Source organism: Aulonocara sp. 'chitande type north' Nkhata Bay, linkage group LG5 (genome assembly GCF_057382095.1).
Source record: "Aulonocara sp. 'chitande type north' Nkhata Bay isolate Kocher_YH1m ecotype deep benthic linkage group LG5, A_spYH_male_GT1.1, whole genome shotgun sequence".
NCBI lineage: Eukaryota > Metazoa > Chordata > Actinopteri > Cichliformes > Cichlidae > Aulonocara > Aulonocara sp. 'chitande type north' Nkhata Bay.
The window spans coordinates 37,280,708-37,419,669 of NC_141348.1; the positions used below are offsets into that span (position 1 = coordinate 37,280,708).

General features: G+C 38.9%; 9 protein-coding genes across 20 annotated transcripts; 2 read left to right on the plus strand and 7 right to left on the minus strand.

The window, feature by feature from the left end:
- Positions 1 to 608: 608 nt before the first annotated feature.
- LOC147331203 (plakophilin-1-like) lies at positions 609 to 13,854 on the minus strand. The gene is made up of 13 exons (XM_086293355.1): positions 13,444 to 13,854; positions 11,473 to 11,564; positions 10,190 to 10,605; positions 9,931 to 10,078; positions 8,870 to 9,077; positions 7,257 to 7,425; positions 5,480 to 5,597; positions 4,897 to 5,073; positions 3,490 to 3,660; positions 3,197 to 3,350; positions 2,794 to 2,980; positions 2,537 to 2,621; positions 609 to 2,185 (listed from the first exon to the last, which is right to left on the minus strand). Exons 1-13 carry the CDS (start codon positions 13,814 to 13,816, stop codon positions 2,111 to 2,113), a joined length of 2,373 nt encoding a protein of 790 aa, XP_086149481.1. The 5' UTR covers positions 13,817 to 13,854; the 3' UTR covers positions 609 to 2,110.
- Positions 13,855 to 15,705: 1,851 nt separating this feature from the next.
- smpd2b (sphingomyelin phosphodiesterase 2b) lies at positions 15,706 to 25,804 on the minus strand. 2 transcript variants are annotated; one of them, XM_086293357.1, is made up of 11 exons: positions 25,723 to 25,804; positions 22,913 to 23,026; positions 22,724 to 22,820; positions 21,509 to 21,585; positions 20,947 to 21,040; positions 20,253 to 20,342; positions 20,079 to 20,161; positions 19,794 to 19,926; positions 19,249 to 19,353; positions 18,988 to 19,165; positions 15,706 to 18,513 (listed from the first exon to the last, which is right to left on the minus strand). In XM_086293357.1, exons 2-11 carry the CDS (start codon positions 22,960 to 22,962, stop codon positions 18,089 to 18,091), a joined length of 1,332 nt encoding a protein of 443 aa, XP_086149483.1. In that variant the 5' UTR covers positions 22,963 to 23,026; positions 25,723 to 25,804; the 3' UTR covers positions 15,706 to 18,088. The 2 variants fall into 2 exon arrangements, with proteins under 2 accessions (XP_086149483.1, XP_086149482.1); XM_086293356.1 differs by lacking the exon at positions 25,723 to 25,804 and adding an exon at positions 25,300 to 25,521 and having other exon boundaries at positions 15,707 to 18,513.
- Positions 25,805 to 31,510: 5,706 nt separating this feature from the next.
- Positions 31,511 to 68,015, minus strand: tead3b (TEA domain family member 3 b). 10 transcript variants are annotated; one of them, XM_086293358.1, is made up of 16 exons: positions 67,844 to 68,015; positions 67,349 to 67,494; positions 55,317 to 55,571; positions 45,237 to 45,301; positions 44,633 to 44,695; positions 44,436 to 44,498; positions 42,408 to 42,419; positions 41,407 to 41,532; positions 35,883 to 35,926; positions 35,641 to 35,697; positions 35,162 to 35,226; positions 34,929 to 35,065; positions 34,514 to 34,687; positions 34,072 to 34,215; positions 33,822 to 33,974; positions 31,511 to 33,654 (listed from the first exon to the last, which is right to left on the minus strand). In XM_086293358.1, exons 3-16 carry the CDS (start codon positions 55,438 to 55,440, stop codon positions 33,541 to 33,543), a joined length of 1,341 nt encoding a protein of 446 aa, XP_086149484.1. In that variant the 5' UTR covers positions 55,441 to 55,571; positions 67,349 to 67,494; positions 67,844 to 68,015; the 3' UTR covers positions 31,511 to 33,540. The 10 variants fall into 10 exon arrangements, with proteins under 10 accessions (XP_086149484.1, XP_086149488.1, XP_086149487.1 ...); XM_086293362.1 differs by lacking the exon at positions 44,633 to 44,695; XM_086293361.1 differs by lacking the exon at positions 44,436 to 44,498.
- A 2,598-nt stretch (positions 68,016 to 70,613) lies between these two features.
- On the minus strand, positions 70,614 to 81,743 carry LOC147331206 (tubby-related protein 3-like). The gene is made up of 13 exons (XM_086293369.1): positions 81,586 to 81,743; positions 78,925 to 79,057; positions 78,717 to 78,821; positions 78,455 to 78,583; positions 75,900 to 76,019; positions 75,624 to 75,758; positions 75,468 to 75,550; positions 75,184 to 75,348; positions 74,891 to 75,003; positions 74,679 to 74,787; positions 74,487 to 74,585; positions 72,662 to 72,833; positions 70,614 to 71,619 (listed from the first exon to the last, which is right to left on the minus strand). The coding sequence occupies exons 1-13, from the start codon at positions 81,598 to 81,600 to the stop codon at positions 71,486 to 71,488; spliced, it is 1,512 nt and encodes a 503-aa protein (XP_086149495.1). The 5' UTR covers positions 81,601 to 81,743; the 3' UTR covers positions 70,614 to 71,485.
- A 13,379-nt stretch (positions 81,744 to 95,122) lies between these two features.
- LOC147331207 (adenosine receptor A1-like) lies at positions 95,123 to 97,094 on the minus strand. Its single transcript, XM_086293371.1, has 2 exons — positions 96,742 to 97,094; positions 95,123 to 96,611 (listed from the first exon to the last, which is right to left on the minus strand). Exons 1-2 carry the CDS (start codon positions 97,068 to 97,070, stop codon positions 95,981 to 95,983), a joined length of 960 nt encoding a protein of 319 aa, XP_086149497.1. The 5' UTR covers positions 97,071 to 97,094; the 3' UTR covers positions 95,123 to 95,980.
- Positions 97,095 to 101,431: 4,337 nt separating this feature from the next.
- On the plus strand, positions 101,432 to 109,265 carry LOC147331208 (adenosine receptor A1-like). Its single transcript, XM_086293372.1, has 4 exons — positions 101,432 to 105,210; positions 105,323 to 105,645; positions 106,433 to 108,496; positions 108,612 to 109,265. The coding sequence occupies exons 1-3, from the start codon at positions 105,181 to 105,183 to the stop codon at positions 107,040 to 107,042; spliced, it is 963 nt and encodes a 320-aa protein (XP_086149498.1). The 5' UTR covers positions 101,432 to 105,180; the 3' UTR covers positions 107,043 to 108,496; positions 108,612 to 109,265.
- Positions 109,266 to 110,220: 955 nt separating this feature from the next.
- On the plus strand, positions 110,221 to 112,202 carry rplp2a (ribosomal protein, large P2a). Its single transcript, XM_086293376.1, has 5 exons — positions 110,221 to 110,358; positions 111,476 to 111,599; positions 111,669 to 111,717; positions 111,809 to 111,904; positions 112,073 to 112,202. Exons 2-5 carry the CDS (start codon positions 111,477 to 111,479, stop codon positions 112,147 to 112,149), a joined length of 345 nt encoding a protein of 114 aa, XP_086149502.1. The 5' UTR covers positions 110,221 to 110,358; position 111,476; the 3' UTR covers positions 112,150 to 112,202.
- Positions 112,203 to 114,147: 1,945 nt separating this feature from the next.
- On the minus strand, positions 114,148 to 118,605 carry LOC147331210 (uncharacterized). Of its 2 annotated transcripts, XM_086293374.1 has the most exons (6): positions 118,000 to 118,604; positions 116,852 to 117,448; positions 116,616 to 116,726; positions 116,307 to 116,368; positions 115,076 to 115,336; positions 114,149 to 114,814 (listed from the first exon to the last, which is right to left on the minus strand). In XM_086293374.1, the coding sequence occupies exons 2-6, from the start codon at positions 117,438 to 117,440 to the stop codon at positions 114,776 to 114,778; spliced, it is 1,062 nt and encodes a 353-aa protein (XP_086149500.1). In that variant the 5' UTR covers positions 117,441 to 117,448; positions 118,000 to 118,604; the 3' UTR covers positions 114,149 to 114,775. The 2 variants fall into 2 exon arrangements, with proteins under 2 accessions (XP_086149499.1, XP_086149500.1); XM_086293373.1 differs by having other exon boundaries at positions 114,148 to 114,814; positions 116,852 to 118,605.
- A 6,104-nt stretch (positions 118,606 to 124,709) lies between these two features.
- On the minus strand, positions 124,710 to 129,836 carry LOC147331211 (potassium voltage-gated channel subfamily A member 10). The gene is made up of 2 exons (XM_086293377.1): positions 129,354 to 129,836; positions 124,710 to 128,398 (listed from the first exon to the last, which is right to left on the minus strand). Exon 2 carries the CDS (start codon positions 128,232 to 128,234, stop codon positions 126,543 to 126,545), a length of 1,692 nt encoding a protein of 563 aa, XP_086149503.1. The 5' UTR covers positions 128,235 to 128,398; positions 129,354 to 129,836; the 3' UTR covers positions 124,710 to 126,542.
- Positions 129,837 to 138,962: the final 9,126 nt, after the last annotated feature.

Sequence of the window (138,962 nt, forward strand, 5' to 3'; positions counted from 1 at the left end):
AGGTTGATGCATTCTCACAGTAATACAAGCTTTTTATTAATGAACACATTCAGACACAAATCTCCAGTGTACAATGAAGTGATTATTTAAAAAAAGGTCAGCTGTGCCAGAAGTCTAAATCTAAATAACACCCACGGACCCAAAATCCCCTCATGGCTGTTCAGTGGATTATGTGGTTTGAAATGTGGACGACCAAAGTTCAAATCTGGTCAACAGTTATATAATAGAGTGAGCGCAACAACAGCTGCAGTGCCTGGATTAATAAAATAAATCATAGGGGTGGAGTAAACAGAATGCGAGAGATGAGTTGCTAATCTGTCCTGAAGCATTTCAAACTGCAGTCAAGGGGTGTGACAAGACATGAATGAGATTGGAAACTTCTTCATGCTGAACCAGTGACCGTGAAAAAGGACTCAGAATTACTCAAAATTCTTGGATTACCTTTGCAGCCAAAAGAATATATTTATTTCAGCTTTATTACCAGTACTGTGTTCAATACAGCTAGCTAATTTCAAAATGGCAATCATACATATGAAATAGATGGACATCCCAACAGCAAAAGTTGTATTTACAAATAGAGATACACATCAAATGTCCTACAGCAGCAATGCTAACAGAATATCATTTATTTTTATTTGGTTATGTTATGCATTGTCAAAATTTTTTACATGTGCATTACATGCTATGACACACATTTTAGTGCAAGATGAAAGCCGAGGCATTGTGTCACTATATATTTATGCAAGCTCACGGTTCCAAAGTGAAGGCTTGGACACAAACTGTATATAAAAACATGACATGACAGCATTAAAAATGAGAAAAGCAAATAAAAGGCAAGGCAAGTTTATTTGTATAGCACAATTCAACAACAAGGTGATTCAAAGTGCTTTACAGAGACATTAGAAACAAGAACAAATAAAAAGCATGATTTAAAATTGATTAAAACAAGCAAATAAACTAACTAACTAATTAACAAACAAACAAACAAACAACCAACAGTATATAAAATCAAAACAGATAAAATCAGAACAGTAGATAAAATCAGTAGTTAAATGTAAGTTTTGAAATTTAAGCTTAAAGTGTGGATTTGGTGCTTTATTCAAATGCAGCTGAGAACAGGTGAGACTTCAACCTGGATTTAAATAAACTGAGTGTTTCAGCTGATCTGAGGCTTTCTGGGAGTTTGTTCCAGATATAAGGAGCATAAAAGCTGAATGCAGCTTCTCCGTGTCTGGTTCTGACTCTGGGAACTGATAAAAGACCGGATCCAGATGACCTGAGGGATCTGGATGGTTCATACTGGGTCAGGAGGTCATTGATGTATTTTGGTCCTAAACCATTCAGAGCTTTATAGGCCAGCATCAGAACTTTAAAGTCTATCCTCTGACGGACAGGCAGCCAGTGTAAAGACCTCAGAGCTGGACTGATGTGGTCCACTTTTTTGGTCTTAGTGAGGACTCGAGCAGCAGAGTTCTGAATGAGCTGTAGTTGTCTGACTGATTTTTTAGGTAGACCTGTAAAGATGCTGTTACAGTAATCAAGCCTACTAAAGATGAATGCATGGACTAGTTTTTCCAGGTCCTGTTGAGACATCAGATCTTTTATCCTTGATATATTCTTGAGGTGATAGTAAGCTGACTTTGTTATTGTCTTAATGTGTTTTTCTAAGTTTAGGTCTGCATCCATCACTACACCCAAATTTCTCGCCTGGTTTGTGGTTTTTAGATGTATAGATTGAAGTTCTCTGGTGACCTGTAATCGTTTTTCTTTGGCGCCAAAGACTATTACCTCAGTTTTGTTTTTGTTTAGCTGGAGAAAATTGTGGCACAACCAGTCATTGATTTCCTCAATGCATTTACCAAGAGCCTGTGCACTTTCTGCATTTTCGCTCTTATTGTACTAGACTTTCACCCATATTCCAACAAGGAAACAGAAATTTACATCATATAAAAGATCATGTAGTGATTTGTTCATGGATGCACTATGTGGAGTTTATGGATGAAATGGGAAATGTTGCAACTCTGCTTCTGTGATTTTATGTCCTGTGGGTGTGTAGACACATTGCAGGTGAGTTACTTCACTGAACAACTTTCAGAGGTCTGATAAGCTGTTAATCAACAACCTGAAGTGACCGCTGTACCGCCATGGTGATGTCATTCACAAATAAGGACTTGCTCATCCCTTGCTGCAGGATAAATAGTTAAATATAAATGAGTGTTCTGCATCGGTCAATACACTCGTCTAACAGTAAGTGGTGCATTCAACTCAAACATTTACCTCATTTGCTTTAATGGCAAAGGTAAAAAATGGTTTATCTTGATAACAAAGATGTGCAAACAAAGTCCCCCAAGTGATTTATAAAACCTGAGCTGCGGGATTCCTCAGCTACATCACTCATGTCTCAGTCGTTTTTAAGCTGGCATTTTAATCCTTCAATCTTTCTACATGTGATTCTCACAAATACCTGAGGGAGGTGTGGAGTCTAAGGTAAGATAATCGGAGGACACACCCAAACATGACAGATCTTAGCACTCACCCGTTTCAGGAAGCTTTGTAAATCTTTGTCTGACCAAAGTTTGCAGAGAAACAGGGCTGACGCTTTGCTGGATTTAGGGAAGTATCTATGAGAGAGGGGAAGGAGTGTTTAAACTGGATTGAAAGCATGTACATTTTACAAAAACAAATTCCAAACAAATCATAGATATTCCTCACAGCTTAAATAAACCTGTTTGTTTATTTATTTAAGTCATATACAAACCACCAACTTCTCTGCAGTTAAACAAAGAATCTTACATGTTTTTGCTGAGATCGTTCAGGGAGCTTATCAGCTTGTTGTTTAATAAGTTCTTGTTCATCTCGGGATTCCTCATAAACAGGCAGCTGGCAGCCTGGCAGGCCATGGCAAGAGTATCATCAGATTCATTCCCTCCCGTGGTGCCATTGCTGAGGATCACCAGCAGCTCTGGAAGCCCTTTACGACCTTTAATGATAAGATAAACAAAATCCCCTCACTGTTTAACACAAACTAACTTTTGTAAAGCTGCAAAGAATTTTTCAGGATGATAAATTTCACAGTAAAGACTATTCTATTGTTTTAGGATGATAAAATTAAGAGTAAAATGCCTTTTGTTTAGATTTAAAATAAAGTACACAATAAAGGCAAATACAAAGATTTTGAATTAAAACCAATTCTTACTGATGGCACTGTGCAGGACAGGGTTCTTTGTCAAGTTGGCTATTAAATCCACTGTGCTCCTCTGCAGGTTGACTTTTTTTGAATTCAAGAGGGGACTGATAACCTGAAGCCCATTCAGTTTCTGTACAATGGTTTGACCAATTGCCCTGGAAACCTGTGAATACAAGAGCCCATATCAGCCTCTGAACTCAGCAAATGACATGACAGTTGTAGATGCAACCAAAATTAAGTTTAAAAGACAAGTGAAATTTTTATCAGTGTTAGACAGCTATTTGTAACATATTTCTCCTTACGAGGCCTTCCTGTGCAGTGAGACTCTGCAATATTCCACAACAGGCTTCCCGTGTTTCTTCTCGCTGGCTAGAGCCAAGCAAAAACAGGTAACTCTCCAGGGTTTTGGAATGAAACAGCCAGCTTGCCCCAGCAGGTTGTGACTCTTCAATAACTGGGAAGTCAAAATGATACTGGACAAGAAAGAGAGCAAGATCTTTATCTATCTCTGGCCTACTAAATTGTCCTCCATAAATGAGTTGAAAAAGCATTTTTTAATCTCTAAATGCAGGTGATTCTTTTTAAGTAGTGGAGACTCACAGTGTGCATAACAATTTTTGCAGGAACATGAAGTAAATCTGGGCAATTCAGAAAAAAGTGATGGTATTGAATGCAATACGGCAGCGGTCCCCAACCCCCGGGCCTCGGACCGGTACCGGTCCGTGAGTCGTTTGGTACCGGGCTGCAAGAGTTGAGGCTCAGGTGTGAAATGTATGGTTTTCAGGGTTTTTATCGGTTTTCAGCGTTATTTTGTTATCGTTTTTATCGTTAACTCGGTTTTCCTGGGTCTTTTCAAGTGTGTTATGAATAAATCGTCTTTTTTTCGGTACCGGTACTAGTTTTATTTTGTTGTATTTATCTGCGACACCTTAAAGGCCGGTCCGTGAAAATATTGACGGGCATAAACCGGTCCGTGGCGCAAAAAAGGTTGGAGACCGCTGCAATACGGTACTACATGTTGAAACCCATCCTGCGTGCTCTCCTTATTAATGTGCCTATTTGGATTTTTTTTTATACAGCACATTTTATCACAGATGATGTCAATGTACTTTAAGTTAAAGGAAAAATCATGAGTAAAAATGCAGAAAAAAAGCCATTTCATCACAGGGTCAAGTACACCACACAACAATTCATCCCTCCACCCCCAAAAATCATGTAGCAACTCTACAAAACGTTTAATACAATTTTGTTTATTGGTAAAAGATTTACTTTAGAGGTCTGTTTGGGTTATAAGCCAACCGTGAAAGAGAAAGTTAGAGATGTACCAAGGGGACACGCCTTTACGAGATTTGAAGACTATTAAAAGATTTCTCAGTTTCTGTTGTGACTATTGGATTAGTCATTTCCGTGCATGTCTAAGAACTGTGGTTTTTTTGCTTTTTGAGTAAACATTTTTTTAATAACTCCTAAAAGGAGCCAGATCGGAAAGTTTCCCACTGTCACTGTCAATTTCAAACACTGGAATTATTAATGACTTCTATAATGTTGGCGCAAGTGATAAATCATTTGTCACCCTTCCAGCAGAGGGGAAAGGTAGGAACAACAGGTTCTGTCTAGACTGACAGGTACTTGTAGGCACTTTTTAAACTACTTCTGATAGTTCAAAAGTACTACTTAGGACTTTATTCATTCTAATATGTCTTTCTCACCTCACGTTCTAGTGATTTGCTCCGAGTGCTGAAACAACCGATGGGACTGATATTGTCCTGGCTGTTGCTCCTGTATATGTTTTTACCCAAAGCATTGATCCTGATGAACAGCTCAGGAGCCTCGGCCTCCAGCTGGAATGTCAGATTGTGCAGGATGCACACACAGTTTTCGGCTGACTGATTTCAACAGGGGAAAACATAGAGACGATAACAGTCATACACATGTGCAATGTAAACTAATAAAAAAGATGAATTCAAATGAATTTTTATTGACATAGCACCTAATCAAAACATTTGCGTCAAGGCGCTTTATACTGTAACCCTACAATAATAAACATAGAATAATGGAGACAGATTTTCAATAATTATAATAATTACATCATGAGTTATTATGGAAAATTACTGTAAAATGACAGATGGTTCTTTAAGATCATTTGATTACATAACAAAACAAAAAATAGCACTTTTTGAGAACTTTCTAGGTTCTAAAAACATATGTACAAGCTGAACACAGCAGTTACCCTGCTTTCTCTATAGTATGTTATGCAAAACTTACATATACAATGCTTTTCACACAGTTTACCTCATCATCTTCTTTTCCTGTTTGCACACACTCTTTGATATAAGCGACCAAACAGTCGATCAGACTCCGACATTTTCTCATTGTCTGTCTGTAGCTTTGCTTAGAACTGCTGAGGTTTCTGTTGAAATTAAAACACAAGATACATGCTAATTAGACACCCCAGAGTAAGAAATACTGTTGGCAAACCCATCTACTTTTTAATATTGGTAAAAATGTGAAAGTACAAGCAAAGTATATAAATACTTTACTCAGTCATTGTATGTACTCCACTGTGTTTATCTGTCAGACTAAAGCAGTTACACAAGGCCTCAGAAAAGGTATCAAGAATTCCCTTGAAAGAAATCACATCTAAGAACAATCGAACCTTACCTTAAAAGTAAACAATGTTAATCCTGTACAGTCATTATTAAAACAGAAAATAAACAGCTGCAATGTAGAATAATACAGGAAGTCAGGCAGGTGCTTTAGATTGGAGTCATGTTTTTAGCTGATACCCTATCATACTCTACGTTATTAGATTACAATGTATTACCAACAATTACAACAGACCTCTGAAGACAATCCTTCAAAAGCAGCAACCCCAATGAGTCATTGAGCAACCCTGATAAAGAAGCTAGCTTACCTTAAAAAAACCTCATACATATTTTTTAAACACATGTTCAAATTGACTCAAACAGATTTTTGAGTTAATAAACTACCTTGTGTGCATCCATTATAACAATGGAACAACAATACTCAAGAAGGCTGTAGTGTTTAAATAATGTTCAGTTGTTACTAAGGGGCCAAAGGCGTGCAAAGATGATATCCCAGAAACCCTCAGCAGCCAGAACTGTTCATGCAAGGCAGGCTGGATCTACGTTTTTATGCTGTTTACAGCAAATTCTGACACTACCATTTAAGTGTTGCAGTAGGGATCAAGACAGACCAGAAAACATTTTTTCCAATGTTCTTTTATCCAATTTCAGTGAGTTTGTCTACACAGTAGCCTCAGTTTCTTATCCAACAGGAGTGGAACCTGGTGTGGACTTCTGCTGTTATAGCCCATGTGCTTTAACATTTGATGTACTACGGTTTCAGAGGTGATGTTCTTCAGGCCATGGTTGTATCAAGTGGTTATTTGAGTTTCTGTTGCTTCATTAGCTGAAAGAAGCCAGGGCATTCAACTCTGTTCTGAGCCATCAAGAAGGCTCACTGGATATTTACCCTTTCTTGGACCATTCTCTGTAAATCCTAGAGATGGTTGTGTGAGAAAATTCCAGTAGATCAACAGTTTATGAAATACTCAGACCGGCCCATCTGCCCACAACCATGCCACACTTGAAGTCATTTTTCCTCTCCATTCTGATGCTCAGTTTGAGCTTCAGCAGATCCTGTTAATTGTGTCTACAAACCTGAATGCACTTAGTCGCTGCATGTAACTGGCTGATAGGATATTTATGTTAAGTAGTGGAATAGGTGTACTTAAAAAGGTGCCTGGTCAGTGTATAATCTGTAAATCTCACCTCCATAATGATTATTTAAGACCTCTCACATGTGAAGGAAGCCAACTCTTACACAGTTTTATGCTGCCTTTGGTTTATCACCAACCTTCTCTATCTCATATCATTATAACCCAGTAAAATAAATCAGTAATTAAGGAAAACAATTATAAAAGATTGTTACATAATGCAAACTTTACTGGTTGTTTGATATGTATTCACTGCTCAGAAACACCAAACAGTAAAGGAAAAGCAATGAATTCATTGGTGATGCTCCGCTAGAACACGCTTCTTCTTACCTAAGACATCCTGTGGTGTGAAAAAAGATGTCAGCATCTTTACTGTTCCCATTGAGCTGGTTGGGACCTGTTGTGTAAGGAAGAATTACACGCTCCATTAAAACGGGCAGTGCACTCTTCAACAGCTCTGGCTTCAGATGGTCTACAGAAGACAGATTCCACAGAAGACCTGGAAAGATAAGGAAACATGACCGTTTAGATCAAAATGTCAATCAACACTCAAAAAAATGAAATTGGGTGGTTGTTACATTTACAAAATTCAAACTTGTAATGTGAACAAAATAATTTCGTGTTTCTGTGGTGAATGTAATTAAATCATGTAGGATCTGCATGAAATCCAGCAACTTAATTTATTCTTGTTGAGATGACATGATACAATCTAGTAAGAGTGGTTAGTTGCCTGTATTCACAAAATTCACAAGCTCACACAAGAGTTCAAACCACAGGAAAATCACTAGGGTTAGAAGAGACAGACAACAATACACACACTACGTATATGCCTTAGCTATTTATTGCGGTTTAACCTGGACAAGGACAAAAACGTAAAGAAAATTCTATATAAAGCCTCGTAATCATAGTTTCCCTATTTTTTTAAGTCTAGATTGACAGCTCGGTGGCACAGTGGTTAGCACTGTTGCCTCGCAGCAAGAAGGTCTTGCAGTGGGTTCTCTCTGGGTACTCTGGTTTCCTGCCACAGTTAAAGTCATGCATAAGTTAGGTTAATTGAAGTTTCTAAAATATCTGTGAACATGAGTGCAAATGGCTGTCTGTATCTCTGTGATAGACTGGCGACCTGTCCAGTACTCTGACTGCCACCCTATCACATCTGGGATAGGCCCCAGCATCACTGTAACCCTGGTAAAGATAAGAGGAGTGCAAGTTATTATAAATCCATTTTATGTTAACCAGACTCTAGACTTTGTTACACTTTGTTGAACACTCCAAAAAAACAACTCTTTAAATGAACGTAAAATGATTTCCACATTAATAAATGGCTTTCTATCACGATTAAGCATTTTTGTTGCACTAACGTAATTTGCATGGGTTGGATCAACTCAATTAAATTAAGTTGGACTCAACTGTAGTAAAACAGTTGAATCATCATTAATTAATCAAGTTAGTCCAACTCAAGTACATCAAGTTGCAATAACAGAATTGCATAATGCTAAAATAAAGCAATTTAAATACGTGGAAATTCTTTCCATGATTTTTTTATGTTCATTCAAAGAGTTATTTTTTTGAGTGAAATAGTCAATCACTGCCTGTCGCAAAAATATAAAAGAATTCATGCTGATTTTATAGGTTTAGGTTTATATATGTATTTGGCTGTTTTCTCAACTGTTTTACTATTTTACGTGTTATTCAGATGCAATCATAGAGTTAACTGTTCCTTCTTCAACACATTTACAGAATCCTTGTTTAACTGCACCTAAATGAAAGCCGTTTGGGTAGTTTCCTCTGAAAAACAGTAAACATATATAATGTGCCAGAACTTGATGAGTATGTAAACACTGTTATGTAATACTACACACCAGTGGCTCCCTGTCAGACTTGTTTGGTTAGGTGTGTGTCCGTTTGTATAGAGGTGCATATTTCAGTGTGATAATATTTACCTGTCAGTTGTTTCTGTAGCTCTAAAGAGTTTGCATCTTTGAGCAGAGCAGCAGCCTGCGTGATGCCACCGCAGCGCTGTATCTCCTCTTTGTTTTTCTCGTTTTTGAAGGACAAGTTACGAAGAGCAGCTGAGACTGTAGAGGTGACTTGCAAACTGGGACTGTGCAGCAGATTCACCAACGGAGGAATGCCATTAAGCTTTAAGACCTGTGGGAACACATGACTTCAGGTTAAGTGCAGCTTGGAATCATTTTTTTGTTAGAAAGAAAATGATTTTTGTTCAAGGTTCAAGGTTCTTTATTTGTCACATGCATAGTTATACAAGTATAACACACAGTGAAATGTAGCCTGACACGCTCCTCGACATGTGCAAAAATGGGGGGGGGGGGGTGTAGAGGAAGAACATTATATATATATATATACATACATACAGTATATACACTGGGTGAATGTGCAGTAGTAGCAGCAAGCAGGTGAATTCTGTACATTAATATGAATAGACATCTGACTATTTTACAGGATAGACAATATAAACATATTTAAAATTAAAGGAATTGAAATGTACATTGTGCCTTGGTGATCATTTAGTATTGAATCCATGTGAAGCTTAATATAAAATGATTGCATTATTAAAGACCATAAAGTACATTTTAACAATGGTATAATTTAACAGCTACTCAGCATTTGCTGTAATTGGAAATTGCATTCACTGCTACTACAAATCCAATAAAGCGTCACTGAATAAATTATGACTGAAATCTGAAGGATTTTAAGTTTAACTGGTTTTGGTAATATGCCAGTTGCAATTTTTTAGAGTATCAAATAAAAGATTATTTATATAGCACCACATCACAAAAGTCAGCTGAAGGTGCTTTTTACTGTAACACAAGTGATTCATATTCCATGTATTTCCTTCACCTTTGTCATTTGCCATGTCTCATAAAAGCAATACTGATCCAGGTTACACTTAGGAGGAAATGATAAGCATTCCAACACCACAGCAAGATAAGATAAAAACATATGAACATATTAAGAACATATTAAGAATGAGGTAAGCTACCTCCTCTTTAGCTTTGTCGTCAATGAAAGTGTTGTGCTGGATGTAGGAAGCTCCACAGTGCTGATACGTCTCCTCATCACTGGCTAGATAGTCCACAGCCTCCTTCATAGTAATATCAACTTTATCAATTTTGGCATTTCCATCGGAGCTGTGAAAAAAATATTTAGATATTTGTTTTTTTATTAGCAATTTTGTTTAATCATAACATAAAATTTAAATGTGAAATTCAGGAAATGATAAACTGTATTTTCCGACTCACCCAGAATCCATTTTGCTTTTGAATGAAGGCTCGGTAACGTTCAGCTTTGGGGCTTTAACTGTGTCTATTCGGCTGTATATGAACTGATTGTTTGCTTTAGTCTGACCATTTGCAGCATACTGTGGTGGGGGTACCGTGGTCCTCGTTATAAACTGGCTGGTGGCTCTTTGTGACCTGCTGGCACCAGTCTTCATGGTTTGGATTCTCTTTGATGGGCCCGAACGCGATGGTACAGTGCGCTGATGTAATACCAGATTGGGCTCGCTGCGGCTGCTGTTGCTCTGACCGGCTCCCATAGGCCCAACAGGGGCATAGTGACTCTTATATTGATAGGCAGAAGATACTGGGTATCTGTTCGCACTGGATCCCTGGGAGATGTTGGCTTTTTGCTGGGTACTGTTTTTCTCATAGCTGAGCTGCAGAGCCACAAAAAAGATACATGTGTTTGCAATCAAATATATCACTGTGTCATGAAGACTTATTTTACCAGCACTGAGACTCGCATGGAGCAAATCAAACTGTGAAAGAACATTTTGGTTTGCAACCCTGTGGTGTAATGCCTGGCAAGCTGTTAAATAGATTTTTGTGGGAAGAGCCTCTGGAAGGATCTGAAAACAATTTTTGTGTCTTCACATTTTCTATTCAAACCTTATATTTACAAAGATAGATAGCTACATCTATACATATACATAAAAGAAATAAAATAATAAAATAATGATAAATCAGTACTTCCCAAAGATAGCAATGCAGGTAAGATTTTAGAAGGTTTGGGTGTTGAGCAAAAATTACCCCACAAGACTTGTCTCTAAAAATATTCTGACTCTGGAATGATTCCAAAAATACACGTAAACAAAAATAAGGAAACAAGATTAAACTTGATGTGCGATTTTGAATCCAACCCTCAAAGGGTTAATGATTGACCATTGTTACACAATTTCGTTCTCAGCAAGTCCCACAATGTGTCTCAGTGGAATATTTCATTCACCCACTATCTGATGGTTGATTTAAGAATTCCTTTATTTTTTTAAAATATAAATAAATTTTTGATAATAGTGCCACTAATTAAACAACGAAAACAATAATAATAATACTAATAAAAGAAGATGATATAATGTATGTGGTATTTTTTTTTAATTTAATACAGTCTAAAATAAGGCTCTAATATAAATAATGTCTTTTGGTAGTTTTTTGCCACAATTCCGAAAATGTCAGGAAGCATTCCTAAATGTCACAAAATATTTGTGTTTACAAATAGTGAAAAAAAAAGATATTCATAATCTTACACTTCTAGAGTAGCCATTCTTGAGAAGCATAATTCCATTTGTGCTCTGCGGTGATTTCGGAATTTCTTCAAACACAGAGTCATACGAAGGGCCTGAGGAGAAATGTAGACATTCTTAAGCTGTAAAACAGTACAATAATCACCTGATTTATGATCACTAATTTACAGCATTTGCCTTTAGCAAAATAAGTTAAGCTTCTTGTTTCCTGTCAGCATATCCGATGTAGTGTTTATGCATAAATTTACCGTGCTGATAGAAAAAAGAAGGAAATGAAATAAAAGTTAGACAACACTTCAGCCTAGTAGAAAGCAGTGGCCTTAAGTGGGAGCATAAATATATCAGCGTCTATAAGGGTTCTTGTCTTTAAACATGTAACGGTCACACTGGAACTCTCATTTTATGAATCCATTAAATTCTGTGAGAAAGTAACACTACACATGTGACATCCACTAACTTTTGGTTTCTTCCTGAAAGAAAGCTTCACCGCGCGCTCTCTTTTAACTCTATTACGCCTTTCCTCATAACACCCACATAACTGATTGCACTCTGTTAGTTAGTTAGGCTGCTGAACAAGTGTCCATTTGTTTACTGACCTTTATGTGCACACTCTGCAGACTGTGTTGTGCTGGACTTGCTTGCTGACATTACTCAAATTATTTCTGAAGTGCATCCTATTGTAGCTCTGTAAGGTCAGTTTTGCAGTATTTGCGGTTCATAACAATCTTACGTTTGTCTTTAAAGCTATACAGGCTTCTATTGTCATTTCTATTGCACCGATACTCTGAATCCCCAGTTTGTGAATTGTATTTAGGTTATGTAGCGTCTCTTATAAAAATCCAATCTTTGTTAAATGTTATATTGTGAATAAATATTATTTCCTCCCCACACTTTTTATAGTAAATGAACATTTGTCATACTTCCTGTGGTATAGTAAAGCTGAGCTATGTCAAAAACAACATCTATAATAACTTAAATAATTTGCACCTATCTTTCTTATTTCAAAATATTTCTTATATTTCAAACACGGGTATGTGATTTGCTTGTGTTGTTTCTTTTTTTGTAGTAGCAGTAGATATGATTTAAAAGTACACAGATCAGAGGTGACATTAATATTTCTTTGCAGTTTATGCTGTACATTCAGTTGCACAACCAGTACATTTTGTTAACAAAAAAGCCTAAATTATGTTTAAATGCCTTCTCAGTACTACTGGGGGGAAAACAGGATGAAAACAAGAATACTGAAGCCTTTAAGCAATTTATCAGTTATTTAAAAAAAAATTATATCCTGATGCAAGGGGTCTCCTCTCCTGACCTGACGATGCACCCATGGAACACAAGGGCTCAATGATCAGATGAATAAGCATGAATATGCAACAAATCAAATGCTATCTTAATTCAAAGCTGACGTTGAGCTGATGTCGAGTACTCTCCAGCACAATCAAACACTATGCATCAGGTAATCTTTCAGAAAAATATTAGAATCCAGAGACTTGGAGAACCAATAGCAAGGCATTCTAAGACTGATTCTCTTGTTATAACCATAACAAAAAGTCCTTTTTTTCATTTTGCTTTGATGCATTGTATTATTCAGCTTGAGCTACAGTTTCTCTGTAATTAAAAACAGAATATTATCAACAAAAACATCTACAAATGATTATCATATTAATATGAAGTTTTGGTTTATGTTGGCTTCATATTCGAACATAAAAAGTTATGAATTTCGTCTTGAGGGACTAAGGAGAGATGGTTTTGTGTTCTGTATAGACCTTAAACGGCGAAACCCAAACGAGGGAAACACGTTTCTTGAATGGCTTTCTATACGCTAGCCTTTGAGTCCTGAAGAAGACGACAGGGTCAACGTTTTTAACTGCTTTCTTTCACTTTCAGGCTCACAATCTCCAAGATCTCCTCCTTGATACTCCTAAGCGTCCAAAGCTGTATCTGTGCTCTGGGTGTCGTGGCTGATCTTACTTGTTGGAGACAAAGAAGTAGATCCACTCCTGCTGCTGGTGCTGGACTTCGACTTTGTCCGCTTCATACTTTGAACTTGCTCCAGGACACGTTGCTGTGCGCTTCGGTTCTGGTTAACCGACGGCATCGCAAGTGACGTGTCGTCCACATTCCCGATGGAAATGACAGATTTTAACGGGTTTCCTTTCGACATTTTTCTAAATGTCCCGACGGCTCCGCGGGAGATAAGTGAAATTCGACAGCCGCCGAACGTGCAGTCTGAAGAAAGCGCACCTTGCCCTGCCCTGCGCAATAAACCGCGCCCATACGGACACAATAGGACAACAGGACCGCCGTAGCGTGACACTTTTACTTTTTTCTGTTGTTTTAACATATACGTATAAGAAACAGTCTGGCAAAGAACATAACATAGGCGCGTTTAAAGTACTGGAAAATAATAACAGTGAAGCAGTCTATTTGTCATCAAATATTTCTACTTTATGTAACTTCGTTGTAGTTGCAGTTATGCTGCAAGTAATTATTCACCTAGAAATGAATGCCAGGTTTAGTTTTTGTTTAACCAAAGCCTATGACAACGAGAGAAAATACTAGATTTAAAGAACACATTTCAGCAAAGTGAACTTGTATACACACACACACACACACTGTTTGAACTGAAAAGGTCAATAGACACTCACTCAAAAGATATCTGCTTAAAAACAATCACAGGAGTAACAACTGATTGAATAACTGAGTGATTAAATGTTGTGTTGTTTGTGTCATGGAAACAAGACTTTTGTTGCCAACTAAAGTCAAGCAAATAAGGAGAAGGAAAAAGAAAGTGTTGAGTGAGGTTAACCCATGTTTAGACCTGTTCACACGCTCTTTTTCCTCCTCCTTGAGCACAGAGAAAGCCGGAAAAGGCTGCAATTTCTACAGCATGCTGCAAAAGAAATAAAAGTATTAAACAAAACAGTTGACTTTGTTGACTTATATTGTGTGCAATATGTCCCATAACAGGATAATATAACTTGACTAATAATAACTCACAAGAAAAAAGCACAACTGGTAAGGTGCTACTTACTTGTTTGCTAAAATTTACAATACAAGTTCCTTTTGCACAACAAAAGTCTGTAAATAGCCTTTTCAGACTATCATTTACATTACCAGTATCCTTTTTCCATTTTACAAACGCCAGGCTATCACTTTGTTGGAGCGAAAATTTCAAACCAGTTCTGATGAGTTGTATACCTATATCATTTATGGAAGGTTATTAATTAGATTTTGGAAAGTGCAACAGAATAACTTCCAAACATACAGTTTTAATCAAAGTTGCACAGGTGTACAACACCTTACATGTCAGCGCGTATTAAACATTTGCCATATTTGTGTTTCGAGTTTGAAACTTCTACCTTGTGTGCAGTTAATGTATTATTCATATTTGCAGGGGGGGGGGGGGGGGGGGGGGAGAGCATTTGAATGCACCACACTAGGGTTGCCAACCGTCCCTTAAAATACGGAATCGTCCCGTATTTCGAAACAAAAGTACACGTCCCGTATTGAGCTAATAAGGGACGCACTTTGTCCCGTAATACAGTGAGAATCAAAAGTAGTCTATAAATGTTTATGGAATTAACACTTTGTTTGAAAACATAATTCCCAGCCCCTCTCCTGCTTTGTGACCAATGAGCTGACAGCACACTTATGACAATTCGAGTATGACAATTCAGATTACCGCTCATCTCATTGGTCGAGGAAAGGTCGCTTGCGGAGAAAATACCGGAAGACAACAGATGACCACAACAAGAAGCATGGCCAACAGGGGAACAAACGCCGACTCTGCGGTGCAAGTCTCGGATGACAGTACACCTAAAGCTGGGCAGACACTGTGCGATTTTTTTCAGTCACGTTATTCAGCTCCTGCTCAAACTGCACGATTGACTCGCAGGGGTTAGAAGTTCGTATGCCACGATGTACTCTCACACTATACCGCCCGATGCTCTGATGCGACCTGAGTGCTCACACTGTGCCTCCATAACATGAAGGTTATAACAGAAAATCTGTCGCGCTCTCTCTCTCTCCGTCTTACACTCACACAGACACACCACCACCATCAACTTTGCTAAATTGCTAATGAAAAACATGATCAGGCAGCTGTGATTGAGCAGCAGTGTAAATCCAACTGTTTTCACGGTTGTTGTGGTCGTGATAATTTTGTGAGGCCACATCGAAAAGGCTCGGATGAGCTTTCCAAAGTTGTGCCTCCATCGCTTGTGTCCAGATCACACGCTGCACAGCCGTGCTGCAACGTCTTTTTCACCAACGTTTACGTTTGCGCGTGAGCAGTGTGAGCGCCTGTGGTGACACCCTCACGAGCGATTGATGATCGGGAGCTGGTCGTGAGGTGTTAATCACTTCTCGTTACCCCACGTATACTACACGACGCACGATGAAGGCCAAAATCGGTCCGATCACTCAAAAATCGGCTCAAAATGGGCCTAAAACCGCACAGTGTGAGCCCAGCACTAGAGCAGCAATGTTTGTTCCCCTCAGAGAAAGGGAAGAATGGGAAAAGGAAAACACCTGGCTGGAAAAAGTTAATATGGGCATGTGCAATGAATATCAGCGCTATGTGGCCAGAAGTGTGATAATATAATTTATTTTGTGTAATAAACAACTGCAAGGATAGATGATTACAACAAATTGATGACTAATACATAAAAGTAATACATAGATGAATAATGATGATGAGTTATGATGCGTAATCATGGGAACAAGCGGGTTTACAAACAGGAGCAGCTGATTAGCATTAGAAAAGCTGAAATAATACCTCAACTGAAGCCAATTGTACTAAATGCACTAAATGTGCACTGTTACAAGAATATTTTTCTTTCTATTGTTTTCTATTATTTTAAGTTAAGCAGGACAGAGTGCTTTTAAAGAAAGATTTACTTATATTCTCAAAAGTTAAGCATGACAGGCTTCTGTTTAAGAAAGAGACCTGTTTTACTGTGTTAATGTTGTCATTTTGAGCTAAAAATAAATGGCTAAATGATCATTTGTTTCCCATGTGTTCATATCACAAAGAATAGAATATGCATCTACTTAAATCAACTTCAAGTCAAATGGTTAAAAAAATAATTTCACACACAAAAAAAAGAGCTAGAAAATTCACCACACTGGGAAGGGTGAAGACAACTGGGTCGCCCGGCCCTGGCCACGAGGTGTCCCTTATTTATTTTTCAGGGAGTTGGCAACCCTACACCACACCCATGTCTGAGCTTGTCTTCTGTGCATGCTAAAGGTGTGAGCTGGCATCTAATCTATCATGTTAGGTTGTCGGCTTCTTATGTTCTCACTGGCTTTGTTGTTTTCACAGCCGTTGTCTGATATATTTATTATTGTGAAGGCTGTTTTTTTTTTTTAAATCAATGACATACTTAGAGAAAGACCTGTTCTGATACTGTACTGTACTTTGACTGCTCTCTAGTGGTGAATATGTGAATCTCAGGGAATACAAACTACAGTTTGAAATGTCAGACGCCATCTCCTGACGACTTGACAGGTCTACATAGAGCCACAGCAGTTCATAAGCATGTGCATAAAGTCTTTATTATTGCTTTCATGATCATGCCCATCACAGTTTCCAGTTGGAATGAACATCAAGTATCTGAAATTCTATAAATCATAATGAACTTAAGAACTGCGAAGTGCTTCTTCTTCACTGAGGTGAAAGTAAACGTTCAAACTCTTGAGTTACAACATGGTATTTTAGCAATGTAACATATTAAGCAATCTCCTAGCAAAACTATAGGGAAGTGGTTCACCAGGTTAATCAACAAAGTGCACTGCACACTAACTGATGTATTCTGTTTTTATTTTCTACGGTATATTGTGCTTTGTAAAAATGTGACCAAAAGAGGTCAAGGTCAAGAGCAGAACATTTTCAGTATTTTCAATCTATACTTGAACATATGAGAGGAGTGTAGATTGTCTTTAAGATTAAGACACTATAAACAGAGAGCATGACAAATGATACATGCATACAGACTTGGTTCCTTTATCTACAGTACAAAGGATCCTGACGAGTGCTGTTGTAGAGGAAAAATATTACTGACTGAAACGTAAACCTCCTACATGTGGAGTGTCTGTGTCTTCTATTGCAATGGAAACCACAGAGCTACTTTCTTCATGTATTTAACACATTAAAGACCCGGTCAAACTCAACCTGGAACCATAATCTCTGTGCAGTTGATTATTAAACTCAAAAAAGGGAAGCATTAAATTAAAAACAGAAAAAAATGGTCCCGGTGAATCTACTGGTGGGTGGAATGCAAATCGGACCTGAGGCTAAAAAACACAAATGGTCAGACTTAATGACCTTCAGCATAACAGCACAGAAGCATTACAGTACATTTGTATATTCTAGGTACATCAAGTGAAATCTAGGTGTAATAAAAGCCTACAGATCTCTATATAAAAGTATATAATGTCAATGCATGTGCCCTGCACTACTTTCAGAGAAGCATTTCAATTATGATTGATTCTGCAATATGAATATAAATCTCCAAAACTAAAATATTCAGGGGAGCAAAGCTCCTCACATGTTCACTATAAAAGTGACTTCAAAGTCGCCTTTACCACTTTGACATTCTTGGCCTCTGCATTACTCCTCTGGCTCAAAGGCACTGGGCTCCTGAACCTCTGGGGGCCTTCCTGAGGGATTATGAAGTTGAGCTAGACAAAAGCCCTTAAGCTTCTCTTGCAGACTACCTATACCCAGCCTCATCTGGTCTTCAGCCCCCTGAAGTGATTTCAGCTCCATTGTGTAAAAGATGTACAACATGGAGGTGGTCAGCAGAATGGCAAAGCACAGCACAGCCAGCAGGTAGAAGGAGGTACGAGGGAAAGGCTGTTCTGCTCCCAGAGCTAAGTAGGGCACCGCGGCGATGACCAGCTCCAGGAACAGCAGAGCCAGCCCCATCACTCCAGTGCGTGCTGCTGTGTAGCGCATCCTCTCAGCACAGTGCAAGCCCACTTTGACTTCAGTGCGGGCCTCAGTCACAATGTCAACCAGTTCAGCCAGTTTCCCTAAGTCCATGAAAGAGAGACAAGAGAAAGAGTGGAGCCTTTATACCAGTACAAAGCTGGAGAGCAAAGCACTGCAGAAAGTGTTGAAGAGTCAAGCTCTATACTGGACAGGATTATTGTTACAACAGAACATTAAATATTCACTGTGCTCCATGTTATTTAACCCACTGTTCCTGGCACAATTTAACCATGGATGAAATTACAACATGTGGCCTGGAATAGTCCTTTTGGAAGAGCAGCCAGAAAACAAAACAAAACACCAGCATATACTTAAAGCTGGCAATACAGCCTGGCTACAGAGCTTCACTAGGGCTGTTATTTCTTTTTCTTTCTTGTCTGACAGATTAAAATTGCTCTGATAGGTAAAAGTGGAGGAATCAAAATGGATTTTCCATTGAATAATTTATACCAAAGTAATTGGACAATCAATCACCTTTACACGAAACAACCTGCTGGCATGGAGTGTGCAGATACCTGTAGTAGAGTCCTTATTCTTCAATTTTCTGTCACTTCCTGTTTCAGCCGGAGTGTGCGGCTCCAGCCTCAGTTCAGCAGTGAGAGCTTCATGGTCGGAGTATGGGAAAGGATGGTTGGGAACGGAGCCTTTGGTAGTGGACATGGAATCACAATGGACGTCGGCTTTTGAAGAACCCTGGGAATAACAAGAGGGCAATCATGCTTTAGCAGTTACATGGCTTTATAAAAATCATCAGATGACATGCTGCTTTCACTCACCTTAAATAGTATGTAGTCGATTCGAATCCCCTTCTCAAAAGGTACAAGCTCCTTTTTACTAATAAAAGGGTTGTCTGCTATAAGAGTCATACCATTCTCACATCCCTGCAAGAAAAAAAAAAAAAACTTGCTTAAATTCAATTTACATAAAACCAAAGTGTAACAGAAAGCTGCTTCTACTTTTACAACCCTGGCATTTCTTGAATAATACCATTTTACTTTGCAGCTCAGACCTTAAGATATGAGACCACAATGACACAGTAGCAAAGCTACTTTTGAGCCAATCTGTTGTGTGCAGCTCTAAGAACCACAATGAATAGCCAAGACTTTATGGTCCAACTTCCTATTGCATCAAAATAAATGTGTTAGAGCCTGCATAACTGCATGCATGGCAACTCTATGACTGCCACTGTGCCTCGTATTTCAACTTGAAGTGATGTAAATTTAAATGCACTAAAATCTGCAAGGATCTACATAAATAAAAACAGGTACTTGATTTCATTACTGCACTCACTGTTTGAATACAGATTAATACTTCTACATACATCAAATTTAGCTGTTTCTAAATAAGAGTCTTGCAGTCCAGTGTAAGCCCTCAGTAGTCTGTTCCCAAGGTCCTGAGGGTGCATGTTGAGGTCACCACCAACAATGACCACATCTGCACCAGCAGAGGTGTGGCTAAGAAGCACAGGAAAACAAACAAACAAACAAACAAACAAACATGTTAGTCATTGTATTCTACAAACTAGATAAATGTTACTTGTAATATTACTTCAAACATTTTAGTAAATATGTAAACAAATATAAAGAAACAAGCAAAGGCACACTACCGAATGAACTGCTGCAGCTCCCAGGCCTGAACCACTCTGTGAGGTAGATAAGAGTCCTTCTCTCGGGAGTACTCTGCATGCAGCTAAAATCAGTACACAAGGACAACAGCACATTGATCAATAATAGAAAATCATGTACAGTTAGGGATGAAAACTGCTGTTATGAAACCTTACATGAGTGACATAGACATTTGCAGTCAGGCTGCCGAGGTTTAGGATAGCCATGCCAACAGCTTTACCACCAAACCAGTCTCCATGGTGAGCCTAATTAACAAGGAAAATTACAACTGCGAATAAACAGTGAAAACGAAGGGTGATATGAGGAGTACAGATAATTTTGCATGAAGCCAATGCAGGGGAAAAAAAGTTGACACTAATACTGTCGTGCTATTAGGGTTTTGCCAAAAAATTGAATTCTTTGTTACATATACTTAACTACAATCCTAAAAAAACCCCAGCTATTTTTAGTTTGGTATTTACCTAAAATTTGTTGCTCCTGGTTCTGCCGCATGTTTTATTTATTTATTAAAGTTGTGCATTCTCACATAGAGTAATAGCAAAAGAAAAACAACTAAAATTACTGCTAAAAAAAACTATTTTCGAAGTATGTGAATACAGTAATTAAAATGAGCTACTCCCCTAATGTCTACTCAAAAAGTCTGTTCACAAATTTATACATCAATGACAATTTCACAATATATTTAATACAGTTAAAGCCTTTTAGCATAAACAAGTAATTTTACTATTGTTGACGCAGTGTTTTACTTTGGTGAATTTTAAAGGTGCAACTCTTACAGAAGATTTTTTATTTGTTGATAAACACGAGTACAAGATACTGTTTTCTCCATCTCCAGCTCTCCAGACTTACCATGTAAGGATAACCATTCAGTGAGTAGCGATAAAGAAATGTGTCGCGGATTCTGTGTTTGGAGAAAATGGCCAGTCCACTGCCTATGACGCCACTGCAAAAGAAACATGTGACAAAAAGTTATAAATAATGACTCATATACTTGGTTTCCATGTAGTTCGACAGTAGCTTAGTCTAAGTACAAATCGGTAGTATCTGCAACAGATGTGAGAACTTATCTATTAGAGTTGACATTTTTGTGAGCTACAGAGGGGATTAGAAAGGTAGAACCTTAGCTTAATCACGGTCTTGTTCTTTGGTATGGAGGTCAAGGAAGAATTAAGGAGAAAAAGTTAACCCTTGATAGTTTCAGTGAACCACACACACACACACACACACACACACACACACACACACACACACACACACACACACACACACACACTTTACAGAGATAAAGACATTATGGCCTTTTGAAGATATGACCAATCACGACCTTTAGTCTCAGACTGAGATGTTCAAGGTTAAAAATTAGGGAAACTATTTCACAGTGAGCTTTTGTGTGAGACGGCAGAAACATTACCTTCTGAAGTAATGAGAGTGAGGGTGACAAGAAGCAAGTTTCTTTTTCAAGAAGAGATAGTCTTTCTCACTCCACACCTGTAAAAACATTTGCATGTCACTCAGAAAGTTGAATACCACACATTATTACGAGTATTTACCCATGTCTAATTTTAATTTATAACTTATGGTCAAATTACTTTCATTGCACTGCAGCCTACAATTTGTTAGGGACTGTTTGTAATTTTAAATCAGTCCAGATGAGACTGAAGTGTAGACTTTAACCATGGCAAGTTGAGGCATGTTCCCTTTTTGATTCACAACAAATGAAGCAGGAATTGAGTCCAAGCATTGAAATTTAAATCTTGTATGTTTTCATTGGCCTCTTGTATGTTGTTAATGCAAGTGAAGGAGGGTGAAACCAAAACAAACCAATGGGTGGGACAGCAAAACATACAGGTGTAGCAAAATCAACAATATGATATCATTTTAAAAAGAAAGAATACACTGGCCAGCTCAGCAGTACCAAAACAAGTCTTGAGGAGGCAGAGGTATCATTATCAAGGTCATGAATAGAAACTAGCTGTACAACGAGCTATTGTTGATTACACAAGATTAGAGAAAGACCAGATTAGACTTTGTCAGAAAATGTCTACAGGAGCCGGCATAATTCTGGAAAAGATTCTTTGGACAGATGAACCCAAGAGTAACGTGTGCCATGATGACTGGAAGTCAAAAGTATGGAGAAGGAAAGGAACAGCTCATGATCCAAAACATAGAATATCTTCTGTCAAACAAGGTGGAGGCAATGCTGTGGCATTTATGGCTGCCAGTGTTTGATAACGTGACTGCTAAAAGAATTAGCACTCTGAATTCTAAGGTTTATAGGGTTGTATTCTGCTCAGATTCAGACAAAAGCTGTTAAACTGATCACAAATGATGCTGCAAAAGCAAACAAGAGTTTCTGAGGCAAAGAAATGAGATATTCTTCAACAGCCCAGTCAGTCCGAGGCGGTGCCTCTGAAAATGGGAGACTATGTATAAAAATAGGTGTAATTCCTGTACATCAATCACATATTGAATATTTTATTTAAAATCCACTGTGGCGGTGTACAGATGAGAAATTTTTTAAAAAAAAACATGTAGTTTCCCAACACATGTATGGCCTGCAGAGTCTCTGTTTTTATCAGAACAGTGAGTCTGCAATCAACCGTTTTGTAAGCTGGCTTCCACCTACCTCTTGCAGTAACACAATATCATGCTGTTCCTTATACAACATTTCACCAATCATGGCATAGCGCTGTGGACAGTATTTGCTTAGATATCGGATCCCCCTGCAAAAATAAAGCGCATGGAGCATGACTTATTTTTTAATGGGTGTATCACAGCAATGCATTAAGAATCTCCACAAACCACAGCCACTGACCAGCAGTTCAGAGAGAAGACCCGCACTCTGACAGAGTCCATGTTAGACATGTTGGCGTATCAGTGAAGCTTCAAATCAGGAATGTCGGCTCACGTGAGGTGACTAGGATGGATCCTAAAGTGTCACATAAGAACAGTTGTTAGATACTGCCTGAGCTTCACTGCCAATGTAGTTAGCTGAACATCTGGGTGTGCTAATACACCCTATAAATACACAGGCAATAAGGAAAAAAATCTGGATAAGAAGGGGATATGCACATATCCAAATAACACAGAAATAAAGGTTGAAGTGACAAAAATTAAAATTAATAAAAAAAACTGCTTGGTAAGCACAAAATGTGAAAACGCAGCACACTGCAGCCTGACTGGCAGCTGACACGTTCAGCAAAATTGTTACTGACAACAGTGTAAACAGTTTGAACAGTTCATGTGAAATGCTCAACTGGCTGTGTAATATTACATATTGATAAAATGTGCAGATGTGTTTTTGCAGCTGTGTATTATTTATTTTTTTATATTGTAGATACATATTCTTTCTTCCTGCACTATCATCCATCTGTAGGCTAAAGACAAATTTATAATATAGGGCAAAACACATGATTAAAAGCTGACCTAGGCAGAACTTACTATGTCACATGTTAGGCAAATTTTGCAGTTTATTTTCCTTTTTCTTTTTAAAGGAGACAAAGTTGGAGTACAACTTGCCTGCCGATTGCTGACATAGCTAGAGAGAAAAGGGGAAAGCAGCAACGCAGTGAAAGAATCAAAGGGTCAGAAGCATCATTGCTTTAGCCCACACAAAACATGATAGTAGAAGCTTATAAACTGCCTGGCCAAAAAAAAGTCGCCACCTGGATTTAACTAAGCAAATAGGTAAGAGCCTCCAATTGGACAATTACAGCATGGGCGATTAACTTTCAGCTGGCAACAAGTTATTTAACCCCAACTGGTGCAAGGAGTTGCTTCTTATTTCATAAACAACCATGTCGAAAGACATCTCGTGGTCGTGGAAAAGACGTTAGTGTGTTTGAGAAGGGTCAAATCATTTGCATGCATCAAGCAGAGTAAACGTCTAAGAAGATCGCAGAAACTACTAAAATTGGGTTAAGAACTGTCCAATGCATTATTAAAAAGTGGAAGGATAGTGGGAACCTATCATCTTCGAGGAAGAAATGTGGTCGGAAAAAAATCCTGAATGATCGTAATTGGTGATCACTTAAATATCTGGTGAATTCAAATGGAAGAAAAACTATAGTAGAACTCAGGGCTAGGTTTAATAGTGAAAGCAAGATCATTTTCACACGCACTTCAATTTTCTAGGAAACATAAAGATTCTGACTCTGGAGCAATGGAAGAAGGTCATGTGGTCTGATGAGTCCAGATTTACCCTGTTCCGGAGCGAGGGGCGTATCAGGGTAAGAAGAGAGGTAGATGAAGTGATGCACTTATCATGCCTAGTGCCTACTGTACAAGCGTATGGGGGCAGTGCTATGATCTGGGGTTGCTGCAGTTGGTCAGGTCTAGGTTCAGCGAAAGTATATGCTCCACGAATGAGGCCAGCTGAGTACCTTGCTATACTGAATAACCAGGTTATTCCATCAATGGGTTTTTTTCTTCCCTGATGAAGCGGGCATATTCCAGGATTCATCAGGCTCAAATTGTGAAAAAATGGTTCTGGGAGCATGAGACATCATTTTGACAAAAGGATTCGCCACCACAGAATCCTGACCTTAACCCCACTGAGAATTAATGAAAAAAAAAAATGCAACACTGGATGGAAATAAATATTTTGACATTGCAGAAGCTTATCAAAACAATGCCACAGGGTGCCTAATCAAAGCTAAAGGCGGTCCAACGAAATATTAGACTGTGACCTTTTTTTTGGTGGCCAAGCAGTGTAGCATAAATAAAATATACAATGTCCTTGATATTTAAAGACTAGCATTAGAAAAAAGGTTGAACAAGGAAGAGGGCAGGGGGTTCTACACCAACCACAACAGCTTAAGTGTTTCTATTAAAACTCAAATGTGCCCAAATCATTCAAAGTCTGTTTAATGCAGAATCAGTGAAGAAATGCAGGTTGTTCTCAGTGTTATGGCAGGAAAAGCAGATAATATTCCCGGAACACTCAAGAAGATAACATTTTAGATACCTCGGTACTTCCACTGCTACACTAGGAATGCTTCATTAGTGGAAATTTGATACTATGTAGTATAAAAGTCAAAGTGTTAATCGCTGGTAGGTAAGCGTAGTTAACTAGTGAGTGTAAATAACTGCTAGTAAGTTCCAGATATCCGTTTAGCTAGTCTGTAGAAGTGAAGCTGGGTCTAGTTTCCGTTAGCCTGTTGCCGGTTTTTATATTATGATTTATTAATTGGTTTAACTCACCTCGAGTCTGTTGACGTTAGCTGAAGTTAACTGGGCCGTTCATGCAGAGATGCGTCGTAAATTTATACAAAACACTTCCTGCTGCCGTACTAGCTCACTATCACTGTTACCCTAAGTAATAATAATGAAGACAGCACATTGTCTGTCGGTCGGCATCTCACGAAGTGAACAGACTTTAATGGCATTCAACGTTTTACATTGCTGCGTGGGTTTCCTGTCTATGTAAAGTCAGAAGGAAATAAATAATGGTTATGACCTCCGGTTTTATTTTTTACCACAAAATAAAACCAGAACATCAGTATTACTATTTTTAGCGAGAGGAAATATCTCATGTGTATTTAAAATAAAATAATTGCTGGTATAAATGCTTTGTTACACGGATTTCATTTTAAATATCCCAAAAATTACATTTTGTAAAAGTACCTTTATTTTGAAAACCTTGTTTCCGGACTTAGGCTTCCTTGGCCGCGCTCAATTGTGGGACGTGAAGTTCTTTAAGACAAAAACCATGGAATCAGTTGAAAAGGCGCTCAGACTAAATTAAACCAGTAAAATGAATATATTTCAACCATTTAAAAACTGCTACAGCAAAAATGTGTAAGTATTATGACACAAACAAAAAATCTAAGGAGTAAATGCAATGGCACAGCTAGGGGTGTGCTTGTGCAATGTGACCAAAATCTCATATCCCGATATAAGAATTCTATCGTCCCGATAACGATATATATCACAAAAATGTAGCATTTTCTCTAAATTCTGTGAATCTCGGGCAGCTTGACTTGCGTGAAGTGTTTCCAGCTGGGCGTCGTGTACCTGGAGTCCAGTGTTTTAACCGATGCATGAAACTATACATTTTTAGACATAAGTTGTAACGGCTGCCGTTTTCTTTGTGAGTAATGAGTATTTATTACACGGCGTGCTGCGGGGAAAAGCCTGTTCTGACGTTTGAGTCTAAGGTTTATTTTTTAGCACCCGGCGGCTCTTTTTTACTTCTCATCCGTAAATAATCTGCTCTTTCACGTGATTCAGTTTATTTTTGAAAAGTCTCAACAGGATCTTGAGCTTTATTGTGAAAGGTTTATGTGGAACATAAACAAGTGGACACGATGCTGTTACCGTCGTTGTTGCTAACCACAACGCATAAAAAACGCGCTTGTCCGTCCATAGTGTGGTTATATAAAATATAAAAGAATAAGAGAACTTTAAGAAATTAATATAGCCACTAGAGTGACCATCAAAACGATGAAAAAATATTGCCGTAAAGAGTTTATTTTGCGACACCACGAAACAAACGATAGCGTAAAATGAAACGATAGATGTTTTTATATTGTCATCCGATATATATCGTTATATTGAACAGCCCTAGGCACAGCAATAAGTCAGGTGGTAAATAAGTCAAGTGAAACAGAATCTGGAAAAATGGGTGCGCTAATGCTCTATAAATACTCGGGCAATAAGGACAAAATATGGAGAAAGTAAGGGAAATACACATATCCGAATATCACAGAAATAAAGGTTAAAATGACAAAAATTTAAATAAATAAAAACTGCATGGTAACACAAAATGTGAAAGCCACAGCAGGCAGCACTCTGCAGCCTGACTGGCAGCTGATAGGTGCAGCAAAATTGTTACTCACAACAATGTGAACAGTTCATGTGAAATGCTTAATTGCCTGATTAATATTAGATATCAAGTCAAGTCAAAAAGACTTTGTCTATCCCCATGGGGGGACATGCGTATGTGTGTGTGTTCCGTGTTCAGCCGAGAGAAGGTGTCCCTTCACCCAGTTAGACAAAAGTAAACAATCTTCGGTCGACGCGGGTGGCCATGAATGAGGGGGGAGAGAGTCACAACAAACAGTCTTATTATCTAAGGAGAATTTGTGATTCCCGTCAGCTTTTGCCTTGAGCATCCAGCTGGTGCCAGGGGGGCCGCATGAGATGAAGATGGTAGTTGTTTTGGTTAGTCCGAACAAACTGCTTCCAGTTTTACAGTAGGTCTAATGTCCGTCACTGGTCACCAGGTCTCTCAATTCCCGTTGTTCTTCTTCAAGATCTTATCCATATAACAGAGCCATGAGCTTCTTCAAGATCGCATCCATATTGCGTAATAAAAAACACAGTGTGAGTGCTCACAGCACTGCCCATCGTCTATCATGTCAGCCAGCTTTGTGGGATTTTGAACAGCTGTAGCTGCTCCTTGTTCTTCAATAAGCCAGGTCCGAGCCAGCTCCATTCAGCCAGAACTCTGTTATCATAGTTCCGAACTGGTAGATGTCGTTCAATGTCCTCCATCGAGAGTGTTGCCAGACACACGACGCAACCGACCATCGAGTATCTGGCAGCAAACGTCTCCGCAGGACAATTGGGCTCTCCCAAGCCCAGGAGGATGTCAATTCCGTTAAGGGACCAGTTGATCAAATCCATAATTCTTCTTTAGGTTTTTAGAGAACAAGTCTGGGAGACTCTCTTAGGATTAGAGAATAAGCGAGACTATACAAGACATGAGAAGCAGGAAAGATAAGGGAGAGGGGGAAAGTGCGACCGCCTCCTTCAAGAGCCGAGAGAATGATAAAATTTGCAAATCTTTTATTGGAGCTGTGTATTATTTTTTTTCTATGTTGTAGATACACGTTCTTTTTTTTTTCTGCATTATCATCCATCTGTAGGCAAAAGACAAATTTATATTATAGGGCAAAACACATGGTTAAAAGCTGACCATTGTAGTTAAATCTGTTAACTGTCATAGGCAGCTCCATATTCCATACTGCATTTCGTTGCCCTGTACCTGTGCATGTGCAATGAAAATAAAGTTGAATTCTATTCTATTCTATATTCAATATTCTTTGTCTATTATATTCACTATCGCTACTCTGTACATGTCCAGTCCATCTCAGCCCTTCTTCTTTAACTTCCTCTCCAAATTGTTTAACCTGAACTGTCCCTCTGATGTAATTTTTAATCCTGTCCATTGTGGTCACTTCCAATGGAAATATGAGCTACCTTTCATTCCTCTTCTCTCCAAAGCATGCCTGCATTTCTTCAGGCTCTATTCCACCTGCTCCCACTCGCACTAAAGATCGCAGTGTCATACAATGGCTTCATACTTTCTCAGTATGAAGAAAGATCCATCCATCCATCTTCATCCGCTTTATCCGGGGCCAGGTCGCGGGGGCAGCAGCCGAAGCAGAGAAGCCCAGACCTCTTTTTCCCCAGCCACCTCCTCCAGCTTATCCGGGGGAACACCAAGGCGTTCCCAGGCCAGCCGAGAGATATAATCTCTCCAACGTGTCCTGGGTCTTCCCCGGGGCCTCCTCTTGGTGGGACATGCCCGGAACACCTCACCCAGGAGGCATCCTTGTCAGATGCCCGAACCACTTCAGCTGGCTCCTTTCGATGTGGAGGAGCAGCGGCTCTACTCTGAGCCCCTCCCAGATGGCTGGACTTCTCACCCTATCTCTAAGGGAGAGGCCAGCCACCCTTCGGAGGAAGCTCATTTCCGCCGCTTGTATCTGCGATCTCGTTCTTTCGGTCACACAGCTCGTGGCCATAGGTGAGGGTAGGGACGTAGATCGACCGGTAAATTGAGAGCTTCGTTTTTACACTCAGCTCCCTCTTCACCACGACGGACCGGTGCAGCGTCCGCATCACTGCAGCCGCAGCACCAATCCATCTGTTGATCTCCGGCTCCCTTCTCCCATCACTCGCGAACAGGACCCCGAGATACTTAAACTCTTCCACTTGGGGCAGGAACTCTTCCCCGACCTGGAGTGGGCACTCCACCCTTTTCCAGCTGAGAACCATGGCCTCAGATTTCGAGGTGCTGATCCTCAGTCCCGCTACTTCACACTTGGCTGCGAACCGTTCCAGTGCGTGTGTTAAACAATCTGGTTAATAAGTCCACTGCTCTCTCTCGTAGACATCTCCTCCCCCACATAGGTCATCTGGACTAACCATCTCTTTGGCTTCAATTCTCTTCATAGCAGCCTTCACTTCCTCCTTACTTACCCTTAGCAATCCCTGATTTCGTAACTGTCCACCATCTACCATCATCTCTCATTTTCTTCATTTATCAGTTCCTTAAAGTACTCCTTCCATCTTTGCAGCAAACCCTTTTCACTCATTAGCACATTTCCATGTCTATCTTCAATCACCTTGACCTGCTGCACATCATTTTCAGCTAGATCTCTCTGTTTAACCTGTCATTAGTCCGTTTGTCCTTCCTTAGTATCCAGTCTCACATACAACACACTGTAAGCCTTTTCTTTTGTTCTCCAGCTAGCCTTCAGTACTCCTACTGTCTTCATGTCTGACTATATGGAGAGAGGAGAACCTTCCAGATAGACAACCATTTCTACAGCACTCTGCCAATCAGACCTGCATGGTAGAGTGGCCAGACAAAAGCCAAACCTCAATAAAAGGCACATAACAGCTAGTCTTTGCCAAAAGGTACCTACCCGAAGGACTCTCAGATCATGGGAAACAAATGAGACAAAAATTGAACTCTGAATAACAAGCGTCATGCCTGGAGGAAACCAGACACTACTCGTCACCTAGCCAATATCATCCCTACTAGTTATGGATCAAACAATACCGAAGCGCTGTTTTGTGTATCCAGAACAAAGACCTGAAGCCCTGTATTGGTATCGGTGCGTGTATCACGTATCACGAAAAATCACCAATACAGCTGCTGTGTCGTACAGCGATGAGGCACCAAATTATGTTTATTGGAAAGTGAAAATTATGACTCATCTGCATTCACATTGAGAAGAGAGAAGATTGTCTTTAGTGCAGTTTGTGTGTTTCTTTTTGCCACATTTATTATCCAGTGAGAAAAGGAACATTTTCTCCAGACTGAGATCATTTTGATCTCCTAGCACCAAATAAGGTAAATGTTTTTCCCTTTCCTTTTTCTACTTTTGCTCAATTGTCATCAGTTATTTGTGTTCCAGTTTTTTTTCCCCGAAGGACTCATTTAAATTTGTTATTAATTATTTTGACCAATTTAACTTTCTCATGCTTAATAGACATATGTAAACCCTGCCTTCACATACAAGTATACAAGCACTCCCACTATCACAAGCACTTAGATTTTCTAAACTTCTCTTTCTCACTTATAATTCCTTGCAAAAAAACCCCAACAACAGCATTTGATATAGTGTATTAGTCAACCAATCATTTGTTTGCTATAATAAATCAATCAATAATAATTGAAATATAAATACTTTTATCACACTTTTTGCACAGCATTTTATCATGAACTGGTTAAACAGGACCCTTCATCATTCATGTGATGTCTAGATGTCAGAATCAATTAACGTAGTTCAGTCTTTCTTTGTCCAGGTGGTCTGCAATGACTATTTAAATCCTGCAGATGTTGCTATTGAGCGAGACACCAACAGTGTCACACGTGTAGACACAATAAGGGCAATATGCAACACACCCCATGAGGTATCATCTACCCATCACTAACCACTACAGTGAAGCATGGTGGTAGCAGTACCATGCTGTGGTGATGTTTTGGGTGGGAAGAACTGGGAGTTTTGTCAGGCTTGAGGAAAAGACTAATGCAGCAATGTTCAGAAACATCTTTAATGATAACCTACTCCAGAGTGCTCTGGACCTTGGACTGGGGTGAAGGTTCATCTTCCAACAGGACAATGACCCCAAGCACACAGCCAAGATAACAAAGGAGTGGCTTCAGTACTATTCTGTGAATGTCCTTAAGTGGCCTGGCCAGAGCCCAGACTTGAACTCGATTGAGCATCTCTGGAAAGATCTGTTAGTAGCTGTACGTCCCCATACAACCTGATGGAGCTTGAGAAGTTCTGAAAATTAAAAGGGAGAAACTGCCCCAAAATAGGTGTAGCTCAAAAAGACTGAAGGCTGCAATTGTTACTTCAACAAAGTTTTGAGCAAAGGTTGTGAATACCTATGTAGATGTTACATTTTTGTATTTTATTTTTAATACATTTGCAAGAATTTCAAGCTAACTTTTGTTAAGGGTATTGTGTGTAAAAGTAAATAATGAATATAATCAATTTTGTAATAAAAATCTAACATGATAAAATGTGGAATAAGTGAAACATTGAATAGTCTATGGAAGGTTAAAAGACTGCAAAAAGCAACAAATTATAACACACATAACCTTATTGGAAGGCGACAGTGCTAACCACTGCACCCACTGTAAAATGAATCACTATAGACAAAACAAATTTACAAACAGGTTTAATGACTTTTCTGGGGGGGAGGGGGATGGCCCCAAAGGCACCATGCGTCATGTATTGTTAGATACATTTGTTGATTACATAGTCCAACTTCTACTCAAAGTATAAAATTGCAATGCACATTGGTAACAAAGACAATAGTAAACCATCTTAAACCAAAAAACAAAGAAGAAAACTGCCCACACCATTCAGAATATGATACATTAGATATCTCATTATTAATTATCAATATCAGCACAATCACACATTTTTTTTTCAGTGAAGCATATGGCAAACACTGAAAGTCAAGACAACTGAATCAAAACAAAATATTAATCTTTATAATGGCAAAAATGTCTGTATAAAAGATAGACTGAGATACCTACTAGAGGAGGAGTGTTATTGTATCTAGCTTGTGAAATATGACATTCAAAGCCAGGTGCAAGTATGCCACCATACAATATTTTAAATTTGAACTTGTCCAGTGAACCTCACAGAGTAGACACTCATCTAGCAGGACCCATGAGTTGGCAGTAAATTCTATCTCTAATATAAGTCCTACAATACTTTTAACATCTCCATCATGGTGGAAAATCATCACCAATACCCCACCCTTCCCTCCTGCTATTTCTTGTTCAGCCCTATAAATAACAATCAATGGTCATACTCCACAGCACAGAGACAATAGCTCTCTTTCAAGACAGTTATTCAGATTGATGTAACAATTATTTCATATGTAATGTCAGTAAAAAATGTCTTAAATATCAAAAAGTATTTTAATTAATGAATGCAGCTTCTCCACACATTACAGAGAGGAGTGAAGCCAATGTACCAACTTCACAGCATACAGTCTCTTTTTTAAACAAAAGAAACAGTGGTTAACTTCTCTCTGCTTTAACCATGGTCTCTGTGCTGAGTTTAGCTGATCACAAATATGAAGACCCCCCCACCCCCAAATACTCCTATGTAACACATATTCCTTTAGTATCCACTTACTCACAGTACAGAAACAATTCATTTTATTCAGTAACGCTACATACCTCAAGGCAGAAAATAAGCACTGTGTTGCTGCACTTCTTAATCTTTTAAGTGCAACTGAGCACACGTCTTCAAACAGAGAGAAATAACAGGGCATCTCATAAGTAAGGCAAAGCCCTGGGTTTATGTCAGGAAAGCAAAGGTTCAAGACATCCCTAGTGTCAAAATCAGTTATAGATAGATGCTTGTAAGACCTGATTTTTTTTTAAAAAATTGTGTAATAATATATGTATAAAAAAAAAGAACCTTAATAACATGGCGACACAATTAACCTTCTCCCTGTACACTTGGACTGTAAAACCTGGGATGTTGTTTTTGTTTTTTTGTAAAATAGACCTCATCAGAATTAGTTATCCCACTCCTCTGCGTGCCTGAATACAAGAACTGCCCCAAAAGATGTTGATCTGAGGTTTCTTTCCACATTTTTTTTCAAAATACCTGTATGAATATTTTCTTTTCATTTAAAAACAAGAGGTAGTAAAAATAAGGCAATCCGAAGTGGCAGGCAATCATAATCTTTGGAGAAAAAGGCACTTTGTTTCCTAAACACCTAAACACAACTTGACCCCACTTCCATGGTAATTTTCTCTCTAGTTTTTCAATGCTATTTACACTTCTCTTGTTGCTCAGAGTGTGTTCCCTTGGATACTTTAAGAGTCTTTTCAACCCTAAACACGTTCTCATCCCCTCGATAAAACATTTCAGGCTCCGTCGATTTTTGCAAAAGTGACCCACTTCATCTAAATCATGTTTAAACACATGGAAAATAACTTGTCTGCAATTCTTCAAAATTTCTTTGCGTGCTGGCATGTTGAGATTCGCTCTCTCTTTTTTTTTTTCCTTGGATACTTTTTTAAAGCATGTAATGTGTCCATGTTAGTTCGGTCTAGCATTGCTTTGAATGTTTTCATAATTTCTCCTGGATCGTTGAGCTGGTTAAAGAGAGACTGTGCCACACTTTATTGTGTGGCTTTTCCAAAACCTCCCTGAAGAGCTGTTAGTCTTTAACAAGTCTGTAGACGTGATACTGAGCCCCGTGTTCACTCGTGGAAACCTCAAAAACAAATGCTATACAGAGCAAGGTTTCCTGTGTGTCGCGATTCGTCACCACCTGAGGAGAAGAACAGTCCATTTAGAAATAAGCCCATAATGATCAGCTGATTTGTGAATAATTAGAAAATAGCAAATATCAACTGATAAACTGGTCTTAATGGGGACATTATGCGTAAATGTAAGGTTAAATGTTGAACTAAGCAGCCATAATTCACTGTATTTTACCTGTAGGATAGTGAAGTTTTCAAGAACACTGTTCATCATGTATTTTTCAGGTAAGTGTTTCAGTTTGTGGATAAAGTTGATCATGTACTCGCACATAGGAGAGCGGTGGATCCTGTAAACACACTTTCCTCCCTCTAGGCGGGCATACTCTGTCTGCAACACACACACAGGCGAGTCAAGAACAGACAACAATGTGCATATAATATTAAACATACTTCTCAGAAAAGACTCAGTTAAAGCACCGGCGTACCTCTACTTTTTCGACAACTTGCTTGCCAAATGAGCAGACTTTGGTTGAAACGGTGATCGTCATGTTCTCAATGCTACTGTATTGACTGCTGACACCATAGAATGAACCTGGACCGTCTGGCATACCACTGCTGTTCAGATCAGCCTGCAGAGTGCACACATGTCATCATGACAAAAGGCCCTCACATGACATCAACTTTAAATTGCATAAATAAATAAAGATGTGGATGTAAGTTATTCAAAAGAACATTTATTAACCAAAGACAAACGCAGTATAAATGAAGCAACATTCTATTAAAAGCATTGCCTCTTATCTTGAAATCATGTAATTTATCACCACATGTAGCATGGTATTGTAAGAAAAAAAAGCAGTTTGCATAATTTCCAATTGTAGAAAACAGAGGCATGATAATATTAAGTGTCAGATTATAATAACAACATACCCAGAACTTTACAAGGAAGAAAGCATTTTGGGGCCCTTTCTCATAAAGCTCTTTGAGCCCACCCTTCTTCTCAGGGAACTTGTCGTAGATCTGCCGAATGTCCACAGCCTCAAGGAGCGGATCGCTGTAGGAGGGATTGGTTTGTCCGATGTGGACAAACAAGTGTTTGCTGTACTATATTGGACAGAGACAGAGCAGATGATAAACGTTGGCTATAGGACTTGATTTAGTACAGGGAGCACGAACAAAAAAAACAACTAAAACACAGCCCTCAAACATCAGCATTAGAGAGAGAGTGAACTATCAGGACAATGTAGATGGGCTTAAATGTATTAATGCCACTACACTTTTAAACAAGTTCTTATTACTCACAAGCTGTTTGGTTGGGATATGGTGCAGACCATATTTAACTCACATTGTCTGGGTCCCTCTGGACCTCCATGAAGGCTGAGTACTCCAGCAGCCTCAGCTTAGAGGAGGCAATGGTCCGATCCTGCCAGACTGGCACTGCAGTAGCGGCTGGTGCAGGAGGTGGCGCCAAGGGCTCATAATCTTCATGTATGCAAACACATATGCATAAGCATTAATATATCACACCCATTTTCCTTTTCTGGTTTCCATTTATTGATTTATTTTGTTCAAACTTACTTGGTATGGGTTGGTTTACAGAACCTGGTAGGCTCGAGTATGGGGGCTGTGCAAATGGTTTGATACTGAAAAGTAATGAATGAAAGTGAGAAAAAGACTCCAATACCAGATTTTTGTGACACATGGGTACCTCAGTTATGCAGAATTGTTAGTGTATCAGTGTAAGCATGTGTTGCTGCACCAGCTAGGCGTAAGTCCACCTGCTTCATTGCTTAATAGTGATGCAAAACAGCATCATTTAATTGTGCTTTTGCTGACAAATTCATAAAAATACATACAATTTTTTTGTGTGAACACAAATCATCAAACACTACAAGGATTCATCTACCACATTCCTCTTTTCTTAATAAAATCTGAAGCAGTCTATTGCCTGGTGGTGGTGATGGTGGTTTACATCAGTGCAGAAAACATACAATGCAGTGTAGAAGAGTTAGTACTGCTTTGTGCTCAATGTTGAACCTTGGCTAGGGGGAACTTACGCATGGCTGGTGCGGCCAAGCCCAGGAGTCCTTCCCGGGTTGAAATCTAGAAGCAGCCTGGTGTACAAAAACGTTATTCATTAAACATTCCCTGCAATACCCACCTGATATTAAACCTAACCTCATCAGTGATTCATTTACTTATTCATGCTTTTACTTATCTCTATCACCAATGTCTTACTTCAGAAAGAATACCATGATACCACAAAGTTCCTGTGCGTTCAGTGCAGGGGTTTACTTACTCCTGAGAAGGTCCAGGCTGTCCTGGGATTTGAGCAGGCCAGAACTACAGAGTAAAGAAGAAAATAAAAGAGTCACGTGATGGAGCATTTGGGAATGGCCGCGCCATAGAGAGTCTCTGACCCCCGTCGACCCTACATTAGTTTTAAAACAAGGTAAACGCTCCCAAATAATATATTTCCTCACTGCGGTGACTTGCTAGATCAGTGTCCTCGAACTTATTGAGAGACATGGCCACAGGAACTAAGAAGAAGAGCGTGCAAACCCGAATCTCCACGGTGGCAGCGGGGGAAAGTAATGCTAGCAGTGCCAAGGTTAGCCCTGCTAGCCAAGAAGAAGGGCCAAAGATGGATATAAGCGGCCTGTTTGCCGAAATGACTAAGCTTGGAACTATCCTAACTAGTGTTGCGGCCGATGTATCTCACATTAAGTCAGATATGGTGGAACTTAAAAACGCTATAAGTGCAATCCAAATACGGATGACCGAAGCTGAGGGCCGCATTTCAGATGTGGAAGACAAAATGAGGAGCATAACAGAAGATAATGGCAAAAACGCTAAAAAGCTTGAACAACTTTGGGCCCGAGCAGACGACCAGGAAAACAGAAACCGCAGAAAGAATGTTCGGCTTATCGGTCTGGAAGAGGGTCTGGAAAGTGGTGGCAGCATAAATGATTATGTGATGAAGATACTCGCGGATGGCCTAGGTCTACGAGGGGAGGAATATGAGCTGGAAAGATGCCACAGAAGTACGAGACCACGCCTGGGACCTGGTCAGCCACCTCGAATCGTGCTGGTGAGATTTCTCCGTTACACTGCACGACAAAAAGTTATCATGACCGCTAAACAGAAGAAAGGAATACTGTGGGAGAACTGTCGTTTGTCATTTTATGAAGATATGACCGCGGAGCGAGCGGCGCAGAGGAAGCTTTTCTCCCCAGTAATGAAGAAGCTATGGCAGCATCAGATAAAGCACACTCTGGCACATCCAGCAAAACTTCGATTAACATGGAAAGGCCAGCAGAAGAGCTTTGACAGCGTTGAGGAGGCAGAGAAATTCGTGCGTGAGAACTTTCAGGAAGTGGTGGAGTAAGGGGTTAATAAGCTAAATTACGTGCATGGGAGCGCATCGTTAATAATTTCATAAGACGGGGGCGGGCTCCCTGGGGTGTCGACGGGACAGAAGGAGGACAGCAGTTCACTGTCCACGGGACCATCACGGACCAGAGACAGTTTTGCCCACGGGGCTTTTGCGCTGTCATGTTCCTTTTTTGGACGGCGCTATTTCTTTTTTTATGTTCGTTGTTTTTTGTTTTTTATTTTTTTGGTAGAGATTCTATAGGTGAGGTACTGTTCTTGTTTAAACTTATGTTCTGGTTCAAGCAGGGTTATCAGCACAGGTTAAATGGTTATGGGTTGGAAGATATAAGGCTTATAGATACCTTAACATGGCATAGTCATGGGGAATGTGGACGTTAATATTGTGTCATGGAATATAAATGGCTGTGGCACACCAGTCAAAAGAAAAAAAGTGCTTAGCTACCTCAAGTCTCATAATGCTGATATTGCATACATCCAGGAGACGCATTTTGCGAATGAAAATGAAGCATTGAAATTAAAAAGGGATTGGGTTGGGAAAGTATTTCATAACTCAAGATCAAGCAAGAGTCGTGGTGTCATGATACTCATTAATAAAAGACTAAACTTTGTGTTATTGAAGGAAAGCCGGGATGAAGACGGGCGAGTGTTGGCTCTGCAGGCTCTCATTAATGGAGTTCAGGTTGTTCTGTGCAATATTTACGCCCCAAATAGGGATGAACCTAATTTTATGGATGAGGTTAACAAGATGCTAGGGAACATGAAGGGCCAGATCTTGTTAGGTGGAGACTTTAATAATGTGATGGATGAATATATTGATAGAAGTGCCATTAATGCAACTTCAAGTACTAGAACTGGGACAGCAATAGATGCTTTAAAAGAAGATCTCAGTGTGGTAGATATTTGGAGGCTTGTTCACCCTATGGAAAGAGAATACACCTTTTACTCTTATTCGCATAAGACATATTCCCGAATAGATTATTTTTTGATTTCTAAATCATGTGTCAATTTAGTAGTAAACTGTGACATTGGTGTGATTGCTTTAACAGATCACGCACCAGTAGAATTGCACATAAATCTAAATGTCGAAAAGAACAGAACGGGTAGGTGGAGACTAAACTCAAGCATATTGCAGGACGAAAAATTTGTATCAACCCTAAAAGAGGATATAAGATATTTTTTAGAGGTGAATGTTGGATCTACGGACAGGCTGGCTATTGTATGGGATGCTTTGAAGGCATTTATTCGTGGAAAGTGCATAGGCTATAGTTCTAAGAAAAATAGAGAAGATAAGGAAAAGATAAAAACTTTGGAGGAAAATATAAGTAAATTGGAAAAACAATTAGCAGGAAAATTTGATGATAATAAATTTAAAGAGATTTGCCAGCTTAAATATGATCTTCATAAAATTTATAACAAAAAAGCAGAGTATGCCCTCTTTCGTCTTAAAACTAATTTCTATGAGAATGGTGAAAAGACAGGCAGGCTATTAGCCAGACAACTTAAGCAAATGGACAATCAGAATGTTATTACGGCAGTTAAAAAGGATGATAAATTAGTTACATCTTCTTCAGAGATTAACACAATTTTTCAAATATTTTATCAAGATTTATACACGTCCGATAACAAAGTAAGTATGGATCTGCTGAGTACATACTTTGATAAAATGAAAATACCAAAAATCTCACAAGAGGGTAGGGACAAATTGGAAACTCCACTAACTGAGGTAGAAGTAAAAGAAGCTATCTGTGCAATGAAAGCTGGGAAGTCACCAGGAATAGATGGATTCCCAGCAGAATTTTACCATAAATTTATAGATTTGCTATGTCCTTTTCTAACTGAAGTATTACATGAAGCCTTTGAATTTGGACGACTCCCTGCAAGTTTTAATCAGGCAGTAATATCACTAATTCCAAAAGGCGACAAGGATTTAACTGATCCAGGTAATTACAGACCAATAAGTTTAATCAATGTGGATTGCAAAATTCTATCCAAAGTTTTAGCAACAAGGTTGGAGGTTGTGATACCACAAATTATTCATCAAGATCAAGTAGGGTTTATCAAGAATAGATCTGCTTCTGATAATATGAGGAGATTACTACACCTGCTGTGGCTGAATAGAAATAACACAAATCCTGTATTGGCTATATCTTTAGATGCACAGAAAGCTTTTGATAGGGTGGAGTGGAACTTTCTGTTCACAGCCCTGGAAAAGTTTGGAATAGGTGACAATTTTTGCAGATGGATTAGAACCATGTATTCTGGTCCAGAAGCAGCTGTATTTACAAATGGGGTACTTTCTCCTTTTTTTAGTATTTCCAGATCAACACGTCAAGGATGCAATTTAAGCCCATTGCTATTTATAATATTTTTAGAGCCATTAGCTATTCAAATCAGAGAAAATGCAGAGATTAAAGGTGTATTTGGGGGAGGCAGAGAACACAAATTATTCCTGTATGCAGATGATGTGCTGATATTAAACCAAGACCCAACTAATTCTATCACAAAACTATTAGAGGTGATTAATACATACTCAATGTTTTCGGGGTACAAAATTAATTGGCATAAATCAGAGGCGATGCCAGTTTCCCAGGCTTGCAGTCATAACTTAATATCGGGCTTTAACTTTAAGTGGGTGGACAAGGGAATGAAATATCTTGGAATTGAATTGGACCCCAATATTGAGGATATTATGGCTAACAGTATGGGAAAATTATTAAACAAGATCAATAAAAACTTGGGTAAATGGAGTAAACTAAATTTGACATTGTGGGGAAAAGTGAACACAGTTAAAATGGTTGTGGCACCGCTCATCAACTATTATACAGGAATGCTGCCTATGTGTATCCCGCGACGGATGTTGCAAAGCTACAATAATATGATAAAAGATTTTCTTTGGAAGGGTGGTAAACCCCGTATTAACATAAATCGACTGTCCCAATCTGAGAAAGAAGGGGGACTAGCCCTGCCCAATATAGAGTATTATAGTATCTCTTTTGAAATGGCTAGATTAGGCAAACATTGGGCAGGGAAAAATAATGTAGACTGGATTTTAATAGAACAAGAGCTTGCATCTCCATTCACACCAATTGATATTTTATCACAAAAAGTGAATAATCACGGTAAGACGCAAAACCCTATTTTGAAATTTTCGAAAATGGTATGGTTGGAGGTGCATAAGAAATACAAACTTGTGCCATATGTACAGAAGTATGCCCCCTTGTGGTATAATCCTAAAATTAAAATTGGTAAGCAGACTGTTTACTGGACACAATGGCTGAGAAGAGGTATCAGAACTGTTAGTGACCTATTTGAAGGGGGTGTTTTCATGTCGTATGAGGATATTAAAAAAAAGTTTTGTTTAGAGGGTAACAGTCATTTCTGGAAGTATTTGCAAATAAGAAACTGTTTAAAAGGAGGAGTTACAATAACATGTGAAAGTAACTCGATAGAGAATTTCATGCTACTACCCCCATTTCTGTGCACAGCTGCGAAATGGTATAATATTTGCCCATGGATTAAAAACAATATAAATAAGAGCCTGAAAAAAGTATGGGAAAGGGATCTAGGGCGTACAATGGATGAAGATACATGGGATTCTATATTGTCGAACAATGGATTATACATTAGGGAAGCCAGGGGAAAATTTATTCAATACAAAATTCTTAACAGATACTATTATACTCCTTCAAGGCTGTATAGAATGGGGATTGGTAGAGATGACTTGTGTTGGAAATGCCAAAAAGCCAAAGGTACTCTGATACATGCCCTCTGGGAATGCCCGCTGGTTTTTCCAGTTTGGAACACTGTACTGAATTATTTGCAGGGGTGGACACTTTGTAACCTACCCAGATCACCTAAATTATGTTTACTAGGAGACAAAGGAGAGGTGCCGCAATTAAGTAAACACCAGTTTAGAGTGTTAAGTACTGCATTGGTAACATGTGCCCGTGTCATTTTGGAACACTGGAAGGACTCTCATATTCCAACGCTTAAAATGTGGAAAGACAGAATGATTGGGAATGTTGCATGCGAAAAGATGCTGGGAAAAATACATCATGTGACAGAAGCTGCGCTGGAACAGTGGGACAATTTTTGCACCTACATGTCTACCTGACTTGGACATTTGAGTTTAATACAACATATGTTAAAACCTCACTTGTTTTGTTTTGTTTTGTTGTGTTTTTTTTTGTTGTTGTTGTTTTTAAATTTATTTATTTTGTTTGTTTGTTTTTGTTTGTTTGCTTCTTGCTTTTGGTTGTTGCATCTCTGTATTTGCTGTTATAAAATGCAAAATCTAATAAATACTTGAATTATAAAAAAAAAAAAAAAAAAAAAAAGAAGAAAATAAAAGTCAGTGCCCATTTGAATCACTTCAAACTGCAATGAAAAACATTAATGCCTTTTAATTGCCAAAAATTGAGTCTCACTCTGGCTGGTGGATACGGGGCTGGAGGCAGTGGTGGAAGATGTTTATTTATTATACTCGGAGAGACGATCTGTGCAGATGACAGCGCTGCCATGTTCTGCAGGGCTTTGTCCTTAGATGCCTGATCCTGCAGGTTGACAGAGAGAAACAAGAGGAGTCAGCCACAAGGTGGCAGCCTAACCTCGGCATAATCCAATGCAATATGCTATCCTAATGATAATACAAAACAATGACACTGTTTGTGTATGTTTCATAAATGATTAATTAGTCTATTCTAAATAAAGTTAACATTAGCTTAGCTCAACATTCAATCTATTGTAAAGTATCAATACAACATTGTTTTGAAGATGTTTGTTTGAAAGAGCAGCTGTCAGAAGGAAGCAAAGAGAAGTACAGAAAAAAAATCAAGGTCAGTGTGTTATAAGGCTCACCACAGGAAAACAGAATGAAGAGATTCAAGTTGCAAGAGTACACATGGACAATTTAGATTAAAATTTACTATGAGAAACTTGAAACGTAGCATAAAAATGATCCAAATGCAGTCAATTGGTGTCTAAATTACCTGGAGTATTTTTTTTGTAAATTATCATTATTTTGAAAGTACACATTGTTTCTCAATTACAAACATGTCAATTCAGATTTTTGAAATGTACTATTTTCCTCGTTTTCTAATGGCAAAAAGCAATTTAGCCACCAAAATGTGACTTTGCAAGTTAAAGAAATACGCCTCAGAAGCGAGAACCCGAATCAAAGAACGACACCTTATGCCAAGCAAGCAGAACTCTGACTTTTGGCGGAGGTTGGAGAATATTAAACTATTGTAGCAGGATGTGGAGCAATACTGTGCTCAAAGCGTGGCTGTTTTCGAAGCATTGCTTCATTGCGGGATTGCAATGGGTTGGGGCGCCATGCCAGCAGAGGGCCATAGCAAAGGGACAGTGCAGTGTTGCTGCCAAACAAAGGGGAGGAGGGAAGCATATTGCACAAGTCAAATTCACTTACCAAATTCATCGCCTGAATCAAAAAAGAGAGAAACCATTAGTACTGTTCAATTCTCAAAGCTATATTGAGGTTAATCTTTTTTTTTGGTGGGCATACGTATAAATCTGAGCGTTCAAATCCAGGCCCATATTTGATTTTGTTTGTATTGTGAAAATAATGAATAACTAACAATTTCAAGTTGTTGTAAATATGTGAGGAAACACAAAGCCAATTCATTATTTCATTGAGGAAAGAATGAATTTGATTTTTTAAAGAGGATATAAAATCTGAGTGCAATTCAAAACATAGGATTATTTGTTTTATTTCGATAACTCAGCAGATATAAAATCTCAAGGAAGTTAAATCCTTATAACTTGTTACTTAATACTTATCGCTGTGCAATATATGAGATGTACAGCGGGTAGACATTTGCAACTGTTACACTTCAGATGTACACTTCACTTAAAGAGTGGCTCGGAAAACCTTTTTTTTCTTTTTTTGTTTCTAGAACTTTGAGTTGGATAAACTCAGAGTCCGCCATGGCTGCCCTCGACCTCTGGGTGTTAACGTTTCAAAACCAAGGCAAAAAGTAAAAATGACCTCATCAATCCTTGCACCGATCAAAAATGCACTCATGATGCATTATAAATCCAAACAACTGAACTAAATATATAATCAGTAGTTTATTTACAAGTTAAGTAAATGTTTAATGGGCTTGGTGTAAAGTGTATTAAATCGATTATGATTTTTTTTTCTTACATGGACACAGAAGGAAAGAGGGTATCTAATGCTTTCGTGTCAAAACAGAAGAAAATAATCTTTATTCTTATAAATTCTAATAAATTATTCCATGTTAACGTTTTCAAACAGAAAGTGGGTTCCTTGATCCTTTATGTCTTATCCAAACAAGACAGTAACTTTAAAAGTGTATTATTTTTTCATTAAAATATTCATGTGAGATAATTAGAAGGACTAATAAAGTGACCTCTGTGATACCTGTACAGTTAGTGGAGAATTTGTAGACAAACAAGGGAGGAACAGGGTGAAGATTTCACCATGAAAAGTCTATGTAATCAGAAAAACACATCTCATTTTAAATGGGGTCTTTGTATTCAACATGACCTAGGAGTTTGTAGACAGCTCAGAAATAAAGTCAAAACTTATGAAAGGTGATGCTTGATGCATCTACTTCTTTTTAATTTAGAATACTAGCCACCGTTGGGTGCACTGCACTGAATATAGGATGTCACCACTGACAAAATGAGACTACACAGTTTTTTATTATGTTTTTTAAACAAAAAAAAATCCCTGCTATGAATGCCATTTCCCCCCAGATTAGTCTGTGTTAATTCAAGTTTTGGCTTAGGTTAGGATTCAAAAGATCACAGTATCTTTAGTATTAAGTAGTGTCTGGATATAGTTTTTTACTCATATGTGAAAATGCAAAAAACAACAAAAAGCATAAAGAGTTGAAAGAGGATTTACGAAGTTTGAGAAAAGTCAAAAGGAGGCACAAGATTACAATGGAGGATTATTTTTCTATGTTGACTTTTACAAAAGGCATTACAAAGAAGCACACTCTAGGAGCTCAGGATCTCAGAGACAGTTTTAGGGAAAGAAAAGGTCTCAGAAGAGTACAGTGTGATGCAGCAGCATGACTGGCACAAAGGAAAGATACATAGCGGGAGCAACATGCAGCTAAATGATCTTTCATTCAAATTTCATCAGCTTGTGCAGCATTCATTTCAAGTAGAGGCTAGAGGATGAGATAGAATAATTCAGAGGATGAGATTGAATGCATTCCTACAGCTCAAAATCGTAGTAAAAACTCTCTCTGTCGGTGCATTGTATGCATGGCACAGATGCAATATTATGATGATTTCTAAAGCTTAACTGTTAAACAATAATGCGCATGGCAAGCTTGCATCTACTTATGCAGCCAGAATAAACCTCATCTTAAAGCAAGGACTGATAAATATATTCACAAATTAGCAGGTTAGTGCCAAGCCAAGCATTTACCAGCCCCACAGGCCGCAGTGAAGCGCATACCTTTAGCTTTGACTGGATCTCGCGAGATTTTCTCCGGGCGAGAACCTGCAAGTGGCTAGAAACCTGCACAGAAAAATAGCCAAGAGGAGGAAAGAAGAAAGGAGACAGAGAGAGAAGAGAAGAAAGAGAGAAGCCGTAACCAAAGAGGAAAGAGACGCCCAGTCAGTGTTGCCGGGAGGCAGGCTGGCAGCACCTACCTTTATACCCGCCTGGTATTCACGAACTTTCTTCCGTGCTAACACCTGTATGTGACTAGACACCTAAAGGGGTGTGAAACATCATTTGAGCATAAAAATAACATGCATGCAGATCCATGCACACAGGCCACACATCTATACAAGTGCTGATCCACACACACACACACCTACACACACACACACACACACACACACCTTTTACAGGATCATGACACACACTAAGAAATCTACACATAAAATAAGAAAGTGGATTTAAAGGACAAAGCCGTTATTTTTTCATATTAAAGTCTAGACAGTTAATTGAATGAACTAATTAATAAAAAATGATAAGTTAAAGGTTTATTTATAAAGACAAAATGTATTTGTTTAATGTTTCAGTTTGATAATTTGTGGTCTATACTATTTTTGTCCAAAATCAAATCAATTGTTAATAATAATAATAATAATACAGTAAATTTTAAAACCAGACTTGTCCTCTGAAGTACTCATAATCCACTTTTTTTAAGGAAGCCACCAGACAAAGCTGTTTTGATGATGGATTTTTTTCTACGTCACCCAGTCAGCAGCTGGACCCAAACATTAAAGTCGTAAAAAACTTGATTACCTGTTTTCTTGTCCGGGTTTTGCCTGTTCTCAGCTTGATGTACCTCGCTATTAATTCATTGCGACCTGTAAAAGAGAGACAAAAAAAGTGGGGGCTTATCTTACAGGATGGTAATTGGATTACACTAAGCACAGACAGACAAACAGCAGGTGTCTCCAGAGTCACTTTTAATACAATGACACACAAACTGGCAGACAGATTGAAAAAAAAAATATCATTCAACATTTGGAGATTACTTGCAATATCACAAACTGGACAGAAGGTGGCACTCTTCTCAAGTCTTGATCTCATGTCAAAAGAAAAGTAGTGTGGCATTTCTCAAAGCTCAGAACACTTGTCAGGAGCCACAGAAACACCTCTGTTTCCTATAGGGAGATTTTTTTTAAGCAAATTAGCAAAGAGTACATTTATTTGTTTTATCCCTGGGTTTTCACTAGATTGTTTCACACCTCCTTAAATTCAGCTCACATGGCCCTGAAGCCTAATTACAAAGAGTACTTAAAAACAGAACCGCGTTTTTTTTCCCCCCATGCCATAACATCTACACTCGACATTCTGCACAAACAGGTTGTGCAGAGAACAGGATTCTATTTCGGGCTTTCACTGTCCTCTATATCTACAGTGCAGCGCATGTGATTCATCAAGCCATACCTTTTCAACAAACTGCAGCTGTGGTCATGCAAAAATCATCTCTGGAGTATGAGAAGTGCAAAAAGTGTTATTATGTTGTCTCAGTGGAAAATCAGTCCATCAGTGCTTTCAGTTATCTTCTCTGCCAAGTCACGCTTATTAGGTTTCTGTGGCTGAAAATCGGGCCAGAGGGAGAGGCTGAACTGCCGTATTATTATGAATAATGGCCTTAACTCTGCTAAACTTGCTGACATAAATTTACACCAACAAAATTGGTCAAGATGCGCCTTCATGAACACACAAAAGACTATGTGTCTAGATGTTCAACAGCTTTCCAGACACATAATGGCAGCAGAAACAAGTCCTGTTTTTTTCACTTTAGCACTTGGCCTCCGGAAGGCCATGGTTAGTGCAATTACCATAAAAGTACTGCAGGCCATCTCCAGTAGGCTTGCAGTACTCACCGTACAAGCCAACCACTCAGTCCGGCAGTCGGCCAGCAGAGCAGAGCTGAACTGTCTGCCGATACTGAGGTAGTCCCTCCCCTTCTGCCCCGGGCCAAGGATGGACACACCCGCTTCAGCGCCTCCGCATTCCTAGCATTCCTCTAAGCCTGTCACATCTGTGCTAGCCAGTCTGATTGGCCTGGGCCCGTGAACACAGCCAGAACTCGGGTGAACACACATATGTTCATATGCACTCCCAGCCCTGGGAGAAGCAGGGGTTAGAGCTGGAGTGAAGGCCATCAGGATGGGGTAAGGGGCAAAAGGGCAGCTGAGAAGGGCAGTAACTCTTGCAGGAAACACAAAGCCATAACTGTCTCTGCCAGCAACTGCCACCTGGCAGTAAAGTAGCCCATTTCCCAAAACAACAGCACCCTGTGACCCCGCAGTCAGCAGACAGCCGCACCTGCTGCCGACCATCCCAACAGAGTGTGGCAAAGAAAGAACAATGACATCAACCCCCACCCAACTGTCACTCTCAATCGCTTCAGCTGGCGAAAAAGCAATGCAGCAACAACAACCCCACAGTTCTGATATGAATATAACCGATATCTCACTGTACATTACTGTGTACTGAAATTAACTTGGTGCTACAGGCTTGACCAAGAAAGATAAGAACTTGAAAGATGTGGATGAGGTGTAACTCGCACACTTTCCGGACTACAAAGAGGTTGAATAAAACTCAACTTTCTGTTATGGTGATGTCAAGATGTTAAGATTTTTGAAACTTCCCACAGTGATGAGCAAAGTAAAGGCTCTGAATTGTGTGGTAAATGATAACCTTTCACCTGTTGGACAGTGAAGTTCTTTAGTTGAGGTGCTGAGAACCAAGTCTTCATTTTGTGGACCTTGGAGGTGTAACTTATTTTGTAAAGAGTTTTTCCTTTTCTTTTTTTCAGATGCACAGCAGCTGAATCATACTGGTAAAGCTTGCAGGGGAAGGCCTGAACAACTAAATGTAGTACCAGGAATTATGTCAACCATCTGAAATGAAAAGCATGACATCCTTTAAAGATGTTACCTACAGCTCATAAGGAAGTGACTTGGTTTTTTTTTCTTTTTTGTTTGTTAGTTTTTTTATTTTAATTGTATATTGCCAATCTCCTTAAATGGGTACGAACTGCACAAGCCAACATTATAGCCCAGTTGTAACTAGATTACATCTAGACACAGGTAAGAAAAATTGGAATTCAAATTGTGGATAGTGATTTTAAGCAAAGGTGATCCTGCACCCTTATTTTAAGCAGGAATAAAAAGGTTCCTGACTATAAAAATGGAGGCAGTAGGTGTAATATACTCCGAAAATAAATTAACAAAATAATTCATTCATTAATTTCTTAAAAACATCAAAGCAGTAGCAACAGTGTATGCCAGTAGCTGTTTTGTGCTAATTAATACTTCAGCAAGTTCTTCTTTAGAAAGAATACCCAGAAAGACCGGTTAGATTAGTTGATACTTTTTAAGGATACTACTTCCTTAAAACTGTAAGACATTAAAAAAAAAAAAAAAAAAAAAAAGCAACAGAGAATCACTGCGTCTTCAATCCGCACCCGCAGTAGCAACATCTGCTCAGATTTGACACGGTCAGGGGGATCAGAGCGGGAGTAGCACGGACTGCAGGGGATCATGACAGGTGCTTACAAAAACACAGACACACTTGTACAGTGGTATGCAAAGTCTCATTGTCCTCTATTTTCTCTACATTTGGTCTTTCCATCTCTCTTTCCGCCTTTTGAACTGCTTATGACTTTTTTGTTGATTGCTCAACACCCCCTCAGATCGCTGCAGGCTGCCATTCTTAACCTCTTCATTGACAAGACACGCCTATCTTTTTCTTATACTACATTACTGCTGGAATTTTCCACTTACACACCAAGATAGTGAGCAAAAAGGTACTCTCTCTTCACTCACCATAACCCCCACCACCCAGAACCTTTTATACGCCCTTATTATCTTCTCTCCTCCCTTGCCATAACACTGAGGTAATCCAAAATTGCTAATATACTGCTCAGCCATGACTGAAAACATTCCTTACATCTCAGTGAGTAACTGACAGAGAAGCTACATGGCTGCTCAGTCATCATTACAAACCAAAGCTGCCCACCCCCTTTTCTTTTTCTTAAATATGTCCACATACATGCTGTGTTTTGTCAAAGTTGTGCACATGCACCGAACCTGCTGGCAATTCAACATCAGTCCACGAAGGTAGGAACAGACATAAACCCTTGTTTAGCACTCAAATCTTTCTCTACTTTTATTACCCAGAGTGCTCTTTAGTAGTGACAGCTGCAGGTCTAAAAGAGAAAAAGGTGTGTGCTTTGGGTTTGACACACCTGTTGAGGCCAGAAAACGTAGGTGAACAACATGTCAGCACAGCCCCAAGGCCAAACAAGACGGGCAACATTTTTTCCATCTTCTAACGACACTTCCTCTAAATTTACTGTGTGCCATGAGCCAACCATTTCATTTTACCAAGAATAAAGTGCCTGACTCTTGTTTAAATGTTTTATTTTTCATTAATCTGAAAAGATGCATACGATAATCTTTACCTGTAACAAATGAGTTCCTTTAATCTGAACAAATGATCTGAAAAAGCAACCAAAAGGTTTGACATTTTGGTAAATATTTACTTACGAATAAGATGAGATGACTGACTCCCCTCACCTGTCTGTTATAAGGTTATTAATATAACCTTATAAGCTTGCATTGTAGCATTATATGCATTATAGCTTGCATTGAATTTTGTAAACAGGTTGCTTGGTCCTATCCCCAAGTTTTTAAAAAAAATCCACAAACAAGCAGCTCTAAAACTTGTTAAAGACATTAAGTATATTTAAAAAGTTGGAGCATAAAAAATAAAAGTCAAGTATGGGGGTCATAAAACCATTAAAGTTTGCTTTTATAGGGGCATGAATTAGCTACTTGACTTTGAGACAGTGACCTCTGAGTCTAAAACATAACCAACCTCATTGGTGTTCAATTTTTCAATTGTAGTGTATTGCATTTTACTTCCTGCATTGAATGCAAGCAGAATCAAGCCAATTAATTAAATAATAGCAACTTAGGGTAATAAAACTTTAGTGGCAATGTGTCGTCTTTGAGCAATATTTTTTTCTCTCTTGGACACTGTACTTGGAGAATGACTTTTACGGCGCCCTACAGCTGCTAAAACACCAGTTTACACAGAAAACCTTAAATTTTAATCAGAACCATTTACCATTTACTCTTTTAATTTAAAGCTTTTAATTTCATGGTTGTGCAAGGGGCAAATTGTGTGTGCCACACCTTCTTCTAAAAATGCCTCTATACATTCTGTTATTAGCATTAATTAATTTCTTTTTACCTCTTACAAAACTGCTACAATCACTTCTGTTGCACTACGTAAGATCAAAACCAACTTAACAACAATACAATACAATATAGTAAGAAGAGGCTATTTTGAACTGGACTCATGTCGGTTGACAATTCCGGAGCTGTGACAGAATGAATATATTAGGGGTGCAACAATACACAAAATTCACGGTTCGGTTAGATACTTTGATGTCAAGGTTCGATATTTTTTCGATACAAAAGAATGTTCATGCTTTTTTAATTTGTCATTTATTAAAATTATAAATATATATTTTAACTCAAAAGTAGTTTTTAAATTTAATGTTGCTGAAACAACAAAATAAAAATAAAAAAAATCTATCTGATCGAGGAATCACTCATCTTTGGAAAAGAGAGTTTATTACAGAGAAATGGCTCTTTCCAAAATAAAAGCTATACTATGCGCTTCTTCTGGGCTATATTCTCAGCAGCATATTAAAATATCAGGTCCCCATAAGGAGAATCCTGTGCTAACGGCTGTCTAAATGGCTCAGGTAAAGTTTGTAGCATGGGTGCTTGTTGTTTTTGTCGGCTTCTACTTGTCTTTGCACTAGGATGATGTCGGCGTAAATGTGCAGTCATATTCATTGTGTTCCCACTAGTGCTGTCAGCGTTAATCTGAAATGACGTTAACGCAACAACACGGAAAATCTCCGTTAACGAGTTACCGCGGATCGCCCTGTGCAGCAAACTGGGCTAACGCAGTAGTTCCCACCCATGTAGGGTTGCCAACTCCCTGAAAAATAAATAAGGGACACCTCGTGGCCAGGGCCGGGCGACCCAGTTGTCTTCACCCTTCCCAGTGTGGTGAATTTTCTAGCTCTTTTTTTGTGTGTGAAATTATTTTTTTAACCATTTGACTTGAAGTTGATTTAAGTAGATGCATATTCTATTCTTTGTGATATGAACACATGGGAAACAAATGATCATTTAGCCATTTATTTTTAGCTCAAAATGACAACATTAACACAGTAAAACAGGTCTCTTTCTTAAACAGAAGCCTGTCATGCTTAACTTTTGAGAATATAAGTAAATCTTTCTTTAAAAGCACTCTGTCCTGCTTAACTTAAAATAATAGAAAACAATAGAAAGAAAAATATTCTTGTAACAGTGCACATTTAGTGCATTTAGTACAATTGGCTTCAGTTGAGGTATTATTTCAGCTTTTCTAATGCTAATCAGCTGCTCCTGTTTGTAAACCCGCTTGTTCCCATGATTACGCATCATAACTCATCATCATTATTCATCTATGTATTACTTTTATGTATTAGTCATCAATTTGTTGTAATCATCTATCCTTGCAGTTGTTTATTACACAAAATAAATTATATTATCACACTTCTGGCCACATAGCGCTGATATTCATTGCACATGCCCATATTAACTTTTTCCAGCCAGGTGTTTTCCTTTTCCCATTCTTCCCTTTCTCTGAGGGGAACAAACATTGCTGCTCTAGTGCTGGGCTCACACTGTGCGGTTTTTGGCCCATTTTGAGCCGATTTTTGAGTGATCGGACCGATTTTGGCCTTCATCGTGCATCGTGTAGTATACGTGGGGTAACGAGAAGTGATTAACACCTCACGACCAGCTCCCGATCATCAATCGCTCGTGAGGGTGTCACCACAGGCGCTCACACTGCTCACGCGCAAACGTAAACGTTGGTGAAAAAGACGTTGCAGCACGGCTGTGCAGCGTGTGATCTGGACACAAGCGATGGAGGCACAACTTTGGAAAGCTCATCCGAGCCTTTTCGATGTGGCATCACAAAATTATCACGACCACAACAACCGTGAAAATAGTTGGATTTACACTGCTGCTCAATCACAGCTGCCTGATCAATGTTTTTCATTAGCAATTTAGCAAAGTTGATGGTAGTGGTGTGTCTGTGTGAGTGAAAGACAGAGAGAGCGAGCGACAGATTTTCTGTTATAACCTTCATGTTATGGAGGCACAGTGTGAGCACTCAGGTCACATCAGAGCATCGGGCGGTATAGTGTGAGAGTACATCGTGGCATACGAACTTCTAACCCCTGCGAGTCAATCGTGCAGTTTGAGCAGGAGCTGAATAACGTGACTGAAAAAAATCGCACAGTGTCTGCCCAGCTTTAGGTGTACTGTCATCCGAGACTTGCACCGCAGAGTCGGCGTTTGTTCCCCTGTTGGCCATGCTTCTTGTTGTGGTCATCTGTTGTCTTCCGGTATTTTCTCCGCAAGCGACCTTTCCTCGACCAATGAGATGAGCGGTAATCTGAATTGTCATACTCGAATTGTCATAAGTGTGCTGTCAGCTCATTGGTCACAAAGCAGGAGAGGGGCTGGGAATTATGTTTTCAAACAAAGTGTTAATTCCATAAACATTTATAGACTACTTTTGATTCTCACTGTATTACGGGACAAAGTGCGTCCCTTATTAGCTCAATACGGGACGTGTACTTTTGTTTCGAAATACGGGACGATTCCGTATTTTAAGGGACGGTTGGCAACCCTACACCCATGTAATTGAGCATTGCGTGACACATCCGACATACTGTTTTACTTTTGTCCATGACTCGCTTACCTTCAGGGTCATACTTCACATGAAGACCAAAATAGTTCCAAAGGCCAGATCTGAATGAGGGTGGGGGAGGTTCAATTTGCCAAGTTTCTGTCTTGCTAGCTTGAGCTGCGCTCAGTGGATCTGCACTCGACAGTGCAGCCTAGGCGGAGTAGTCGAACGCAGATCCACTGAGCTCTCAACACAGACAGCGTTGTCAGAAGAAAAGTTGATAAAATAAATAAATTTAAAATTTTGTATTGTTCGATATATATGCCTACCGATATATATATATATATATATATATATATATATATATATATATATATATATATATATATATATATATATATATATAGAGAGAGAGAGAGAGAGAGAGAGAGAGAGAGAGAGATTTACTTTTTAACATTATGAATCTGATTGTTAGCACATGATTTAATAAAACTTATTGTTGGGCTTATTTGAACTTTCTGTCACCCCTGAGCTATGTAAGTGACTGGAAATGGCACTGGGAAGTCTAGACAGGCTTGTGGAGCAGTGAACACATGAGTATAAAGTAGTCTTTTCTTGCGAATGGAAAGTTGCAAAGGTTTCCCAGCAAATAAAAATCCTGGAAGAAAAAATGGAATTCCCAATGGGAGGGATGACTTGCCTGCTTTTGGAGGCCATTGGAGTCTGAGACTGCGAGGTAGACAGTCTTACATACAGTGCAATCGTTAACATTCCCCTAACCTCACGTCAGGGCAGCTTTTAGATGTCTGAGGTAATCACCTTGTGAGAAGGCTTCTTCTGGGGGCATTCCTTGGCTCTCCCAGCAGAGCCTCAGATGACTTATTGTAAAAGGAGAGGGTGTTTAATGCTCTAGGAAAAAAAAGGGCTTCTAAAAGGGGTCTTGACAGTTTGTTGCTGAAGGGGCAGGTTTGTGCAAAGCCTGCTTCTTTGTTGGTGTTCTCATGACAAATGTATGGAAGGGAAGACACAGCACTGCACAGCTAAAGTGGAATAAAAATTTACTTGGGTAAATTTGAAAATGCTTCAAAAGTTTATGTGTGTGCAAAAGTCAAAGCATGTTCTAAACTAGCTCTGGCACCTAGTAGAAATATGTCACAATATTTTTCCCATTATATCATATGTATATGTTTATGCATGATATTCAAATCTGCCAGAATAAAAAGTTGATAGATGTTATTTGATTTCATATAAAAATTAAAAATATAAATCGCATATAAAATTAAATCGCATTGGATAAAACCCAACAAATCTTGTTGTCAACCAGTACTAACCTGTCATAAGTGTATCAGCATAGGTGTATCCTGTGCGCTAGACACCTACATAAAAATTTAGATCTTTGGGATAATTTGTGCCATCACATAGTGAGAGCAAACTGAACTACATTATTTACACTATATGTATATGTCATTTATTTGTTAAATCCATGCTAAAATGTTCCTTTTTTCGGGCGGATTAATCTGTAACCGTATTTAGCGTATCAGCAAAACCATAAAATATTCAATTTAAAATTATCCAAAAGAAAAGCAGTATGTCAGAAATATTTGATAAACTAATTATTAGAAATTCATCTACGCAAACAAAAATTTTAATAAGTTTTGAGTAATCGTTTAATCCACCACGCGTTTCATGACTACTTTGTTCCTTAAGGCAGGTTGAGAGTAACAACAGAAGCTGCAGCAGTGGCTGAGTAATCTCAGGTATGTGCCTGTCCTTGAATATCCGAATCTGCTGAACAAATGAGGATAAGATTCCATCTTGGTTGAATCATGCCAAAAGAATCCCATCTGACGTCAAGCAAATAAAAGCCACACAAGAAACAAACACCGATGCTTCTAAGATACACAGTCCCTCTGACATTTTGATGGCCATGATTGATGGTTTTTATGGTTGCACTGAAGCTACAATAAGTTTAAACTTTTAGAGCCTTGATGGACATTAATTAAAGGGCAGGAAATTCTTACTAAGCACAAGGGGGCTGAGTTACAATGCTGAAAAAAATATCACTGCAACTTAGCAAAATCAAAAAGAGGGCACAGCAAGTACAAACGTAAAAAAACCAGCTTGATTTCTCGCATTCAACATTTATGGCTCTTCAGCTACATTTCCAAGATAAAATAATAAAATCTCATTAAGAAAACAGTCTCGACATTAGGAATGGGAGAGTACGATCAAAATAATCAAAGACAAGTGTGTTAAATTTCCCACACCTGCATGCGAGTGAGTCTACGGAAGGCCTTGCCAACATATCCATCTGGAGCGTTTCAGGACATTAGGGGCTCAACACCTGCAATTTAATGGACACGCTGGAGGAAACAGCGCAACTATTCCGAAACCATATGGATGTTTAAACTCTTCGGCAGAACAGCAGGCCAATGTGATGTTTTTGTTCTGAGTCTCGATTCATGCTGGGCTAATTATTGCTAATTTAACTGAGCCATCCTGCATCAAACGCAACAGTTCTCCTGAAAACCAGCTTTAACCGGTTACCTAAAGGCAAAATTCTCCCAGTGATACCAGTGTGTTTAAGAAAAAGAAAAAGTATATAAGATGTTGTTCAGAGATAAAAAGAAGACAAAGAGGTTGTGTGTCTAACAACATAATGTCGAGAAGGACAGGTTGTGAAATAGTAGGAGGGGAAAAAAAAAACCCAAAGCAATAAAAACACTCTGAAGAAAAAGACAGGTGTAAATCAATGGGAGAGCAGCCGATTTGCTCTCAGGACAGCAATAACCAGCTCTGAGAGTGCTGGTACGACTGGAAGAACCTGCCCCTGGGTCACAGCACAACAGGTACAGACTTGTTAAAGAGAGCTCTGAGTGGAAAGAAAACATTCTGTAGCAAAGTTTTGAGCGCAAAAAGAAGAAAAGTATTTTTCTCATTTCTTTTCAGGAAAGTATTACCAGTGTTTGTTTTCTTTTAGCCACAAGTCTCTGTGGAATGAATGTTTTTCTCATTTTCGTGCATTCATTATGGAGTGGATTTCCATGTAATTGTTGTTCTTTTGTTACTCTGGCAGTTATCCAGTGAACTCACCATACATCTTTCCCTCATCTGACAAGATGATTTTCCTCCTTCCACAGGGAGGGTAGATGGCGAGGGCCTCCTGGAAGCTCTGCTCAATGTCTGGGGACCACACACCCTCGGCATCCCCGTCCATGGTCTTGTCTTCATTGTCCCCGTCCAGCCCATCTTCTGGGCTACCGTTGGCACTCCACTCGTTGGACGCAATTGTGGCGGCTCCACCTGGGCCCAACCCTGAGCCCCGGTATCAAAGGATCTGTAGGTGATCTGTTGAATACAGTTGCATAAACATTTTTACAAGTCCCATACTGATCGCAATTTTTATGATCATCACCAGATCACAACCCAACAAACAGTGTTTTTCACCCAAACAGCAAGTTAAAGGGTCTGAGGAAATGTAGAAACAGTTTATCGTTAGTCCAGCGTTATTTGGAAACGCTCATTGAAAAAGTATTGTCTGTTTTGCCAAATCCATAATTTAACCCTTATTTGTTGCCAAAAAAGAATATAAAACAAATCAGTGAAGCACAATGTTTCACTTCAGTTCCTATTACTATTATAATTATTATTACTATTATATATTTTTTCTCCAGTAAAACCTCACCTAGTAGAATTTACAGATGTTGCCATAGTAGAAGTTTGATCTTCTACTAGATCAAAGCCATTGTTTACATAATGGCATCCATGCTGGTCCCAGCTTTACACTTAAATGTCCAAATTAAGCAAAGGTACAGGACATGTGGCATTATCTGGCAACACACATAAAATGTCCAACATAAAATTGTCTTATTTTTGTGCGGAGGTCATGAATTTGATGGACTCGCTGTGATATGAGCTAAGCAGCAGGCAAATGGGTCAGGAGTGAACAACTGTCTTACATTGTTCTTAGAGTTTATGAAGCAACACTGCTGAGCTTCAAAAAAAATAAATTTTGACTTGATGCCTTCTATGAACAGACACCAGATAACCTTGAGGAGATATCTAGTAAAACTCAATCAATTCAGTTAAATCTAAGACAACTCAAATTTGACTCAAATCTCAAATTTGTCTTTTTTCTTTGAAATCCTCACAACTGGAAACATTTGACTTGAGCAAAGAAGATCTCCTTGAAAAAGGAATGTTGTTCATCTATACAGCCACTACCTTCTTTGACGTTTTTTTTTTTTATTGCAGTCATTAAATTTGCAAGAATAAACAATGCAACCCGTAATCATTATGATAATTTCCTTGATTTTATGTCTCTGAAATGGTCAAATGAATTCAAGATATTCCATAAAACGAAGTTTAAAGACCTCACTAATCAGCGCTGGCCTCAAAGAATTCTTGTGGTCTGGGAACTGTGTTCCAGTGTGGTTGGCTTATGGCTGACTGCAGGCATGGCTCTTAAGTATTTTTCAAGCTGCCTTTTCAGCATTGTATTGTTTCTAAAATGGAAGTCTATGAGGTAACCATTATCCTCCCAGGATGCTTATGTTTCTGCTTCAGCATTTCTGCAGATACTGACAAAAATAAAGTATAATGGATAAATACAGACCCCAGCCAATTCTTTTTTTCATTACTGACCATTATTTTACGAGGTTTAGAAATGCAGGATATCATAATAGCATAAAAATCAACCCATAACATTTCTATTCTCAGGTGAAAATATAAATGAGTAACAATAGTGAATAAAACCCCTGTTTGTAATGGCAGTTTTACAGCCAAGACATTTATAACATCCTCTCTATATTGCAAGGTAAAGAAACTACAACTTCACAAATGGAAACAACGGTACAACACACTACGAGGAACTTGATGAGACAAGAGAGAATAAACTCCCTTTTAACAAGAAGAAACTTAAATATAAATGTAAAAAAAAAAAAATACTATACATACACTATAATGTATGAAATTCATCATTCATGAGCACAGGAATCTCTCCTAGGCTTTCTTTTTCCATGCTTTTCATCAGTACGTAGAACAACACACACACACTTTACAATTACTGTAGCTATAACAAAATGCCTGATGGTGAAAAGCAGAGGCGAAGGATTAGTGATGCTTTCATTCCCTTCCCATCATCATTTAAAAGGAATTACAAAAGATCAAAGGTGAATAGAGTATGGCAATACTGTTCCTGCAGTGAAATTCTACCACAAGCAACATGCAACATTAATTTTGACACTGAACCAAAGCGAGAGTTTGAGAAATATCCACAAGTCAAGCTGCTAATTTTAGCTGAGAGGGTCCTGGTTACGGTGGACCCTTTGAGACAGGGTCACGGTGTTAAAACTCAACACTGAAACTGAGCACTCATCAACAGCTCAAATGATCTCAGTCCTCACGAATCACTGGGCTGGACTGCTCCCAGTGACTGCTAGAGTTGGGGTTAGTTTAATTATAATCTATCCAGCCAATTTGTGGGGGGGGGGGATAAATAGGAATCAAAAATGTGTGCAAGTAAACAATTAGAAAGCCCTGCACTGACTTGTGTAAAACCATTTCATAAACTATGAATTGCCATTTAATTACTTATGTAGAAAAGAAAAAAATCTGGTTTTAACTTCTAAAAAGTGATGATTTCTTACATTTTGCACTGCTAAAGAAACAAAACAAGAAGTGGAAAACAAACCAACAATAAAAAAAGTTTGGGCCTACAATGTCATGTGGGTAGATAAATTAAGACATAGGGAAATGCTCGTTATGGTTTCCAACAGCAAAATATGATGATTTCAAGTGCAATGTTTTATTTCACCAACATCTCAAAACCCTAAAATAATCAATCTACTATAATACATGGCATATTCTAGCATCACATCTTTACATTTTAGAAGCTAAAACCATAAAATGTGTAAGCAGACTGAAACAACCACAAGAGTTTCGCCAGTGCGATTTTTACTTTGTTGTCACGCTGTCCGCATTGGAACAAATTAAAAACTAAACCAGCACAAAAGGTACACTTCTACAAACAATAATGCAATCTTCAATACACGTCTATCTCAATCTCAAGTATAGCATATGGTGGTCATATAGCTTGGTGTGAAGATGTCTTTCAAAGTATGTCATTAATGTGTGCGCAGGTGCTGTGGGGTAACGGGCTCAGTAAAGCCGAGACCGTAATCATAGGCTGATGGCACAGTTAGGGAGGCGTGGAGGGAGAGGTGGCTGCTGTTGTTTATCTCCAATTATAGCAGAGAAAACACTGCGAACCTCCTCTGCACTGTGAGCAGTGAAGAGCCGCAAACAACGCTCAATGTAACATCAGATCCGACGACCTCAATGGAGCTCCAAGTGCTCACAAGAGCGTGTTCAAGTGAGGTGCTGCAAAAGAGAGGCTCTTCACTAAGAGAGGGGCCTGAATTCCAGACATGTCCTTATTAAGAAAGGGCTGCGAGTGCTCACTGTTTCTCCTCCTGCCTCCCTTGTGTCAACCCAGCACCCTCCCCTCCCTCCCCTCCAACGAGCACTCAGAACGTCTTTACCCAAATAAGGACAGGAGACCAGGGGATGCATGTATGGGAGGAGGAGTGGGTGGTGGGTGGGTGGTTTGGATGGTAGGTTTAGAGCAGAGGGGGAAAAGGGGTGTGTATGGGGGGTGGGGGGGGACTAGGGGGGGACTTTGGAGGGGGGAAGGGGGGTCCAATTTAGGCGTCCACTTTGGAGTCTGGAAAACAGTGGGATTGTTCCAGCTGGAATGCAACATCAGCAGTGAACACGCTCCCACTTTGTGACGCTCAGAGCTCAGACTAGAGGGAGGGCATTGTCAGTGGAGCAATTTTTCAATACATCTCCGAGTGGAGTCACGGGATTTAAGTCAGGACAATGGCCCCGACATCATGATAAATGTTGGACAGACAGTCTTATGGACTCAAACGCAACAGCTAGTTTCATACTTGTAGAGAGCTCCAATTAAATGAGTCAGCATGAGGAGGTTTGGGATTTAGTTGTCCAACATGATTTACTCCCAAAATACCAGTAAAGCAGTTGTAATTAACATACTGATTCAATTAGAAGATCTCTCACCAATGCACTGTAATGTCCCTTCGAGCCAGTTTGGGTGAGAAACTCCACAGCATAGTAACAACTTGCAATGATTAAAATACAAACAGTCCTCAGTGTTGATAGAAAAAATAAATCAGTTGACTGATGTTGAGTGGCATTAACTGAATGAGCATGTTCGATGAGCAATAAGTACTTGTGAAGCAAAGGTGATAGAAAATCCTCAGTTCCTCATTCTCTACTCGAATAATTTACAGTTCTTTTTCCTGTTACATGAGATTTAAAAAGGAATATCCTTAATGTTTTGGGCTTGAAATTAAATACAAATTAAAGTGAATGACATCATTCTGGTTTTGCACACCAAACACAGCCTTAACTGAAATGGCACTCCCAACAACAGCAGCCTCCTCTAGCAGGAGAACGCACCTTGCAGTGTGGCAGGAGCAGCTCAAGGAAAGCAATAAAGTGCTCATGCCTTTTACCAGGCCTCTAAATTCCCAGATCCCAATCCAGTAAGCATCTGCATGTTACACAAGCCCGATCCATGGAGGTACCACTTGCACCCCACATGTCCTAAAGGATCACCTACTTCTGTCCTAGTACCAGTAACTGCAGGACTATCATCAAAAGGTCCTACATCGATAATAGGTCAGAGCTATTTGGGTGGCAAGCTTGCCATTTTAATATCATGGCCTAATTAACATTTTACTTAAGAATGAATCAATTGTATTGTGTGAGACAAAAATGAGACAGTGGTCACTTTCATGAGTAAACCATAGTATGAAATATAAATCTTATAAGGGTGATTTCTGTTTCTTTTCCATTCAGCTTAGACAATTGTGACACACTTTGGCTCATTTAATTTGCTGACATTTTATAGCACAATTGAGAAACTGTTATGGAACTGATACTGATAATAACCAGCAGCTCCCATGTACAAAACTGTGTGTAAGACTTTTAGATCTTTTGCCAGATGGAAACACTTTTTTTTAAAATGTGCCCTGGTTGGATGACACACTGCTCTCACATTTTACATAAAAATCAGGGACACACCTCCCCTCCCTCTGTCTGGGAGTCAGGCCATGGGACTCTGAGACCAACATGCTACAGAATTCCAATGTGCAGCAGGAATGTAAATAACACTGCAAAGCTATGTGGCTCGCACAGTCACTGAAACAGCACCATTCATGCACCAGAATCCCTCTACCCATTTTCCCAGTCCTGTACCCAGCGATCACATTACATTCTGTTTTCAGCAATCGGCTTATCTCTGCTCCGGCTCCATCTACGAACTGACCGGAGTTTGTTGGCACTGCTTCTTCTGAGAGAGGGCTATGTGTGGTAAAATGTACCAATGAATTCCAGAAATTCTACTGAGTCACTCTCAGCTGGCTTGCTTGAGGAAAGTTGTCAACATAGCCTTAATCAGGAAAGGGAATCCATAAGTCACACAGAATGGAGGAAATCACTTACAAACACCTACAGGCCGGAAAACAGATTCTGTTTCTTTCAGTAAAAACGAAATAGGTGTCTTGGCATTCAGCAGTTGGTAGGATAACATTTAGTCAAACAGAAAAGGCAGAGCTGACACATTTTTATTTGTTGTCTGTTATTCCTCAAATTTATCTTCCACTGAACATGATATCATCTTGGGTCTCTCAAATGGACCAACCAGATGGGTTTCTACTTACGCAGCGGAATTCCAAGACTACAGTGAGGCAAGACCTTGAGTCAAACTTTCTCTGTCATGTCTGATTTTTATGGCCTGACGGCAACATCTCCTCTCGAGTCCAGCGGTGGGAAAAGAACATCTGTCGAACCTCGAAGACGTTTAAGACCAGACAGGATGGATCATAGTAATACATTTTAGCAGAGACTAAACATCCCACCGTGAGAGCCATGTGAGCCCACTGAGCTAGGACAGCAGTGTAAGTACCAGAAGGGCACAGTATGTGTCCAATAGCTTGAAAGTGCAAAGTTAAGCTTTAAGCTTCTGCTGTATAGCAATAAGGGAAACTATTATTTCAACGCCCAGGTTACACGTGTCACAGAAAGGCCTCCCAAAAAACAAAACCACAACTTAAAAAAAATGAAGCCAACAGCTTCAGTTCTTCTAACGGCCACTTGAGGCTGGCTCCTAAAGATCATCAGACTCCATAGACCCCTATGCTAACATTCAGTCATGGAAATTACTTGTTTATAGCCATATACAAAAAAATATTTTGGTCTGACTAGCCAACCCTTCTTCACAGCAGTACAGGAGCCAAATCTTTTTTCTTCTTCTTTGTTTTCTGCTAAAGTTAGGGATGTGACAGAGGGCTATATGCATCTTTTCTAAACAGTCTACAGCATTGTGGGTCAGCCTAAGAGTCCTGGGCCCACCGACTTCAACAATGGACCCATCCTGACAGCCCATGATAAGTATTTTACTAGGTTTTATTTTCTATTTTCAAAATAATTATTTCAATAAAAATGAAACTAAATGCCCTCCCGACCAATTACAAGTGCCCATTTCACAATGACAGTACTTGTTAAATCCGAGGGAGCATGTCATGGTTTAGCAGAGCAGGAAGAAATTTTCCCTCAACTTTCTGCTGTCGATGTGACGAGCATAATGTTTGACTCCATTTGAATCCGTTTTGGTTCCACTGAACTTCTCTGTTTATGAGTTATTTGCACACTCCGTGAAAAAAAAAATTGTCATGAGAACTGTTGACAAATTCATCACTTTTAATTAATACATTTATTTTTCTTGCAGTTTCTGGCTGTGTAAAACGCCAGTAACAAGGCTTAGATGGAGAATGAAGTCAATGCAGCAAGTACATTTTCTGTTGAAAATTGAAAAAAAAAATGTTATAAAAATAAATTCTTAATTTCTTTACTGCTTTTTTTTTAAGCAGTAAAGACCAGACAGGATGGATCATAGTAATACACTAGAAGCTTTAATAATAAAACCATCAACTACTCTGGTTACTCCTACTCTGAATTTAAGGTAGAAAACACAATCTTGTAAATGTAACTCATTTAAAATTTTAAAAACACCTGAAGTAAATATAACATGAATTCTGTGATCTCTAATACGTTGGTACAGAAATCATCCTTTTTTTTTTTGCCATTGTGATATTTAAGCCTTTAACAGCAACTATTAAAAAGTTGAACCTGGTCCACAGGACTGAAACAGTAGAAGACACATTGGAGCCAAGGTTATAAACAAGATATCTGACACAGCCATTAGATATATTTGCAATATATCTTTACAGATGTTTTCCTTTTATTTTTTAAACAAAAAATTCTACATGCCCTATCAAAATGAAGGTGTATGTAATGCAACACGCGCATTTGCTTTAGGATTTTGTTTCAGTGTGTCAGCCATAATTTTTTATAGAATGAAGTTATTTATAAACCTCACTAGCTGAATACCAGGATGCAAAACGCTATTTTGGCTGTAATGTTAGTACATCTGATTCATTTGGCCACTTGGGGTAGTGCATATCGTTTGTATTATTTATTTATTTTTTCAGATAAAGCCCAAACAAAGCACCATGAAAGATCAGCTTCCTTCATCTGTTCACATCTCTGTACACCCCATGACTCAGTTCTACTGACTCATGTCCCAAAGCAGATTGTTAACAGATTTCCTTCAAATCTGTCTCTTCCACTGTTGATCCATCAAGCCTGTTGTGTTTGCATGTCTCTCTGTCATTGCTCACAGTCGGATTGTATATTCTTCCATCTGTACACTACAAGATTTGTTCCTGTCGTTATAAATGAAGTCTTTGTTTAGTTGCTGTAAGAGTTGGGACACTTGTTGGCAAAGAACAGGCCCCTACTGGCAGACATAAGCCCCCCCGCTTAGCTGGGAGTAAAACACACCTCCACTGAACTTAAAGTCTCGTGTATACACAGTTACAAATCACAGACCCAAACTCCTCCACATTAGAGAAGCACACATCTTGTTAAGGTTGAAGGGTGCTCACAGCTGTAGGGTCAGTGCTCTCGTTCAAAGTGAGACCCCCACCACACACACCAACAGTCTGACAAACACACACACACACACATTTAACAGGGGAAACAACAGGTCTTGGCGGCAGAAGGAGCAGCTGCTCTCTAAGGTCAGATTACAGATAAAGAAAACATTTTAGGTTCCGGGCCAGGAAAGCTGCTCTCTGACAAGAGCTAGAAACATGGCCTTATTCCTCCTTACACAGAACACACATATGCACATGTTTAACTGCAGCGCCTTCATTTAGGAGATAAATCTAAGGTGATGAGCTGGCACAAGTGTCAAGCTGTGTGCTCTCTGCGTTTGCTGAAGGCACCACTGCCTTTTTAAGACTCATGAAAGCACGAGCCCATCTTCCAAAAAAAAATGAAAAAAAAAAAAAAATCAGTCACCACCTTCCCCTCTCCCTTCTGTGTCTGTGTTTGGCCCTAATAAATTCTCTCCAGCTCCTCCAATAACTTCCTCCTACTTCCTATCTGGCAAGGCACTCAGGAAACAATCAGAGCTGAGAGTGAGAGGAGGGCTGGACGGCCAACAGCTCACACGGCAAGAGACAGAAAGAAAGGCAGAGGGAAAAGCTAAGACAAACACATGAACACACACGTACCACATGCACACTCTGTCAAGTCAGACATTTGCAGTTTGATACCAGCTGCCTGCCCGAGGAAAAAAATAAGGCTCAGAATAACGTCTTGCACGCAGAAAAGAAAGCGATCTGAGCTGGAAGTGTCTGGCACACATTCCTCGATTATTTACACCATGAAAATGAAGAGAAATGACTATTATTTATTGCTTTCTTTTAATCATTTCACATAGCATGGAAACCGACTAACATGCTGCATGGAGGCAAAAAGAGGTGGCTGGTTTCCTATGAGTCACAGAGTCTAAGGCGGATAAATGAGTATCACACGTCAAGGCACAGCATGAACATAAGGCCCGATTCATTCATTTGTTGTTCTATTTTAACACTGGATGCTGCTGGCTATTTGGTCTACCTTGAACTGTGACACGTTCAGAGATTTAAGCCTAATCCAGCTGAAAAGGGAAAGACTGACACAAAGCAGGGCCAGAAAGCCAGAGAGCTTTTTTTTTTTTTCTTCTTTACAGCCTGAATCAGCATTTTAATCGGAAATTTTCTGGGGAACGTAGCAGAGAAGCCATTCTAGCCTGAATTGGTCATTTTGTGGTGAGAGGAGCGGTTTAAAGCCATAATCTGTGAAACCTTTAAGACATGCATAACTTTGCAGCAGAATGCACCAGCCAATAATTCATGCAACCGTATAAATCGTGGCACAAGGCATTTAAAAGCAGCCACGGCTGTGATCAGAGCTGTATACGAGCTGTATCACAAGGGGAAAAAAAACTCCAATCTTACATAAAAAGCACACCCAAAGGTTAAACTTGTTCTTCTGTTGAAGACAAAAGTTTAATCAGCCTAAAAACGACTACACCTGTGATGTTTTATATTAGGAGCAACTAAAATGAACTGTGCTGCAGAGGGAGATCATCCCCCAACCCAAAACACTGAGCAGAGGGATTAAAGGAGTTTCACATGAGTGCCCTTGGGTCACTGGAGCACCAGTGCGACACAGGCCACACACACACACACACACACACACACACACACACTTTATGAAGCAGTGCAGGAGTAAGCCTCCTGTTATTTATAATGGAGGCTGGAGAGGAGACAGACATTGTCACAAATAACATTTCTTTCTGAGTACTTCTTCTTTCGAGTAAAGAAATGTGGAACATTGCTAACTCTTGGTTGCCAGAGGAAGAACAACTAAAACCTTTAGCAACTTGGGGACATCTGACACAAAGAGTATTCTGTTCTCAGCCACTCCCCAGCTCCTCCCCTCAGTGGTCTGAAGAGGAGGCCAGAAAGCTTATCTGTTCAAACCTCATGGTTTGGAGGATATGTAAACATGTGCAGTGAATTAATGTGAATAAAATGTTGATAAATTGCATTACTGAGGACTTTCAAAGTGAATTCTATTTTGACACTTTCTTTTTTGGCTCTATGACTCCAACAAGTAGCTCAGTCCAGCCGTTACTAGCTGACAGTGTCAAACTGCATATTGTAATCCAGATCATCATTAATGCCTTTCTGCTGAGAGCTGCAGGCTTTTCTCTTTGCGTCCTCACCGCACAGACATAAGTGGTATTTGTTCAGGTCTGGGTTGACAGAGGCAAAAGTGTCCACCATTTGGACGAGAACTTCTGAAACTGGTGCTAAAAAGCGACCAATGTCTGCACAAATGGGCAAAAGCTCATTAGCTGGTCTTCTGTGGGTTTGACACAAACGGGTGAAGCTGCTACTGACAAACGGTCAACAGACCTGCATCCAAAGTAAACTCTCTGCAGCGCAAACACAGGATGCACTTCACCACTGGAATTAGCCCTACACCACAAATAATTTGAAATACCTATAGTAGCTACAGTTTCTGATTAAGCATATTTAAAAAGAAAAATCAAAAACATAAGGGGATTGATTTGTTACCCTAATGAAGAGAACACATGCTCATTAACTCTTCCCTCTAATAAACAGCCCGAAGGAACACAGCTGGGGATGAAAAAAGGAGAGAAAACAGCCACTTTTAGGGGATACTACCACAAGTAATCTAATTGACCTCCGTGACATGGTAAAGCTATAAAACTTTCCCTTAATTTAACTCCTACACAAGTACAAAGTGTAAATGCTGAATCCGCAATTGCTAAGAAATATAAAGTATGTTCAAGGAAAAAAAAAGACCACATTGTACAGTGGGAGGCCTGATGTATTCAGGCTGCATGAAAACAATGAAAGAGAATCTGACGGAACAGCAGAATGCTTAATCCTCTCCAGATTTACCCATCAGCATCAAAATCTATTATTAGGCATCTTGGCGTGTCTCATTTACCAAGGGCACATTGTTTGGTTCTTCATGTTGGTGTTTCATTTCAGAACATTTCCACATGTAGGTCTTAAGCAGGCCCCAAACTGGAGATCTGGCTTCTCAACCATGACCTAACGTGACAGCAAGAAAAGAGACACCCTATTTGATAGCCGATTATCCTTCTGCTTTAAAAGGCTTTAGAGCGGGCTTAAAGGGCTACACCAAATCAATGTCATACTTTAATTTACAACTGTGTTTATGAAAGACAATGATGTGAAAGAAAAAAAAAAAGAGAAAGGCTTTCCTTCTGCCTTGAATTTTAGGAAATGTTGGAGAGGAAACAGTAACAGACGTTAACAGGTTATTCTGCTAACAGCGACCAACCTGACAGACCGCATTCTGCCGTTGAGTCAAACGTGTTGACTGTCAGTGATTTAACTGTGCAGTTCATATGACCGCGCAAACTTAGGATAAAGGAGGTGCCAACGTTTGGCTCTGTCAAAACGGACACATATTATTTTCGCCTAGGTCTCTACTAACCACACACAGTTGTATAGCAGGTGTAGCCTGAGGTGGCACTCATATAATTATACAATTAGCTCGCTACGTATCCATGCATCTCAAATCTTCACCTATGAATTATGTACTTAGAAGGACTTTGCAGTGTATCATCACATGCCACGTTTGAAAAAGTCAAGAACAAAGAACTACATAGATAGACAGATAGTTACTTTCTATAACAACTTTTATTCTGTGGTTTACACTGCATAGTCTTGTACACCTCAATATGCATGTACATAAATAAATTTAGATTCAAGGTGTAATTCCAGATGTGAGTGAAAAAAAAAGCTTTGGTTTTCTAATCTAAAACTTTGATTCATTGCAAACCATTTAAAAATCATTCATATTAATTTGTGAGTGTTTTGATGAAAAAAATGCTTGATTTAAATTTAGTCTTAAAAATGTATTAACATACTGCAATGTTGTTCACAGTCTGCCCGGCAAGAGCTAAAGCGAAAGCAGACGTAGCTGAGCTGACACACACACACTTTTATATGAGATAATCTTGGTTTGTTTAGGCGTTATCAAGAAAACTACTCTGTATTTGTAATTCCATGTAGGAAGCATCAACAAGACCTCCAGAATTTATTTAACCTCGCTTCCTAATCAAGAAGCTGTCTTACCTTAGTGATGCAGAGGTCCAAATCACGCTGATGTTGTGTATTCCTCTAAAACGTTTTCGTCCAAATCGTCTCTCTCCGTGCTTGTCTGTAAAACTGTTGGATTCTTCTTGAGGAGCAAGGCTGGAAGAGTTGGATCCAGGTATGAACTGTCCGGGACAGAAAACAAACATGTTTTTCCCATTTCCTTCTGTCAAACGAGAAAACCTTTTTCTTTTCTTTTTTTTTTCTTTTAGGTAAAAGTATGTGCCAATGAGCGGGCTACCGGTGGAAATATGATTGCACATAGGCTGTCAAAGATATCCATACACACTGGGAAAGTCAAACACAATAGAGTATCAAACTGCAAATGTTTTCTTCCCTCCCAACGCAGGGAGCTCCGCGGAAAAATGTAAAAAATGACAATGATCTGAAAACTTCACCGAGACAAGCGGCATGAAAAAACTCCCCAGAAAAAAGGCTGTGGACAGAAAGAGGGAACATTTGTGGAAGACTTACCTTTTTATTCTTGCAGTCAGCTTATTCTCCTCAGTGGGGGAAACTGATCAATTCAGTAACTTTGTTATATTTTGGCGCGCTGTTGTTTTCCTTAATATTTCTCAGAGGTTTGACAGTATAAGTGGAATGTTAAGTATGACTTTGGTATGAAATCAACGCACTACACTGGAAAACGAAGGGGGAGGGAAAAAAAGACTTTCAAGGAGGAGCCATTGGTGCGCGTCAATCAACAAGGTTTTGGAGGGGGGGGGGGGGGGGGTAGTGACTTCACCGCAGGCCCCGCCCACAAAATCCCTGAACGCTGATTGGAAACTCTTGTCCGAAAAACCAGTCTGGCAGTACATACACTCGCAGAAATATGTCAAAGGTAGGAAATATATAAAGGGCATTTACATAAAAGACTCCGTGGCTTTATATAAAAACACTGGAACAGTCTTTAAATGAGTCTTTCTAAAACATTATTATTATTATGTTTTATTACTGTAGATAACTTTAAAGAAACATGGAATATTTAATGTTTCAAAACCTTAATGCAATTTTTAAAATTTTCTAAATAATAATATATAGGGTTTAAAATGGAAAATTGTGCAGTTAGTTACATGTGGCAATATTATCCTATCCAAAATATTAGTGATAAAAAGATGAGATAATATGGTATAGTATATAAATATAAACAGAACAGAGAAGATCACAACAAATTACATCACTACTAATCACTACTGAATAAATTGGATTTATATGTTGGAGGTATTTTCACCTGCTGGCTCATCCCCAAGAGGCGACCACAAGCGATGGATATGCATATCTGATTTGGCACAGATTTCACATTGGATGCCCCTTCTGGCACATAAATGATTACCTGGGCTCGTGACCCCCTAAGGCTGGGTTTATGTCTTCTCTCATTCTAAAAGCAGGAATCTTTTGCATGTAAGGCGAATATGTTCACTACTAAATGATGGAGTCACCTTCATGTTGCCTCGGAACTTAATTTTAGTCTTAATTTTACAGTAAGACAGAGAAAAAGAAAATGTTATGGTCCCCTACACACTCAATAGAAAAATGATGCCATCTCAATGTCACACAGAACAAACAGCACACATTCAATGGTTTACTCTGTGCGTCTGGTTATGTTGATATTTAATTTTCTTCAAATCTAAAGAACAGAAACCTCAGCTTGATGTTTGGTACTTAATAATGGAGAAATACTACAAATATACAAATGATGTATTATGAAAAGCTTTAGTTAGAAATAGATAACAGACTCAGCTTTATTGTCATTCAACCATTTGACATCTTCCTCTTTCTTCTTATAATTTTCTTAGATTTTAGTATATGCAAAAAAAAAAACTACTATATTAAAAAAAGTACTAAAATATTGTCTAATATTATTTAGAATATGTCATCCAGTCTAAGGTTTTGATTATTCTCAACAGTTTAAATGCAAATCCTTCTCTTAGACAACTTTCATGTGAGGAAAACAGTTTTCTTTTCCCCCCTAGAATTTTGTTACTTTAATTTCCCCTAACAGATGTTGACATTAATGCAGCCAAACCTGCATAACTCACAGAGAGTAATTTAAAGCTCCCATAAATGAGAATGAGAATCAGAAGGAGCATTACTACTGCTTAAATGTTATTGACAGAGAGACACAAAAATGAAAGCTGGACCTTTACTAGTAATGGAATATTTTATATTATATTAATATTATATTATATAGTATTTTCTTGGCATTTATTGTATAATTACCTCAAGTATATAGCCAATTAGTGAGTGTAATCTGTAACAGTCTTTGTTGTAGTTTTACTTTCACATTTTAGTCTATCTATACAAATAATAATACATTTGTCATGCAATTATACAAACATACGCTGTAAATGCTCATATTACACTAAATTCCCATAGAAACTATGAATATTGCTCTCCCTCGTATTATCGCTTATTTACTGGAAAGAGGGTTTAACTAGTAACCATGTGTGTATCACTGTAAATCTTATAAGCTTACACTCACACCTTTCCATCCAGCAACAGCTCCTTCTGTTGGTCAATAACATGGTTGCAACATTTTTAGATTATGAACGTTTATACACCACACACATATAAGACAGTAGTGTACAGTCATTTTCACACATTGTGTCTAAGAGTACAAATGTATCAGCATGACTACAATAATGTTGGCAGTTGTTTAACTATTGCTCACATTACAGAAAAAAAACAATGGGGTAGGAAGAACTCACCTTACAGCATCTCTCCAGAGGAGCTGCCAGTTTTAGGCTTCATTTAATTTGCGAGTCTGGACAACTGCCTGAGCAGGTTCAGGCAGAATACACACCTCTCACTTACTCTGGAGGCCCTCGGTTCAAACAGGTTTTTCCATGCTGAGTGAAGCTCCTCTCAACATACAGGCAACTGAAGAAAATCGTGGGTGTTTGTAAAACTGGAAACTGGAATGTGACTAAATATCTGCCAAGCGCTCTCTCGCATGAGAAGATAGAACTATAAAACATATTTTATAAATATCTGTTCTAACAGATTTTTTTTATTTTAAAAACACCCATTAAAACACCATTTGTAGGGTTGGAAGAAGGATTGGGGTAACCTGCAAGTCTTGTAATTCTGTGGTGGTACTGAGTGGTACTGACCATCTGCAAACAGTCAGTAGCACTCTAAATTTACTATATTACTGTGAATCAGGGCGACAAGAAAAGATAAAAAATGACAACAACAAAAACATGACAAAAACATACATTTATACAAGCTGACTTCAAAGCGATTTAGTTAACAAGGAAATTTAATTCATTTGAATTATTCCCATAAGCCTGCAGCGAAGGCAATGTTTATGAATATAAAGAAATTAAAAAAGACAACATACAAAAACCTACAGGAGTTCACATTAGAGCCAGTTATCTAGAAACATATATATTTGGAGAAACGTAACGTACATGCCTAGAAAAAAGATTTTCACACCTATGTGTATATTAATGTATACAGATACACAAAACGGTTTCACAGTCACTAAATAAAATTGAATAAACTTAAAATAAAAGTGTGTCTTTTGTGCAGATGATTACTGTCACAAAGTATAATTTTCATTTTGCCCTAAAGAGAAACATTTTTATTGTAATTTGGTGTTTCTGCGGTCACATTTGACACAAAAAATTGACGCTATACAGCAACACAATACCTCAAAGCACAACAAAGCAAAAAAATTACCGTAATTCACGGTTTAACATCCTTTAATGATGTTAGTAGTCTTCAAACACCTTCATAAATGAGGTGTACAATTATCTCCCTGAAACATAGCTCTCCAGTCACTGGACTCCCAATGGTGTGTCTTTCTGTAGTTCCCAGAAGTTCAGATGATTGCAGTGAAATACTGAGAATCAAAAACAGAGGATTCTTCTGCACCATGTCATGCAAGATCAGACGATAACATGACAACAATTTTGTGTCTTACACTTGGGGGCACTCACACGGATAACAGCAGCACAACAGCAGGTATTGTCACATTTGAGGAACCATTGCTGTTATCGACACCTATCACAGGAAGTGTAGGCGAGTCCAAAGACGCTGGGTTGATCTGATGTGAATGTGGGTTTGTTGCATGCTGGTTTAAGTGTGAGTCCACAACTGAAGACTTGTGTGTTATTCACAAGCGATTTTGCCATCAAAGCTGGAAAGTGCGATGGCAAAGGCCTGCACAGCGCACAGCGGGTAGTTGTAATCCAGTGTGAAAATGTCATCAGCTATTCGTCCAAATTGCATCACAATGTAGTCCACTGGAAAAAGAAAAAGAATTCATTAATGGAGCAATTATCTTAATAAATAAATAGGTAGTGTTTCGGTAGGTAGGTACGTAAGTAGGCAGGCAGGGAGTTAATAAGATGGATCATGGCAATGTACATACTTAGAAGTAATAAAATATTCAAGCTGAATCCCCATATTCGTTTATTCTGCATAAACTGCTTGGTCAGTCTAAAGACTGTGAAGCAAGTTCAGCATATAAACTTCATAATTGACTTGGGATTTTAAAACAAACAAACAAACAAACAAACAAAACATTTGGCATAAATAAGAAATTTCAAATATGAAAAACTGCAGTTCTAAATTTCAGAAGAAATCATTTTTTAAAATTGTATCTAAGGGTTGTACAGGCAGAAATAAAATAATCACTGACCAATGTCTGTCTTATGAGACATAATTTAACTGGCCACTTTATTAGGTACAGTTTGCTAGTACCAGGTTAGGCCTGCTGTTGGCTTAAAAACTGCCTAATTCCTTGTGGGGCAGCACAGCAATGCAGTGGTTAACAATATTGCCCCCAGTGCACACCTTAACATGTTCTCGCCGTGCGTGCATGGGTTCAATCCAGTTCCTCCAGCACCTTCCCACAGTCCAAACACATGCATGGGGTTAGGTTAACTACGATTTTATTTGAGAGATTTTATTTCATATTGACATAACATAATGCAGCCGGCTGCACATCCATGATGCAAATCTCATGTTCCACCACATCCCGAAGGTGCTCTGGTGGATTGAGATCTGGGGACTGTGCAGGCAATTTCAGTACACTGAACTCACTGTATTCTTCAGGGGATAATTTCTCAGATGATTTGAATTTTGTGGCATGGCACATTATTCTGCTGGTTGCAGGATATACTGTGGTTATTGGGAGATGGACATTGTCAGCAGTAATACCTAGATACTCATTTAGGTTGTTTAGATCTTTCTGTTGTTTTATGCATTGCCAGTAAACTGCTTTTCATTTCTTTGCCCAACTATTTAACATATAGTAGTTGTGGACAAGCAAAAGCCACTCACGATCTTTGTTGTGGACGATCTGGAAGTTCTTGATGGAGGCTTGGGTGACCCTGCCATTGAAGTTTAGCACATGAGATGCCGTCTCTTCGTTCCACACAGGCGTCTTGTTGTGAAGCTCGATCAGATTTTCCATCCTTCTGTTTTGGAATCTTATCAGCAAGCCATCGCATTCCTGCAAAGAATTAACAAAACATAAGTGGTAAACGTCAACATCAAATAGTTCATTCCCACTGGCCTTGTGTTGCTCTTAATGCTATAGACAAGGCTTAACAAGTCATTTGTGAATATTCAAATTTATTGTTTTTGCTTGAAAGCAGAAAAATAGTAAAGCACATTATTATTCTAATGATTAAGATGACAAATTACAGTTATTTATCTGCATTCTTTAGAAACAAAACTAATCTTAGTTGTTGGGTGTTACGCTTGACTGCACAAGAGTGCAGAGTTAGAACACGTAGTAAGCTCTCTCTGTCTCATTCCTCTTCTCTCCGCAGCACACCTCCACCTCTCCAAACTCTCTTCTATCTGCTCCCTCACTACAAATCACAATGGCCTCTGTAAATATCATAGTCCACAGACACCTTGAATCCATCTGCACTACCCTCACATAATTCTCTACCACTTCTGCCTTCCTCATGCAATGTCACAGTTCTTCTCTTGTAGTGGTGCAATGGATCCAAAATCTCACGGTTCGGCTCGGATCACGGTTTTAAGTCACAGATCGGATCAATTTTTGGATCAGCAAAAAAAGAAAAAAAGACAAAATTGTTTGCCTATTAAAAACATTCAGCTCAAGACTCATTCCACGAAATTATATAAAAACAAATTAAGGTGCAGTATAGGGCAGTACAGGGCTTTCCGTTGACCTGGAGGTCCACCCATTTGTAGTTGGGCAACAGAAGATGCCTGGGACAGTTCAGCCATAACTTTAAACTTTTCCTGCTCATACATGCCTTGGTACAATCTTGTCACTGAAGTGGACACGCAACGAGATATCATAGCGTGGCTCAAGCACGTTCATCATAGTTTAAACCCCTTGTTTTGCACAAGGGAATACGACCTCCCGTCTGCAGCTAAACACCCCAGTAGCTTTTGTAATAGCTTTAGCCCGGTCGGATTGGGGAGCAAATGGCTGCTTAAATGCAGCAAACTCCTCTACTCCTCCACTTGGACCACCAGCGCTGGCCATAACTATCACTTGACAGACTGACTACGCGCACCATACACATACTTTTTTCCTTCTTTTTTGAATCTTCGGATCACGTGCGTCCCGAACCGTGGAGTGCGATCGGTTCGGATTACGGATCAACCGTGATCCGTTGCACCACTATTCTCTTGGCAACTTATCATATCTAGATCAACAAAAACACAGTAAAACTCCTGGACTTCACTTCACGATCAACACTCTCAAAGCAAATATTGCATCTGTTGTGCTCTTTCATAATATAAAACCATATTTGCTGCTCAGTTATTATCAACTCCCTACTTAATCTAGCTTGAACAACTCTTTCCCATATCCTCGTGGTATGGTTAATCAGCTTTATTCCTTCTGTACATACTGCAGCTTTGCACATCACCATAACTCTTAAAAATCAGTACCAGTACACTTTTCCATTCCTCAGGCCTCCACTTACTCTCCAGGATTGTGTGACTTAAGATTGTGTGACTATAATATCAGATTTAAGCAAGGAGTGAATTTACTTTTCATTTCAAAAACAAAACAAAAACTATGACTAGTCAATTCATATTGAATTTTCATATAGGCCTTTATCTTTTGCCCTCATTGAACTGGTGTTTTATATGATTGCATTTACAATGAATTTACATTTCTTGGTCGGAGGGGTACTCGCTCGTTGTCTTTGCTCATTCCTGGAATGATGACAGTCATCCTTCTGGGTCCTTTCATTCCCAAGACATTGGTTTCCTGTTGTCAGAAATAACCAAAACAAAATCAAATACAGTTCTTATTATTCATACAATGTACTGTAGTTAAACGTTCTGCAGTAAAATGACTTACATAGATGATGCCTGCTAACTCTTGCCGAGCATTAGACATGTCTGGAAGAGCTTTTTCAGGATTCACAGCGTTGTCAAACACAGTGAACTTAGTCCCCATTAAATTTGACCTGGGCAATGTATAAAACACATTCAGTTAAAATGCACCTAATTAATACTTTATACGTGACAGTTTGTTTACCTGCTTTGCAATTTAAACAAAAATCCTTTTACCTCAGCTTTCCCACAAAATTCTCGCCTCCTCTTGATAAATCTGTGGCATCGATGGAGATGAGGTAATTTGAAGTTGTACTTTTCTTTCTCTTCCGTCCAGCCAGTAGAAACGTCTACAAAGAAAGAAAGAAAAAAGGGGGGGGGGGGGGGGGGACAAGACACCGACAAATGACAACTGTCCATGATAACAGTAATTAAAATTAATAAATGAAAGGAGAACTACTGAACGTGCTGTTGTACTGTGTTTACAATTTTGGTCTGCATTTTGCAACTTTTTAAAACATGATACTGACCTTTTTTTCATTGTCTAGATGAAGGTAATACAAAGGGTAGAGGCTCTTATCCATCCCTCTCTGATCCCGAGTCACTCTGCATTTCACAGTCACACCCTGCGGAGCTGGCTCCATTACAAACTTCTCCAAGTTGTCAAATTCAATTTCAGGTGAGGGAGAGCGCTCCTGATAAAGAAGAATAGATAAGAACATTTTAAAACATGGTCCACTCTGAGTGAAAGTTAAAGTGTAATATGACATTAAGTGACTAAAATGTTGTGGTTGATTTGTTTGAAGTCAGATACTTTTTTCTTCTTCCCTTTGCCCTTCTTCTTCTTTGTTTTTTCTTCTTTTTCTGATTCAGAATCATTGCTTTCGTCTGCCTTTGCTGAAAAAAACAACAGAGATGTTATACACTTGTCTGTGAATACAACAGAGGAAAGCTTTAGTAATAAACTTGCCTTTTTTCTTTGTCTTCTTGTCTTTGTCCTTATCTGCTGATGTTTGAAACATCGATGCAGAGCCGGAGTTGGATTTTTTCTTTGATCTGGTTGACTTTGTTTCTTCTTCACTGTCATCACTTTCCGATTTGGCCGCTGTTCAGTAAACAAGTGTAAAGTGTCTCAATTTTTGTCATTTTAACATCAAGCATCAAGATGGATGCTATGCGGCAAAGCATTTGGTAAAGTAAACAAAGACAGAATTTTACAGTTCGTCAGTTTAAAAAATGCAATCACCTTTCTTTTTGCTTTTTGAGTTTTTGTCTTCATTTATCTGGAACATTGAAGCTGGTTCCTTCTTCTTGTCTTTTTCCTTTGACTTGGATTTTTTTTCTTTTCCATCAGAATCTTTGTCATCTAAGGAAAAAAAGTATATAGTTTAATAGAAATGTTGTCTATTCTTAAATGTGATAGCCTGAAGAATTGGAAGCACACACTGAGAAATGTAACAAAATGTAAATTCACTTGTAGAGTATAGAGAGTAATCTTAGTGAACACTATGGTGTGAGTTCCAAAAAATGCAAACTGTTATCAGTTAAGTCAACAAAGATTTATGTGTGAAACAGATGTGTAGCAACAGAACTAACTTGGAGCATGCCATCTTGACCCAGATTCGGACAGCATGCGAATGTGAGAGTGACTAGGGCTCAGCTTGGATCCACCCGAATTTAGATGTTAAGTTTCCATTATAGTAGTACCTTTTATTAATTTTCAGAGTTAAGGAAAAGCTGATGAAGCAAACTGGGACGCAGACGACATATTTTAGCCCTCAGTTTGTTTACCTTTTTAGGATTCAAGCTGCTAAAACAAGGAGTGTATAACTGGGAGGACATCAAAGTGAAGTGAAGGATCTGAACAAATTCCTTGCTCAAATCTGTGGAGCAAATTCTCAGAACCTCGATTACACTTGTAACACTCTCAGTGCTTCCTCTTAAAACGTTTTCCACAATGACGAATTTGTCCCAACATGCCCTCCCGTTTAGACTTACTCCCGTTTAGACTGCTAAAAGTTGTTAGTCCTCCCTGAATGTTTTTGGCAGTGTTGAACTTTGGGGATTAAAAAAACATAGTTAAACATCCGTGGTATGCACTGCTACACTGGTAAAAACCTTTCTAACTCCCTGCCAAGTAAATTACAGAGTAACATTAGCATTCACTTAAGAGTTAAGTTTACAGTTACCTAATATTTACTCTCTTTTAACGGTCTACTGTATCTTGAGGATAATATCTGGCTGTTTTTTTTTTCTTTTTAAATCTCCACTATTTTCACTGTTCCTGTTGTTTGTGACTGAGCAAGAGTGCACAGTGAGTTTTAGAGCTGTCAAGGAAAGCTGACAACAGGACAACCAGAACAAAACTATTAAAGCTGCAAGCAGAAAAAACAAAATGAGGTAGGTGAAAGGTGACAAAGAGCATTTTGAGATTGATCACATAAGTAATTGTGTGGCCAATCTTCTATTATAAATACTGTATCTCATGCAGAGATTTGAGCCAATAGTTCATTTCTGCAATCAAAGAATGAGTCCTGCTAAAACCAGCTCACTGCAAAATTCTTGACAAACAGGTGAGTTAGAGCGCTTTGGGAATAATTATAGCAACATCATTTCCAAATATCTTATGCTCAGATTCACTGAGCAAATAAATGAAGGGAACAGAAGCAAAGACTGGTGGGAGAAGGTTATAAGCGCCCTGAGTAAAGTATTCATGTTTACACCTTAACATGTTCACAGTGTCAGCCTGCAGTGTCAGTTCTAAAATAACTGAGGAAGCCTACAAGAACAAAAACCTCACATTCTACCATACAACACCAACTATCAGCTCCAACGTAATCTTGTGATCCCTTCCCAGATGTTTCAAGCCCCACTTACACCTTGCCTCAAGAAACCACAAAAGCTCTCATGATGATGGGGTGAGACAATGTGGTGCAAGGTTTCACACCTTGACCCCGATGATGGCAATGACCCACGCCTTTTTTCACATCTTGGCTCACATCATGATGACTCACATGATTAACAGTGGGTCAGTCACCATTAGGATCACCTCCAAGAGGCCATCACTGGGGGTTAAATACCTGGGAGTTTTTTGAGAACTGAAGCGTCTTGAAGAGCTAAAACATCGCAATGAACTGAAAAGATGTCAAGCTGCCTTCTGTTCAAGCACTCAATACTATTGCAACAAGTGCAATTTTATATGGTGATGCCACAACATAAAACCACAAGAATGTCAAACTTAAGGTTCACTTGGACACATTATCTGGGAATCCACAGTAGATTAAGTAGTTTGTTCAATCTGGATAAAAGTTGTGGACAGACCTACTGAATGACTCACACTGCTAAAGCCATGCTGTTAGCAGGACTAAAAATATCCACATTCTAGCAACACCTGAAAGTGATGATGGGATGGAATAAAGAAAATATCTCTTAGAAAACATGGCTTCACATCAAAAATTCAGTTCTGTTTGGATTATTTCACTGATTCAGTTTTCCGATTAATTATTCTGTTTATTTATTCAGAATGTTTTATTCACTTACTTCAAAAACATGCTGGTGTGTAACATCATGCTGCAATAATTAATTACATTTTCCACAGTTAATTACTTAAAGGAAAACCACTTACTTCATTATTATGTGACAACACAGCCAAGTAAGGAAGTGTTTCCACTAAATGGCTCACACGCCATTACACAATAACATCATCTAATCCTCTTAATTACAATCTGGTCATATAACTTCTGTTTAGAGCACACCATTAACGCCCTTTAGACAACAGCTTTCTTCTCCTCATCGTCATACCTTTAGTTTTAGTTTTCTTCTCTCGGGTGGAACTTGCAGGTGGAGAACTATCCTTGGTTGTTTTTTTCTTAGTTTTCTTTTTCGGAGTATCTTCACCGTCCTCTTCATCGTCATCATCTGAGTCTGAATCTATAGTAATGGAAATCAGTGCACTCATGGCGTATTTTTGTGGGAGTTACTTAAAGTGTCATTGTATAGGAAACACACCCCAGCTTTAACACATCCCAGTGAAAACTCAATATTACAGTCATTGCTGACTTACCTTTTTTCTTTTTTGGAGCACTTTTTGCTTTCTTTTTAGTCTGTCTTTCCTTTTCTGGTTCCTCTTTGTCTTTTTCTAGCTTCTTTTTCTTCACTTTCTTCCCATCTATAATGTTGATAAGGAAAAAGATATGTAACTGCTTTCGTTAGACTACAATGGAGATGTAAAGAGAAAAATGAGAGAGTAAAAGTTGTTTTTATCTCCTCACTCTGAATGGCAGAACTGTCCTCTTTGGCTACATCTTCATGCTTCTTTGTCTTATCTTTTTTGGGCTTGGTCTCAATTCCATTCAGCTTGGCTTCTGTTGTACCATTGGCCTCTTCTTTCTTCTTTTTTGGTTTCTATAGATTTGCTTTAAGCACACAAAAAAGATTATTGGTAATACTCATAGAGCCCTTACTACAACTGAGCTAAATTAAAATGGTAAGACATAAAATGCAGTGAAAGATTTAGTCAAACTAGCAAGACTGTTATAAGTACCAACTCACCATCACAAATTCAGATGTGAGGAAAGCAGTGGGAAGAAAGACAATAAAAAGATGAACAGAAGTGGTATCATTATTTTTTCTATTCTAAATGATTCAAATGAAATGAAAGTTGTTTATTTTGCACTGGTAGCTCCTGTCAAATCTGCCTGATAAGTTTAGCTTTTGATTTGTAAATCAGCATAAAGACTGTTTAAAGGAAGTTAATGGAGAAACAGGGCATGAGGTAATAATGATGTGATGCATGTAAGGCTGTCTCGTCTAGAACTGAACAATCTGTTTCTATTCTTGATGAGACCGTTTCATAAGAAACACAAGAAAAGGAGAAACAGGTTTTGCAACAGTTTTATGAAACCTGCCAAGGCCTTCAAGCCCTGGAGAAAACACCCACTGCACTGCTTTGTGATGAAGTCATGCCTGCTGCGATTCCCTGATGAAAACGTGAGAGCTAAAATGGGATCGTAAATTACGAGAAAGTATTTTATACTCAATTCTGATTCTGAAATATAAAGTACATTTGTTTTGTGCATCTTAAATGCAGTTATTTATAACTCTTCTTCTTTGGCTTTTCCTTCTTTATCATCTATAACACAAACCTCTTCCTAAAGTGTATACAAGTTTAAGCCAAGGGGGCTCTACATAAACTACATAAATAAATAGTTTAAAAAGCAAACAAACAAAACAAAACAACAAAAAACAAAACAAAACAAAAAACAAAACAAAGGGAAGTTATCCTATTCTTTCTTCGCACACCAATCCCCACACCACCACTCTGTCATTACTCCTCTGTTCTTCAAGTTACAGAAAGCCAGCTTGTAAAGGGGGACCAAATACAATCATATTGATGCAATTTGTCTAATAAACCATAAGTCACTTTTTCGTAAGACGCCAACTTAGCCATTGTCTTTAGCCACTCTTCATATGGAGGGGGGTTCTTTTTCCGCCAGTGTCTTAGCAGGACCTGTTTGGCCGTAGTAAGAGCCAAAATAATCCATCTTTTTGTATAACTGGAAAAATCTCCATCAGAAAAATCTGTGGTTATACCAAGTATGGACAGTTTTGGTGAGATACCAAATCTCCTTTTTAAAACACTGAAAATGACCTCCATTATATTTCCCCACCAATCCCGAAGTGCCGAACAGCTCCATAAGATATGTAAAATCGAAGCATTTTGACCATCACATCTCCAACATTCGTCCGTAGAGGCCAGGTTCCATTTATACAATTGTTGCGGTGTTCGATACCACCTATGGATTATCTTAAGTTGAATAAATCTACTGCCTGTTTCTTTATACATAGTATTAACATTTTGAAAACATGAATCCCATTCAACTGAAGATATGTCCAATGCCATAAATAGTCCTTTCTGAAATATCTATTTATTAAAAAAAAAAAAAAAAATCATCTAAGCAATGAGATTAGCTTTGATATTTTTTCAGTAAAATACACACAGCCTACATCAGTGATATTAAATTAAAAGTGTTTTATTTTACCAAACATCTCATACATATTTTGAGTCTCAGGACTAAACTTTTGTGCTAAGTGACAGGAACAATATGTCACCATCTAAAGTCACAGACAACGAGGTCAGTGTGATCGCTACTACCGGAGACGGGAAAAGTAATCCTATTAAATGCAGGCCTATTTGCGTCCACAGGAAATCCGCATCTCAGCGTTATGGCAGCAGATTTGACATTTGCTGTATTGTGATGAATTGTTGCATTAAAGTTATCAAATGTCACTGGACACTTTAGCCACATTACCACATTTGTTTATTATATATGTCTATTGGTATAGCACTTATGATTATTGATGCTCATTTTGTAAGTTTAGACTTCACCAACAACAGTCACAAGTGTAGTTAATTTTGGTCAGTTGTACAACTACACAATATGCAACTGTATTGTTCTCAAATATAATGTTACTGAGTCAAATTAACAAATTTTACTGATGGTGCAAGATTTGCCAAAAAATCCAGGACAATACATAAATAAATGAATATAGAAATAAAAGTAAAGTAAGAATTAAGACAATGCTTTTGCAGTTGCATTTGGTTCAGACATCCACCATAGCAGCATTCCAGTTTGCTTGAACGTCTGGATTACTGACTGATTTCAATCCCTGAAGCATGCTTCCGAATATGTGTCCTCTCCACAACAAACAGAAATATGAGAAATTCACCTGTACAACTTTAAACTTTGCAGTATATCGATAAATAACGTCATGTGAAGTGTTAAGTTACTCTTATAAAAGTAACTTGTGTGGTCCACTTCCCAAATATTGGCACATTTCATCCCTGAGAAGCTTAAAGTCCAGAGAAAAGTAATCTTATTTAAAATATTTTTTTAAAGAAAATCTACAAAAACCTAAGTTCAACCTTTTACCTTCTCTGCAGACATGACGTGGCCTCCAAATTCAGCTCTCCCACCGCTTCTTTTTATGGCTTAGAAAATAAAAAAGCAGACCTCTCAGGGGAGATGATGACAGAGAGAGAAAACCCTGTGCTCACTGCATCTCCATCAGCAGAAAGTTGTTAATAGGATTTATGTGTAAAGCCATCTGCTCTGCAGGAACACGTCAACGGGAGAAACCAAGAAAGGCTCGGGAGGAGGGAGAAGAGTTGTTTGTCACGCGTTTCAACCATTCAGAAAACTACATGAAAATTTTCTTTTCAAGGTTTTCATGCCAGTGGCTGCTCTATATGTTTTATCAGTCTGTTGTTGCGAGCACCACCTTCTTTGCTGTGGCGTGCTGGGGTGCAGGCATCAAAGCAAACAGACTAAACAAACGCATCAGGAAGGCCGAGTCTGTTGTTGGCATAAAGCTCGTCACCCTGGAGGAGATGATTAGTGACAGTATGCTGGCAAGACTGTTGGCAATCACGGACAATGAATCCCACCCCCTCCATAACACACTGGACAATCTGAAGAGCAGTTTCAGCAACAGGCTTCTTCAATCTCGCTATCTGAGGGAACATTACAGTAGGTCGTTCCTTCCCGTTGCTATCAGACTCTTTAATTCATCCACTTGGGTCAGATCCACACATGTGGAACACAATTAATCACACATCAATGCACTCTGTCACTTTTGTACACCACTACATATTTGCACACATACTTGCCATTTTATATTTATATGTATATTCATATTTATGCCTATATCTCTATATTTATCTATCTATCTTAATATTTATCTGTCATAACTCGGTTTCTACTGTTTGTTGTATATTTGCTGCTATGACAACTCAATTACCCTCTGGGATTAATAAAGTTTCTCTGATTCGGATTTCGGAACCAATTACTTCTAAATATGTGAAATGTCAACAAAGCTGACAATTAGTGATGTTTTTATTTATTTATTTTTTTGATGAGTTAATTGTTAATCCCAATAAAAATCCAAAAGTCCAAGACCCAAAGATATTTTGTTTCATTTCAAGGAAGAAGCTTGAGAAGCATTAAGAAGAATCATTCAGTCCATGACAGTTTTACAAAAACAATTAATAAAGTAGTAAAGAAACAATTTATAAAGCAGTCAAACTCTTACTCTTGCTATAGCCTGCAAATGCAATGGTGGATATATTAGATTAACAGGTCACTGGGCCTAAGTAGGTCCACCCGATAGCAGCACATAAAGCTTTCCCTTCTTATTGGTTTAGCGCTACTTGGCCTGTATCATTGGAAACTGAGTGTGGTAGCGCAGTAATAACCATTCTTCATCCATAAACCTGATGGCATGAGGAGAAAAGGAAAAAAAAGATGAAAAATGCTTGCATGGTAAGGACTATCAAAAGCTCTAAAGTGCTGCATGGAATGTTTACATACTGTACTTGCCATTCGTCCAGGCCTCTTTCATGATGTGTTTGTGGCATGAATTGTAAGACATCCAGCAAAAATCGTGTGATTTTAAACCTACTTGTACATATTTATATGTATTACAACCAAAATGTACTCATTTATAGACATACAATTCTTTAGTAGGTGTGTGGTTCTTAGGCAAGGGTGTCTCATCTACTCACAAGCCTCCATATAAACAGTGAAGCCCACAAAGTAGTCATGTGATACAAGTTGTAAGAGGATTTTCATCAAGCAACAGGTCCCCCCATGAACTTGCAGACAAACATGATGCCATGACTGTTCAACTGGGATTACTATAATCAGCTATTCACCATCTGTGGACATTTTGTTTTGATTTTTAGCATCAACTCTGTGGAGAAACATGGAAGATGGAAATTTAAAGAGATTCAGAACAAACAAAAATGTGCAGTCTTAATTCAGGTAGGTGTAGCCGCACAGTCACACTGCATTACAAAAAGACTACTGAATCTAGAGATCTGGTTATAACCACAAGCCCTGCGATTTCCTTCCTGCTTTCATTTAAAAATAGAGATTAAAAATTAGTGTCACTATCAAAAACAAAGTGTCATTTCCTCAGCTGACCACCAGATGCTGCTGTACCCCAAGAGACAGAAAACAATGCATGAAGCAGCTGGGAGACACCAGAGGGAACATGGAGAAACTGTAATTTGATTCATCTCGACATATTTTAAAAATGACGGCTTGAATCACAAGCTGTCACATTCACAGTTAAAAAGGAGGTTTTCTTCATCATCGTGTCCCATGCGGCTGTAGCCTGAGTGCTCACAGAGGGAATGGGAGGAAATAAATCAAAGCAGAAGTGAACAATAACAAGTAATAGGAAACAAAGACGGGAAAGCACTGTGTTTTGTAGTTTTATATGGGCCAGACTCTTTGTTTTTCTGCATCACTGTGCAGCTCACACTGTCCAGACTGCTGACTGCTGAAAACGCTCTGGACTAATGGCCTTGCTGGCATTTCTGCAAATGCTTGACAGTAACATGGCAGCTGGCAGGCGGCCTAAGGAGGGCGAGTGACCTTAAGGGAGCAGCAGAGAAGCCATCACGATCTTAAAGAGACAGAAACCACGGCGTGTTTCTCACCATACAGTGTGTCTCTCACCATACAGTGTGTCTCCAGCCCATTTTATTTTTATTTTTATCACCACGAGGAAGATAGTAAACATCGTCAAAGCAATGAGAAGCAGTGTCACAGACTACACCAGAGCGGCTGTAAAAGCAGCTCTTACTATGCCAACAACTGTAACAACAAGCCTGAATGAAATGAAAACACATTAATCTTTGTTATGGTGAAATGGAGGCCATTCAAAGCAGTTGTGCAAACACTAAGCAAAGAAGATATATGTTGAAATACATATAGCTTGACCTTGGACCTGAGGAGGGGGCATGATCGTGGTATTTTAGTTCACCCATGGGTTTAGTGCTGAAACAGCATGCTGGTAAGGACGTGAACTAAAACCGAGTGAATCAACTCAGAGAAGGCCCATATTGCAGGAAGCACAAACAATGAAGACGAAACAGGGAAATCTGGTTTACATGAGTATATCCTCAAAGGGAAGACTGTCTGAGGAAGGTGGAAGGATAGCAAAGAAGACAATGGCAGGAGGTCTTTTCCATTCATTATAAATGGAAATATGTTATTCAGGAACAAAAATAGCAGCTTGGATTGTACAAAGATCAAACCTCTCAAGCATACAAGCACAATTCACGTACAGACATAACACAATAACTGCATTCATTTTAAGGTCTTTATGGTATCATATTTATATTCTGATTTACCGAGCTCTTCTTGCTTAGTTCTTCTACTCCTCGCGTGTGGGAAAGTCCTCATCATTTCGTCACCTAAAAGTCAAGGAAAATCTCAACGAAACATTTAAACTGCTTCAGTGAATGTATACTTGCTGACATTGACTGTTACAATAGTACCCCATCTAAGCACTAATTTTAAGAACTGAGGCTGAAAAGTTAAATCATTTTAAAACGTTGCTTTTCTGTTTAGATTTTTATTTATAATGTTCAGAAATAATTTTTTAAAATGCATGGATTCCGGACAAATAATGAGACAGACTCATTGTTTTAGCTGTACACCATGATCACCCCACTGAAGGCCCATTTGATGCCAGGAAAAAACCCTGTAAACAGAGTTGTTAGTGGAAATCTTGACATATTGCTAATGCAAGAGAAAAAGCTAAACAATCCCAAACCTCTTTTAGGATTTGTAGTGAGTGTAGAGATGGCTGGGTACAAATCCATGGATACCATACTGTGTTCAGCTATAATACAGGCCACTTGAGTCCAACATGGACAAACAGACACACCTAAATGAACAAACCTCTTCATTTATGCCACTGATATATTGATTTTAGTAAAGGGTGAAACAATAAAATATCTTTCTATTTTCATAATTGAGCTTTTCCAAGGATTAAATTGATGGGAAGATTAAAAAACATGCTGAAAACCAAAGTTTGCTAAGGCACAAACATAAAAAATTGCCAAATCAATGAAGGAACAAATTAGAAACACTGGCTCTCTCAGAAGCCTCGCTAGTAGCTCATTCTTGTTTATAAAATCCTCCAAGCTGGATAATAGCAGGTCAACTAAAGGCTGTATAGCATTGAGTGTATTAACTGAAACTACCTAGCCATAACACTCTTGAAAAAGGTTAAAGGTTGACTTAGATTGTAGGTGACTAGGTGATGACAAATGTAAACAAGGGTAGAGTCCCAGTGAAGAGAGTCCTTACACATTGGCACCAACTAAACCTGTAAAAATATACAATAAACACAAAGATACACATATATGCATAGGTGAGTGTGCTTCTCATATGTGATACTTGTAAATAGCTGCGTGAAGGGTCATAGTGTTTCTTGAGTATAGATAGCAAAAGTAATACAATGTTGCAATATAGCAGGGAAGAATTCAGAATCTAGAAATTTGACACAAACTCGAGGTGTGGTCAAAAAGCAAAAAACCAGTTTATTCTTTATTTAGATTTTATAGCACAGTACTGCCCACTACTCAAAAAAGTATTAGAATAACAACTAAAACCCCTTGAGACCCAGAGCTTACTCTTAGACTATAAGAAAATCACTACTCAGGCTAAATTACTGCATCAGTAAAAACATAAACCTAATTTTTTTTGCACTTCCTGTCACTGAGTTCATTATTCTTTAATGCCAATCTGTGTAAAAGTTGCATAAAAAGCACAGTTGGAGTGCTATAAATTCTTAAGAAGGCAGCAACGTGGAGGGTCAGACGAGAATCCCGGGGCCACTTGGAGCAGAAAAGAAAAAAAGAAAAAGGCAGAGCAGCCAGGATCTTGTGCGAACTGTAACACAAGGAGTGCTGAGCCTCGTGAGAGCTTGACACACATCTGAAAAGTAGGACAAAGTATCCAGGAAAGAGTGCTGTAGCTTGCATTTCCTATTCTCTGGGTGTCTGTGATAGAGACCAGGCTTGCTTGAGTGATTCAAACCACCGTGGATCTCTAACAGATGTACTGCTGCCTTAAGGATTGAGCTGGCATGAGCTGACATTACCCTGAGAGCAGAGTAAAAGTCCTGAGAGCGGTCACTGCCCTGAGCCCCCAAGAGAGTGTGGGTGGTGGGAGAGAGTGCAAAAAGACAGCGCTCTCCTCACAGATTTGTCCTCGCTGTTCTTCTGAAACAGGCAGTGCTCTTTTGAAATGGTGCCAGCGGAGGCTGGCCCAAATCTTTGCAGCTGAAACTTTTACAAGCTCGTGAGCAGAACGGGAAAGACACAGAGTAAGATCTGTGCAAGGAGTTTGCAGCTCCTACGTCTTCCTCAGCCTGTCGAGATATAAAAAAAGCAAAGAGCCACGCTTTCTTTCTTTGACAATGTATATAGTCTTCAAGATTATCAACAGAAATGTTCTGGATCGAAGACTGCATTGGAAGAGAAAGGCTTCAAAGTATGTGTAAGAAATGAATAAAAGAAAAATGAAGACTCAGTGACGTCACTCAGGAAGCTGTCTTGGATGTTGCCTGAGGAAAGATGCATTGTCTGTGGCATTCTTGGCAGGGACACCCTCGAACATTAAACCTGTACGCTCTATTCAAGACTGGAATATGGGATTATCAAAGTGATTTTCATTTCTCGGTGAAGCTCCGTGTGCAACATTATTTTGAATCTGTTTATTTTCACAGATTGGCTGCACTGTTGCCTTTGTTTTTGCTTCATAGCTCGATGACACAGTTTGTTACTTCAGGTTGTATTGTGGTAAACACCCGAGGCCACTCATTTATTTCGCTATGTTGACAGTAAACAGGGCCTTCCACTCTCAGCTACAACAAAACTACACCAAAGTCTGAAAGGCGAACTCTGCCTTTGCTGCTTTGCTCAAAATCTGACTAAAGACACAGGCAGGTGCAGAACAACTAAAGACGTCCTGAGCGACGATGAAAATGGGAGGCATGTACTACCTGGGAATGATGCCAACTGCTGACAAAAGCCTTTAATGCTCAGCTCCAAGAGAAGCCTTTAACTCATTTGCTCTGAAATGCTACAGGAATACTGAAGTCTTTCCCAACTGTAGATAAATCTGTCAAACCTTTTGGCTTTGTTACAACACAGCATGTAAGTACTCACTTCTGATTTCTTTGCCCAAGCTTACATCTCTGTCTTTTTCTCTGCATTTCTTATCCCCTCCCAGCTGCAAATCCTACAGTAAAGTGAGATGTCTATTTGATGACACATAATCTTTGCTTCATATGGCTTTTCCCATTTAGTGTGGGGAACTTCAATTCTAAGCCACATGAAGTTTGTATATATTGTGGAACCATGTAAGTAAAATTTAGTGACTATGTGATTTGTTTGCCGAGCTCCCTTTCTCCTACTGTCTCTCTCTCTTGGCAGTAAGGCAAAAGTGGGCAGGGAGAGAGGAGGGCATGGCCCAAAAACTGCTCTCAAGCCCCAGCCCCTGTTCGAGTGGGGTTGCTTGCTGGTACACTACTCAGCCTTTCCCTAGTCTTGCAAGCAAAAGAGAGGGATGTGGAAATGTATTCTTGACTCTTTTCTAAGCCGCCTTTATTTTTCGTCTGCACCACCGCCTTATTGTTTGTTGGTGAACGCTATCCTGATCTTGACAAAAAAACAAAAACAAACCCTCAGGTATTTCTCATTTTTGATTATCTTTCTGTTTAGGCCTTGATGTTCCTCTTTGTATTCAAGCCTCCCTTTATTCATGTCTGCACTTTTACACTCCCTTTACTGTCACCTTCCACACTGTACACGTGTCTAATTCGCTTGCACCGAACACAAAGCCTAAATCTTAACCGCTACTGAGAAGGGATTTTGTTCCACGTACTATTTGTTCTGCTAAATGCATTGCAAGCAAAGCTTTTGTATAAACTTACTGATGTGAGAAGTCTGTTTACGTAGCACTATTTGATAAAAACACATGCCACCAAGTAAAAAGAAATTTTAATACTGACATTACTGCCTCTTAAAGCACAAACCTGCAGCAGAAATAAAAATTCTGGCATATTTTACAGCAAGTCGTAGCCTAAAGACATTGTAACTGCAGTAGTTTGAACAAACTTTGCCCTTGGAAAAAAAAAGTGATTATTAGCCCCACGTTTCAAACAGGAAATTCTCTGTAATAAAAAGGCAGTTGGTGCTTTTTTCTAAGAACTTTGGTGTTTGTGTTGCAGGACTGCTGCATAGATGCACGAATTCTGCAACATCAAAAAATCCCCCCGCTGCACTGTATCTGCTGTTAAACATCTATTACTGCGAAAATGAAAAAGCATCCTGTGGTTTCAATCATACAGTGAAACTAGATTATTAATGTAGTTTTCTTGAATACTGCTGTTTGACAGGCCTGTTTGAAAACCAGTATGAACCAGATCCATCTGTTGCAAGCACTGTACAATACATGAAGGGGCTTGTATTAAGGATTACAGCACTATGTTTCACATCAAGCCTCTCTGGTTTATTAGTGTTTGTTTTCAATCTTAAAAGCTATTGAAAGCAGCGTTAATAGTTTAAGTTAGTAAATCTACAGGAAAATTCATTTTTTAGACAAATTACACTCTTGCATGAATTAGACTTATGCGAATTGACTTTGTAAACATTTTGGCATGTGCTGCTTTGTTTGCATACAGTCGAGTCAGCTCTTAAGTTTGTGTTGAGTGTGTGCAACACTATTATTGCATACTGTACAGAAAGGCTGAATGAAGAAAAAAAGGAGTGGGAGGAACGCAGGGAGGATGGGCAGAAAGGGAGAGAGAGAGAACGAGAAAGAAAATGAACTTATTCCCTCCTCCCCCCAAGTTCTCCTCAAATGAACTTGCTTTGCTGCTTGATGACATGTTGTTTGGAAAGCCATATCCTCTGCTATTTGTGCTTCTCTCCTCCCCGTAATTGGAGTTACTTTGTAGTTACCAGGATCAAAGTCTCTCTTTTGGTGTTGCTTTTTTATCAAGTCGTGCCACATACACACTTCAGCTCTTCCTGTTAAAGAAAAAAATAATTTTGGGCTATAAACACCACGTCTCACTCTTTAGACATCAGCCGTTTTACACAGTCTTGAAATCAACAAAGTTACGAGCAAAAGCCATGAGAGATGGTTCACCACTATATTAGCAATTTTGTTAATATCTGTTGAATATTAAGTCAGAAAGAGGACAGATCATATAACAGTAGTTTCCTACTATTGCTAGTAAAAACTCTACTTTAAAAACACAGCCATGTGATCATTTACACTTGCAAACACTCACTGTACTGATACTAAGGAGCCAATGTTGACAAAAATATGACATTAAAGAGTATTTGCTAAGATTTCTTTTTAACCCAGGTCTCATGAGAATGTCACTGTATGTGTATATAAAGATTCATATGTGAAGCTGTTCTTAACTCAGAAGTACGTATAGCATGACAGGAACATGGCCTGCAGTTATAGACCGAGGAAAACTTCCCAGCCTGTAACAAAATATGAACCACAGACAGAAGCCTTCGAGCCTCATCGCAGTAGTAAAATACCACAAAATAAACAAACCCACTCTTGCACTTTACTTCACATTAGATGAAAATATTTTAAAAGTGCAAGTTGTCAGCATTAGCCTTTTAGCAGTGATGTAAAATGTTATTTTAGTTTAGTCCATGGTTAATGCACAATTTTCCTCAGTGGAAGTGTTTAGAATTACAAAAATAAAATTATAGTAAGTTTTCAGTAGTATCTTAAAATATCTTTACACTGCACTTTCATTGGAAAACAAAAAAAAAGAAAAAACTGCAGCAATTCAGATACCATTGAGCTGAATGTATTAAAGAGGAAGCCGATATGTAACCACTGATAACAAACAGCAACAGCTCATATGTTAAATAATTTTAAACACAGAATTTACTGCATTAACTGCAAATCAGCACAGCAACTCTGAACTATAGACCAACTGAAGTCCACACCAAATGTCCTTCAGATCTGGGCACATTTAATTTGTTATAGGGTCAGAGATTCAAAAACTAAAACCAGTCTAAGGGTATTCTAGCATGCTGTTGGGAGTTAGCCCTGTTCGAATCAGAAGCAGATATTTAATGGTGGTCCAGTGGGTCTACCTTGTCGCCACAAGAATGAACACCAGCGTGTGGGATTAGACCCAGAGACACTTGAACATCTCCACCTGGAGCAGAAACTCATTCCCACTCATGCATAGTGCCCTTTTCTGGCTGAGAACCATGGTTTCAAACTTGGACATGCTAATTTCTCATCCCAAGGCAGTGTAAGCAGAAGCCTAAAAAACCCACATGATCTGCAAAATGTAGAGATGGGATCCTGACCCCACCAAACCTAACACCCTCCACCTCTTGGCTGTGCCATGAAATGCTATTACTAAAAATTAACAGAATGCGAGTAAATAACACTGAATCCTCTTTCTAAAAGAATTGCTCAATCCTTTTAGCAAGTACTTCTTGTAAGAAATTGAAAAAAGTCAGCTATTTGATTTTCAGTTGACATGAAATATGTTTTAATATAAAGACATACTGCCCACAAGATGTATATTCACTCTTTTTACTTTAGTTTAAACAGGATCAGGATGGACTCACACAAAAAATAAATACCTGTTCAACATATGGACGAAGCATGCTTATGGAACAATGGACCTTTCTTTAGTAGTATACACCTAGCTCACATAGCCGGCAATGCACTGAGCATCTGGCAGCAGGCTACACCACCATACCTTACTGTGTGGCATCACAACCCTTGTCTGACATGGCATTCTCTGATTGCTTGGCTGCCAACACTCTCCTCCCCCCTCAGTTATGGGCTCTGCCATGCTGCATCCACGACATCACCCACTTTTGTCTCACTGAGATTCAGCTTGGAGGGCAGACAATGCCCATTTCTTGGCACAAAACATTGGAAGGAGCAGCATAGGAGAACCCAGATCAGTCCCCGACACTCATGCCCTGTATTCCGCAAATCATCACGGACCAGCGCCAGTTTGAAATGGGTATTTTTTATGCATTATTATTGCCTAAATACTCAGTTGTTTGCTATCTGAGCATTTGACAACACAGATTTCGTTAAGAAGTCGTAAGTTTGCTGCTGTGAAATGAGCTTCTCTGGGCATATATACATACCCGAGGCAAAAGAGAATAACTGTGTCAGTGATATACTGATTGGAATGCTAATTGTTCTGAGTATCAGATAAAAGTTATGGATGAACAACAGAGCAGCCATTTCCCCTTGATCTGCAGCTTGTGAATAAGACTATTTTAAAGTGTCACTTCCGGTTGTAAAAAGCGAAATTCTTCTAAGAAACATATGAGTCTAAACGGTCACATATCATGTTACATTATGCAGGTGGGGTGCTAGTTTATCATGCTGACTGAATGGAAGAAATGGTGCAAGTTATATTATTACTGTAAACAGATGTTAAACCTAGCTATAAATTATTAGTGAATCGTATAGTGATAGTTGGTCACAACACAAATTTGACAAATTTGTTCTTGCTTTCTCTCCATCCCCTCTGCATTGGCCAGCCAGTTAGAAGAATCTGGTACCATTAAGCATCTGATTAATTCATCATCTCAGTTAATGCCACTCACTCCCTCAAGCCCCAGTGAGCATGCCCTGTCACCACAGCCACACAGACTGCCAAAACATTTCAATCACTGTTGACATTAATTGGGCCAAAGAGGAATTCAGAATGTTAATGAGCAGCCAAGCAGCTTTTCAGTGACCACCGTTCACATGCAAATTTATGCAAAATGTTCCAGCCTTTGCACGGTCTGGTCATCTACCACAACACTGCCTGGGCTGAGCTGTTTCGACCAAAGCATGGTTCTGTCTGGACTTGGACAGCTCCACCCAGCTTGTGTCCCAGACTCCAGCTGGCACAGTAAAGAAACTTCTTTCTCAGTGGCTTTAAATTGGCTGACTGAGCAAAAAGGGCAATTTTGAGAAGTCAAACCTTCCGTTTCTCTACTAAAGACCCCCCCCCCCCCCACACACACACACACAACAACCACCACCAAAAACACCCAAGAACAACCAATTTACATTGCTCTTTGTACATTCCCCAACATTGTTTGGAGAGGTCTATGTTTTCAAGAATTGCAAGGAGGAGACAGTCGCTCCACAGATGTTGAGGATGGGTGCCAAACAGCTCCCTAAAATGGCTGAGGTACAGCCATTTTTCTTCCTTCGTTATGCATTACTTTCTGGTTGTAGAGATGGAGGGAAGCAAACTATAAAAAAAAGACATGATTATAAAGAACTTGGTTTTTCTAGTTGTCTTGAATTATGGACAAATTATTATAAACTTTTGTCTTACTTTATGTGCTATTTTTTTTTTATTAACTTTAATTACACAGGGTAACATGTCTGTCACATTTCAGTCTTTAACACTTGTCAAATATATTTCATATGTCAAGAGCCAGTAGTCAGATACAGGATATCAGTTACGCAAACACAGCAGCTCTATAATGAACTAGGCCTTGACTTTAGAGCTTAGGTTACAGTGGAATGTGGAAATGAAGCTAGAAAGTAATTCTTGGTAAATCTGCTACCATACTACATCATTCTGTGGTATCAGTGTATTTAATCGATGTGGTCTATAGTGTGTAGTCAGTCGAAAAATGAAGAAACAACACTAAAATATTTCAGCAACTGTTTTTCCGAGGTGAATACTGACATCTAAAAACGTGTGTTTTTTCTCTTTGTCTCACAGTTTGACTGACACATTTTCTACTGCTACGTGAAAAACTATCTGTCCTTAAGGTTGAGGTAGTAGATTGAATAGTTGTGGGGTTTACATCCTCCTTTTGAGATAACTATACAATCTACTGTCTTTCCTAAGGAAACAGGTTAATCTGCGGAGATGCCAAATCCTATGTGCACGAGAAGCTCCCTGGATAAAGGAACGCATCACTTATGAAAATACAAATAATCTACCCACACCTGTTTAAAGACAACTGCAGTCCAAAGAAAGACTGTCATTTAATTATGTAATCGAACAGTAGAACCTGTCTACCCTTTCTAATTGGTGTATACTGACCAAAGCCTTGTTATTAAGGCTTTTCATTTGGGTTTGAAGTTGAGCCTAGCAAGGTGAGGTAGTAGGTTGTATAGTTTGTGGGATGGACTCAATCCTATTCAGGTGATAACTATACAGCCTATTACCTTCCTTGAGAGGTACAATAAGTGCTTGAAGGAGCCACTCTGATGCCATCTTGTGGCAAAAAGACTATTATAGCTCCACAAATGATCTTAACTTTGGGACCTGTATTGTATTTTAACCTGCATTGTATATATCTGATATAGTAATAACAGATTTACAGAATAAAAAACAGTCATATTTTCACTTGACAAGTTGATTTTAAATGAGCTGCAATATAATTCAATGACAAAATGTATAGCTTAAAGAACGCATTTCAATGAGCAAATGTTAGCCATCTAATTTCCAGTATGACTTCAGATTTGTAAAACAATTTCTTTGACAGAATATGTAAATCCACAAGTATTTAATATCCAGTGTCACATTAGGGAATTTGTATTACGTTGATATTAATACTGTCAGAAAGACCACAGTAAAAGTTTTACATGAACAAAATTTTGCATTTTGCAACTTAGTGGAAGAACTATGCAACATTAGGTTAGCAGACGGGTAAACTGAAAAAGGAATTCTTGATAACATCGCAACTAACCACAAAGTAACAAAAGATACAAGACCTATACATAAAAAAGAAGAACTCGAAGCTCTGTTTCCCATGTTTGCCTTCTAAGCTATAATTTTTTTCAGGTTCTTTAAAATATGTTTGCAAAGATATAAGGAAAGTTTGTATAGAATAGATCTGTACTATAGACTCAAAGAGAAGAATACTGCCAAGAATATTGATACTGCCAGTTGAGTCTGATGAGTTTTAATGTACAGTAATTTACACAGTGATACATATAAAATAATCGTACTGATTGTCTGAAGTTGTTTTCATTACATTTATTATCCAAAATCAGTATCTGGGGTCTGCATCTGAGGGCTAAGGGGAAGGTAGTCTGAGTTATGTATGTATATACCCCTCTTTTTTTTAATCCCTGTCTTTACTGGCTTGCATTTTTTATAGAAACATGTAGATGTCAATGTAAATGCCCGCCTAAAGGAAACATTTCTAAATAAACATATCTGAAAACATTATCCAAAATCAGTTACTATAATAAAATTTATAATAAAATTAAAAGGTTGTACATTGAATTTTTTCCTTAAACCTAGCATAATCATTTCTTTATTAAGTCCTGATGGTTGAACTATATATATATATATATATATATATATAAAATGACGCATCAGTGGCTTAAGAATTTTATAAATGTTCCTCCATTTTCATTTCATTTTAATGAATTGAATATTTTACTGCCAAGCAGTGTCATTATCAAGGTCTGGAGATGTGGGTACTGAAGGTACTGAAGATGTGAGTGCTGACAGACATAACATGATGAATTGCACACTCTAAAAAAGCTATACTCTGCACAGCAAATTGCTGCAAAACTGATTGGACAGCGCTGCTGCATACTGCAAACGCAACCCAGGAGTTTCTGAAGGCAAAGAAATGTCATTCTTCAATTCTGAAGTCAATGATTTTTTAGTTTAATAAAAGTCAGAACTCAGGCATCAGTTACCCCTACACAATTCCATTTTATTTTACTTTAACTACCACTTCAAAGAACAGTGAATATAATTTTCGAACAGAATACACTGTCTGTTGATATTAATGGAGAGTCTTCATATCAACATATGACGAACTAGAACTTGAACAGAAACAGAGAAAGAGTGATATGAAACTTTATCTAAAAACTTAACTTTAAAAACAAGAGGAAGTTGGTCTTTTTTTCTGCACCAGTTTACACAATATAGACAGAAACATGTGCTTTACATCTGTACACACTAGGGCTATCTCTAAAACAACTCAGCAGTAAGCTACAGCAAATATTTAAAGCTTTGGCTAGATAGTGAAACTGCTATATTAAAAAAAAATGTTTAGTCCCCTAGTTGGCCTTAATGAAGTGAACTAAAGCGGCATCATTACTAGTTTAAATGACATGGACTCCAAGGATGTAAGCTGAGATGGATTAAATTTCCACATTTAAAAGAAACTAATATTTAGTGTGCCCAGTGACAGACTGGCAACCTGTCCAGGGGGTACTGCCACCCCTTTCCCTATAACAGCTGGGATCTTGTGACCCTGAATTGGATAAGAGAATAGATGGATGGATGAAAATTTAAAACTGAATACCTAGCAAACATATGAGTATCTAAATAATATAATATTTGGTTCTAGGCCTGACACACACCAAGGTAATCATCAACTCACTGGTTTTAATACATACATTTCAAAAGCCAATCAAATTTGATCCCTAATAAAATAGAATCAAACAAGGACGTCAGCCTTCATTCATTTTGGGCCAGACTATCATTGTTACTGCTGGACTTGTCTGTTGTCTGGCTTATCTGTGATTCCTGCTTTTCTGTTCCACATGAAATGCACTCTTTCCAGATCTTTAGATATGCTCTTTTGATTTTTTGTATTTTGAATGCATAGACAACTGGGTTGACAGCTGAGTTAGCATGAGAGAGCACAATCCCAACATTAAAAGCTTGTTTTGGTACCTCACTATTTCCAAAGTGCTGAATACAGTTCATTATGTGGAGAGGGAGCCAGCACAGGGCAAACAAGGCCAGTACCAGAAACAGAGATCCCGCCAGCTGTTTCTCTTTCCTTAAGTAATTGTAAGAATTTCGGGCATGGCTCCCTGGTTTGTCTCGAAGGCTTCTTCTGATTGTGCAAAACACATAGATGTATAAAGCAGTCATTACCAACAGAGGCGTCAATGTGCAGAGAAAAAAGTTGAAATAAACCAGGTATGACATTGGGATGACATCTGTAAACTTGCAAGTTGTATAATTTAAAGTTTCATTCTCGTGCCATCCAAACATAGGAGTAAAGCTGAGAGGAATTGCAGCAAGCCAACATGCTGCTACCACACAACAAGAGAGTCTGTGTGTTACAGTCCTTTTGTACCTATAAGTAAAAAAAATTCCTATTAGTTTCAAACTAATTGTAATTATTTTTAATTACATAAAGTTTTCATAAAGTTATTAGTATGGTGAATGCTTATAAATTAAAGATCTGGTTATGCAGGCCATCCTACCTGATAGGGATACACACCCGAAGGAAACGGTCTACAGCAATAGCTGCAAGGCACAGAACTGAAACAAAAGTCAGCAGGATGACCACACAGCTGATGAAGAGACAGGTCTTGAATGAAGTCTTCACTCGTTCATCCACCACTACAGCCAATGGTATTGCCACGCAACCTACTAGAAAATCAGCCACAGCCAGCGAGACAATAAGGCAGAAGGTTGTCTGCTGAATGTTTCTACTGATCCAAAGGGCCAAAATTACCAGCATGTTACCCAGACAGCAAATAACAGCAATGAGCACTTCCACCACGGTATAAATAGTGTCTTCCTCCTTCATTGTGCGTCCAGTCTGGTTGGTGTGTGCAGGTTAATGGTGCAGCTGCATTATGTGCAAAAAGACTATTATCACCACATCTCCTTCCGGTGAAACATTTGAGGAAGTTTTTTTTCTTAACTTTCAATGACGCTTGTTTTTTTCTTGATGTTTGACCACACACTAAGGTTTTGCATGGTTTTCAATATGCATGTTTTAACGAATGTCTGGTTGCACTTTAATATTTTTCTGGCCTAACAAAAAAGAAAAAGAAACCAAACTGTAGGCATGTTGCATTATGTGGTTTAGAAAAACAGTTTAAAAAAAGAACCCTCATAGTCTTTCTGCTGAGAGGAAATGAGATATATCCTGATATCAACTTGGCCAGATTATACTAAAAACATCTGCTAATAATTATTATAAGTTTACAGAAGCAGCTTTATGTTATATTAGATAAATTACAGGTTTAGCAAAATATAGCAACATAAATATTTTGTCACTCTGTTAGGGAGTCCTTGTTTTGAAAATATCATTCTAGAGCCTGAATGGGTAAGGTGACCAACCCTTAAACAGACCATAAATAAGGTTAGACAAATATGTGATTTTACAACAACTCTCCCCTAAGCTGACAGGAGAGTTGCTGACTGGTATTGGCCAATATGCTTAAAAATGTCATAATGTGAAGTATCAGTACAAATTTTTAACAGTGAAACAGATCTGTACTAAAAACAATTTATTTAAATTACAAAAATGCAGTATAAGAAACTATGTATACTGTGAGCATGCATGGTGACAGTTAAAAAAAACAACAAAAAAAACATGTTTTGGGAAGTGAGTGATTCTCTCTCTGCTGCAAGTATGTGGTTATAATATAACACATAAAGCCAGAGCACTGTAAAGTGCAGGAGGGGTTCTTTAATTTACCCTAAACCGCCATAACCAGTGTACCAGTCATCTAAATGTACCATGTTCATTGCACCAGTTATTAGGGTCATGCAATATCATACTGTCCATGAAAATACCAATATAAATGTTATGTAACATGCAAGTGCCATGTTGCTATAACAACACCATGCCTTTGTGCTCCCTAGTAAGTGTGCACGACGAGACAAGCCTAGTCGTCAGGGCTTGTCTGAAAGTAACAGCCACAAGGGAGTCTCCAATAATGATAAAAAGTGAGCTACTTCAACAACCCTCAGTTTTATTATGTGACGTTATCATGCACCTCCTGACAAGTGACCAGTTGAATCTATTTGCAAAACTAAAGCATTAAGCATTATGTTATACTTCTATTTAAAATGTCCAGGGAAAGCACTAGACCTAGGCTACCTTTGACTCATACCGTGTGTCTCTACTGTTGCACTATAATGCTGCTGCTTGCACATTGTTTCAATAAACACTACAGTAGCTAATTAAGAAATAAGGATGGAAAACGTATTTCATTTACTTGTCTACAAGCTGCGAACACTGATAAAACATTGTTTAGTTTAACATGAGCATGCCAGAGAGGCTTAGACTAAATAAAAATGATCATGATTTCACATTGGAAAGACTAAATAGTTCCACAGTTTAATAATAAACGTTTAATTTTTTTTTAAAGCAAAGATTTTCAGGAGCTTAAAGATTTAATGAATCCAGAGAACTCGAAAAACCTTAAAATCATATTGAATGGCAATCATCGACTTGTGAAGCACTGCATTAGCAACAAAAAGGATTCTGGAGAAATCAATGCATGTGCTCTGAAACAGTTCTGAACACATTTCCATTATTGTTCATTTAACATAAATAATAATGCAAGTATTTAATGGCTGAGCACAAAACTGTCAGGATCTGTGTGCAGCAAGCAGGAAAGTAGGCCCCAAATGCAGACTCGTGAAAGTGAAACTTAAGCTAAAAACCCACAGCTTTATTTTTGGCATAGGTCAAAACAAAACCTGAACTGGGGCAGCTAGAAATTGAGTTAGAAACAGAGCACACAAGCCAGACTGAGGGTGTGAAAAATCAATGCAACAATGAATAGGAACACACGCAGACACTTCAAAATACTACTCTTCTTAATTTATTAAAATATTTAGATCCAAGTTTAATATTTAATATTACAGTTTGCCTTTTCTTAGAAGCTAAAATACTGCTTGACTGTCAATAACATTGTTTGTAATGCAATGAAGAACCAGCATATCAACCCTGAGTGATCAGTTGATCTGGGTTAAACTATACCTCAACTTTAAAAATATAAAAACAAAGCCCGCTCCAAGAAAACAATATTGTACATTCAAGGTAGGGTATAAAGCAGATTCTAGACCCATAGGCTGTCTCTTGTGTTCTGCATTAATTAGTATTTTTCAGAGTAGGAAATAAGTACAACTAGCATCTTGCTAATGCTATTAGCATAACATTAGCTATCTTATTTTCAAAATCAGACTTTTTCCAAATATCCAAAATACATAAAATTTAAATTGGCATTCTGGTCTACATATAAATACATAAAATGCGACAATATTTGCGAACAGTTAAGTAGTGTCACATCGAAACGTCAGGAGACGGTAGGGTTGCCAACTCCCTGAAAAATAAATAAGGGACACCTCGTGGCCAGGGCCGGGCGACCCAGTTGTCTTCACCCTTCCCAGTGTGGTGAATTTTCTAGCTCTTTTTTTGTGTGTGAAATTATTTTTTTAACCCTTTGACTTGAATTTGATTTAAGTAGATGTGTATTCTTTGTGATATGAACACATGTGAAACAAATGATCATTTAGCCATTTATTTTTAGCTCAAAATGACAACATTAACACAATAAAACAGGTCTCCTTCTTAAACAGAAGCCTGTCATGCTTAACTTTTGAGAATATAAGTAAATCTTTCTTTAAAAGAACTCTGTCCTGCTTAACTTAAAATAATAGAAAACAATAGAAAGAAAAACATTCTTGTAACAGTGCACATTTAGTGCATTTAGTACAATCGGCTTCAGTTGAGGTATTATTTCAGCTTTTCTAATGCTAATCAGCTGCTCCCGTTTGAAAACCCGCTTGTTCCCATGATTACGCATCTTAACTCATCATCATTATTCATCTATGTATTACTTTTATGTATTAGTCATCTATTTGTTGTAATCATCTATCCTTGCAGTTGTTTATTACACAAAATAAATTATATTATCACACTTCTGGCCACATAGCGCTGATATTCATTGCACATGCCCATATTAACTTTTTCCAGCCAGGTGTTTTCCTTTTCCCATTCTTCCCTTTCTCTGAGGGGAACAAACATTGCTGCTCTAATGCTGGGCTCACACTGTGCGGTTTTAGGCCCATTTTGAGCCGATTTTTGAGTGATCGGACCGATTTTGGCCTTCATCGTGCATCGTGTAGTATACGTGGGGTAACGAGAAGTGATTAACACCTCACGACCAGCTCCCGATCATCAATCGCTCGTGAGCCGCTCACACTGCTCGCGCGCAAACACGTAAACGCCGTGAAAAAGACGGAGCAGCACGGCTGTGCAGCGTGTGATCTGGACACAAGCGATGGAGGCACAACTTGTAGAACTTTGGAAAGCTCATCCGAGCCTTTTCGATGTGGCATCACAAAATTATCACGACCACAACAACCGTGAAAACAGTTGGATTTACACTGCTGCTCAATCACAGCTGCCTGATCATGTTTTTCATTAGCAATTTAGCAAAGTTGATGGTGGTGGTGTGTGTGTCTGTGTGAGTGTAAGACGGAGAGAGAGAGAGCGACAGATTTTCTGTTATAACCTTCGTGTTATGGAGGCACAGTGTGAGCACTCAGGTCGCATCAGAGCATCGGGCGGTATAGTGTGAGACCCTGCATCGTGACCTACCAACTTCTAACCCCTGCGAGTCAATCGTGCAGTTTGAGCAAGAGCTGAATAACGTGACTGAAAAAATCGCACAGTGTTTGCCCAGCTTTAGGTGTACTGTCGTCCGAGACTTGCACCGCCGTGTCGGCGTTTGTTCCCCTGTTGGCCATGCTTCTTGTTGTGGTCATCTGTTGTCTTCCGGTATTTTCTCCGTAAGCGACCTTTCCTCGACCAATGAGATGAGCGGTAATCTGAATTGTCATACTCGAATTGTCATAAGTGTGCTGTCAGCTCATTGGTCACAAAGCAGGAGAGGGGCTGGGAATTATGTTTTCAAACAAAGCGTTAATTCCATTAAAAGTTATAGACTACTTTTGATTCTCACTGTATTACGGGACAAAGTGCGTCCCTTATTAGCTCAATACGGGACGTGTACTTTTGTTTCGAAATACGGGACGATTCCGTATTTTAAGGGACGGTTGGCAACCCTAGGAGACGGATTAAACAAACGATATTGCTAATAGTTGCATGAAAGATTTAGGAGTCTTTCATAAATAAAAAGTACTATTAGCCACAACTGGTAATGAGTGCTTGCAGTCACAAGAGGCTGCTGTTGCTGGCACTTGCTTTGGAGCAGTGTAGGAGGAGGGACAGCAGTTCTAACAACAGAGTGAAGAGATGGAGAAAGGTTGTAAGAAAATAAATGGAAGAACATAATTAGGAAGGGAGAGATTCAAGGATACAAGTAAAATGATTTGCTACCTCCACCTGTTCATTTTGTTTCCCTTTTATTCCCCCCCCCCCCATCTACAGCATAATCCGACTTAGTGGTGTGTGTTTCACCTGAAAACTCAGCTAAATGATTATGCCAGAGTGAAATAAATTCTACATTGCACCGGGATGCTTGATGAGGATGTTGAGAATAATTTTGTTGATTGATACCGGTAATAGAAGTGTTACTGTCATGTAATCCCTGTGGCACATGTGGAAGCGGATCCCTGCAAGGCCATAATCAAATTTATTTTTTCTGTTTATAGGTAATGATGGTTTGTGCATAATGCAGGTTGTGGAGCAATCAGGTGGCTGATTTCATTGTACAGCCTGTGACAGATTGGGACAAAAATATTTTGTGTAAAGAAATTTAACAAGTCTTCACTATGTTTGATAAATGTATCGCCACTACAGAGGAATTTGTAGTATGTTCAATATGGGCTGTGCACTGTTATGTGTGACAGAATAACTGCCTTACTTACTGTGGTGCAATTCACAGATTAAAGGGGCTCTTTTTTATTTTCATAGTACCTCATGTGAGACAGCATAAATAATAGGGCAACATACTAATCAATCTTTTGGTGTGAGGTACACTTCAAGACCGCCTAAACCAAGACCAAGACAGACCGAGTCAAGACTAAGACAAAGTCGAGACGAGACCAAGACAGAGACCGAGACAAAAAAGTCTTTAAACTGCAGCCAGATGCTGCTTCGTTTACGGGTGTCAGGCATATTTATGTGTTTTTGCGATGCACTCGCACAGCCCTGCTCACCGCTGTCTACTGTCTCACTCACTTACTGAGAGGACAGACGGACTCTCCACTTGAGTGTCGCATCTCTCACCCTCTCTGTTTTTCACATAATGATAATATCCCATATCCTCACATGTGATTGGCCACAATATGGAGGGATTGAAGTATAGCTGAGCCACTGTGTGAGAGCTGAGCAGCAAAAGGAAATTGAGTGGGGCTTTTGCGTATGACACATTATCGAACATTACGTTGTGTGTCATGGATACTGTTGACTCCAAATCTCCCGACCACTATATCGATCTGAGACATCAAGACCGAGACAGCGAGACCAAGACAAGACCGAGGGATCCGAGACCAAGACCAAGACCAAAGTCCGTCAAGACCAACACAAGACCAAGACCACATAAAAGTGGCCTTGAGACCGATCTCGAGACCACTTTTACGTGACTTTACAAGACCGGTCTCGAGACATCCAACTCTAGTGTGAGGCGAAGAAAGAAGCCTGTAAAACCAATGCGTGACAACTTGATGGGGATAGATAACCATGACTTTGAATAAATAAATAATGGAACCAAATACATGTTTCTTAGGCATGTTACGTTAGCTTTTAATAACCACATTGCCACTAAGGAATATTTTAACTTTACTGGACTGTTTCACGAGAAAAAGAGGGAACAAGGAAACTGTCATAAGGATATGGATAAACAACAACAGGGTTCTATGTTACAGTACTCTGTATTCACGGTTATTTCCTCAGTACTGATAATGTGTATAGATTGATTATGGAGTGACAGAGGCCTGTAAGTCTGATTCAGTGTTTTCTCACAAATGTCCTAATGCATACACTCAGGCCTGAGATCTTAGGCAACCGGCCAAAACAACATCCAGAGTCATCGCTTTCTTTAAAGTGAAGTGATCTTACTGAATATACTTATGGGCAGACATTCAATCTGCTTGCTTAAGCAACTAAAGACCATCTCAGTGATTGCTCGCTCAGTAATGCTGCCAAAGTCTTTGCATCCTTGGATGGACAATTAAATTAAGCTTTATAAGTAAATGAAGTTTTTTCTACTACCTGTGGGTAATTCATGTTATAGAAAAGCAGTTCAAAAGAAAGACCTGGGAAACAGTTTGTGTTTTAAACTTCAAACAGTCAAATGTTTATTAGTTTATTTCCACATAAATGTGCATTCTTACATTTAAGCTGCTCTAAACTTAAGAGGTATTTGCAGTGACTGATTGGAATTATATCTGTAAGTGAAACGAGCAATACAAGAGAACTTGACCTGTCAAATTGTCTTTGTTTATATAAATCTCTCTTTGGAAACAAATGATAAGCATTTCAGGTGTTTTCTTTATTAATTTATGCAGTATAATAAATATACTATTAACTTAGTTTTCCTGTCAGCCAAATTTTGGTTACTAATGTTGGCTAGTAATAATTTCTGCATTAGCAAACATTGTGACTAATGCTAACTGAATGCTCAGACCATGCCATTGGTCAGTTGCAATGTTGATCCTGGACCAATGATGATGTAGGAACAATACAAACACAGGGATATCAGATCATTCGTATGTATTTGTATGCTAGCAATAATTTCCACCTATACAGTCTATGAATGCCATTTGCTAAGCTGGCTAAAATAAGCTGGTAATGTAGCACTCCACACCCTGATCCAAAGTGGGTCAAAGGCATGCCAGGTAGGCTTTATGCCAGTGTGCCAACACATGAAAAGCCAGAACTACAGGCAAGACATTTCAGGCATTGCTGCAGTAGTATTTTCTTAGAGGATTTTTATTACATTCTAGAAAGCACTTCAACTTTGGTTGTAGGCTGATATATGTAAATCATTTTATAATACCATATTGTACCACTTCATTTATAAAGCACTTTTAGAAAACAACAAGAGGGCTGACCAAAAAGCAGAAAGGGTAAGAGATGCAGAAAAACAAAAGAGCTGTAGAAGTTAAACAATAAAATAGTACATAAAAAGTATCTCAGAATAACTGTTAATATCTCTCACTGGGTCAAAGGTCAGGGAGTAAAACTGTTTTTTTTAAACAAAAAAAAACCCCAAAAAGAGAGTGACAGAGTGAGAGTGATATATGGGTACAGCAGTTCAGACAGATAAAATGGAGCACAACTGTTAAGAGACTTTAAACAACTAAATGGATTTTAAAATGGATTTGTAAACAAACCGGATGCCAGTGAAGGAAAGCTAAAATTGGAGTGATGTGCTCTCGCTTGCACCAATACTTTGAGTGGCAGTTTTTTTTTGCACGAGCTCTAGGAGAGCAATACAAGGCTGGCTAATTCAGATAAAAATTGCACTGCAGTAATAGAGATTAGACATTTTGAAAGCATGCCTTAATGTTTCAAGGTGAGTTTCGACATAAGACCCTTAATTTTTGACAGGAGCCTCAACTGGAAAAAGCAGGATATTAGCACCATACAAGGTAAGATAAAATGAGTTCTAATGCAGAGCCATCTTGAGGTTAAAGCTCGCTATTATTAAGCCCTTTTGACAGTATTTCCTGCCAGTTATTACAGACCGCAGTTCCTCTCAAAAACCGCAAACACACACAAACTCTTGCTGCAGGATGCTGCAGGAATCAAAGTCCCTCCCCTTGATTTTATGACTTGTGAGAGAGTGAGTTGGTGAGAGCGAGAGAGTAGAGGACGTAGAAGAGTGGTGATGCAGGATATCCAGTCCTGTCCAGAGCTTGAATGACATTCTGAGGTTCAGTTCTTCACCATGCCACCATGAACATAAGCTCCACTCACTGTGAAAATGGCACAAATAGGAAATTCCTCCAGCCAGGTAAGGAACATAAATAATGATAAATGGAAAGTCTGAACTAAATGTATTTCTTTAAGATAAGTGGGATCTGTGAAGTGTAATAATGACTTCCTGTCCTGTCCAACCTCACGAGCACATGGATATGGTGTACATCTCCATTGAGACCACTATTGCTCTGGCCTCTGTGGTGGGGAATGTACTGGTGGTGCTGGTGGTGTATGAAAACCGGGCTCTCCGCAACGCAACCTTCTGCTTCATTGTGTCTCTGGCCATGGCTGACATCGCTGTGGGACTTTTGGTCATCCCTCTAGCTATCGTTATCAGTGTGGGATATTACACTCAGTTCTACACATGCCTCTTCCTGTCTTGCCTGATTCTGATGATCACCCAGAGCTCCATCTTTTCCCTACTGGCAATAGCCATCGACAGATATCTGCGAGTCAAAATTCCTACCAGGTGAGGAACTGATTTAAAAGCAGTTGTTTGTGTGTTTGTTTTTTTATTGTTATTTGTTTTATCTGAAAAGGTAAAAATAAATTAATTGGAATAAAGTAGTGAAAGTTGAGAATTACAGTATCAATGTAGTAAATCATGATCTGTTTACATTAAGAAGAACTCAATATTCATAGCAGAACACCATAGGAAACTGATGTCAGCATCCTCCTTGACCGATAAAGACTGCCTGATCCAGTCCATTGCAGCTTTCCTGTCCAAAATTAATCATGCAAATTAGTCATCCACTGATCTAGGTTCTGTACAATATTCATCCTACTTATAAGCATAAATTTATTTCACAAACATTTTAATTGATATCACATTATATAGCATGTGTCTTTTGAACTTGAACTAGCAGAACATATGGTGTTAATCTCTTTTTAATTGTCTTTAGAGTCAGAGAGCCTAATATGTGCTCAATCGAGTGAATTAGGTTCTCCATCTTCATGACTGATATACAGCACCATATATCTTTGCAAGGTTTAATGCAAATAAAAACCTTTTAAGCAAATTAAAATGTTCCTGTCTATGTAAACAACTGACAGAGGTAGCATTTTTATGAAAGCTGGCGGTCTACCACACAACATTTTTATATATCAGTTGGATCCTGATGTCAAGTGTCAGTTGTGAAAACTTTGAAAAATCTCAAAGGCTGACATTGGACCAATGAAACACTATAACTATAGTACTCATATGCGCATTTAGGTGAATCGGAAACCTGTCTTTTCTTTTTCATCATACTGCGCAGGTACAGCATCATAGTGACTAATGGGCGAGCGTTCGTGGCAATTTGTCTCTGTTGGATTCTTTCCTTCCTCACTGGATTGGTTCCGATGATTGGCTGGAATAACCGGGATATCGCAAACCGCAGCAACGCCAGTGAAATATGCTGCCAGTTCACCGCTGTTATAAGGATGGACTATATGGTGTACTTTAATTTCTTTGTCTGTGTGGCACCACCACTGCTGATAATGATCACTCTGTATGTGGAGATCTTTAGGGTCATACGGAAGCAACTTAACCGCCGTGCTGAGGCCACCTGTGATGGAGACAAGTACTTCCGGAAGGAGCTGAAACTAGCCAAATCGTTGGCCTTGGTGGTGTTTCTGTTTGCTTTGTGCTGGCTCCCAATACATATCATGAACTGCGTGACTTTATTTTGCCCAAATTGTATCAATCCGATAGCCTCAAAGGTAGGGATTTTCATGTCCCATGTAAACTCGGCTCTTAACCCGCTGGTTTATGCATTCAAGATGAAGCATTTCCGTGCCACACTCATCCAAATCATTCGCCGCTGCATGTTATGTAAACCCTTAGAAGCGACTGCATACCCTACAAGCACAGTAGTCCTAAATTAGAGAGTGAATTTAAGTGTAAAAAAAGGACTGCGATATTTCTGTTCTTGGTTTCCAGTGATGGTGTATCAACAATACTAATGGGATTACATGATATATGGAACTGATAAGGAAAATAAACCCATTAGCTGGAATAACACAGCACTTCACTGAGTCTTGGGAAACACCCATATCTTAACCATTTACATTTCTGTGAGTTTCATTAGAATAAACCAAGGTTGCAGTGAGAAAAACTGAAAGAAAATTATATCTTCATCAGTCTGGCATTTGATTTGTTTTGTTTTTGTTATTAAGTTCTTTCCTTACTGATTCATATTGAATTTTTTAATCATTGTAATGTGCTGTAGATAAACATCATAAATGATGCATTCAATATTTCATGCTCAGAATGCTTCAAAGTGGAAACAAGAGATGTATTTCCCATTTTAACAAAATACATTCTACTCAGTGAGATGTTGCAGGTATGTCTTAGACATCGCCAAAGTTATTATATTTCAAGGACATTATCCATGTTTGTGTGAAAGCCAGTGGCATTCCATAGTGGGCGAAATATTGCAATATGTGCCAAAGTGGTCGACTGACTTATAAATGAGATTAGATTCATTGCAAAGATTGAATTTGGAAAACCACGTACTAGATGCTTGATGAGTCACATGAACACAGTCAGAAGAGTGAAGAGATTTACTGGCATAATATCAATACAGAGTGCAGTTTGTTCTCTGGGTTTCACATAAACAGTTCAATATATGCTGAGATGAAAAGGCTCTGCCTTGAATGCAAATTAATCAATTCAGGCACTACACCAAATGAGACAAAAACTCTGCCAATATCAAAGCCTTTCAGCCATAAGTCTTTATCATAGGATGCAGGGACTTCCTCAGCGAATTCACATAGTTGAGGCCATATTTCACAAGCTGTGGCAGAATGGTGAAAAGGCTCTGGCGCATTTAAAGAAATTAACAACAGAGCATTATGCTCAAGTGATTTATTCCAACTCCAAGGCTAAAGCTTCTGCTAAAGCCGCATCGGTTCTGCATCGTCATCAGTTTGACCTCAGGACTACATCCACTCAGTACTTAATACATAAAAGCGGTATAATCCTTTTAGAATATTAAATGATTTTCCATTTGATATGCTCAGAACACCAGGCTTTGTGTTAAAACAATGGGGTTCAAAAAGGTATTTAATTATCGCTCAACATGTCAATATGTACTATATATTACCATCTCTAACCTTCATCCTCGCTGAGGGATTTGAAACTGCTGAGTGTGGTCTAATCCCCAGCACTCATCTTAGAGAAGCAGGTGCCGCATAACCAACCTGGCATTTACTGCCTTTGCACCACACAGCCCTGTGAGCACTGGCCTAACAATATCTACAGTAGAGAGGTAAAAGCATGGTGTAAGTAGGAAGTGTCTATCGTGACTTCATCACACAGAAACTGAAATCTTCGCAAGGTAAGACTATTTATATGTATATTTGGAGAAACATTTAAGGCTTCTACAAAACACTATCACTACATCAGTTCGCAAAATCATTTCTTACGTTTGCTTTTTTAACATTTTCAAGCAGCAACAGAATTTTGCATGCCCAACCAACTATAAGATGGCTGACACTCATAGAGAAGGAGAGGAACAAGGGGAAGAACAAGATCTAGAGGCTCCAGAAGAAGAGATGGATGACGAACATAATGCCTTGCTACACTTAAGCAAATACCGTGAAGCTCAGTTTGCAAAACCGTGGGAGCAGTGGACCTTCAGAGATAAAGCAAACTATTACATGGACCGCATCTTCCTTGGGCTTTTGGTCACTTTTTTGGTCATTTTTATTGGAGAATGTGGCTATAAAATCTGGTACTTGACAAACGTGAATGCGATTGTGGAGTTTGTTTCAGATTTGGTGGTCTTTTTGTTCGATTGGCTCTTCACGCAGGACAGACAGGAGCAGGTGGCTGAACTATAGGCTGCAATGAAAGGATTACTTGATTTTGTCTTTTTTTGTGTGTATTTTCTGCAATGTTTAAAACACAAAAGATCACTAGAGAATTTGTCTGCATCTTAGTAAGGAATTTTTGTAATATTACCAGTACCTGAGCACTATTTCTGATCATTTTTGATGGAAGTAAACATATTGAATGAGCTGTCTCACTGTCATGCACTTCAATGATTTGTACCATGTGGTTTTTCCCCCAAACCAACTATGTAATTAAAAAAATTATTAATTTCAGCTATGATTTATGAATGACAACTGCTATAACTATGTTAGTTTCTGTTACAGGCTAATTAATATGTTAATATATTTTAAAGTTGGAACATTGAAACATGCAGTGCAAATGCTTTGAAGAGTGCTGTAAAGCTGATTTAAAGGACTAATTTTTTAAGTGCCAATTCCTGTTTAATTCTCAATTTCCTTTACTCCTTAACATTTAGATGCATTTTATTAGATATCATGTTACATTTTTATTTATATATATTTAGAATTGATTTATATTTACTTATAAATATTAAATGTAGATATATGACTTAATTGTTACAAGCCAGTTAATTTACTATCCAATCTGTACATGGAAAGTGAATAATAATAACAACAATAGAATGTTTTTAGTGTATTTTTATGAAAGGTGTCATTCTGCTAAAAAATTTTCCACTAAATCATGTTATATATATATATATATATATATATATATATATATATATATATATATATATATATATATATATATATATATATATATATATATATATTTAAACTTATAATGGAGCGAATACAAATGTAACTTAATTGTTCGACTTCTTCACCAAAAATCAATAATAACATGGTTTCTTACTTGTAAAGTTACATTTATAGGTGTAAAATTTGGCAAATTATAAGAGTAAAGTTATAATAGCAACGACCCAGTGCACAAAAACGATTTTCTGTGTGCTGTTTTCCTGGAGATAAGCCACCTAAGTTGTTTGCACAATGGAAAATAATTTCACCAATATTTTCAACAATAAAAAGAAATTATTCTCAGTTGGGCACTTCCAGAATAAATGTACAGTGGTCTTTAGATCCGAAACTGCAGTTTAGACCAGCGTGTATTTAATATTGAAATTATAATAATTGTTACCGATTTATTTGGTCAGTGAGACGCTCGACTTCATTCTGTACCACATTACCCACAATCCAAGTCCAACAATGATTCTGACGTATACATCTGTCATCAAGCAGACCAATGAAATCGACGCACTCTATATCTCATACAACCTCCGGTACCGCCTCTCTTCCTCTTCCGGATTTTCTAGCGTGACCGACGTTTCGTGTCTATTTAGACTTAAAAGTAAGTCCAACTATCCGTCACATTATAGATGTTAGTTTGTATCTCCTTATGATTTTTTAAGGTGACCCGTGTTTGATGGTTGATTTTATTCGGCTACAAATGTGTCGTTGTTGCCTAAATTACTGTCAATAATGGAGGACTGCTACAGACAAACACTGGGCGCCATGCTGCCTCTGTCGGTCCCAACTGATGTATCCAGCTTACATGGTTCACACCAGCATAGAGGCTGTTACACCATGTGTTCTTGGCACTGAATACAAAGTCGAACAGCGACCTGCATATTTAGTATGGTGATTTTTGTCCGTGTGTAATGTTTAGTATTTTTATTTGTAAAACATCAGCTACACTACAGCTGAACTGCTAAACCTGGGTTCTCCGAACATATTTAAAGACTCAAAGTATAATCTTAAAAACACTAAAGAATCAAAATATTCTTATAGAACTACTAGTAGTTATACACTTCAGTTTTTTGCTTTATGAAAGTGCTCATCGTTGTCCTTAAATAAATTCACCGAGGGTGCGTGCAGGCCCCCTAGTGGCAAACCTGGAGTATTTCTGAGTGTCAGACTACTCGATAAAAATACAATTTAGAAATCACCTTTTCCTGCTTTAAAAAAGAAAGGTGCTAATCTAACGTATTTTGGCCTTCCACTCAAAGGAATATTGCCAAGACTATGATTTATCATATTTTTAACCAGCTAGTACTGCACAAAATACACGTTTGCCGATCATACGGGCAGCAAAAAAACGACATTTCTGTTGAGACATGTAGAAAAGACTTGCTTTAACTATATATGGACTATTCATGTTTGCATGCGTGGTCACCCACTACAGGCCTATTTTGAGAGAAAAGAAATACAGCTAAACTTACACTTTCTGAAATTGTTACCTGTTTATCTTCTAGTAATATAATTAGCAGCATCAATGCTCATTATACTCAAGTTCTCTAATCTCATGATTTCCCCCTTTTAATTACTTAATGTAAAAAATCATCAGGCCATCAAGATTAACTGTAACACAAACCGGAATATTGAGATGCTTTTCGAAATGAAATTTTCCAATTTACATTCGTAACTTGGCACACAGATTCTTCACTTCTGTTTCGTTATCACTACAGAATGCGTTACGTGGCCGCTTACCTCCTGGCTGTTCTCGGTGGAAACGCCAATCCTTCTGCCAAGGACATCAAGTCCATCTTGGACAGCGTGGGAATTGAGGCCGATGATGAACGCTTAAATAAGGTTTGTTGCTAAAACATTGAGCCTTTTCCTCTGAAAATGTGCCGTGGCTGAGTTGTCTCTTCTCTGCAGGTCATTAGTGAGCTCAATGGTAAAGACATCAATGAAGTTGTGAACTCAGGTAAAGGCCCTTCTTTGAAAATAACTGCAGAGGTCAAGATGATATACACTGGAGCTGGCTAACAGTTGTGTATCACTTTTTTCTTCCACAGGCCTCTCTAAGTTAGCCTCCGTACCAGCAGGCGGTGCCGTGGCGGCACCTGCTGCAGCTGCCGCTGGTGGAGGTGCTGGGGCTGCGCCTGCTGCTGGTACGTATATATTTATATATCTGTCATTAAAGAAGAAAATGAAAGCTTCTGCAAGTTTGGATGATAAATTTGTACTAACGCTGTAAAAGTTTAGCTGTGTGGGATCTCAGCGCTGGTAACTACTCTCTGTACTTATCTTTTCATTAAACAACATCTTGTTGTTTGCAGTGGAAGAGAAAAAGGAAGAGAAGAAAGAAGAATCGGAAGAGTCCGACGAAGATATGGGTTTTGGTCTCTTTGATTAATCTGCCTTCTCTGTGTTTAAAAAGCAATAAAAATGTAAAAGGTTTACACAAAATCACCTTTTCTTACTGTCCTTTAATTGATATTTATTTTAAATAACCCTTACCTAATTGTGACTGGGCAAAAGTAATCATTCACAAAGATATTACAGTTTAAGTGTCTGGGGCTTGACGCTAAAGCTTTTGTCTCATGTTAAAAATAGACAAGACTAGGAAACCAGTCATCATTAGGCAAACCAGACCTTCCGTGTGGTCTGTCTGTCGTATTGTTGGTAAGATAATTGAAACCACATAATGGTATGAGCAGTGAGGGACAGTCCATGAACCAGACCAGACCAAAATAATAAAAAAACAAGATTGAAACTGGTGTGTTTAAGGTTTAGGAAACACATAAATGACCTGTAACAACAATTCAGTCACAAGGAGAAAAAAAAAACAGTATAGAAATTTGTAAAACGGGTCTTTTGGAACATGGAAAAAAATACCAATAAAGTGTTGATAGTATAAATTGTATAATTATCAATGCAGCCATACAGACACAATGATTCTTAATTTTTAAAATTACTGCAAGACTCATGAGAACAGGATCAACGGGAAGGGGGGAAGAAGTCAATCAGTAGATTGGTAATGTGCTTCAAACAACAGCTAGCATAATGTTCAGTGCTCTCAATAGTTATTTCTCATGGTAAAGACGTTTGATTGCCCAACAAGTTGAATAGTAATGCAGCTGGCATGGATGGACACCTTAGTGACCTGTCATTGATTACCTGTGTGGTTTCCCTGTCACAAGCCAAAACCCTGCAAGGGCATAAATTAGAAGTGAGTCATTAGTCACATCACAATATATCTTTTGCAATTGATTTTTTTAAATTGCATGACAGCATAAATAGTCACTCAGCTGTGACCTGGATTTTTCCACTACCTGCCATCTTCCACAAACTGCTTTTGCCTTACATAAGATACCCGAATTAAGGTCAACGAAGTAAGCAACTTAATCTCTTAATGCTGCCTTTGAAATGACTAACTACGGTACTCAAAGAATTAACGCTGATGTGTGGGCTTACTTTGCTTCAAGTTTCACTAAATCAGATCTCAGTGGTTCATGTCATACACAACACTCATAACTGTGTTGTGTTCATCATGCAGTTCCATTTGTCTTTTTCTCGTTTTTTTTGTAGAGCACAGCACAAAATCACACGTGTTCATTATTTTTAGTAGGATACTGAGGCAGTCATAGTACTTCATAATAATTATATTGACTGTTGATTTCCATTTAATATTTGCTTATTCCAAATATATTAAAGTCTATCAAATGTATACAGATTCTTTATACACTTTGAATTGTCAATGTAAAGCTTTTTTTATTTATTGCAAAGCTGATGAAAACATACTTTATTTATAATTGCAGTAGTTTTAACAAGTCTGTTTTATTGTCAGGGTTGTACAGCTTTTAAAATATGTTGTTATATGTTAGTTGTAAAACACAAAGGTGTGGCTGACCCAAGGTCTTTTTATTGCTTCAGCTTGCATTCATCTGTTAGAACAGAGTTTCTAAGTTTTTGTCAACCTGCAGCTGCATACATTGTATGGACAAAAGTAGCGAGCCACTTGCACATTATACCTACACGAGCAACTCCCGTTACAGTACTATGCTGGAATTCGGTGAGCTCTTATTTCCACAGAAGTTTGGAAAGGTCTACCACATGGCTAGGAGCCTGATTTTATATAGCCATGGCAATGGGATTGAAAACACCTGAATTCAAAGGTTAAGAGGTGTGGCCCATGTATGTCAGAAGCTGATGGCTTTATTTCTTGAAGCCTGCTTCCTAACAGGTATAAACAGAGATCTCTAGCCTCTCCTAAACAGGTTTGAGCAGGTATGTAATAGCCTAAGGCTGATGTTTGATTTGTTCTATTAGCTTCATTTTTCTGTTTCTCAGGTGGTGGAAGGATAATGAATTTTTTTTAATACTCTTCACAATAATTATTTTTCCAACAAATTAAGGGAGATGCAAGTCTTAATTTTTGCTGTTTTTATTGTCAAGTTGATCTTAAATTAAGCCAGCCTTTAGATATACATCAATTCTCAATGGAAAAAAATATAAACATCTTTTTAGTATTTAATATGAATGCCAGCATTCATGAAAAACAAACATCAGTCACATTTTAGAATACCAAAATATTCAAGAACCTTGCACCAAGTTGTTTAGCTTATACATAAAAAATTGCACTGATCTTTCACATTTTTACAAATTCATATACACAACTCAACCTAGCAAAGTGTCACAGTTTTTTAGTTTTGTGAAGCCAGCTGTGTTTGTTAGTAGTTTACTTATATCTCAGTTGAACCTTAATGTGAAAGACAACACTCATGCACTCAAACAACATCCAAACAGTTTTCTCAGCAGTCGTTCTGTTGCGAATTTATAGTTTAACACGCACTCAAAAACAATATTAAGAAAACATAACATAGATTACAGCATGTGTCTCTTTGCAGGCTTAAAGCATTTCTTAGCTAGCCCCTTTGTAAAAAGGAACTCAGGTGTGCAATGCATCCTTAACCACATCTACAGTGCTAAGAGGGGTTGTCAAAATTTAATGTGCAGCTATGTTTCTGCTTGGCTGCTTCTCAGTCATCACTGTCAGACCATGGATGATCTGTGCATGCCTGTAAGAGAACATAAGAGTTTAAATAAAACAAACTTTTTCAATGTCATTTTTAAAAATAAACAATATCGTACGCTATATTTAGCATCTTTTTTAGGGATATACATTCAAATATTGAAGCAAGGGAACATTTGCATTCCCATTTTAATCAATAATTAACTGATAACATCGTTTCATTATTATGAGAACAACACATGAAAGCTGTTTCTTTCTAATGTTTACTCTCTTTGCTTTATCCCTCTCCATTTCATCTGATCCTTACCTGTCTGTATTCAAATCGGTCCTGTAGATAACGGTTTCCCAGACCAGTAATGTGGCCTACATTCTGTTTGGAGAGTCCGGCTATCCTGGCCGTGAAGTCAAGTGTGAAAGCCAGTTTGACCAGCTCAGGTGCTGTTGGTAAGACAGTTGGAGGTTTTTGGGTCGATGAACCTTCTTTCTCAACATATGCATCAGCAAGCTTTTGGAAGGAAGAGTATGTCATCTGCTGAAAGAAGTAGCTCAGGGTGGGGTTATCTTTCATCTGTAAGACATAAGGAGAAGAGGAGGTCTGTTAATACAATCTGCTTTTGATTTACTAAAATAAACGTGAAGTCAACAGCTACTGAACAGTTATACAAAATGGGATAAAAAGCTAATTACAATTTAATAGAGTGCAAGGCTATCTTATCAGGAAGCCTAAATAATCATTAGCTGTAGCTGAGAGAACAGAAAGCTTTTAGTCTGATTCATGATGGGTCCAACTAATGATCATTTACATTATTGATTAGCAACCCATTTATTTTCTCTTTGTACTGATTGTTTGGTCTATAAAATGTCAGAAAATTAAAAATGCTCATAGCTCAAATGTGGATAATATCTCTAAAGGCCATATTTACATGTGCAAATGTTTTTGAAATATACCAAAAACAATTTATGATCCAATAATACAAAGAAAAGCAGCAAATCCTCAGACTTATGAAGCTGTCGTCATGAAATCTTTAGTATTTATGCCTGATCACATTTCTAAATAGTTTGTATTGCCAAATGCAGCCATACTTATTTAATGTGTGAACCTGTTGTATGAAAAAACAAAAAACTAACTGTAGTTTCAAAACACGCTGACATGCTGCTAAGTAGAACTTTGCATATTTAACTTTACACCTCTTCCTGTTCTCATGTAGGCCTCGTTTACTACTATTCTTATTGTAAAAACAGAAAACATGCAGGAGTAAATGCCCATGACAAATTCACAAAAACCCATTAAGTATTGCAGACAAACACAGGAACTTGAACATGAATTTGTGAAGGAGTTTGTACTTTTTCACTGGAGTTGGTAATGGTTATCTTTATAATAATTTGAGATTTATTAGTTAGCTTTTGTTTTCTGTTAAAACACATTTTATCTGTGTAATTAAAAACAATTTAAATTCAAGGCATTATATACAGGCCGACTATTTCACATAAAGTATTTCAATATTTGTAATTTTCCAAGACTGACAGTTAATACCAACCTTGACATCTATGGCATCACCCTGTTCCTTCATCAGAGCAATGATCCTGTTAATTACTTCCTCTGAGACCAAACAGAAAGATGAAGTGTAATTAATGCTCTGAGCAGTTCACAACATTGTTCACACCACAGTCTGCTACATGTAACAATGTGGGTTTAAGTGTATGGTATAGTTACATTTTCAGCACAAACTTTCCATTTGGTTTAGGAGTTGTTTTACTTTTCTTTCATCAAATTTGTTGCCAATACTGAAGTATTTTCAGACTGACATGTACATGACTTAAATTTAGAGAACTAAACAGTTTCTTACCATCTGAAAGTGGTGCAACCTCTTCTTTTTCTTTGACCTCATGGACAATTTTTTCCAGTTCCTCTGACACCTTCTCATAATAAGAGTATGTTGGTGTTACACTGACAACAGCTGCAAAATGAAGATTTGGTTATTTTTAAATGTGTATTTTTTTGTATTCCAGTGATTTGGCTTACTATAAAAATGTAAAAAATAACATTGATTATTAACTAAGGTCAGTTCTCCCACAGACATACCTTCAACTCCAGTGATGTCAGCAGGTTTGTTTGGTTTTGTCAGAGATGGCTGCCTTTTTGAGAATCTTCTTCTTAGGGACTTTTTTCTTGTTGACTTCTTTGGTAAAGTGACTGGTGTAATGGGCAAGCAGTTAGTTACTGTCTCAGAGGACTTGGACTTGTCTGGTGGACTGTCCTGCTCATCGTCTTTATCCTCATTGTCCTTCCGGGTGAAAAAGCCAATTATATTTTTCCAAAATGAGGTTTTCTTGATCTTCTTTGATTTTTTTGTCGGTTTCTCTGGTTCTTCGGGACATTTCTCGGTTTGGTTTGGTACATGTTCGACCGGAGAGAACGTATCAATTTCTTTGCCATCCACATTCTCAAGTGAAGGGGCCAAGTGAAGGGAGGGGTCGCTGGAATGATGTCTTTGTCTTTTTGGCACTGTCACCCATTTTTCTTTCCTCCCAGCCACTTTAAGCCCATGAGTGCCATCATTTAGGCTGAGGCTACGTTTTACGTATACCTCCAGGAGACGGACTGTATCCTTGGGAGGCACGGAAATCAACTGGCTGTGTGGAGGCCTTTGTTTTTCTTTCTCTGTTTCCATATTGGACTCTGAAAGGTGAAACACAACACCACATATACAACACATCCTTAACACTTTTGAAGGATACGATTTCAATCCAAATGACCTGACAATGGATGGTATCATCTTCTTAATTGTAACAAACAAAACAAAACTGAACAATACTGAGAAAAATGTAAACATTTGTAACAATTTTAGACCTTCAAATTAATAAATGTAGCAAGAAAGTAGTCGGCACAATAATCATTAATTTCAACTAAGATGGCAAATATTTTTTTTAGTCTGTTGTTAAATTGGAATAAATAATAGTAGGTAGCTCCATATAACCCGTATGGAGATATTTAACTTCCCTTATCTGAACAACAGCACAACCGAAAGCTAAACAGAAAAACAAATACGAATCTGGGACTTTCTGAAAACAGGTTGCTATTAAGTGTTCGTTAAATGTTTTACTTTAAACTACAAGCGGTAAAATTGTAGAGGCGGATTATACCATTAACAAGTTGGAGGAAGAAGAAAGACTGCAAAACAACAAGAAACGCATTAGTACCATTAGCAGTAGGCCAAAATGTAGACTCACCTTCACACACCGCAAATATCTTAAATCTGTGCAAGGATCTGTGCAAGTCTGGCTACCACCACTCACGGTTCTTTTTAAAAAGTTATATGCTCCAAAGTCCGGCTGCCTGCTCAAAAACCCTCCTCCTAACTCCTTCGCAGAGTGGGCGGGAAGCTGGGAAAACACCACCTGTCTTCCTGCTTGCATTCGTGTCCAAAGTAGACGTCAGACTCAACGCGTGTTTACAGTTTCACCCTCGCCCTCGGTTCTGCTGTAAAACAATATATCCACCGGGTGCTTTGGCCGATTTTTACAGGAAGACATTTTGCTTCCTTTCAGCGGCTGCATTTAGAGGAAGCAGTACAAAACACGACGTTTTTTAAAATGACGTAATCATAGTGATTGTTTTTGGTTATATTTAGGTCATTCAACCACTCTTGCGCGTGTTTTTCTTGATTTGTGATAATATGTGGCTGTCTCTTTATGTATTCTAATACAGATGTCTTGGAAAAGTAATCACGAAACTACTTGTATTATAATAATGATATTATTATTATGATTAGCAATAGTAGTAGTAGAGTAATAACATTGTTCTCATTTATTTTCCATTATGTCTTTAGTCCTGTGGTGGGATTCGTTTCCAAGGAAACTACTTAACTAACAATCTTAACTGTACTGTTTACTTTCCACTCACTTTTTAAAGAATATATTACAAATGTTCCAGAATTTATTTTTTGTTGTTATAGTTTAAAACCGAGCACCTCTAACATTTCACTTGGATTGCACCATTTGCTTTAATTTACTTTCATTAAAACCTTTATTCCCAAAAACTGACTGGATGCTCTTGTGACAACATATGATAACACAGTTCCCAGGATTTTGTAATCACAACTTTTCCCTTGCAGTTTTCCAAGCATAGAGCACTGTTATGCATTGCGGTGAAGTATTTCCAGGAAGTGGTTGTGATCAGACAAACTATTTTTGTTTAATTGTAAAACATGCCTATCCCTTATTTATGTGCTTACTTATCAACAGTCTTTCTGTCTGCAGCTGACTCTTATCAGTACTCTGTTATCTGGCTGATTTACTGGAAGTCCATAGAAGGTGCAACGTTAAGGCATGTTAGTGGCAGATACACAACAGGAGACAGTAGTTTAATAATCTTTCAGTGATTAATTGCCCCATAGATTCCTTCATTTGATCTTATAATAGAAGAAAAGGTTTCAAACCACATAATATATCAATTTAATTTGTGCAAGTTTTTGAGTTTCTCTATACTGAAGCATAGTCCATTCTGTGTCCTACAACAATCACATACCTGTGCTTTACTGGTATGGTGGTCTAGGTTATAGAGCTCAGTTTCTGTTGAAAGTAATTTAGAGAGTTGTTATTTAACTTTATGGTAATTTTGCAGGCTGCTGATAACCTTACTGAATTTTCTCTTTGTATAGGCGGCTAAAGATTAACAGAATCCCAAACTGGAGCCTCTCATGCCGGTAAGCTACATCATGTTTTATGAGCCTTTAGTTCATCAGTGTGTTATTACATAATCTGAACAACAGGAAACAAATTCACACAAAAGTTATGGATACCATTGTGGTACATAGAGTCACCATGTGCATGAATGTCATGGCAATTTTGCAGGTTGTTCTTTGTCCAGGGTGGAATGATTGATACATTTATACAGTTTGTAGTACCAAAGTGAAGCCACTGGGTGTCCCTCTTAAAACATGTTCTGGAGGCTTTCACTGTCAAACAAGCATTTACATTATTTCCCTGCAGGCCATAAGCCATAGAGTAGTTTACTTTTCTTATAAGTATTTAATCTCAATACACATATGTAAGTATGTATTTTTGTATTCATACATTTCATGCTATTCCATGCTGCAGCACAAATTTAGTCACAAATAGTATGCTTGACTATACTATATTTATTTGATGCTGTTTTCACTTGTTACCTTTACAGATTAAGGTTTGTTTTTTGTTTTGTTTTCTTTAATGATAAATTTGACTATATTTTTGCATTCAAAAATATGGTAAGCCTACATAATTTGTTGTTCCACAGTATACAAAATAGTTTCACTTTTGGTATCCACATGTTTGCGTAACATTTTCAGTTCCACAGAACTGTGCCTTTATGATTGCATCATTTCCAGTAATTTTTCACAAACAGATCCCTAACCTGACTTTATGAAAAACCTTGGCTGTTGCAGATGTGCAAAGCACCTTGTGGTCTTCAAGGCAATGCATTACTGTCTGGCCCCACATGATACTTCAGGTCACCTTTTTCATTTTTCATGGGTCTTAAGCTGGACAAATGTGAGACTCACATTTCGTCCCACAAGATCTGGTCATTGACCTCCAGGGCTGACGCAGTGCAGCGGAGCAGCCACAGCGCGTTTACCTGCTGTAAATCTTTATCTGTTTGAATAATTACTCATCCTCTGTCTAGGGACTCTCCAGTCTTAAAATGATAGATGAGTATTACCCAGGTAATGCAGAGCTGTGCTAACAAAACACATATAAACAGATACTAGGGCATACAGTGATTACATTAATGTCTCTAGCCAATAATACTGCTGTACAATACACCCTAGAGGCTTTTTGATTAAATGGTGTAATAGCGTATATGATGCATTGAAAGCTAGCCACCAGAAAATGAAACTGAGTTATGTAAGTTCATCATCATGTCATTTAACAACTTAAGAGGTTTCTGAAACAAAGTCCTTATACTTTTAATGCTGAATCAGAAAGGAAATACAAGCAGGAATCTGTTAATGTGTAACATAGTTTCACATTTATTGTAGATGTTAAAGAGGAAGGAAATCCAGTTCACTTAAGACATAAATCTAAGCAGTGCATCCAATTTTACTGCAAAGCTCAGTGATCTTAACAGTTGGAGACTACAGATTTTAGTAAATAAGAATAAAATAGAAACAAATAATTTATTTGTTTTTATATATGTTATTCAGTAGAGCAGTATATTTTGCATAAACCGCCATGTTCATGAAAATGGCCACTTGAGGCTAACTGTCAGCCCAAAGCTAGCACATCTACAGGATGGCATAATAATAATGGATTGGATTTATATAGCGCTTTTCAAGGCACCCAAAGTGCTTTACAATGCCACTATTCATTCACTCTCGCATTCACACACTGGCAAGCTACGGTTGTAGCCACAGCTGCCCTGGGGCAGACTGACAGAAGCAAGGCTGCCATATCGCGCCATTGGACCCTCTGGCCAACACCAGTAGGCGGTAGGGTAAAGTATCTTGCCCAAGGACACAACGACCAGGACAGAGAGCCCGGGGATCGAACCGGCGACCTTCCGGTTACAGATACGCTACCCAACCCCCTGAGCCACGGTCAACTAACAACAATTTAGTTGCTATTGCTAATTTTCCTCATCCTTGAAATTGTTTTTAAAAACACATCTATTTAAATTAAAGTGGACCTAATCTGCCCATTTCTGCCTCAATATTTTTTTAATTCTTGGACTCCACTAAAGTAGTTTTTGCATAACTTAGAGGTCAAGCTAATTCTTAGTAATCTGCTTTTTATACTGTAAGATGCTTGAAACAGCTGTTTAAGCTCCTTTGCCTTTAGGACATTTTTCCTTGAAATCAGCTTTCTTTTGATTGGCTAACCCTTACAGACTGACAGTTTAAACACCAGGTGGTTGGGCTTAAGTCTAGGATTATTTTATTTTAAAAAGTGTAAACCGCATGTATGTGTAAACTTCACTCTATTCCTTTTGGAGAATGTGAAAAAATCCTTGGTATATAGAGATATCCACAACACCTTGTTGTGTTTTGCCTTGGTTTTTGTTTATAATTTATTGTAGTTATATAATGTAGTTATATTTATATTTTTGAAATGAACTAGTCAATTAACAAAAATGAATAATCAGCAGAGATCTGTGTCTACATGTTAAATCTATACAGTCTAAAGCTAGTTTTATACTTTCCGTGTCCCAGAGTCCAAGGGGGTCCACTTGGGTTCCAGTGACGTAAATTTCTTCAACGGACGGTGAATGGAAGGGTCCGTGGATAATTTACCTTACAATGCACCAACTACGCATGCACTGAGCTATCCGTGACTGTGTCCGTCACTAACTATAATCCAGGCTTAAAGTCCGTTGGGGTATGTTTTGTTTCTGGGTGTCTTAAAATTCTCATTTGCAAACATGTCTGTCTCTGATATTGTCTTGTGTCACAGACTTTAGACTTACATTAGTCACATTACAACGCCCCAGCTGGTGGACTTCAAAGAAGTATTGTAGGGATGACTACTTGGTTGCGGTGTTCCTAATTGCTATTTTTTAACGTCAACATTAAACTTGCTAATGTTAACGTAAAAAATTAGTTAGCTCCAACTCACCTAAATATGGTCTCTTCATAACATGGTGTCATAAAACCCAGATGGTTTTCGCCAAATGCCAAACTTTGAGGATTCAGAAAGTACCAGAAATAACGTCACTTTTATATAAGAGAGGGTTGCTAAGTCTTGCTAAGAAGGAATTGTTTGGGTTATGTTAAATGATATCTGATCTTTACCTTATGATATTAAGTAACATTTACTATGATCCTTTCATTGTTTTAATTTTTTTATGACATTTATTGACAATCAGAAACATAAAATATCATCAGCCTTATCCAAATAAGGAGGACTGAGATATGAGGTTCTTTAATTATTACCTAGAAGTTGATTCATGCGTGATGATTACATTTTAGATGTAACATAAATGATCTCCGGCATAGGTGAACAAACAAAACAACGGTTGAAAGGACTTCCCAACAAAACCCCATCTGTGGAGCATCGTGTTATCACATAGTGCCAGGATGCCTGATCCCCTCTCCACTGTAAAGAGGTGTACGTCGACCTTTCTGTTCTTCATCCTCGAGTGCTGAGAGAGCAGATGGAGTACCTTGCAAGATTGGTTTGTCCTGTGCCAAACATCTACTGCTCATTTGTTATAAAGCGGCTCTTCTTTGGTTTTGTTTTTCTAAGGTCATCATATTAGTTCTTTAGTTAATAAAAAGGCTATAAGAGTAATGCAGAAGCCGTGTCTAAAAGTCCTCAGTCAGTAAACTCATGGCACAGAATCAATGATTCAAGTAATACCGTAGGTATTAATCAATATTAAAGCTGTGAGGATTGCATTGCCACTCATTGCAGCGCTGCCTTCACACTTTGATCAAAACTCTATAACAACAAGGTCATCAAGCATTGTTTTTACTGGGCTTGTTCCAGCATCCAAGTCACTGGAAGAAACTGGAGACTTTTTAGAGTTTTATTACAAACACAAGCTGCAGAGGTCCAAGTGACTTTGCCCTCAGGAGGGTGTGAACTACAGTACACAGGCTGCTGTCTGTGCAGCTTTGAAATTGGCTTAACGTGTCTGCTGACAAAACAGTAACCCAATCTACTGATATGAGACTCATTGTCTGAGCTTTCATGTGAGACCAGTCCATTGTTTTCTTTTAAAGCAACGAGACAGAGCTTGTCACTAACTTGGAGAGTAAAAGGATAAACAGAGTCATGCAACAGTGATATTTTTAGATCCATTAAGGGGTGCAGTACAGTGTGCTGTGTCACAGTGACTGGACCATCTGCTTTGAATGGATTTCTTGGGGTGAATCTTTTTGTAAGGCAGGATAGATGTGATCTCTTCATTAAACACCCAATGAATTATAAATGATAGCCTCACATTAGCTTTGACCTTGCCAGAGCCACCTGTCTGTTAAATGCTAAAATGCTACCAGACCTTGTCTTTGGGCTATCACTGTACAATCAGTGATCAGTGGGGCAGAATGGTGGCCCGCTGACCTGAGTGTTAACTAGAGACACGGACAGGGCTCCAAACAGATGGTAATAAAACAGTCAGTATGTTTCAGCATGAAAACACTGCAACTACGTTTTTGATGGAGGAAAGACTTAGCACAAAAAATGCATTAGATATATAAAGTCTACACTCATAATACCTTGATATCGTTTACACATACCAACTGAAAATGTTTCCTTCCTGTGACTGTATGGGACAGTAAGACAAGTTAAATAGTCAGTGCCTAGCCTTAGAAGCCAAGATAGATAGTCTTATAAATGATTCATAAGGTCTGCATATTTAATTTGGTGCTTTTGCTTCAGAAACGATCCCAGTCAAAGGCATTGTTAGGCACACAGTATTAGAATTTCTCCATCCAGTGACGAGCTTTGCCAATAGAAAGGAAAAGCTAATCACGTTTCTATTTCACATTTTTGACTCAAAATCCCCCCATTTTTAGATTGCTCTATAATTTGATAATCCCTTTTTGATCTTCACACCTATTTCTGACAGAAATTCTATTCTTTATAGGCTTTTTTTTAGAGAACACACAATGACAAACATCTGCTCCTCCAGTCTTGATATACATCAATATTTAAAACAGCCTGACTTTTTCTGTCTCGTGATGTGACACAGTGTTAGGCATGAGTTTTTATAGAAACCTGAAGATACAGAGAGGGATGCCATCATGATATCAGCAGAGAACCAACAGCGAGTAGGCGTTAATAACAGCTAACATGAGGCGTTAATGAGTATTCATGCCTAAAGCTATACACTGAGACTTACACCTCCATTCATCACCATTATTATTAAACACAGGGGAGAAAAAGATGTTTTAAACATTTAAATTAAAACACAGGTGCATTTCATCCCAGAAAAGAAATTATCTAAGGAAACTTCACACTTTTAGAATACACGTTTAATGAAAGGCACTCTTTGCTGAATAAATAAAACAGCAAATTATGACTTGAACTGTACAATGTTGACACACACAGTAAGAGTCCTTAGATATTAAGTGCTTCATGACATTGTAAAGTGCTGAGTACCCAGGTGACGTTGATGTCACCTTATTGCATTTTAATTACAGGTATTGCTCTTTCCATGGGTGAAAAATACATTTTTTTTTCATCCGCACGTCACGTCATTATTGCATATTGTGAGGTTATTAGAAAGGTACCAACTGTTTTTCAACTATATCCATTTACACTTTAGTACAAGCTGTATTTATATGTTTCATAAACTTACATACAGTACATTTTCAAGGTCAAAATGTGGCATGCATATATAGTACCAATTCAAATAAACTGTGCACATTTATCATTTGTTCTCTTCTTTTCTCAAATCCACTTAAGGTATTGGCTTTTCCCATCACATGGAATACAATGCTCATTACTATTATGGTTAAAATACTACAATGCATTCAGCCACAGTAAATATTCAAAGGTTCATTTGCTGATAACAAGAAGTAAACCTCATTCCAGCACACTATGCCATGCAGTTAAAAATGAGAGAAAGAAGGCAAATGGAGATATGTTCAAATAAGAGTGCAAAGTCAATTTTTTTTTGCCTTTGTCCTTTCTCCAGCTCTCTTAGATACAAACTGAAGACACATGTTCTTTCACATTTTTTTTACACATTTTTTTCCCCTGCCAACAGTGGATGGTGCAAAATTCCAAAAGTGCTTAAGAGATATGTGGAAAAAAGCATTAAGTGCATTGGATTGATGTGTTTTTTAAAGGGTAAATTCACATTACACTTTAGAAGGTGATCCATATATCTAATGTGCATAATTTGGAGCAAAATCCCAAATAATAAAAGAAAAGTTGATTTTAAAAGCTGAAACTTTTTCATGCAACTACTGCATGTACAACATTATACTCTATTATATTAGATTTATATTCTTCAGCCATCTAAAAGATTTATGGCGGACATGCTAATGTGCCAACTGTTTGTCACACAGATATTGTTATGCTGTGTCATATGGAGAAGCGCTGCTTCTCCACAAGAATAGATTTGCTGATAAGTCACTGCGTGTGCTGATGTCCTTTTGCCTGGATACATTCATCTGCCCTTGAAAATCATGCCAAGTCCTCTCAAGATTCTGCTGATTATGATGAAGTATAGACTGACATGGGACTGTGATGTAATATGAGTACTGAATATACTTCCAGTTCTACTGCTGCTCAAAATAATTTTTGATTTGTTTTCTTCCGTCACTTAGTCTGCTAATACAGCCCAGAGGGACATTATACAACTGCCTGTCCCGTCGTTACAGTATTTACTCTAACAATAACATTTTCCAAGATTAAGTATTTGCCTCAAGTACATAATTGCTATGACAGTTTTCTTCAAAGTGCACTGAATGAAAGATAATATGTTATACCTTTCAGTCATTCTCATAAAGGTAACTGACAGTAGTTGTAGTAATTGCACTTTGACACATTCACATGCAGGCAGACAACTTCTGTGAAAACTGTATCGTCAAACATACATCCATAGATTTATCCATAACCCTTTATCTAAGTCAGAGTTGCAGGGTGGCTGGAGCCTATCCTGGTTGCCACAGGACCACACGGTTCTTATTAATACTGTAATTTATCTGCACAAATGCTGCCATGTTTGTTGTATAAAATAGAGAGAAAGATAAACTGATTAGCCAGTGTATCTTATTAATGGATATGTTTGTTTTGTCCATTTGTTTTTCATGCCCTTTATATAAATAAATACTTGAGTTTCTTTATCAGTGCATGCCATTCTTTTCATTCTGCCAGGTGCTGTTACTTTTGTTTAGTGAAAGTGTGCTTCCACACTTATTTGCAGCTGACATTTTCTGGGCAGCCTCTGCTGCTGCATCCATCACCTGTTTCTCCTCCTGCTCAGTCTCACGGTGGTAAAAATAGTTGAAGTTGGACACGATGACAGGGACGGGTAGGGCAATGGTCAGGACACCAGCAATGGCACAGAGAGTGCCGACCATTTTGCCTCCCATGGTGATGGGGCACATGTCGCCGTAACCCACAGTGGTCATCGTCACCACAGCCCACCAGAAGCCATCAGGGATGCTAACAAATTGTGTCTGGGGCTCATCCACTTCTGCAAAGTAGATGGCACTTGAGAATAGGATGACTCCTATAAATAGGAAGAAGATTAGCAGGCCCAGTTCCCTCATGCTGGCTTTCAGGGTCTGCCCCAAAATCTGAAGTCCCTTTGAGTGTCGGGAGAGCTTAAAAATTCTGAAGACTCTCACTAGTCGGATGATTCTTAAGATTGCTAAAGACATGTTCTGACTAGAGTTCATATCGTCATCAGGTGTTGTAGCCAGCTCTGTTCCCAGGGTTACAAAGTAAGGAATAATAGAGACGATGTCGATGATATTCATGATGTTATTGAAGAAATCACTTTTGCTTGGGCACACTACGAAGCGGACACCGAGTTCAAAGCAAAACCAAATTATGCAAATAGTCTCCACTATGAAAAAGGGATCAGTGAAATATGCTAGCAGGTTTTTAGTGGTCTGATGAAGGTTAGCATCTTCTCGGGTGCCATTGATAAATTGGGTTACACCCGGAATAAAGTCATTGTCCTCCCTGAACTCTGGCAGAGTCTCTAGGCAGAATATGAAGATAGAGATGACAATAACAAGGACAGAAACCAGAGCAACAGATTTGGCCGCACTGGAGCTCTCTGGGTATTCAAACAGTAGCCAAAACTGTCGCTGGAGTTCATTGGTGGGCAAAAGAACTTCTGGCTCTTTGATAAACCCTTCATCTTCACGGAACTGCTCCATTGCTTCATGACCCAATTCATAGAAAACAATTTCATTTGCAAATACATCTAAAGGTACATTGGCTGGTCTGCGGATTCTCCCTCCTGACTGATAGTAGTAGAGAATCCCATCAAAAGATGGACGGTTTCTGTCAAAAAAGTACTCGTTTCTCATTGGGTCAAAATAGCTTATCCTCTTCATAGGGTCTCCAAGCAGTGTCTCTGGAAACTTATTCAGGGTGCTGAGCTGGGTCTCAAACATCAGTCCTGAAATATTGATGACAACTTTCTCATCTTTTTCTTCCATGTAGTGCTTTTCAAACAAATCTTCACTCTCGTAATAATCCCTCGGCATCTTACTGAAGACACTGTTGGTGGGAGACTCACTGTTGATCAGGAGCTTTAGATTAGAGATCAAACTGCCACTGCTGGAGTTGGCTTTGGTGGTCAGTGTAAGAGGAGTGGAAGGTGAGAGCCCCTCTGCACCAGACTGATGGCTGCGTCGTCTTCTGTGTGGTGACTGTTGAGGAGAAGTCAAACGCTGGGTTAAAAGGTTCTGATCAGCGGCCTCTGATGTAGGTGAGGTTGGGTACCCAGAATCACTTGGGTCTCCCAGGTTGATGCCAACATCATCCATGTTCTCAAAATTAACTAGTGGCACCTCCATTGCCTGTCTTGTCACTAGCCACAGCTCTGTCTATCAACGTTTTTTTGTAGACAGAGGAGACACCACAGCCAGTGCCACACGGAAGATCCTGGCAGGGGCTCCCTCCTCCTGGTTATCATTCAGGCAGCTGTACACTACTTTTTGGGTTCAGACCTCTGTGTAATCTGTGAAATAGGGGTGGGAAAAAGGAATGTTGTGAAATTGGACAAATGCTGCAATACACCTCTGTCAGCTCCTGTTTAGATAAGCAGAGTGCCAGCCATCTGATACTTTGCTTGTGCAGTTATCCCCCCCCACCACCCCCCAAATTCTCTCCGATAACCTAAACGAAAACACAAACTCGGCAAATTCGGCCCTAAAAATGCTTACATGGAGTATGGATGGTATTATTGCTGATATGTATGGCAAAGCTGTTTCATTATAGAAAAACATCTGAACTTTCATTTATGACTGAAAACAGAGATTCATCAAAACCAAAGCACATTTATTTTGTCTCAGTATCTAAATGTTTGTCTGTAAGTACCTAACTAGTGACTTGTTTAATCCATCCAGACGCTGTTCAGCCTCAGGATAGTCTATCAGCATCACATTTACCTTATCTCTAAGAGGCTGTTTATCATTCTGTTTGTCTGGTTTGGACAGGTAACCAAATCCTGACACACGCTCGAAGGCTGCAACCTCTGTGTCCACTAGACACCAAGGGCCCTGACAGACTTGGGACTCAGTTTCCACTTGCAATGTAGCAGATAATGTAACAGTCTGTTCTTATGTAAGAATATTATATAGAGGTTATGCAAACAACTGAAATGGTATATTGATATATGTTTGGAAAGGAGTTACTGAGCCCAATAAAAAAAACGGACAAAAAAGTGCATTTTGGACAGAGTTCTTGGATCTCAGACATTTGAATCAATTATTATAATGATTTTTTTTGCTGCAGAAACCTTAAAATTGAGTTAACTCAGCATTATCTCACACCAAGATGATACTGAAAGACACAACAAATGATATTACCTTAACAAGGTCTGAACATCAAAGCGCTCCCAAATCACGTCCAAATTTTCAATTAAAAAGTTAAAAGTTTAAATCCAGCTGTGTGCAGATGCCTGTACCACTCACCCATGTCCCCGCTCTGCAGAAGTTATTGTGTCCTCTCTAATCCTGCCTGGCAGCTCCGCTCTGCTCCCCTTCACTCCCTTCACTCTCCCTTATCCAGACTCACAATCAAGAGTGTCTCAAGCTCTATTAAAGCTCCCACTGGGTAATTTAACACCGAATACGAAACCAGAGATGCCAGAGGTACCCACACATACTCACAAACGTACACAGTCGCACACACGCAAACACAGACAAACTAAAACACACGTAAAGCGAACTCACTGTACTTTAAATGTGGGGGTCACCTGGCTTTGTTCTCCCTCCTCCCTCCTCCACCACTGGAGATAGGTAAGCTCTGTGATAGGAGATTTACTCCGCAGGAGCCAATCGCTGTTTGATGAGGCAAAGGGAGTGTGGGACCCCCTCTTTTCCGCCTTTCCTGCAGAGTAAGCACCCACATACAGGATCATCCAACCCACCCTCACCTTGGGATTTAACCATATTTTTTCCCTGTTACAATACTTGCCATTACCCTTATTACCCTAAGCAGAAGAACACATCATCCTAGGGGCTTCACCTCCCTTTTATTTACACATGTACACAGATGTGAACTGTTACTTCACCTGCCATTGACAAAACTGTCACAACTGTTTTCTAAATCTTAACAGAAATCTGCTTTTTACAATGGCTCTGCAAACATGTGATGCAAATCTATAACGTGCTAATTCTAGTGTGTGAAAAATATGAATTACAACACATATTTTAGTGAATTCTATTGATAAATGGTTGAACTTTTCACAGGGGTTTAGTATATTCTGATTGTGCTCTCCCCTTGAGGTGTGAAGACTTAAATACCTCTGCACCTTCTGCAACTGAGATTTTGTCAGATTAATAAAGCAGCTAAAGTCCAATTCAAATTGAAATACTTTAATTACAGAGATGCTATACTAGTTAGTATAGTTTAATTGAACATAACCTTGCACTTTCTCAGAATGTCATCCTATTTGGCAGCACAGTTTGATTAATATGTTACTGGATATAAAACCAGTTGATGGAAACCAGAAATCCTTCCTTCATCTCACTTTTGCTCTGCTGCAGCCAGGAATCGACTGTCTCCTGAGCCCCTGTAATACTGAGCAGGACTACTTCACATGGCTTCAAGGTCACAGAAAACTATTAAGACTTTACAGTCTGTGCTTTCCCATTGATCATCAACACTCACCTCTTGACATGTCATTATGTGTTCTCACATGAACATCATGCTCATGTACATTCATAAATATTAACTTAGGGGAAATTCATGCACATAGAGCATGGCCACACAGAGACTTGCATGTGCAAACATCACCCAGCTAGGTCAACATTCTCAATATGTAGGGATCTTTTTCTTGTGTGATCCTGTTATATCCTGGACATGTCATTGAGAGTGCAGTCAGTCGAAGCATGACCTGTCACTTAAACACTTCATAATAGAATTTGTGACAGGCAAAGAAGGACAGGAAGATGGACAGCGAGGGGTGTTCATATACTACATGAGTCAGGCTGAGAGGGTAAATAATCGATGTATTCCTCTGCAAAACGATTTGTCACTGAAATGAGGAAAGGGGCGGTAAATGCCTGAGATATGAGCTCCAGGATGACGTGGACTGCAGCTGCTGCAGTGTTACTTGTCTCACGAGTACCGACAAGGTACCAGAGGGATAACGTCCCTCCCTCTGCCCTTTCATGCAGCCCTCAATCCATCATCCATAGCTCCTCCCTCCCAATATTCAGCCCTCTCCCCGATGACACTGTCACCTTACTGATAAACACAGTGTGTTGACAAAGCATTTTCTCCAACGTGAAGGCTTGTGTGAACCATACTGACGCTGCATGGGTACAAATCACCTCCTGCACACCTTTATGGAGCCTGACTTTGAGCCATGGACACCTGCTAGAAATAGTAACAACAGCTTATGAAAGCTTAAAATTTGCAATATTTGAAAGAAGTATCAAGTTTCTTTAGTAACCGTAGCAATGTCACACCCCGAAAACACTGACATAGGTAAAAATCCAGCATTTACTTTTTGATCTAATGAAGAGTAGTATTTACTTTAACTAGCACTAGGAAATACATTATTAGAATGCTTGATTCATCTCTCTTTTGCTCTGCAAAAAGTATACTTTTGCAGAGCAAATATGTATGTGACTACAGTGACTACATGCCAAAAAGATAGTTATACTTCCATAGAGATTAAGAGGCCGTGTAGTTGATTAATATAGTTGATTAACTGATTATCAGCAAATGTGAGCCCCTCTATAAAAGCAGACAATTTGGCAGTTTGCTGTCTAGAGCATTCAGCTGTGTGTTAACACATTGCAAAGAAGAAAAGACATTAACAGTGATCTTAGCAACTGTTGCTGCACACCAGTTTGTGAAGCAGTTTAAGGCCATTTTCAAGCATTTGCAGTCCATTATTTTACAGTGAGAAAGTTTATTCACGTGCGTAAAATATTCAAGACACTTTCCAAAATCTTCCTCGGAAATTTGGTCAGACTGTGGAATGCTGAAAGAAGCTGCACAAAACCCTAGTGCTTCATCTCATACTTTATTGGCCTCAGTTAAATGTTTGTTAAGTGTGATTTGGTATCTATCAGCATCAGCTGGGCAACTCCTCCGTATGCCAAAGTATTCTAGAGTCGATGTGAGACCATCTGTCCGACAGCTAAAGTTTGGCCCAATCTGGGTCATGCAACATGACAATGATCCCAAGTCTACAACAGAATGCCTGAATAAGGAGAGTCAAGGTATTGTAGTTGTCCAGGTAAAGTCCAGATCTCAACCTGATGGAAATGTTGTGATGGGACCTTAAGAAAGCTGTGAATAAACAAATGCCCATAAACATTACTGAATTAAATTAATATTATATAGAAGCTGCTGTTGAATCATGGGCTGTTTTGTTTCTAACAGACCGCAAAGAATCCTGGGAAAACACATTTTTTCCCCACATGACTATTTGTGAAATCTCACAGGTAAATTTACCTTCTGACTAATAGAATTTTGTGTCCAAACTATATTATAATTTATTGGGTAGTTTAAATACACTCAACAAAAATATAAACGCAACACCTTTGTTACTGCTCCCATTCCCCATGGGATGGACGTAGAGACCTAAAATTCATTCCAGATACACAATATAACCATCCCTCCCAAACAGTGGTCACAAATCAGTCCAAATGTGTGGTAGTGGGCACATCTGCTTTATTGAGATAATCCATCCCACCTCACAGGTGTGCCACATCAGGATGCTGATCTGACATCATGAGTAGTGCACAGGTGTACCTCAGACTGCCCACAACAAAAGGCCACCCTGGAATGTGCAGTTTTGTCTCACAGCAAAATGCCACAGATGCCACAAGCAATGAGGGAGCGTGCAATTGGCATGCTGACAGCAGGAATGTCAACCAGATCTGTCGCCCGTGCATTGAATGTTCATTTCTCAACCATAAGCCGTCTCCACAGGCGTTTCAGAGAATATGGCAGCACATCCAACCGGCCTCACAACCGCAGACCTCGTGTAACCACACCAGCCCAGGACCTCCACATCCAGCAGGTTCACCTCCAAGATCGTCTGAGACCAGCCACCCAGACAGCTGCTGGAACAATTGGTTTGCACAACCAAACAATTTCTGCACAAACTGTCAGAAACCGTCTCAGGGACGCTCAACTGCATGCCCGTCGTCCTCATCAGGGTCTTGACCTGACTCCAGCTCGTCGCCGTAACAGACTTGTGTGGGCAAATGCTCACATTCGATGGCGTCTGGCACGTTGGAGAGGTGTGCGCTTCACGGATGAATCATGGTTCACATTGTTCAGGGCAGATGGCAGCTGAGAATGTCCCAGTTCTTGCATGGCCAGCATACTCACCGGACATGTCACCCATTGAGCATGTTCGGGATGTGCTTGACCGGCGTATACGACAGCGTGTACCAGTTCCCACGAATATCCAACAACCTCGCACAGCCATTGAAGTGGAGTGGACCAACATTCCACAGGCCACAATTGACAATCTGATAGACTCCATGCGACGATGTGTTGCACTGCATGAGGCAAATGGTGGTCACACCAGATACTGACCGGTTCTGGGTCCCCAGACCCCCAATAGCGCAAAAAAACTGCACATTCCAGGGTGGCCTTTTGTTGTGGGCAGTCTGAGGTACACCTGTGCACTACTCATGATGTCAGATCAGCATCCTGATGTGGCACACCTGTGAGGTGGGATGGATTATCTCAATATAGCAGATGTGCCCACTACCACACATTTGGACTGATTTGTGACCACTGTTTGGGAGGGATGGTTATATTGTGTATCTAGAATGAATTTTAGGTCTCTACGTCCATCCCATGGGGAATGGGAGCAGTAACAAAGGTGTTGCGTTTATATTTTTGTTGAGTGTATATTATAAGTGTAATTTCTCAACTCTTTTGTTCAACAGGGACAGCAGATATTTAAAAGGCAAAATGCCAGAAAGGAAGTATAGCTGAACACTGACAGACTGCATGGTCAGTGTCTTAAATCCTCCATCCACCAGGATGCCCCAAGGGTTTAAAATAATAATGCATGAACTTATAAAGCTGTCAAATAAACATTATGTTCTGGCAGGTTCAATGTTTTTGAAATGTATACTTGCTTTAACTTGAAACCACTGACTTCCCCCCCCCCCCCCCCCAAATGCTCAACAGCAAACATCTTTACAGCGTTATACATAAAATAGTTTTCATCTCTACAGCAAATTCCCCTACTTATGACAGCTTGCTAGCAAAACTTTATAGCATTTGCTGATAACATTAATTGCTCTAACACCCATAACCTGCCACCAGAAGAATCTCTCAGTCTTTCTCTTTTGGCAGTTGCTCCACTATCTTCAACGACTACTCCTCAACTGCTTGCTGTTTGGAAATGTTTCTCCTTGCCTGCAGCAGCCTTAAAACAACACCACAAGGGGAGTAACAAACAAAGTAAAGTTGTGGGGGCAGAAGCTAAACAACGAGCTGAAAATTAATTAATGCTGAGCAGGACCACAGATTCAGTTGACAATCTGCTGTTCTATGGTGAACGAAATGTGCTTTTCACTGTAATTTGAAACACTGTAAATAAAAAAATTATTGATTTTAGCTTATTTAACTACTGTTTTCTAGTGAATGTTCTCAGTTGCATTCAACAGCTACACTATTTACTCACTGCTGAGAGACTAAATACACCGTTTGAAATGACAATGAACATAAGCTGGGAACTACTCATCTTGTGCACATGATCTAGGTAATACTATCTCAGAAGCCCATATGCTCAGAATGCATTGGCTTGCCCATTAAGGGTGACAGGATTTCAATGTGCATGTCAGGTAGCACGGATTAGACATTCCAGCCTCGTAATCTTATAGTGAGGTAACGACATCTGGTCTAGTAATCCTATATATTGCAGTAGAGGTGTCTTCATTGCAGAGTACTATATATAAAACCCTTACACAAGTCAAAGTATAATGTTAGGGAAGCTAAAGTGACATGCTCATCCAGGAGGATTTAAGATGCAGATCAAATGACTGCTGTATCCCCCTATGTTGTATCTTTGTTTAACCATGGAAAAAAAGATTAAAAATCTAATTTTCCAAGATTCATTTTCTTGTGAATATAGGAAAGGATTATTAATCATCTACAAATAGCATAGATTTCAAAACACTGACAATTTGTGAAGTACTGGCCGCCCACACACATTCAGATCAACAGAGGGCCATTTGATGCAAAGACTCCAAAAAGATCAAAATTTAATTAATCACAGGCTCTGTAGGTAAGATTGAAACTGTTGCTGTCAAACTGCAATCAGAGAGCCTGCACAAATTCGACCTGCATGGGAGGCACACCAGCAACAAGAAAGCTTGGCAGTCAGCAAAATCCCTCAACACAAGGCCTTTTTGCCAACAAACACATTCGCAAATTCTAACATAGCTACTCTAGAAAGATGAATGAAGACAAGAATTTCTGGCCACAATAAAATTAGATATGTTTGGTGCAGACCAAGGATACCAGCTGTAAAGCCTTAAACTGGAAATATTGTCATTTGGGGTTTCTTCACAGCCTCAAGAATCAGGTAGCTTCAAGTTTTCGAAGTGTTGCAGATGAAGCAATGTACCTTGCAGTATGGGGCACCAAGTCAGTAAAAGACTGATAAAGAAGATCTTGTAAATAAAACAAGAACAGATTCATGCTGGGGTTATAATAGGCCAAAGGTCCTCAGTTTTTCCAATAGAAGAATGATCAATCTCTGTTGTTTTTTATTGAATGAAATGATTAAATAAGCCACTTTCTTTGTGATGCTTTCTTTGTGATGTCATCTACTACATATTCCCTTGTCTGTATGCACTTTAGTAATTGGTTGTCAGATGACTGTTTAACCTATTTTTTCACATAACTGTACATACAGGTCTTGAACTGAGGTTTTAGGTGACGAACATGCTAGTAATTAAGTCTTTATTCCACTGTACACACTTCCCTTCAGTAGACTAAGGATGTGGTCTGGATTGGATGATAGAGAGACTCCAGTGTTCATTCTGTGGACTGAGGACTCCACTAAGGAGATTATGTAATATAGAAGATCAGCCTGGAGAATCACCCTCACAGATAAACTGTGATGACTAAATACTACAGACTTAATTGAAATGTCTGGATTGTTTCCAGCCAGCCTCACTAATCAAACGACAAGTGCTAATCTTAACTGACTCTTTGGACCCATCATAGCAGGAGGAGGTTAACACTGACAACAAACCAGTCATGGTGCAGCCACGACTATTAACACCACAATCCTCTGTGGTGGCTTAAACTCACTGGTTAAAATATAATTTTCCTTTACCAACGCATCTTTCCTCTATTCCTTTTTTTGTTGTTGTTTTCAAGTACAAAAACCATCTTTTTTAATTTTTTGTATAACTAATGCATACTATCATTTCAAAACAAACAAGAAATTCCTTCAAAGCAACATAACACACTGTGGGAAGAATTGTTCTGAAATCATACAGCAATGATGAATGCCACACACCACCCACTGTTTTGATATCAGCATTGCTCACTGTTGGACAGGGAGGTTCCATAGCTGCAGGCGCTGTTTGCTCATCCAAAGCCTCCTGAGTTACACCAAGCCTCCTCCTCATGTTCCCATATGGCCTGTTGATGTGTGCAAAACATTAGAATGATGAGATTGATGAGTGAGATTCACGAGAGAGAATCCTAGCTGAGATTTTTTAGCATTTAAATATTTTTGTGATACAAAAACAAGTATTTTTATATTCACTAGTGAAATATTTCACAATCAAGACTCTCATTTGTGTAACTGTAATACTGTTCAGTATTATTCTTAGTAATAAAAAACTTCACTGCTAAACTGTAAAAATGCAAGCTAGCAAATATTGTTGCTAGGAAAGTTTTCAAATGTATTTTATTTGACGCAAAAATAAAGATTTGCTATTGGCAACAAGCAAAAACGTGTCAGTCCAAATATGTCGCCCTATAGTGGGGCCAGCGGGGGAGCTGGCCCCAGGGAGGGGTCACTTGCCCCTCCCTTCCTTCCCTCCCCATCTCCAGCTGCCTCCCTCTTCCCGCTCCACCACAAACACCCACACATGCAGGGCCTTGGAGTAGGGGTATGTCACCAGGGTGCAGAGGAGGCTACCCCCCCCCCCCCCCCCCCTCTGTCCCCTTCTGGCTGCCTCTGCCTCAATTTTATCCCACAACTTAGACATTCACATTACTCACACTCTCATTACACATACATATAGGATCTTGGGGGTGGGCACGATACACGGAGTCCAAAGTACCATCAGGGTGTACACCCCACCCCTGGCATCGTTGCCCACCTCTCAATTTTAAATACACGTAGACATTGAGGGCTAGCAGGAGGGACCATGCGCTTACCTGCTGCTCTCTGGCAGGTAGCTCCAAGCCCTCCTGGGTTTTAAATGCACCTTAGAACACACATGCATCAACATTACAATGAGCGGGTGGAGGGAGGTTCGGAGTCTTCTCTCACCCCCGTTCTCTGCGACCTGCTGGAGCAGGGGGGCTAGGACTAGGAGGAGGAGTTGGCCGTCCGACTGCGGTCTGGAGTGTGGAGCCTTCCTGCTGCTGCGGAGTCGGGGCGGTCTGCCTCCCCCCACCGCAGGGAAAAGGGAAACACCACCTGGGTCTGGGTGCAGTTCCCCCCTCCAGGGGCGGGGGCACCTAGACCCAGTTTGTAGAGTACGCTTGGGGAGTGTGATCGTGTGTACAACGTCTCTTTATGTCTGTCTCCACGTTGGTTGAGTGTGGAGTAAGTGCATATGAGAGCATGAGGGTGGGAATGGATGTTTGTATCTGTGTGTGCCTGTATGTCTGTGTCTATATGTCAGGTTGGGTGTCAGGCGCCACCTCTCTGGGGACATCTCAGGCCCTCCAAGGTTTGGAGGCCTATCTCCCCCTACCACCACTTCCCCTGCCAGTGGCGGACCCCCTCAGACATCGGTGCGTTGGTGGTTCTTTGTGTCCGGGGATGGGCGTCCAGGTACACACCGGCTCACTCCTTGGCGGCCGCTTATCGGGGCCTGGAGCCTGGGGCTCGCTCGGGCCACTTCGGAGGTGGGGTGCCCCCGGCCTCTCGGCCTGGGGCTCGGTCACTCAGGCGCAGCTGGCTGCCGGCGGAGCTCACGGGCGCGTCACTGCAACTCCCCCTGGCTTCTGCTCCGCGGCTGCTGAGTGAGCCCTCATCTGGGACTCTCCTCAGCTCTTTCCGGGACAGTGGCGCAGCTGCCCCTCTGTTGGTCTTCCTTGGTCTCTTGTGTTCTGGGGGCCTCTGGATGTCTGGAGTTTTGATCTCCTCCACACCTGCTTCACGCCCTGGAGGACGGGGCTGTGGCCCCCCCACACCCTCTAGCAGATTATTACACGAAGGAACCTTTTAAAAAAACAAAAAACAAGCGCGTCCATGCTCACAGGTGTACACACGGGTGATCACACCCACAAACTACACCCTTTTTGGCTCCTACCTCAAAGCACACTGTGTTCTGTTGATCTTATGTGCTGCACAATAATGTTTAACATTTAGTATTTACTGTCATATTCCCATATATCATTGTGATGTTGTTTATTCTATTACTCTTGTTCTCTTCTGCTTGCTTTCTTTTTTCTTTCTCAGCAGGTGATCCAGGTGATTGATATATGCATTTTTTTTTTTCTGCCCGTTCTGTTGGTTTTTTCTTTTGCCCTTCTCCCCCGTCCCTCTTCTCAGCTGTTTCTCTTTCCCTCTTTCTTTCTCCCCTTCTTTCCCCCAGTCAAGTCTGTCCCGTATTCAGTAAGTGAAAATAAAATAAACAATAAAAGGTGAATCAAATGGACCATTACGGCAAGGCTGGGATGGTCAGTTTGGTAAAGTAAATCCGTTGGGCATCTTTCTTTGCCTTTAGACAACAATTCTGATGGCAAAAGAGCCAAACGGGACAGGCCAAAAAAAAAAAAGTAATAAAAAACTTCACTGCTAAACTGTAAAAATGCAAGCTAGCAAATATTGTTGCTAGGAAAGTTTTCAAATGTATTTTATTTGACGCAAAAATAAAGATTTGCTATTGGCA

Bases quoted from the DNA above. Each gene is read 5' to 3' on its own strand.
- LOC147331211 (XM_086293377.1), bottom strand. From the start codon at position 128,234: ATGGAGGTGCCACTAGTTAATTTTGAGAACATGGATGATGTTGGCATC.
- smpd2b (XM_086293357.1), bottom strand. From the start codon at position 22,962: ATGTCTAACATGGACTCTGTCAGAGTGCGGGTCTTCTCTCTGAACTGC. The intron at 19,927-20,078 runs GTAGTGTGCCTT...TGTGCTTCTTAG, and splicing joins GAGCTGCAGCAGTTCATTCG to CCACACCTCTGCTGGTGCAG. The intron at 19,354-19,793 runs GTATGTAGAAGT...TTTTTCTTGCAG, and splicing joins TAGAAACAGCTAAATTTGAT to GGATGTGAGAATGGTATGAC.
- LOC147331206 (XM_086293369.1), bottom strand. The intron at 76,020-78,454 runs GTATGACGATGA...TTTTTTCCTTAG, and splicing joins GAAGAAAACTAAAACTAAAG to ATGACAAAGATTCTGATGGA. The intron at 75,004-75,183 runs GTCAGTATCATG...CTTTCTTTGTAG, and splicing joins ATCTAGACAATGAAAAAAAG to ACGTTTCTACTGGCTGGACG.
- LOC147331207 (XM_086293371.1), bottom strand. From the start codon at position 97,070: ATGAAGGAGGAAGACACTATTTATACCGTGGTGGAAGTGCTCATTGCT. The intron at 96,612-96,741 runs GTAGGATGGCCT...TTTTACTTATAG, and splicing joins CGGGTGTGTATCCCTATCAG to GTACAAAAGGACTGTAACAC.
- tead3b (XM_086293358.1), bottom strand. From the start codon at position 55,440: ATGGACGGGGATGCCGAGGGTGTGTGGTCCCCAGACATTGAGCAGAGC. The intron at 44,696-45,236 runs GTAATCAAGTTT...ACACCCCTTTAG, and splicing joins AAACCCGGACAAGAAAACAG to GTGTCTAGTCACATACAGGT. The intron at 35,927-41,406 runs GTGAGACTCAAT...TTTACTCTGTAG, and splicing joins CCCCGTATCCACCAGCCAGA to TTCTGGCCTGCTCAAATCCC.
- rplp2a (XM_086293376.1), top strand. From the start codon at position 111,477: ATGCGTTACGTGGCCGCTTACCTCCTGGCTGTTCTCGGTGGAAACGCC. The intron at 111,718-111,808 runs GTAAAGGCCCTT...TTTCTTCCACAG, and splicing joins CAATGAAGTTGTGAACTCAG to GCCTCTCTAAGTTAGCCTCC. The intron at 111,905-112,072 runs GTACGTATATAT...TGTTGTTTGCAG, and splicing joins TGGGGCTGCGCCTGCTGCTG to TGGAAGAGAAAAAGGAAGAG.
- LOC147331208 (XM_086293372.1), top strand. From the start codon at position 105,181: ATGGCACAAATAGGAAATTCCTCCAGCCAG. The intron at 105,211-105,322 runs GTAAGGAACATA...CAACCTCACGAG, and splicing joins TAGGAAATTCCTCCAGCCAG to CACATGGATATGGTGTACAT. The intron at 105,646-106,432 runs GTGAGGAACTGA...CATACTGCGCAG, and splicing joins CGAGTCAAAATTCCTACCAG to GTACAGCATCATAGTGACTA.
- LOC147331210 (XM_086293373.1), bottom strand. From the start codon at position 117,602: ATGTTTACATTTTTCTCAGTATTGTTCAGTTTTGTTTTGTTTGTTACA. The intron at 115,337-116,306 runs GTTGGTATTAAC...TATGTCTTACAG, and splicing joins GTGATGCCATAGATGTCAAG to ATGAAAGATAACCCCACCCT. The intron at 114,815-115,075 runs GTAAGGATCAGA...GTTCTCTTACAG, and splicing joins ACCGATTTGAATACAGACAG to GCATGCACAGATCATCCATG.
- LOC147331203 (XM_086293355.1), bottom strand. From the start codon at position 13,816: ATGTTAAAACAACAGAAAAAAGTAAAAGTGTCACGCTACGGCGGTCCT. The intron at 5,598-7,256 runs GTAAGAAGAAGC...TAATTTCAACAG, and splicing joins CACACCACAGGATGTCTTAG to AAACCTCAGCAGTTCTAAGC. The intron at 3,661-4,896 runs GTGAGAAAGACA...TTTCTTGTCCAG, and splicing joins GCAAATCACTAGAACGTGAG to TATCATTTTGACTTCCCAGT.